The 123303-nt window shown below is 35.5% G+C and overlaps 2 protein-coding genes and 1 long non-coding RNA gene across 3 annotated transcripts; all 3 read right to left on the bottom strand.

The window, feature by feature from the left end:
• Nucleotides 1-1649: 1649 nt before the first annotated feature.
• ABCA12 (ATP binding cassette subfamily A member 12) lies at nucleotides 1650-58208 on the bottom strand. The gene is made up of 33 exons (XM_072418543.1): nucleotides 58036-58208; nucleotides 56884-57181; nucleotides 54915-55029; nucleotides 52935-53264; nucleotides 52735-52804; nucleotides 52287-52421; nucleotides 52040-52186; nucleotides 51443-51623; nucleotides 50730-50948; nucleotides 48123-48319; nucleotides 47238-47395; nucleotides 45552-45788; nucleotides 44722-44860; nucleotides 43482-43734; nucleotides 42239-42322; nucleotides 40305-40398; nucleotides 37583-37710; nucleotides 36849-36930; nucleotides 35714-35819; nucleotides 30784-30835; nucleotides 29569-29746; nucleotides 23192-23307; nucleotides 21393-21564; nucleotides 19190-19443; nucleotides 18068-18278; nucleotides 17281-17390; nucleotides 17041-17191; nucleotides 15612-15746; nucleotides 14992-15095; nucleotides 12606-12698; nucleotides 11100-11205; nucleotides 3613-3750; nucleotides 1650-2447 (listed from the first exon to the last, which is right to left on the bottom strand). Exons 1-33 carry the CDS (start codon nucleotides 58133-58135, stop codon nucleotides 2355-2357), a joined length of 4986 nt encoding a protein of 1661 aa, XP_072274644.1. The 5' UTR covers nucleotides 58136-58208; the 3' UTR covers nucleotides 1650-2354.
• A 1754-nt stretch (nucleotides 58209-59962) lies between these two features.
• On the bottom strand, nucleotides 59963-61145 carry LOC140335700 (uncharacterized). The gene is made up of 3 exons (XR_011921747.1): nucleotides 61053-61145; nucleotides 60424-60552; nucleotides 59963-60024 (listed from the first exon to the last, which is right to left on the bottom strand). It is a non-coding gene; the product is annotated as an uncharacterized lncRNA (long non-coding RNA).
• Nucleotides 61146-61281: 136 nt separating this feature from the next.
• LOC140335699 (glucosylceramide transporter ABCA12-like) lies at nucleotides 61282-68062 on the bottom strand. The gene is made up of 6 exons (XM_072418544.1): nucleotides 67834-68062; nucleotides 66446-66522; nucleotides 64864-64988; nucleotides 64276-64431; nucleotides 62560-62739; nucleotides 61282-61471 (listed from the first exon to the last, which is right to left on the bottom strand). The coding sequence occupies exons 1-6, from the start codon at nucleotides 67992-67994 to the stop codon at nucleotides 61292-61294; spliced, it is 879 nt and encodes a 292-aa protein (XP_072274645.1). The 5' UTR covers nucleotides 67995-68062; the 3' UTR covers nucleotides 61282-61291.
• Nucleotides 68063-123303: the final 55241 nt, after the last annotated feature.

Below are 123303 nucleotides of genomic sequence, written 5' to 3'. Positions count from 1 at the left end.
ATTTGCAGAAAATCTTTTGAAATGGAATACATGGTAATTAGTTTATTTCCTGCATTATTAAGGTCTTTTCTTCCTGGCATCACTTTAATGCCAATAAACAAGACTATGCCCTTTATTTAAATAAATTAGTTTAATGGCAGTGGAATCCAACCACTTAAAAAGAAATGTAAGAAGTCACTACACACATTTTCTTTGATTTCTTTATAGTATCATCCCGAATATCCACAAAAATGTTCACTTAAAATGCTAAGTGCGAAAACCATTTTCTCTTTTTATGGTACAATCATTAATTAGAAAATTACTGAAATTGAAAGACCAGTAACAAAATTTCCCTTTACATAAAATAAATGCATTACATATGCAATGGAGTGCACTAGAAAAATGAAATCTTTGGTAATGGAGTGTGTGTGTATGTATGTATGTATGTATGTATGTATGTATGTGTGTGTACATATATATATTATTGGGGTTCTTTAGCTGCATTTATTTCCTTCATTTAAATAAAGATGAAATTGTTCAAAAATGTTGGATACTCACTAGTCAAATCACTACACTGCAGGACTGTAATTTCACCAAGAGGAGTGGCCACTTTTGCACACATAGCACTCAATAAATATGAACAAAATATGCTGCTTTTGACCTGCAGATGACTTGGAGAGGCAGCCTTTACTTTAGTCTACGTCTAGCACATGTTAGGGGAATTCATGGCTTCAAGAGTCATGAGCTGGTGTTTGGGCTATGTTCCTCTTCCCACTTGGAACTCACTAGTAAAAAAAAAGGTGAGGCGAATGTATTGAATGGTGTTAAAGATTGGTATTGGATATATTTGTATGTGTGTGTATGTATATGTGTATATATATATATATATATATATATATATATATATCATAAGATCCCTGTCTTATTTTTCTGAGAAAGCAGAGAAAAATCTCCGAAATGCATTGCTTAAGAGGACATCAACATGACCATTTATTAACTGTATATGCATTATATTGCAAAAAATGTGTAAAGATTTCATATGTGAAGAATTGATGTCTAAAGATCTGAAAAGTATGCTCCTAACCAAAGTGCTTAGTACAGTAAGTTAATTTTTTTCTTGATGAGAAAATGCAGACCAAGGAATCAACTCCTTTAGGGTTCATTCACACAGGGACTGGATTCAGAAAAACAGCCACTACCTGTGGTACTTGTGGTATTTCTGCAGTGTTTCTCTCCAGCAGCAGTTGAAATACTTGGAAAGCAGTGCAAATTGTGATACCCAGCATTCAATGTGAAGGTTAGTGGCATGCATAGTGATGGTCATGGTCAGTACTATTCAGTTCAAATCTTCTGCATTCTGCATCTAGGGGAGATTTTGTTTTTAGAAATCACAAATTTGTCCCTAGCACTTCATTCACCACTCATGTAAAATTGGTGCTTAGGTCTATGCACAGTTTGCTATGGAATTATTTTTCACCAAGATTATCCATCTGCATGAAACTCCGGTGTACTTGAGAACATCTGCAGTCTATGTAAATGTGTACGTGTTGTCCATCTTTATTTAGCCCTATATTATAATAGCTAAAAAAAGGATGATAATATATTTCTGGGCCGTACGGACGGCCCGCCGATATTTATATATTATAATTACTAATTTTTAAAGGTTTTTCTCTCACTGGAATTCATAATTAGTAGCAAAATGGTGTTATTTATATGTCATTGTCATTCCTTGATTCCAATGTGGCTCCAAGTGTTTTGTTTTGTTTTTTGTTTTTTGCATTGCATAGAAATGTTAAAATTAGAAATGCATGCATGTATAAGGTTCAGATAAAGCTTCAAGGTTATAAAGATTTGGCGAACTGCATTTTTTATTCTAGCAAACATACAGTATAAAAATGTAAACAATTGTATCCTCATTTGCATGTAGCAATGACGAGTCTATACAATAGATCTTCCAATAATGTACCTTACATCTATTATTGTTTTCATTGACTACAGAACTGTGAGACAGAAATATCAGTTCAGTGTCACTTTCTATATCTGGCTCAGAGTTTATCAATAAAAGATTCATCCGTTTCTAAAAATATTTGCATTTTTGTGTTTAGAAATGTCATAGCTGTCATTCTAAATATGGCACTATTGTGGAATCAATGACTACAATTTGGTGAGGCAGTTTTATCGAAGAGATTGCAGCCTTACAATGCCTGCATCAAAAAATATACAAATTGATGTTTGTTGTTCGAAGAATGTGATGACCATGAATTGTCACAATTAGGTTAGTCTCCTTAGTTGAGCTTTTCTTAAAGTGCTTAAAGAGCATTTTCATGCTGGTTCTCCCCGAGATATTTTGAGGGAACATTCATTCTGTAGATTTACTATGCAACGACCACTCGCAAGTCCTGACTGCTGCCACTGCCAAGGCTGGAGTTATCAGGGCTTCCTTGAGTCTGAGCAAAGTTGATGAAAACCTGGAAATAATAGAAAAGTACATAAGTAAGAAATAATATTACAGCTCTCCCATTGTGTTAGTGCAGTAACCCAAAATTAGCAATCCAATTTCACATTTTATCAGCATAGTCCAAACTGTAAAAAAAGATTTCTTGCTATATCTTAATGTACTTGTAAATAACGCAAACCCTGAGGTAGGCTATATTCTATTTTAGTGCTTGAAAAAGAAACATAATAAAGAGACATACAGCCTACATATATTCATACAAGAAAGTTATTCAGTTGTACCTGGCAGATCTGTGTAATTCACATGTGCAGCCATGATGCTTGTGTCACAAGCAATGGAATTTCTAAAGAGGCAGCACAGCAAACATTGCTTTCAGACTACCTAACTTTACTTTAAAATCAGCCTGAAAGTGGAGTCACTCCTAAAATGGAGTCTTATTGAGCAATAATAAAGAAGGACTTTGGATTGTAAGGACATTAGGATGTTCATATTCTAATCTTCAGTTATTGAGATCTGTAAAAATGAGGCAAAAAATTAGACTTGAATTGCACCTGCTAGCTGGAAACAGGATAGCCATTAATATCCATGTTAAATTTCATATTTACCTGACTTAAAATAAAGAAATATTTTGAATACTCTCTATTTTTAGTCCTAAATTTAAATTGGGTCAACCATATGTAAACACACTTTTAGTTGTGTATGTCTTTTCTCAATCTGTGTCTCTCCCAAATGTATGCAACTGAAAGCTTTGTCAGATTTATTTTGCTGCTGAGATTGTGAGAGAATAAACTCAATGGACGTATGTGTTCTTTTAAATGTGATCCTCCTGGCTGCTAACATGTGAACTCGATCTAAAATATAACTGATCTGCTTTCACTTTACATTATGTTATTATTATTATTATTATTATGAAAAAACAGGATTTATTTAGCACCAAAATATTACGCAGCACTGTACATTATATCACATTTGTCTAAGTTTTGAGCAGGATATGGTGACATTTAGAATGTGAATATGTAGCCTTCACTGAACAAACTTTTTTTTTTTTTTTTTTTTGCAAAGTAGAATTTTACTAAAATGCTTGATGAGAGGATAGAAAAGGAGGTTAGCATTATAAAAAGAATCGTACCAGAAATGAAAGATAAAAAAAAACACTTTTAACATTTATTTTTCTGTACCTCATCCAGAGTGGTCTGGCTGACTGAAAAGTGAGTGATGTTCAAGGCCGTCTTATTAGACTCAAGAATGTCAAATATACTGGCCACTCCCCCTATGGACACAGGAACATGGTACTCCACCATGGTAAAGTGTTGTTCCTTTTAGGAAAAGAATAGAACATTGTTATATATTATTAATATTATATTATTAAACAGGATTTATATAGCGCCAACATATTACGCATCGCTGTACATTAGAGGTTGCAAATGACAGACTAATACAAACAGTGATACAGGAGGAGGTACAAGTGCTTTAAAATGTTCATGCGCAATAAGTATGCTCTTACAAGTCCACTGAAATGATGATTTACCGTGTCTACTAGCTAACTGATTATTGGTGACCCTGAAATATTGTAGTTCCTCAATGCTTGATAATTGATTGTATTTTATGAGTTTTCATTACAAGCATTCTTTATTACATATAAAAACATTGCCATTTCTTTCATATGCATGATATTATAGAGAATATCACAACTATTACCATAATAAAAATGATAAAATTTAAAGTGTGGTACCTACCATGGCCAGATAAATGATTTATATTTCCTAGATTTAGAGCATTTAGCTAGTCTACCCTCCCTGTACTGTAACCCATCAGTGCTTCTCTCCATTTGATCACCAGTAGCAGGGAGAGTACCCAGGTTCTCCCATGATAGTCTATCTTCTACAGTCTTGGAGAGCTTCTAAATATTTATTATTTAAACTCATACCTGACATATTCCAAGTTTATTAATGCGTTACTGTATTCTTTAATTATAATAAATATGCAGTTAAAAAATTTAGAAATATCTTGCAGATTTTTACTACAGAAAAGTAATGGTATTAAAAAACATGTGGTTGATTTGTAGAGGCCCCTGATAGTGTACATCAGAAAAGGAAAGAACACAAAAGCCACAAAAGGAAAAAAACATATTGGATACCAGTGTTCAACCCAGAAATTTTTTTTAAGGCAGGTGGGAAGGTGATTGTAGGCTGGTGCAGCCCCTGTATTGTGACCCAACTCATCAGTAACCACCCAAAAAAAGCCAGCTGGTTACTGGAAAATGTCAGGTGGTGCGCCCAGCTAGAAGGGGCTGGGGAGAACACTGAATATGGGGGGTTTCAACCAACTTTTTACCAGAATTCACACATTTTCTATTTAATTAAATTAAAAAAATGTATGAATAATAATTAAAAGGTGATCTACACATTTTCTGTGTGAAAAATGTAAATAGTGGCTAAAAGTTTTTAAGCATTTAAACATCTCTAAAATCATATATTACAGTAAATGTCAGCTTGAATAGTTAATCTAAAGAAATGTAATTTTTCTCTATGTTTCAGCATCAGCTCCCATTTGCTATCCTCTCACAGTCCAGTGCTTTATACACAGTGGAACATCATCTGTTCAAAAATGTTATTTACAGTGCAGAAAGGAATCATTGTGCTTAAAGCAAACAATAATCTTTTGTTCTGAATAATCCCTTTGCTTTGCTGGAGAATTCTACACTTTTCTTTTATATTTGGTTAGTTAAATACAGCTTCTTTAGTCATAAGACTTTTCATCTTCCCTAAAGAAGGATAGCCAGGCAAGGATAAAGTGCCATTGATTTGTCAGTAGAAAACCATGTTTAATGATATAAAGAATGATGATAATTGACTTTCTACGATTTCATAAGAATGATTGTAAAAAGCAAACTCTTTTTTTTTTTTTAATCAATTTTTTAATTCTAGTACATATGCAGTTCCGTTGCCACTTGGGAAACAATATCAGGCCCACTGTTCAACACAGGCGATGCCCCCAGTTCCTCGGATTTTGCGTAGTCTCAACAAATTGGAAAAGACTCACAAGCAAGGCGTCATCAGCGGTATGCCGTATTCAGTAAGTGAATTATTCACATCCCAACATGGCTGATCTGAAGGCGTCTGACAGGGCCTTGATGCGTTTTCCTCTACCAGTATTTAGTTATAAAGCTTGTGAAGCCCTATGACCAAGTACTGGTTGTATGAAACACGATCAGGCGCTGTCATACTCTTCTGAAACACCCATGTTGCGATGTGAATAATTCACTTACATAATATGGCAGACTGCTGATGACCTCTTGTTTGTAAGTATTTTTCAATCCCTTTTTGTTTTTCTGTATGCAGAAGCATTTTACTGATGACTTTTAGTAAGGATCTGTGCTGTACGCTGAATAGGTAGGGCAAATGAAATTGCATCAGGAGCTAGTAATTAAGTGATCAGCATTGTTTCATTCAATTCTTGAAAACCTTTCCAGAATTATTAAGATGTATTGCAGCACACAGTTTTTCTTTCTACTCTTTCCATGAGCAGACATGACTCTAGGCGATGGCAAAGTAGGATATTTGTTTTGGCAGCAATTGCTCGGAGAGCATCATTATGAGAACGAGCGCAGGAAGAAGTGCTTTGACTGCTCCAGCAGCCTACTGTTTTCCACCTGCTTTCAAACTATAACTCCCATTATCCTTTAGCCAGGGTTGAATCATGTGAGCTTTTAAAAAGAATTATTATTAGAAAATCTTAACAAAATCACTTAAATATCCTCTTGCATAGAGATGGTTATGGGTTTTTTAAAATTAATGATATGCAATATTTTAAACTAAAAATGTAATGCTTAACAAGTAATGTAAAAAGCATGCTGTTTCATATCCTTTAGAGTGCCTAATCATGGTCAGAGTATTGTAACATTATTCTGATATACACCACAAGGAAGTAACATTAAAGGCATCAAGGTTCTCTTAAAGGGATACGCTATTAAATGCTCATTGTTATGTTTCTTTCCAGGTAGCAAGGCAACACACAACCACATACTAAAAACGCAAATCTGTTTTGGAAGACAGCTTTTTGTTTAAAAAATATACATATACATATGCATTATATATATTATATATAAGTTCTCCCCAGAAATTTTTTTCAGCTGGGTGGGGGGAAACTGTAGCCGGGTGGTAAAAAAAAAAGTGGGCGGGGCTATACACAGCAAAATTGGAGCTCCTAATTATGCCATAGGTATCCAGTAACCCCTGCTATTGTGTCAGTGTTCTACCTAACCCCATAGTTCTCCCCAGGGGGTTTTAGCCGGTTGCTCCGCCCGGCTGCTGTGAATACCCCGCCCACCTCTCTGCGCCAGGTCTCATCCTCTGCACCGATCTCAGTGAGGCTGCTCTGTGCCATCTGTGCTCTGTGTCATCTGTTCAGAGGATTGCTGCTGTGATGAGAAGTGAGCACACACAGTTTAGCCTTCATGTGAAGGGGACACAGGCAGCCCCGCCCCCATCTCATAGCACGAGCTGGGATTTCTATTTAAAAAAGAAAAAGCTGCCGGTGAAATGTATCCACTGCTAGAGCTGTGTGTGAAGTCTGCATGTCATTCTGCTTCCTCACTGCTCTCTTGTCTACAAACCACCATATCTCCTAATATGCATGTCACAATGACTTGTAATTTTCAGGGTGCACAGGGGACCCTCATAGATACTAGTTATTACAATTGCTGTTTCAGGGGAAAGTGCAACTAGGAGTCCTTAATTGAAAATGCAAATTTGGGACCCCAGAGCCACTAACATAGCAAGGAGCATTGGGGTGGACCCCTAAATATATACCTACCTGTCACAAATCTATACCTATGAAACTACTGTCTGCTTCTCTTCTTTCAACCCCAATTTCTTTGAGGTGGGGGGTACAAAACTGAAAAATATAGGTGCAAGTGGCGGGCACATTCTCCCCTTACAATCTCATTACTACAGCATCATTAGAACATAAAACACTTTGCCCATCAAAATGGGCCTCCCTGCCCCGTTACACATTCCTGTCCACTTCTACCATTTTGAACTTTAATTGGGGAATGGGGCAGTGTAAGAAACCAAAAATATAGGTACAAGTGGGGAACATCTGTGACTAACATCCCCTAAAACTTCATCACTATGGCATCATTAACAAATGAACTTATTTTTTTTTTTTTTTTTTTAATATTGTAATGATGCCATGGTGATGAAAGGTGATCGCACGTGTCTCCCACTTCCACCTATATTTTTGTTTCCCTGCACCTCTTAATTCTCGAGAAATTGGGGTTTGAGATAAAATGCAGACAGATATGTGTAACAGATCAGGCAGCACATTTTGCTAGGTAGAGATTTATGTTCTCATAATGCCATAGTAATTACATTTTAAAAAGGTTTAGCCACAAGTGTCACCCACTTGCACCTACAGTTTCAGTTTCCTATGCCTTCACGTGTACCTTAAAAATTTCAAGTTAATACAACCAACTGTTTAGGAGATCTGAAGGTTTGAACACAGCGAGATGCTAGGCTGCAGAATATGACAAGCAGCTTTTACACTCACATAGCGATCACACTGCGCTGCCGGTGACATTACACACTGCTGATAAACTTCACAGACAGTGTATTATTATAGAATATGGGCAGTGATGAGAGGGGATCACTGTCTGTCTTGTCCCCATCTGATATCACATGCATGATGCTATTAAAGCATCGCCAGATTTTTAACATTATATTAAAGAGTGACTTTCTCTGTAATGTAATGGAAAAATGTGCGTTTTTTTTTTGGTTTTTACACTTTTTTGGAGAGGACCTCTCCCCTTCACTCTTCACTTCCATTTCGGTAAAGACCAAAGGGGAAATCTGCAGCCTCCTGGGATATTTGTGTCCCAAGAGGCTCTGTACTGCTCCTTGTGTGCATGCACCTTCAGAGGATTTCTTATAATGTAAAAAGTGTTTACTCTCATGTATGCGCAGTGCAAGGCAGCACTGGATGTACAAGTGAGCATTAGAGAAAAGGTGGAATCTGAGCCAGTGTGGGCCCACTGGGCTAATTTTGTAAAAGAATCAAGTGAAAAAAAAATGTTTTCACAAAAGTTCACTTTAACTAAATATAGGCACAGGAGCACATCTGAAGTACGGTTGAATTCACACCGGCAGTAAGGTTACATTTGTCCATTCCTCATGCCAGAAACCACCGGTGCTTAAAAAAAACTAGCTCTGAAAAAGCCCAGCACTTACCCCCAGAAGTCACTCAGAAGGGGTGAATGTTTTTGCTGCTAATATGAACTAAGCCTAACTTGTTACACCACATTCATTATACTATTACACTACTACAAAGGAATACACTCTTAAAACTTAGAACATTAGTAAGTTGGGTCACAATACATGGCATAGGACAGTTGTGGCAAAATACATAGAATAGAAAAATTGGATATACTAATAGGGCAGGCATTACAAAGTTGGAACAAAGTATAGGGAGCAGGAAGAAGACTGAAACAGTAAGAGGTTACTGGATACTCATGGCATATACAACTGGGAGCACTAAGTTTGCCGTGTTTTGCCACACGCCCTTTTTTTACCACCTGGCTACAGCTTCCCACCACCCGGCTGAATAAAATTTCTGGGGAGAAAACTGTACCCCTTATACTTTGTTTTGTTTGTCAACTTTCTAATGCCTGGCTTGTTAGAATGTACAATTTTTTTGTATTATACCCCAACAGTCCAGTGCTGTGTATTTTAATCCAACTCCCTAGAGTTCCATGTTTTAATAGTGTTATACCTTGTAGCAGTGTAATATTGTGATCAACATGGCTTAACAAATTAGGCTTAGTTCACACTGGCAGTAAAAAAATGCCCCTCCTGAGTAACTACTTCTTGGCAACTGCTGGGCACCTGGAATTGGTAACCGGTGATAATGCTAGGCACCTGGCATTGGTAACAGGCGGTAAGTGCTGGGCTTTTCAGGCCTAGCAGTTTTTCAAGCAGGAGTGGTTCCTGGCGAGAGGAATGTGAGGGGTAAACGCAGCAAATGCAACCTTACTGCCAATGTGAATTGAGCCTGACTTCAGATGTCACTTTTTTTAATTTTAAGAATTTCAAAATATGGGGATCATGAGTTTAAAAACTTGTAGAAATTGGAAGATTTGGGTTGCTGTTTTATAGGAATGTGCACCTAGGAGCCCAAAATGGAAAATGCAAATTAACGACCCCCGGGGCCACTTACATAGTAAGAAGCATTGGGATGGCCCCCTATAGATTTTTCCTACCTTTCACAAAACTATACCTGTAATACTATGCTGCCCTTTCTGCTTCTGTTCTTTGAATCCCAGTTTATCTGGGAGATGCAGGAAACTGAAAATGTAGGTGCAAGTGGGGAACAGATGTATAAACCCCTAAAATTTAATTAGCATGGCATCATTAGAACATAAAAACCTCTGCCCATCAAAGTGTCTGCTTCAATACCTTGAACCCTAATTTCTCTAGAACAGAGAGATGCAGGTACACAGAATTAAAGGGGCAAGTGGGGGACACTTGTGGCTAACACCCCCCAAACTTTCATCTCCATGGCATCATTACATAAAGTCTGCCCATCAAAACACGCTGCCCTGGTACCCATGACTTGCCCTACCAGTAGCTAAACCCCAATTTTGTTTTGATGGGCAGAGTTTTTTTTGTTCTAATGATGCCACTGTGATAAAACTTTAGGGGGTGTTATCCACAGATGTTCCCCACACATTTTCTGTTTCCTACACCTCCCCATTGCAGAGAAATTGGGTTTCCAGTGTTAGAAATGGGCAGTAATGTGTAACGGCAGTGCGTTTGCCATAGTAATGTAATTTTAGTGTGGGTGGTATAGAAAATTGTCCCCCCCCTCACCTACATTTTACGCTTTGTACACCCCACCATTTTAGGGAATTTGGGGTTCGAAGAAGAGAAGCAGATAGGGTAACGTAGTATGACAGTTATAGATTTGTGAGAGATAAGTATAAATTTAGGGGCCCTTCCCCAATTCTCCTTTCTATGTAAGTGGCCCCGGGGGTCCCCAATTTGCATTTTTGATTTAGGACTCCAAGGTGCACTTGCTTTTAATACTGCATCCCCAATGTTGTATTTACACAAGATTTTACATCTGATTCCCATATCATGAAATTTGTAAAAGCTGGGGTGCTGAAATTGTGAATGGCGCTAACTATAAGTGTTCCCTGTGCACCCTGAAAATTTCAAGTCATTATGACATACAGTTTAGGGGATATGAAGGCTTATACACAGAGCTGTAAGGCTGAGGAATGTGACATGCTGCATTTACACACACTGCTCTGATGACATCCTTACACACACCCACTGGGCGGAGACATTGTTTACACAATGTTTTCCAAAGACTCGGCACAGCTTTGAGAGGGGGAGGGACAGCCTGTGATCTCCTCATAGCTGTGCTGTGCTCCCTTCACTCTGCCCGGCTCTAATCAGCAATCGGCTCTTATAAGCGGAGAATGGAGCGAGCAGAGCAGCCTCAACGGTGTCCCCTCAGAGCTGATGAAAATATGAGGGGTGGAATAATCACAGCAGGTGGGCGGCCCGCCCCCCAAAAACGGGCTGGGGAGAACCATGATATATATATCACTCTTCCAAAAATAGTGACACTGAATAAGTATAACAAAAGTTTGGTCAAGCTGTACCTTTAAATATGAGTTTGGAAAGTGAAAGTGCATGAAGTCGGTAACTTTCTCAACGCTGACAGAAGAGTCCTTCAAATGCATCTTCACGGTGAACCCACTTCCAAACCTAAATGTAGGACAAAAACATTCATATGATTGAGCCTAATAGCAAGATGCACCATGCATATGACTGTGAAAGCTTTTCAGTATCTTAGAAATAAGTCTAGTCTTGAAGTGGAAACTGAGAGCCTCACAGCAGCGGCTGAAATGTCAAGGGTTCACAGTATGAGCACCTGCGTCTCTAAATAACGTCAACGGTGTAGGAGTCCAAACTACTGCTGAACTGATTACCTGTACACTAAAACATCATTGTATAATACTGAGGCAAGCTGCAAATACAAAAAGGATTTGTTTACACATAAATTTGAGATGATGTATTTACCCTAAATCATAGCTGGGCTTTTATAATTACTGTTTTTTATTTTATAAGATGCTGATGTGTGCATGGATATTCTGTTTCATATTTTAATTTTTCTTTTTTGCTTATGTAAGCTTAATTTTTATTTAATCCTCAGATATACTAAGGTTTGTTTTTTGACTGTTACATATAAAATTGGTAAACAAAATATTCTAAAACTTCAAATATAAAAACAAGTCTCTATTTCTACGTCTTTGAATTTGTGTTTTTGACAAACCCAATTGCATGGCCAAGTGTTTACTCTAAAAATTTTGCATAGGTACTTGCCACACTGTGAGCCGCTACTATGCTAATTATAGAAAGAAAATAATGACACTTTCTACATGGCATACTAGTAGTTCTAATTTCAGGCTCTTTGTAAACATTTGTATTCCACAAACCATCACAGTGTAAAATGTATTGAAGGGGCAGCTACCCGCATCAAAACCTCCATAGTAGCCATACAACATTTTATATCATCAGCATAGCATGTTGTACCCCTCACCCTGAACTGCATTGGTCAGACCTAACAATAAAACTACTTCAGATTTAACAAAAACCATCAATGACATTAATGGTTTAATGACATGATAAAGTATTTATGATCCAGCTCATAGATGATCATAGAAGATACCTGAAATAGAATCAAGTACCGTAATACATTTTATTAAGTCTTGTCTATATGCAAAACCTTTTGTAGGTTTGGATAGAGTGAGGACAGATTAGAACCCCTGTTAGATTTTAATGCTGTCCAGAGCACTGTTAGAAGGGTTTCCTCTTACTTTTTCACCTAGACAGGAAGTAAGGGAAACTAAAATAGCAGCACAGGACTTTTTTAAGTGTGCTAGAGTCCCTGGATGCTTTTTTCACTTTTATTAATGCAGATTTTTACCCACTTTCTGTCCAGTAAAAGGTTTTCACCCATAACAGAAAGTTCAGGGGGGGAGAGCTCCAGAATAGCAAAAAGGACAAACTTGACAGGAGTTTTGCCTCTTCTCCATTCCGTCCAAAAGTGAAAAAAATGTTTTCATTACAGGTATACAATAACTGGCAGATAAAAATGTGCTAACCTGCTCTTGATGTGCTGTAAGGAGCCAATACATTGAAACTTCCCTTTCACCATGATAGCCAATCTTGTACAGAGGGCTTCACATTCCTCCATGCTGCAAATATAAAAGCAATTGTTACATTTATATATATATATATATATATATCTTTGAGTTCTTCTGTTTCTATAATCAACTTAAAAGACAAGAGGATGGTTTATACATTTTGGCTGCTCTCTTAGCAATGTGAAATATACCACTCACCTGGATGAATTTGGAAATGAATGCAAAATTCATAAGGCTCTGGAACTTCACATTTCGGCTTTAATATCAAAATGAAGTTTACAGTGTACTCAAAACACAATGAGCCCAAATCACTAAACTTCTTCAAAATTGTTTGCTATTAGGTAGCCAATTATTTTATCCTTGACAGAGTAGAGCAGATAATAGTGAGCATTACTAAAAGTCCAAAACATTGCAGTAGTGCAGTGCAGTGCAGTGTGTGGCTGCACCTGCACATAGAACAGTGATTTGTTACTGTACAAAAATCTTTAAAATATCCAATCTAGGTGTGCTGGATCACCAAAGATCTCATATGATTTCTCCTAAACCCTCACTACTCACACACCAATCCATATCCCTCCTATTGTGTGCTACTTTCCCATCCTCTTAGATTGTAGGCTCTTCTGGGCAGGGTCCTCTCCACCTCCTGTGTCATTGTATATGTCAATTGCTACCCCTATTTAATGTACAGCAATATTCTGGCACTATATACAGTAAGTCCTGTTTATAATAATAATATGATGGTCTAACATCTCCAGTCTTTAAGAACTTTAGTAAATTTGGCCCATTGACTTTGGTGAGGTTGCTTGAACATGCATGAGCAGTCATCCCTATCTAGTCCATTGCAAATATAACAATTTTACTGATTTCATAGCCTAACTATGTAATTAATAATATATTTTTTTTCTCAGTGTGGTTTTTTTTATATCATGGCACATTTTGTTTCTGCTACATATTCCTTCATTATATTTTTCAATGTTTTTTTTTATTTGCTCTTTGTACTGGTATCTTATAATCCCCCCAACAGCTGTATATAGTTCTTTCACATCATCATGCCTTTAATTCTTAAACTTCCCTAAAATCCAATTACCCTGCCTGTTGCCCCATGTTATGACAGCCCATTACTGAGTGTACTGGCCTATATTCTCACTCCTACTATAGTTCTCACCTCCTATCAGTGATTTGCTCTTCAGCCTTTTCCCACATACCAAGAATAAAAAAGAAAAATTGAAGCAAACATCTTAATTTATTGACACAGCCCAGCAATGCCTCTCTGCCTCACTTTTCAATTTCTTTAGCTTGACATGTGCACCTCAATATGTCATATTATAGTAAAGAGCAGAGGGATTTTATATGGTGCACAAAACACTGGAAAAACTAAAACATGTACAGTCATTATGTGATGGAATCACAGCACTAAATCAAACAGAGCAAGTGTGCTGGGTCCATCTGATTTATTATCGCTTGTACATACTCTTCCATATCCTCTGAGAAGACATCGTGTATGCAATCCCAGATCTTTAATTTCAGATTCTGGAGAGGCTTATTAGGTGATAAAACAGAAATCAAGAGATAAGGAGCAAGGAAACATAGCTTAATCAAAACCGTATAGAAAAGAAGAAAAAAAAAATATACTTTTAAATGGTTTGATTTTGTTTTCCTTGCATCCTCAGTTCTGGCAATAACTAATAATGGTTAGACATGAAACAAAAAACAATTGATGTACCATTGTACTGTAACAATTGCATGCCTATTATAAATAGCTGCTTTCCTTGTTTTAAAAATACCCCATTCACTGAGTGCCATGTGTAGAGTGTGCCAGCACAGCTAATAATGAGATGGTTGATTTTTTCATATGTTTGCCTCCAATAAAATTACAGATATAAGATGTGAGTTTAAAACCTTTTCATAAACAAGGCAGTTTATACATATCAGGGGGTGCTGAGAAGTTCCTGACTTTGCCCAGAAAGAAGAGAGCCCGAGTTATGAAATACCACATATATTCTTAACCCTTAGTTAATGCTTTAGATTTTAAGAGTTATTGTTAAATGTAAAATATAATTTATCCAGTATATGGCAATATATGTTCATATACCAAGGGAGCCTAAAGTTACTTTTAGTGGGAAATAGGGAATTTAGAGAATTGTATATGATGAGGATGAATTCGATTTACCAGTATGCTGTCTTATAAAATGTAGGTTTGTGGATGATACAAGAGCAGACCCCCAAATTGCAGAAGTTGATCATAACAGAAGTTATAAGAGATATTCTAGTGACACTGATGTGAACAGAAACTGCAGTTCCATAACATACAATTGCAAGGGACAAAAAAGCCCTCACTAGTTACCTGTGAGACGTTAGCACCACTGCACATTTATCCCTAATTTCTTCAGAAATAATCTTCCAAAGATGTCTTTTAGTTTTTGGATCCATTCCTGAACTTGGCTCATCCTAGAAAACAATAAATTATTGTAATCCTAGTGACAACATTTTAACAATGCACCATACCCCTACCTATTATGGTTGTGTTTAGAGCATGTAGATTGTTAGAAAAGAATCACATACATACAAAGTATTGATTGATATGTGACAACCATGAGAGGCAGTCATGATTTTTGGGATCCCAACTCTAATACAAATGTTGTATATGTCCACTGCATACAGTATATAAACGAACTGTATAGATTGCTGGAGTAGACCCATTCATCAGTATTCCCTTTTGCGATGTATATGTAGGGCAGTGAGTCTATGAGGACCCTGCTTGTTCTGGCAGTAGTCTTACCTCCTAGCCCAGTTATCTACCAAATAAAAGTTGACTATGCTATCTAATAACATGAAGACTATTTAAAAACATGTGCACAAAACAGACCAATATACACATTACATACTTTGAAATAGTTTCCAGAAACTGAAATGTAATTGTCAATTGACAATTTAAAAGTGTCATTTAAAAATTGATCTTTTTACCAGTAGAAGAATTGATGGCCTCCCAATGAGGGCGAGAGCTGTTGAAAGTTTTCTTCTTGTACCACAGCTATAGCTGGCAGTTATTCTGTCTTTGTACTGTACAAGTTGGAGTTTATTAAGTAGTTTGTTGGATACCTAAAAAGATAGTAAAATATGACCAGATTTTTAAGCAGACTCAAGGAGATTATATCGATGTAGTTTGTCTGAGTTACGGTGAGGCAAGGTAAAGCTACATGTATGCATGGCTATACTGATAACACTTTACACTGTCAGAGTCTACTCCTACTATATGCATTTATTTTTCACTGCATTTAAACCTTATACCGTCCCAGGGTGGTTCATAAAAATGTTGTTAAAAGTTTTTACAAGCATTTTCAATACCTTAAAACAACTCAATCAGCTTTATAAATACTGGCTAGTGTTTTCTTGGCTTAAAGTGATTTAAAATAACAGCATTTATATAGTAGTGAGCTCTTCCGCAGTACTTTCTAGAGTTCATAGTCATGTCAACATTTCGCAGAAGCTCACAAGTTACTGTCCTTACTATAGTCAACCATCAGTAACATCTAGCACTATATGCACTTTTATCAATGAAGACACCATTCAAACTATATGGCATTGGTGACTTAGCCCACTTACCCAGTCCCCATTGGTCCTGATTTATTAAAGCTCCCCAAAGCTGGAGAGGATACACTTGCACCAGTGAAGCTGGGCGATCCAGCAAACCTGGAATGGACCTGGTGCAGAATTGAAAACATGTGCTAACAAATAGCTAATGACATATTCCAGGTTTGCTGGATTACTCAGCATCACTGATGAAAGAGTATTCTCCCCAGCCTTGGAGAGCTTTAATGGATCAGGGCCATTATGTAATTGATTAACTAGCATTGCATTAAAGCAGCCCATTCAAATTCATGAATTGCCAACAAACCAGAAAGGACAAAAAAAAATAGAAACACACACACTATTTTTTTCTATGCAGTGCACCACAACAACCAGTAGTCTGTTATTTTGCGTCAAGGTGCAATGCATCCATATTCTCTAATGTTTTGGGGTGTCATTGATAATAAAAATCACCTCAAACACACTCAACATGCAATAATGCATGTTACAGTAATTCTAGTTTTAATACATTCTTTTAGTTATGAACAGGCCCTTCCACTGTGTATCAATAGTATATAATTTACTTATGTTGCGAGAAGTTTCATTGCACATATATTTATTGGGAAATCATGTTGCTATTTTATAATTATACTTTATAATCCACCAACATGGTATGTTCTTTTTATTCCTATTGTCCTCTTGATTTACTTTTTTAATATTCTGAGGGTTCTTTCTAACATAACATAATAAAAGAAAAAAGGTAACATTCAAGTACGTTGTGTAAATCTGCATCTGATTATTAAATAACTTGAAATGTTGTACTTACTGATTTGATATTTCTTTCTGGGATTCCATGTATTCTTGCATAATAATATAGGTGTTCTATTCCAGTCATCAGTTCATCCAGTGCATCCTCCTGAGGGCAATACCCAAACGATGAAGAGTTTGTGTTGAATCCTAAAACATTCTCCAGACTCCTGGAAAAAAAAAAGATCAGAAATCTGGTAAGTAAACCCCTTCCTATTTATTTTAACCAACCGATTAAATATTTATATTTTGTGTATACCCCCTGCGATTTCTGACTTGGATATTTCCACTAGATGGTGAAATATCTCCCGTGAGCATCTTGAATGTTGTGGTCTTTCCAGCTCCATTAACACCAAGTAGTCCAAAGCACTAGAAAGAAACCAGTTAATTTAGTGGCCAAATTCCAAACAAATACAAGGTTACAATACAACAGATAAAAGAGAAATACACATCTGTAGTACCAATGTGATACATGCTGATCATGCTCAGATGTTTTTTTTATTTCGCCACATATAAGGATAAGAAAAAAGAATATTGTTGCTTTGTGTTAATATAAATGTTTTCTTATTTAATATATAAGTGCTGCACATACTTTACTGCATATTCTAATTGCATTCATAATCAAGGTATTAGACCCTGCAGTTGTTACATTTGTTAATTTATAATTATTATTAGTCTGTTGATAAGACAGAAATGCTTGAATCAACTGTACTTCCCTTTGGAATGCTTACCTGCATTACACTATCCAGTGTATGTAAGAATATAGTATGAGGTTCTAATCACTGTGGATGGAATGGTGAAAAAATCTTGTATGGAAATTAAGTAACATGTGCCTCTACCAATATAGCACAATGTGCAGCAAATATTGCTTCTGCTGTGTTCTGGTGACAAATTGATCACTTGCTAATACTGATACTAAATCAATCATTCATTGTGTTTATCCTTTGCAGTGACTGGGCCACCAGAAACCTCACAGGAACTTATATGCCTGAAATTTTTGAATATCATGCTATCCTTAATGTATAATGTTACCCGGTAATAATTACCTCTCCAGGTGGAATAGCCAGATTCATGTTGTTGACTGCAAACACCTTTTTGTTGACCATGTGGAAAACTTTGGTCAAACCTTGGAGAACCAAAAGATCTTCATTTGCACTACCAGCCTCAACTCTGTCTCTCTCAGCTTTCACATCCTCATCTTCATTTGGGTCCTTCACATTAATGGGATACAGCTTCAGCAATTTTTTGAAGAAGGTCCTAGTGCATAAAATGGAAAAAGTTTCTTAGCTTTCCTCTGAGCAATAAGGTAAATTACACATTCTCCTAATATTACTGCTAGTTTTTGTGACAGCTGGTAGAACACATAGCTCCAAAAAGAATGTTGTAATATATTTTCCACTGCAAATACCACATTAAAATTAAAAATGGAAAGATTACCCCACACATTTGCTTTCTCTCTTTTGTAATCAACAAGTCAACTGTTGTAGACAATTCAGTTTTATCCATTTCTGTCTGTATGATATTTTACACAGTTGACATATCTGTGTGACAAACCTTTTGGCATTTGAAATAAAATGTATCTCATGCTTGAAGAATAACATAAGCTGTCATGTCTCCCATTCTGGATCAAGGGTGAAGTACATAAGAGGCCTTGTATTAGCTTTTTCCTGAATTAAAAACTGCTTGAGCATGCTTTAGGACATATGATAAAAACACCTATTGGTGTTTATACAGCAGTGAATCAATGAATATTAAAGTGGACCAAAACTCAACTTTTTTTACTTTACATAAAATGGTAAACAACCCTTATATATCAAGTAAACATGTAATTGATTTTTTTTTTTTTTAAAGGGTGAGCCGTCTAGGGATCTGCGGGCTTCAAGGTAAGTTTCCTTGTTTATTTTTTACTTTAGTTCTGCTTTAGGACTAGAAAGATAAACAAATAAAGTACGTCTATCCAGTTCTATTATTGTTAATATTCATTGACCATTTCAGAGTACAATTTCAAAGCTGAATGTAGGCTTTGTGCCACACACATTGAAAGCATTGAAGTCTAAAGCATGTTTACTTTGAACAGTAAATTTTCTCCCATTTCCCCCTCTTTGTTTTTGTTCCCTTTGTTTTAAAACTTAAAAAAGGATTTTGGTTACAACTTCAAAAACACTTACTTAATACTGTAGATTATTCCATCGTTCATGAGCAGTCGTAGAAGAAAGCAGAATGTTCCTTGGACAGTCAAAGCCACAAACATATAGCCTAGTATGTTCATTCTGAAAATATCCACCTTCTCATTATTTCCATAGATGCTATTTATGTCTTGTATGGCCTGTTGCTGAGATAGCTGAATCAGCCCATAACCAAAGCAGAACTGAGGGAAGATCTTAAAAACATTTATGAGCGTATTGTATGTGTCAGTCAAGCTCTGTAAAAAAAAAAAGGAAAAATCTATTAAAATATGTTCAACTCCAGTATTCTACTTTTATTATATGTATAAATGCACTAGGGAGTTTTAGCCAAGCAGTCGATGTTTAGCTAAATTACTTATGAATCTGTTGGCAGCTTTTAAGGAGTTTATCATACATGATAAAAACAGTATGCAGCCTGACAAACAAAACATAATTTTAAAAGCCCAACTCTAGGCTTAAAATTTGCAGCTCTAGGTTTTTTATTTCTGCCTGCAATTTTCTCCTTCAGTCCGGGTCTGTACCACACAATGCCATAGGATGTCCTTTTGGCTTAAATGATTCTTAGCTGAAGCTAACCCAAGGATACTGTAAGTGTGGGAAATCACGGGCCCACCCATTAAGGGAGCATCACGACAACTTCCAGCACTCAATGCATGCAGGAGTTATTTCATGTACATAGTGTACATAACTGTAAAGATTGCAAACAGGCAAGTAAATTTGATTTATTGCAGAAGGGATATGGTTTGTATTTGAAGAAACGTGGTTTAATATATTTATTGCACCCTTAAGTTAACCTCTGCAGCATCTGTAAGATGTAAATGCATTGCACTAAAGTCAAACTCTTATATCAAACAAAGTGATTAAAGAAACACTCTTTGTTTATAAAGGTTCATCGAGGGCCAACAAGACTTCATGTTACAGGATCTCAACTAATCTGCACAAATATTTGTAATTATTTGTAGCCTTGTTTGCAGTCTTCTGTATACCTTATTATAGTTGTGAATACACAGCTATACATCTTGTATACCTCTTTTAACAGGTTTGACATATCATTTATCAATTACTGAGAATATCTCACCAATTCTTTTGTCCAGAGGGATCATTTATCAACGTGTCTAGGAAATTCTAAGATATAATCTTCTCCAAGTGATTAGATCTTACATGGTTTCCCTCAGAGGGTCACGATTATGATAAAGAAGATGTAGTGCAGAATATCAAAGCAAATTATGTAGTTGAGAAGGTGTTTTGGTCCTATAGCCACCTACTGTTTATTTTTTCTGCACACTAGAAAAGTTAGGTAGATGCAGACTGATCAGGCCAAAAACTCAAACTGAGTAAATGTAAAACTACAAAAATGTTACCAATAGACATTTCCTAAGCCATTTAAAAGATATTTCAATGTTTACTATAGGGGCTCAGTTTAACTGTACTCCCTGTGCATAAAGGGCAATTATTCTCAAAGTAATGAAGAAGACAATGAAAATTATTGACCTAAAAAGGTCAATAAAGATACAGGTGGTATAGAATAAATAAGCATGTATACATGGACATTTAAAATGTGTTACCATGCACTTATTATGTCCAAATTATGTTGTAAATTAGGCACTGACTGATCGGTTTTAAAACAAACTGTTGATTGTTCATTGCTAACATTCTAACATGCTTTAAAATCCTGGGAGCTGGAGAAGGAGGAAAGCACAGGAAGAACCTTAATGACATTTCAAATCATTTTTTTAAACCAATAACCAAACGGGTAGATCAATAATAGTGTAAAAGTTCTTCATTGGTGCCATAATGGTGTGTGAATGCAAGGTGCCTGAATATTTGACATGTATGTGTTTCAACCTTCTTTCTAGCTCTGGAACTTCTTAAGGCTATTAGGCTGTGTACATACATCAGATGATTCTCGTCTAATATAAATGGTCGGGCTTGTCTCAGGTGAGAATTTGACATGTGTGCAGAGGTCACCCGACATTGTTAATTGATCCATCCAGAGGTGTCTACTCAGTCTTACTGTATATTGTTCTACATGTATTCTAGGATTTTGATTTAACAATGAGTCTGTTGTTGAAATTGTTATAGCATCTTACTTAAAAGGCAGAGAATACAATGATAATGAAGTTCATGCATTTGTGTTAAATATTAAAAAATATATACACTAATGAAGAATAAAAGCAATGAATACCTGGTAGTCTTTGTCACTTGGAGATTTCTGCGTGGTAAGCATATACACTACAGAAGATGAGATGATGGTATTGATGCCAATAAACAGGTTGATGCAGACATACGTAATGAATGCCATGCCAGCATTCTTGAACTTTCCAGCTATCAGATACATCCAGGAGAACGTGGCATAACTAAAAGACACAATGGAAGAATTTAAATTACTGGTAAAGTATCTCCTTCAAATAATGTCAGGTTTATTGATGTATTCTTTTGTCCTCAGAGCATATGCTAGGTAAATGAAATTGGCTTTCTAATAGTATGCAATTAAAAAAAAACTGATTCTATATAAAGCTGCATGCCAAAAAAATTGTGCTGCACCACTAAGCAGCCATAGTATTTGCCAGAGAAGTCCTTGTTCATTTTCATGCTGTGTTAATCATTGCTAAGACATTTATAGTTTAGTTGCCATTTTACTAAAAAGGGGTTGCTGTATTACAAGTGGAGCAATAAAAATGGGAACCAAAACAAAGAATTTTCCTATCGGGAATATTCTTTAATTTATCTTTAATAAAATCTAATTTGCTACCATAGGCAGCATCTTCAATCTTCTTGTTTTTTTTTTAATTTCTATTTTTATCAGCTCCAAAGATACAACTTTTATAGTTTTATAGCCCCCACCACTAATAAATATTCAGCAGGCTATGACAATCTTATTCAGAACTAAGAGTCTATAGGCCTGATTTATCAAAGCTGGAGAGGATACACTTTCATCAGTGAAGCTTGGTGATCCAGCAAACTTGGAATGGATTTTTTCAAAGTCATTTGCTAATTGCTTGCAAATGTTTTGAATCCTGGACCAGATCCATTCCATGTTTGCTGGATCACCCATCTTCACTGGTAAGAGTGTATCCTCTCCATCCTTGGAGAACTTTATGAAATCAGGCCCTATATCTATGATATTGTATATCTACTGACATTGTACATCTAAATATGTTACAATGACTTGATGACCAAATAAATATAACTCTATGGACCAGCAGGGAGCTGGGTACCTGTGAAGCAGGGAGGGGTAAGGCAAATTACCAATGACAATATCTAAGGGGAAACCTAGAAGCAACACAACAAATGGAAGTCAGTCCATGCTTGGGTCAATTCAAGAGATCAGTTAGAAATTAGACATTTATACCTAGTACAGATGGAAGGAGAAGAACGGTAGATGGCAGTATAAATTTGTGTTGCCAACAGAAGGTGGAAGGCAGTAATTGTACTGCTTGACCTAGAAGCTTGGGGATGCTTGCTTGCCCTTCAGCAGAGCTCCTGATCGTAATGATTGCATTGGTCACAACCTACTTTCTGGCTGTGGGCTTTGGGATTACCTTTCTTGTGACAACTGACAGACAAGGAATGACAGGCAAGTTAGGAGAACAAGTGATTACAGGGAGTGACAGAATTAACAGAGCACTGTCAAGGAACTTAAAGGGTGAATGGAGCTAGGATTATTCCAGGGCAACAATTAGACAGAAATTATATAAGGGAATAACAAAGGCTAAGAAACTGGGATTCAGAGACATCAGGATCTAACAACATTTTTCTGTGGAAAGTAATAGGAAATGGCAGGCTTAATTAGACACCAAGCAAGGCGGAAACAGAACCCAAAATACAAAAAGAATATCAGACAGCAGCAGGACAGCCAATGGAAAATGATAGAGAGAAGGTATCATCGCACAGCAAGACTGAATCTGACAGATCTATACAATACAACTTATATCCAAATAAATAAAAAATAATATTTACAGCCCATTAAGATAATCAGCTTACCCAAATAAAATAAACAGCAGAGACACTCCTCCAAGGTTGGGGTAGTTGTAGAATGCAGGAATTTTAAAGGCTGCTATCATTGCTATGGACAGGGCTACTGGTATAAAGTAGATGGTCTGATGAGGAAAACAGAAAATAGGGTAACTTGCTTAGTTGTTTTCAAACATAACTAATCTATTTAACAAGAGAAATGTGTACAAATGAAGAAACCTAGAACAGCTAGCATTTTACAACATCATAAACTGCAGTTTGCAATTGTCAAATTTTTTTTACTCCTTTAAGTTGGCATGTGGCAGCTCAGTTTTCAGACTTGTCAGGTAATTTTATTAATTCAAAACATATTTTGAATTTCCTTAAAAAATATAAACCAATTAAGGAATAGGTTTATTTGTTCTGTATTTAACTTTTAGGAAACATCCGACATCTCTGCAACTAAACCTTGGAGATAAAAGGTTATATACTTTTTCTTGAAGTCATAGAGCCATGCTTCTTTTATGCCATGAGTATCATAAAACTGCCAAAAATTGAACAAAGACAGTATTTGATCATTTTGTTAAATCTGGGGCCCTAAAGAAGATTGTACAATCAAATTGTATAGTCTACAGCCAGTTTTACAGCTTCTTTCTATATAATTATTTATATGAAAAAGAAAGATATCAACAGGAAAAAATAATAATAGTGCCTAATTCATAAAGTTGCAATTTGTGATGCTGCACATTAAAAGTGGAATCCAGAACACAATATGATATGATCATATCACTTGAGTCATCAAAAAGGGAAAGTCTTGTATTTTAATGCAGCTTAAAATGTTGTTCTTGCAGTTCTACCACCTGATTTGCAAAGCTCTTTTACTAACTGAAAAAAGTATCAAATCTCAAGAGTTCTTTAACTTTTCAGCTGCTGCAAGCTAGTAAAAAGCTAATAGTTGCACAGTCAGGCAGTATTCATTTCATGTTCTAGAAGTGTCTTAAAAGATAAAAAAGCCCCAAAAAATACTTTATTTTTTTTTCTTACTGTAAGTCCTGCTCGACTTCGAATGTAATTTGAGTAAAAATGCATAGGGCACAAGCTTTCATCACAATGAGGAAAGAAGCCAACTACTGAATGGCTTTAAGCCTTTTTAAGCCACACTTTTTCTTCATGATGTGGATAGAGTAGGATAGGGTTGGCAACCTGTAAAGTTTTTATTGATGTCTGTGTCCCTGTTGGATTTATCCTCTCTTTTTTTTTGTATATGTTGGGTATACAGGCAGTCACATCCAGAGTTCCCATCACTGTTTTGTATTTAAGCTTCTTCTTTGATTATTAGCAAGGGCTAGTTAATGATAAAATTCAAACTTATGCACCCTTAGACATACCAAATTAAATGTAATACAGTTATAGACTAATTCAAAATAGGAAAAAAAATACCCTATCTAGTGCTTTCAGAACCATGGACAGCTAATAGAACTCCTTACCAGTCTTTTAAACCAGTATTTGCTTAAACTAAATGACAACTCTGGGTACAGTATTAATAAATGTTACATACATTTATACATTCAATACCATGAATAATCACGAGTTATTATAAAACAACTCCAAGCAAAATATGTTCACATTGAATTGCTTTATTTATTGATCCTCTGTGAATCAATCCCAGTTTACCATAATATCCTTTTCAGAATGAAACACTTTTTGTAGATATAAGCTATCTTGTGGTTGAGCTGTTACTATATAGTATTTTTGTAGATAGCAAGCAATAGATTATTACCGGATGGATTAGGCTCATGAGAATAAAGAACATTCAAGCTTTCCCCAGATATCACAGCTTTGTCTCAGGGCAAAGGTAGTTCTGTGTAATAGGTTGTGCGTTATCATTATTGTGCATGGTTTACGCTTACTAAATTCATTTCTGATTGCTAATATTTACTTGTGTACTCAAGATATTACCACTGTAATCCATGTTTTCTTGTGTTTGTCCTAAACAAACACAACCATTTAGTAGTTTTCCAGCAACCAAAAATACATACATGGAAAATAGATTGTATCTGTGTCAGGCAATTTTGGCTAATGTACTTTCTGGAAAAAATTGGTAATGGTAAAAATTTGAACACGGGACAATTATTTAAAATATCAGGGTCACAAAAGATAGTATATTATTATAACTGTATAGGGTGAATACATATATTAATATTATATAATATAGATTTTTTTTCACAACTCTACTTTACATTTCCACGTTTAAATGAAGATTCTTGATAAACAGCAAAAGTGACAGTGATGGGTTGGCACAAATTATAGAACTGTCTGGAGTGCTTAAAGGGGTCATCCTTAATTCCTATAGATTAAGGGCCACTGTATAGTCACCATTGGCTGAAAAGTCAATTCATACAGGCAGCAGATCAATGCAGAGACCAAAGTTGACTGCAGCAATTCATCCTATACAATGATTTTTTGCTAGTATGGTTTAAAAACTCTTACAGTAAACTTTTCTTACAATGTTCTGTTGGTGGACACAGAGGTTTGGTTACTTATCTGGGGCTTGAAGAAGCATTCCAGTTGTCATAGACCCTGTGATTTCCAGGATAGCAAAGGCAGATACATGCAGGCATTTGTCTTTTTTGTTTTCCACTCATTGGGCATGATTTATTAAAGCTCTCCAAGGCTGGAGAGGATACACTTTCATCAGTGAAATGGGTAATCCAGCAAACCTAAAATGGATTTCTTATAAGTAATTTGCTATCTGTTAGCAAATGTTTTCAATCCTGAGCCAGATCCATTCCAGGTTTGCTGGATCATTCAGGTTCACTGATGAAAGTGTATCTCCAGCCTTGGTGTGCTTTATTAAATCAGGCTCATTGTGTCTTTTTTATAGATTGTACATAGTAGATGTTTTTTTGTAAATAATTTTATTATCTACCCACCACTAAACCATGGATATCCAAAATAAGCTATTAAGAGTTGTATAATTTTCCCTCACATCAACATATTCTCTACTGTAACATTTTAAAATTGATGGCAGTGGTATTTCACAGTTTTATATTCTCAAGAGACATGAAGACCCTTGCTATAGGTTGTGACGTTACATATTTTCACCAAATTCTAATTTATCTTGACAGCATTGTCTATAGGATCTGAGTATGGGCATCTTTGTGGTGTAACCTCTATGTTTACCAGTACACTCATACACAAGGTGCCACTGAAAGGTAGATTTTGAGTTCTATGGAGATAAGTTTAGGTTTCCTTTTTCAGGCTTACTCAGTAGACAGTGCAAGAAAGTGCAGTAATCAAAAAAGGGAGCACACCTTCTACAATAGACTAAACGTGGCTACTGAAGTGCTCTTTTATTTCTAACACTGCTGGGCTAATTATTTTTTAGTGGAGATTTTCTTTAATATATGTTGTTTTAGCTTTTTTAGTTTTTGTGGTCTGGGATTTAGGGAATTAGTCTTTAAAAGTTCACTTTTCATTTCTAATATACAATGCACAAAAATAAGTTCCAAAACTGGTAATGCTGCAGTCTAAAATCTAACTTAGAATGCTTATTCTTGAATTCAAGTTCCTGGTTGCTGCTAAATTAACCAAAATTATTTGCTGAATATTAAGTCTGCTTCTTTTTTATCTGTTTTTTTTTTAATGGAAGAAACAGCAACACTTTTATATTTAATGTATAAATTCATGTTCACTTCCCTATGGTCAAGTGTGAAGTGCTCATGTTTCCCTCAACTTTATTTCATTTTTATTTTTGTGTCCAGTCATGCCCAGTCAGCATATTATCTTCGTTTGTTCATAAAGTGCAAAGACAAACATTTGACAAATGACAGGGACCTGTCCTTCACTGATCCTCTTAGCAATATACCCCGACTGTCACTGACACATCCAAGGTCAGTCACAGAGTTTTGGCTGTAACTTGGACTATTAGGGTTAATGAGGTGTAAGAGAAAAGTAATGTCGATACAGTAGCAAGGACTGTGTTGAATGACTAGAGCACTGCGATTTGTCTCTGAATACAGCTTCACTTTTCTACAAGTGCTTAAGGCAGCTGTCTGTGTTACTCAGATGTTTCCTATAAAATATTCATATCAACTTTCTGAACATTATTCAGTGTGTGCAGGGCAAGGCTGCAGGCTAGCATAACAATTATCGGGCTACTGTTGCTAAAAGCAAAAAATCTAACCTTAATTTTAGCTACATGTATTTCTAGATTGCAAGACTTTTGAATTAGGGATCTTTTTTTGCAGTTATTGGGAAACATATTTAAAAACCAGCTCTTTGGTAACGGTGTAAAGAAAATTTTAAACATGCAAGAACTATATTTTTACAATTGGTTGTGACGGTCCCATATAAATGCTCCTTGTGGATCCACTTGTGCCCCAGGCAACTCATCCAGATGTAAGACTGGCTTTCCAGGTGGCACAGCTCTAGGGGTTCCAAGCTGATCCAGCTAACATATTCATATTCCCTCTATGGTTTAGTACAGATCTCACTACACTAAATAGGGCTAGACTATTTCTCAACACCAATGCTTCCCCTGCAGACTCTCCTATAGCAAGGTAATAAATATGGTTTCACAATTAGGCCAAAATGGCATAAATTTGAGTAGATGTTTTTCGGTGGTACCTGACGGCCTGGCCTTTCACAACTTGCAATACCAACTTATACGCTTACTACTCTAACTACGCTTTTATCATTTTGGTTACTCATAGGGCCTGTTTTATCAAGGCTCTCCAAGACTAGTGAGAATAGACTGCTATGGGAGAACTTGGGTGATCCAGCAAAGCTGTAATGGATCTGGCCCATGATTGAAAACATTTGCCAAATTTTAGCAAATTATTTTTATGAAATCCATTCCAGGTTTGTTGCCTCACCCAGGTTCACCCATGATAGTCTATCTTCTCCAGTCTTGGAGAGCTTTAATAAATCAGGCTCATAGTAACCACAGCCATTAAAATAGAGGATACCTAGTACTGTAGATCAAGACACACATACATTGGGCTAATACTCTAAATAGAAAAACACTGCAAGCACAGTGTAAGATGAACAAAGATGCTAACTATTGGTTTAAAATCTAATAGTAGTTTGTCACATTCAACTGGACTTTTAATGTTAAAGATATTCACAGCTCTCCAATCGGCTTTATCAAAACTGGTGATGCAACTTAGGAAGGATATGAATTGTCTTCAACATTACAAGAACAAGTTCAGTGGAATGTGACTAACTATTACTAGAGATACAACGACCATGATTAATGAGAAACTTCAGATATATTGGTATAACATCTTTCATTCTCACAGTTACCACATTTCATTACATCTACAACCTCCTCGGACTTCACAATGCAGGGGTACAGAAGATAAAGAGACACTGTCACTTTTTACTATGCAGGGCAAAGCAACATTGTCTGTGTAGTTGTCAATACCAGACCCACTAATACAAGCATGTTTAGTGATTTCCCCTCCTTTTTCATGTCTATTTAGGGTCCAACACCAGAATTTTTTGGTGGCCAAAATAGATTAAGGACTGGCAGCCTTATGCACCAGCCCCAACATGACTATATGTTCAGGTCTGTTTAGTAGGCCGAGCCATGTTTTCTCCAACTGTGGCTCTCCTCTATATTCAAAGCGCTCATTACATTAGTGCAGTGGGAATATTGATACCCTCGGAGATGGACAAAAACATCACTGATGTCAGGTAAACTTACCTGAGAGGGACAAATTGCTCATCGCTCAAGCAATCCCTAATAACTTCTAGAGGAAACCTAAGGTTTCATAGAACCCTGGTTGAGAAACACTGTCTTAATCACAAAAAGGGATGTGAGGTCAAATAAAATGATGATACCACATCCCTTGTGTTTTTACACATTTTCAGTTTTTTGCAAACAATGGGCCTGATTTATTAAAGCTTTCCAAGACTGGAGAGGATACAATTTCATCATTAAAGCTGGGTGATCCAGCAAACCTGGAATGTATTTCTTCATAGTAATATGCTAGCAAATGTTTTGAATCCTAGACCAGATTTCTTTCTAGGTTTGCTGAATCACCCAGCTTCACTGATGAAAGTGTATCTTCTCCAGCCTTGGGGAGCTTTGATAAATCAGGCCCTATATCTTAATATATAGTGTACATTGTTGTATGTACTTGGTACTATACCTGTTGCAAAAAAGTAAAACTACAGCCTCCCAATTACAAAAATAATTGTACGCTGACATATATTACATTTTTTGTTTTGAGTTTTAAGGCCTGTGTCTCCAAGGTATTGGCATTATTAGTAACAGTAACTGGTGTTAGTATGATCCAAGTCAGTATATAAACATATTTTGTACCTTTATTATCTCCCTTATCTTTCCACAGTTGAATACATTTAATTATTCCAAAGCAAAGAATAAATTGAGCAGTTACCAAGTCATAGAGGAAGTTTGTTATCCAATAAAGGACCTCTCCAACGCCAGCAATGTGCTGCAGTCTCTTCGACCCATTGTCATACTCTTTCACAACATAGGTAACAAAACTTGCAGTGGTGATGGAGTAGCCAACCAGAACAGAAAGTGCCACCATCGTATTCACCAGGGTAATGGTCCTGCAGAGGGAAAAGAATGATTCTCAGAGGAGGTATCATGTCCCCAACAGATGGGAGCTGTACAATTCTTGGACTCCCTCATCTCTCAGCTATTACTTATGAATAAAAATACACAGAGAACTGCTACACAGTTGTTAAAGAGATAAATAAGGGTGCCTAAAAAAACAGACAGGTAAATACATCTTCTGCATTACTGCGGCACGGCTTTTAAATTATGAGTGTGACCATAATACCCAGAAATGTATTAAGCCTCTAACGGAAAAAAAAAGAATTTCTAGAACTCTGGAATCCCAGAGGAACATGAGGCAACATAAAAGACAGCAATATATTTTGTGTGCAAGCTGATGTTTCTGTGTGCAAGCTTTGACTCAGAATCCATTTTTGTGTCTGTGATTTTCTGTTACCTCTGAATTTTATATAACAATTCCACTGCTGTTCAATAATTGGATAATAAAGGTGCCGCAATGCTCCAGAGAGTTTATCTATATGCTTGTGGCCAACATCTGCATATTTAAGGCAGGCTGAAAATCTTGTTACAGAATAGGGTTTGGTAATATTTCCCAATTTGTTTACTTAAAGATACATAAGTGTGGTTTGGGGACAGGTATATTTTAGTTTGTTTATTATCTATGTTTTTTTTCAGTATTTTTACTAACTATACAAAATTGTTTGTGTCAAGGGTCCATCCATCTCAGTGCATTTTGGGTTTTTCAAAAGGCAGTGTTTACTTTAAGCCTATCAGTTTCGAATATAAGCTTTGTATGCCCCATTTTAATAAAGCAGGTAATGAAAGAGGGGGGTGGGGGCATAAGCAACTTGTGTGGGAATTGTAACTTAAACTATTAAACTTTGTAAATGGCATGCTTTTTTCCAGAGCAGCTGAGGATGGACATATGAAAATGAGCCTACAGCTTCGACTTTTGGTTTAGGAATTAAAATACTATTTATTCACGAGTGATATTTTATAGTTACTAATTAATATTGTTACAGGATTTAAAAAAAAAAAAAATATATATATATTAAAAGTGATTTCTTACGCGGTAGATTGAGTCACAGTTCCAGGCAGGGGCTGATTGTAGACAGAAATACCTAAAGAATAAGTAATAATAGTTTTCTTTATTGACATGTCTACTATATTATTTGACTATTTTAAAAAATCTATTAAGTGATTTAAATACACCCAGTCAGTCAAGTCCTTGTAGTGTTTTAAAGGGTTCCTTTAATGGGCTTTCATAGAGATAGATGCTGATTGGCTATATAGCCTTGCCCATTGAATCAACATATTGAAAAGTGGCTGATACAATAATATATCAGTGTACTTAATATACCAATACTGCCGAAAAGAGGTGAAATAATGGTGTCTGCTTGACTTATTTACAATATGTACCTCTGCACTAACCAAGAGCAAATAAACATTTAAAATGCATTATGAATTGTGTGAGAAGAAACAGAAATTGTATTTTAACCTTGTAAAGAAACATAAAATTACCTCATGTAAAATGAAAGCTGTGTATTTTTATGTTGATGTCTTCTGAAAGCTCAGAGCAGTGGAAAGACCACAGTTAGATCATATCTAGTTTATGCTGCTGCAGGTAAATTATGACATCATTCTGTATTGGCTCCACCCCGCAGCCACTAAACCCCGTGGGAATATTATTATGCTTTATAAATTAAAATCTAAGAAGCTTAGTGTCATTTAAGGGAACAAAAAATAAACATTTTAGTCTCACTAAGACAGGCGAGCTATTATCAGCCAAAATTAAATGGAACCTAGAAAACCTAGAAAAATGTAAAACTGTCCTATCCAATGCTATGTTAGGATGAGAACATATTGTTTCACTAAAAAGAAAAAGGTACTCTTTTTGTAAAAGATTCAACCAAAAAATAAAATATGTATTACCATAAAAACATTTGACAAGCTAAAAAATATGGAAGTATGCATAAGCAGGGGATGCCTGCAGTGCCTAACCACATGTCTTTAAACAACTGCGATCACTAGGGTGATAGCTAAAATACTTAGCATACTTATTTTTTTCCTGCAAAAATCAGCCTTAGCCAACCCATCTATCCCTATTGATCTTTAAATATGATTTGCAGCCTCACTGACGAATGTGGAGGCTTATAAATGACTAGTACCAACAAAAATAACCTATAGTTGGCTTAAAAAAAGAAGCTTTCTCTATGTCCGAATCTATGTCTAGGGACATTTTCACTACTCAGTTCAGATTACTTAGGTTTGTCACAGATTGACTTTAATTTTCTAATTTATTTAAAATTGACATTGCCATCCTAGAAAAAGATGTAATATCCATAATAAAAGTCAGCTTAAATAAAAGGGGCTGCTTTATTATTAAAGCAATTGAATATCCATATGCCGTAAAAACAAAACTATGAATACCTTGCAGTTTTTTGTGTATATATGTGATGAAACACTTCTATGGTCTACAATATTAAAGACAAAAATACATAGATGAGAATAAGTAGCAACACACTGTGTGTATTTTGTCTTTGAGGCAAACCCTCAGAACGGAATCTTACAGTGGGAGCTTTATTTTGCATTTGTTTTTCTGGAGCAATTCACAAATGTTCTGGCTCATTCCCTGAACCAGACTTCTAAAACGGAAATGTGGCACAGTGAAAATCCCTTTTATTGGACTTTTTATTATTATTTTTTTACATAGGAAGCCTAAGTCCAACCACGAAAATAGGATTTGATTCCCTTTCAAATCACTAAAGCTGCAGCAGACTTTTATCTGGCCATTTTAATCCCTCTTTTTTAAAGTGTCAAAAGCTCTTCTACTAGGAGGGATTTTTGATGAATTGTACTTCAGAGAAGTTTATCTCCATTCATTGTAGCACAGTCTCTGTAGTTTTATTCCCAATGGGAAGCTAAAGGAACAGAAGCCACAGCAGTTACAACAATGAATTGTACTGTTTGAGTAGCAATCATAGAAAGGCAGGAAAACTAGCTCAAAGCAGTGGCTATAAAGGCTGAACTGTTGGAAAAAAAATAAAAATCTGGCATGTGTAATAAAGGAAAAAAAAGTGCATTTACTGCCCACCAGCCAACCAGATGCATCCTTTTTTCTACCCTTTGCTGAAAAACCGCTGGAATATGGTTGTTTGCTATGGGTATTGCAGGCAATTTCATTTCCTCCAGGTTATTAGATAAGCTTCACCATTTGCTGGGTTACTTCAAGGACACGATGTGCAGGGTAGAAAAAACTATGGTGCATCAGAAAAATTTAAAATAGATATTGGCTTTCATGGATTCTATGTACTATGCATTTTGTTTTCCAAGCTAGGCATCTGGCTTTTACAGTACATTTCCATACTGTCTGGAATGTTGAAGTTCACATAAATGTATTTATTTTCAATTCTCCATTGCCCTAGACAGTGTTTCTGAAATAATGGATTGGGCCCCAAATTGGTTTTCAGGTATATTTGTGATGGTTCACTACCACATAGCAATGTTATTATGTAGCCAAGCGCAAAATTAGTGGCAAGTGACCCAGTGAAAAACCACACTTTGTTATAAACGGTATATGATATGGCTGATATATTATAAATAATGTGGTCAATGCATGCCAAAAGACATTTGTTTCTCTGTACTGAAATTGTAAAGAACTTACCAACCTGCAACACCAGCACCTCTTTTAAATAGTGCTAATTCAATATGATTGATGCCACAGACATGTATTAGGTACTAATGTGAATCAGGGGTTAAGGAAATGACACAGGCAAGAATGTTAGGTTACCCTGACAAAAGTCAAAAAGGGTCAAAAAGAAACAAATCATTTATGTCTCTTGGCTAAAGCCTACAGAAATCTTAAAGAAAAGAGTGCCTCCAATTTGATATATGACTATTGTTAATAGCTGAGTCCCAGGACGGTAACGTGTTTTTTTATTTGGGTCCCCATATTAAAAAACATCCCTCCCCTAGGAAATAATGCTCTCAAATTCCTGGATGAGTGGTGAAGCCATAACATTTTTAGCATAACTGAAATGCTTACATCAATCTGGTTAATAAACTTAGGATGGGAAATTGCATTGCCAAATTCTACATACAACATAAGCATAAGGGCCAAAGCTTTGTGTGATATCATTTTTTCTTCTCCACATGCACAAATTACCAGTACCATTTTTATGAAACAAAAAATGTGCTTTGTGGAAATAAGTATACATAACCCAGAGAAACATGCAAACTCATCATCAGACCCAGGAAGTGTGTGCTGCAAAACCATCATGCTAGCCAGCACTGGGCTGTATTTCCCTCTTGCAAATGACCCCCTCTAAAAGAATCTGTTAAAGCATTTGTTTGATGTTGGAAGATAACAAGTGTTATTTTTAGCTGAGCAGTGGCACAAGCGCAGGAGTAGTTAGGAAACGGGCTCAAGGGAATCTCCCTGGCGATCTGGAGGATAAGCTAAAAGCTATAATCATGATGGATAGTGGTATAATTAAGCTGTAATGTCAGTGGGATTGAATGCAGGACCTGCATAATGGCCTCTCACTGCAAGATAAATGCAGGCCTAAATCTAACGTGTTTATGGAAAATAAGCGGTGTCTAGAGATCATCAAAATGCTTTATTTTCTCACTGAAAGAATCACAAGTCCTCCAAGAATCAATTCCAGCAGCACTATTGTTTGCACTGTTGCTAAGTGACTAAACTTTTATCAAATATTTATCATCAGCTGCCCATCGCTCAGTGGGAGGTTACTGAATGTAATTAGAGGTCTAGCATTCAGACAGAAAACCGCGTCATTTTTGCAGAGCGTATTTTTTTTTGCAGGGCTGTAAAATGCTTATTTACTGAAAATCCTAAATAAAAAAAAGTGGGGGAGGGAGTAGGATGTCTTTCGAGGTGCCTTGGGGGCCATGCACTATTTACCTCACATGTGATGTGGATTAGAGATGTGTGAGAAGCTGGCTGCTTATTCATATTCAATGGATTGAAGTACCTTGACACATTCATGTAACTTCAAACGCTGCCATGAGCATCAATTTTACATGAAATGTTAGATGCTGAACCCTGATGTGCTGGGAGTCTTGCCTGTACACTGAATATAGATATCTACAGTACAGACTGTCATACTGAGATAAGGCCGGTGGGTTTTCAGTAAAAAAAAGTGTCTGGTCTATACCTTGATCTAAGTCTATATTGTGATCCTTAACTTAAAAAGCTTGTTTTGTATAAGTAAAACTGTAAGGTAAAAGTAACAAAATATTTATGATGCAAGGTACTAAATTTCTTCTAACATAACAGCTTAGGGCTCTGAAAGTTGGAACTATGTATATATTAATGTGGTTACATTGTATTAAAATTGGAATTAAATCTAAAACTGAAAAGATTGTAAATAGTCAGGCTACTTATTACAGAAGAAACACGTATTGTCTCTTTTGTAATAAAACAAACTCAGGGTCATATCAGTCTTGAGGTTGACTGCAACGATCTACCATAGACTTAACCGCATTTCCTACTGATCCCATTCAATACATGTGTGCAGTAGATCATAGCACAGTTCCTTAAAGCGACAAGTCGCTACTGACTGCACAGTTACTTTTCCTTCTCCAGTGAAAAAACTGCACCTCAGCTTCAGTTAACCATATTACAAAGCAGTTGTCAAACTTTGTGGTTAAAAGCATAGTAGTTGGAGAAGAGTGGCTTGGAGTGGCTGACAGCGTGCCTATCAACTACAAGTCAAGTTTTTCCTTAAGGCCAACTTCAATTTCTTATTTGCCCTATGCTTGTAGTAAACACCTTTTGTGTACATTTGCCTCTCTCTTCAATACGGCCCAAAGAATGTACTGTAGACTATCCTTCCATTACCATACCATTCTGCCATTGTGACACTGCAATACAGTTCTTAGCATTACTATAGGTAATCATATATCCAACTGTAGTTATTTTCTATTGCATAGTTCCAAATGTATTTTCCTGAATATATATATTACAACGTCCTTACTGTATTGTTCAGCCTCCTCTTTAGGTAGGTTAGCTCTCAACAGGAAGTTGTTGAAACTGTTTAGGAATGCTGGTAGACTGTGAGTGCCCCAATTATTATACCAAACCTAGAGAGAGAAGAAAATGTTGGGGTAATGTTCATCAAACAAAGAAAAAGTTTATGGACAAGCATTTGCAATTGAAGATGTTTACAAAACATGTATAGATTTCATCAAGTTAAATGAAAAGTAGTTTTGTCATCAGATATTTAGCACTTATATTATCTTAAGTGTTCCAGAATCAAGTGTCTTTGTTTTTCTTAAGTGTTGTGATATTGATTTTTATGTTCCTTTTTTGTCATCTTGATAGTAACCTAACTTTACGGCAATAGGAAAAGTGAGGAGGGAGCTACAAATAAAATAAGATAGAGCTTGTGTGCTAGCATGCCAAATTATAATGTTGATAGGCATTGGAATTATTAAGAATGCTTCAGTCAGTGATGTCTAGCTGGATGCTTGGAAGCTCCCCCCTACATAGGTAACTTCAGTGTGTATGTAGGGTGTAGGTGGCCAGGTCTGCAAAGTAGGGGGCAAGGGTGATCACAACTAATTAAATTGAAATGGTCTGTCCAAACTATCCATTTCATGTGTACCTAATACTGGTGACCTACAGAGCATAATCTAAGTAGAATTACTCAGGTCCCCCACTGGGGGTATTTTATGGTTTATTTATTTTATTCTTCTCTTTTCTTTATGTTTTCAGACTGATCTTGTGGAATGTGAAGCCTTCTTGAGGTCTTATCTTAGTGGTCCAATGTCCTCACTGATGCAGAAAACAGTGCTGACTTTAGCGCCAGTCTCTGCATCATTACTCTGTAATTGCAGGCCAGCACAATTAAGCCTCCTGAAAAAAAGGGTGGGGGTAAATTCATGACTGTCTGCACTCAGTTTGTCTTCAGTTTTTTAGGTTAAATCAAACTGTTATTCATTTTGATAAACTAAGGAGGCTTTGTGGTAAAAAAAGGACATAATGCACTAGAGAAGAGGTGAATATTGCAGCACGATCGGCAATTTTGTTTGACCAGACCAGACCAGAAAGTTAAAAAGGACATAATACATACAGGAATGGCAATTCATACTATATACAATTGCTGTTACCTTATTTAGAGTTAGGTTTTCAGACAGAGGTAGAAAAGTGCTTATTTGTGAGGCAGGGAGGCCAAAACTCCATCCTCCATATCTGCAAGAATAGATGTAAGTTATGGTTATTATACCAGTAATATTGAAAGGAGTGCTTTTGTAAAATATTCAGGTATTCATTTCGTTGATGTATCTTTGCTGTAAAAAGAGAACAAAATGTAGCTCAAATACAGGTATGAGAATAGTTAATCTGACGCAGTGCTCTTTGCATGCAAGGAAATGATGTGATTATGTCTCAAGTAAACTAGTCGTGAGGTAAAAATGGGAGAAACCATTGCTAACACTCCCATGAAAAGTCAAGGAAAAGTTCTTATCAGCATATTCGTTCCAGGTAAGTAACTGAAAGATTTGAGGCAAGAGGGCCACCATGATAGCTAACCAGAATTTCAGATCAACCAGCTGATATTCATCTATACATGGTATCTCTCTAAAGCCTTGTATATGGGTCTGTAGAATTTAACATAAATCTAGAATATTATGAAAATAGAGAATTGCTGTTTTTTCATATTTATGAAAAGGTTTATCTATATATTAACCTGTTAGTCTTTTTTCCTGCACATTGAAATGTACTCATATGATACTACTCATTTCAAGGTCTTTAATAAGACGATCACAAATGCACTTTATAAAACAAGGGCATGGGAATCAGAAGATTTGAATAAAGGTCTTTTAAACACAATCTAGTTACTAACCGCTCCTGAATGTATTGCAAGGTTGTAGCCATGAGATATTTCTCCATGTTTTTTCCAGTGATATTGTACATCATTTGCTTCGAGAAGGTCATACGATGGGGGAGTGTTGTGTCAGCTGAACCACAAGCCTGGACAATAAAACACAAATCGTCAATAAGGCAGTGAAAAGTACAATGCAAAGTTTTCTAAGCCATAGTAATCGGTCAGAAATGTTCCCAAATAGTAAAATAAATTGTGATATAGGTTGCAGAATTTTGTAAATTAATTACAAACCGAGAGCCCATGGGACCATGCAGCAATGAAGAAAGATATAATATTTTGTGAACAATGCTGCAGGGCGATTGTATGTTCTCCCTTTGCTTACATGGGTTTCCTCTGGGTTTCCTCCCACATCCCAAAAACATGCATTTGATATATAACTATGGAAGGGATATTAGATTGTGAGACCCTTTGAGGGACAGTAAGTGATATCAAAATGGACTTTGTAAAGGTATACATATTATTATTAATAATAATAATAATAATAATAATAATAATAATAATAATAGCAATAGTGTTTACATTTATATTTTTACCCAACAAGATGTTTATCAGTGCCAACCAGTGAGGAGCTGAGAATTGGTTGGATCATCTACCTAGATTTACATATGTTATCTGGCCTTTGCCCTTCAAAATATAAAAAAGTTAGAGTCAATGAGTCCTTCATAGCAATCCATCAATCACAACCCATTAAAAAAATCTACAACTTAAAGAATGTCAAACAAAAATGTCAGGTAAATATATATAGCTTTATAACCGTAGTGTTTGACCTATATAATTGAGTGAAGTGAACCAATCACTTATCACCTAATAAATATCCACCCAAAATTTAGTAGCCCCTAGATACTAAACAAGCGTACTGATGCTCCTAACTACACCATTTCTTCTGCCAATTTCTGAATATGTTCCATTGTATGTTCCTTGCTGTGAATAGACCAGGGCTACACTGATGTGTGAACATTCTTTAAATGTTCAGGGTAATGTAAGCTTTGATGTGTATGCCAATAAACATCAACTATTCAGAAGTGCTTCTGTATATCATGTAATATTATATACTAGATTAGTAATGTATTTACCTTTTGTATTATTTGTCTATTATATGTTTAATTCTCAATTGCAAAATAGTATAAATAGAAATATATTAAAGCAATGGCACCAATTATAGAAATACCTGTGTTTTTCATTTTGCAAGTAAAAATGTGCTCTGTGCACCATATAAATAGATAAACATGATGTTTCTACAACTGCTGGTAATTGCTCTATTTTGAGCTAAAAAAAAGAAAAATAATCTGCAGTTGAAGCCTTGAACAGTTATAATGGCTTCCCTGAATGGAATGTCAAACCTGTGGAGTTTCCATCCTTAGGTCAGGATTTCAAAGATTATTTCTGAACATTCAGTAATAAAGGCATGTTTATAAAGCTGGGCTTATTAAGGACAGCACAAGGCTTTCCATGCATAGGTTTTATTTTGTGTCTTATGTAAATATAGACTGAACAAATACCCCCAAAAACATCCAGTAAGGTGAATTGGTTTCCTCCATTCAGGGACAGTTAGTGACATGACCATGGACATTGGTAAGTGCTGTGTAGTATATTGGTGCTATATAAATACAAAATAATAATAATAATTATAAAGGATAACTTAGCTCAGCATCTGCCTGGAAACATGTTTCATTGTTTCTCAGGACAATAAAGCTAGCTTGTTGAAATGAACATTGTTCTAAAGGTTCCATCTCTGGTCACTGGGCCAGGGCTGGGCCAATAACATGCCACTTAGCTAGCCATTGTCACAAGTAGGTGGGTAGAGGGTTATTTAATCACCCATATATTGTATATGTTTCCCTAATCTTAGTGGCCAGATGGAGCAACACAGCAATGAGGAAAGGAGAGTGCTTTCTTGTGGGTAAGAGGATTTAAGTTAACATTTGCCTTTGCCTTCCATGAACAAGCTTTATTTGATCCCTATTTGGCAAAGTGTGAGCCGGGCACACGGTTTTAAACTTCTAGATGCACGGTGGTAGGGTATGTTATATAAGCTCCACAGCATAAGGTGGTCTTACTCTTTTATCTTTTGTTATGTTTGGCTTAATGGCTAACTATATACAGAACCATTTGTAAAGGTCTTGTGAGGGCCCTGAGAGTAGTAACACTTCCTGCTGACAGCACCAAACCACTGCCTAGCAGTTGGCACCAGCATGGTATTTGGAGTGTGAGCTCCTTTAGTTGGTTGTGGGTCTACCTATCTAATAAGACCTAATGGGTACCCCAGTGGCTAAGTAAAGGACTGCATATGCCAAGCTAACCATGCCATTGCTAATTACAAAGAAGTGGCTTAGCACTGTCATCCTGATATAGGATCTACTGTTATTGGCATGAGCGCCACACAAGAAGCTGTGAAAGTGATTCAGTTAAGATACTGAGACATTATATAGGAATCTTTTGGTTTTACATACACTAACCAACAATCAAACTGCATATAAACAGCCTTCCTTTTAGAGAGCGAATGCTGGCTAGTCAACAAAGTAGTTTTTTGTTTTATTATAACTAGCAGAAAAAATGTAATGTAGCTCCCCACAAGACAATTTTAAGTTTACAACATTTAAAATTGGCTAGCCAAAAGAGTTAACATATGGGTTCTCTTTCTTGAGTCAGATGGAGAACACAGAGTTATTTTTCCACCTACCACGATTCCAGCTGAGCAGTTGCATTTGTCATATGTGAGCATCTGGTCACCCGTGTAGTTCCATGACCCCAAGCTGTTCTCAGACAAGCATTGCCTACAGGAAATGTGGCAGATAAAGGTAAAAAACCTGCTAATGCAATTTACTATTTACTACATATTTTCCAACATGACCCTTTCAACTGTCCATTCGCTCACCTACTAATTGCCATATTGGCAACATACCTAGGTAATTTACTGTACGATTTATTATTATATTCTGTTTATGTCTGTATGCTGTAACTATTTCCTTTCCTGATCTATAAAATGTATCAACAGCATATAGTTTTGTTATGTGATTACCACATAATGGTTTTCTCTAGCAATAAACTTTTTCTGTTTTGCATAGAGTAGGGGATGGTTAAAAACCCCATTTTCTTTTTTACTGTCTATTTTATTAAATAGCCTTTCTTTACTTCTTGTTTAGGAAACAAACTTCTTTCTCCTGTTAGAGAAAGCAGTAAAAATCCCATCAGAGACAGTTATTTCCCACGACAGGTGTTCCTTTTGGAAGTTTTTCAATAGGGTCAACTCCACTTTTTGAAATGACATCTGTGAAATATTAACAACAGTTAACAAATAACAAAGGCTCCAATCTCACAAAAAGAAAATCTTGGGTTAGAAATATACTTTGAGTATGTTATTGGGACATCATCTGATATAAACAAAAACATAAAATTAAAGGAAAGATTTAGGCTTGATTTTTGAAGTCTGCAAGCTATCAGCTGAAGATCCATGTAGAAAGAAATGCCTTAAGGTGAAGAATTGGACAGATCTACTAGGAAAAATTGCTGATATACCTTGCTATACCAATGCTCAAATCAAACCAAGCCAAATCTTGACTATGGACTTGATTTATTAAAGCTCTCCAAGACTGGACAAGATAGGTTACCATTGGATATCCTGGGTGATGCAGCAAACCCGGAATGGATTTATTCAAGGATTGAAAACATTAGTCAAATGATAGGAATTTATTTTAAGAAATCCATTCCAGGTTTGCTGGGTCACCAAGGATTACCCAAGATAGTTTATCTTATCTAGTCTTGAAGAGTTTTAATAAATCAGACCCTATGAGTCAACTGGTTATCCTATACAATTCACTCATAGATATCAATTTATAAAGGGTGTATCTGACATCTGAAACTTTCCCTGGTAGAAAATCAACTACTGTCAATAAAACATATGGACCTAGAAGATTCGCACATTAACCTAGAAGAATTTGTTAGTGATTGTCAGATTCAGTGTTTCACAAAATTAGACCTTGGTAATTTTTAAGAGCATGTTTTTGGAGGAGCTCATAGCTGTTTAACTGTGTAAATTATTACTTAGATAAATGTTACTGTGACAATACTTTTAGGCCATGTATGGCTACTCAGATACTATAGGGTCTGTTTTAAAATGTTTTACCGATGATTTACCTAATTTCTATTCAATATTCACTTATCTTTTAAAGGGAATAAAATTAGAAAATGTATGAATTATGAGTAAAAGTTGATTCACACATATTCTAATCCAATCAAATGTAAACTATACTGTATGTAAAGTTTGTATAAAAGTTGTGTGAAAACAGTTATAAATAGAACCTTATGATTTCTTTCAGTTAACATAGTACAAGTAACTCAATGCTATTAATATTTTTTTTTAGTTGTTTTAGAATTGCTTGTAAAGTGAAACACTGTATATAATATTTGTCTAATATGTTGCTACTACTACTAAACTATGCATATTGCTGATGCTATACGGAGAGTCTGCTCTTCATTCCTTCCAATGGACAAACCAACAGGCTTACTAAGTTTATTTATCTGGTTGGGGATATACTGTTACTATTATACACAGGAGAGTAGCTCATACCAACCAATCAGATCTGTAAACACTTGCAGATCTATTATTATACTTACTCTTTATTGTTCAAGCAGAAGTTGTCTATACCAGGGAATGAGGACATTGCATTCATCAAACTTTCACTTGTCTTATTTTTAATGCTGAAAAATAAATGAAATTTAAATCAAGGTATGAAAGTGTTTTTTTTTCTTATAAAGATATTTAACTTTCTAGACCATTGCAGCAATGGATCATTTAGATTTCCTAATAGTGTTTTTAGAATATCAGCCGGTATGGAAAAATGGAGGCATGGAACCTGACAAAAAGATTCTGGTTTCAAGTATGTCCAGTTTTCATTCTTAACACTAAATGTGTCAAAATGGCCTCTGCCAGCTTGCATAATATAAAACATAAAACTAAAAAAAAAATCTAAAAAAAAGATAGTAATTTTAAATACACATTTGAGAAGGAAAGTTTTAGTTAAAAGCAGATTTATCACCCAAATTTTTCTTTACATAAAGGGCCCCCCCCCCCCCTTCTGTCTTGATTGCTGTGAGGATCAAGGCACAATGGGAGCTCAGAGCCTCTGGGATACCTTGTCACATATCCCAAGAAGCTCCTTCCTGGCTGCTTCTTCTGTGCATGCCCGAGTTTGGTATATGCAGAAGAGACATTTTAATAGATTGAGGGGGAAAAAATGGCGATCTCACGAATGTGGGATTGAGGGATCTGAGGATAAGTAGGTAAGTGAAGTTACTTAATTTTTAGTTTAGTTCTGCCTTAAAAAGTACAAAGTAAATGGTTGTTATTGCAGCTTAATATTTTATTGAAGCAGTAAATGTGCAAAGCTAAATAACTATTTGAAGTTAGGCAATGGCTGCCATGAAGATTCCCTGTGTTGCCTTATCAAAAAATCTGAAATACCATTTATTCAAGTTGGGACAACATAACATGCACAGTGTACATATTCATAGGTAACTTTTGCAGGAGCAAAACAAATTAATTGATAATTACTGCACTTTGCACCACTTAATAAATACATCTGTTTCAACTTTATTTAATAAGATAAAATAATAAAATAGCACAAAAAGCAACAGGGTACATAAAATCATTTCAGCCAATTAGAAATAAATACTTAAGACTACATTAAACTTCTAACCATTGATTTGTGATTGGCTGGTAAAAGTTACAACACTTTATTTCTGTTCACATTGTGTAATGAGACACATTAAAACTATTGTCTCTAATAAAATGCCAAAGCTTTCCTTTGAAAAAAAAGGTCAGCTGATGTAGTGTTATAAGGCAAAAAGGAATTCTTACCTAAATACCACTGCTTGGTCTGTGGTGCCATACAGTTCAGGAGTTAACAAGAGCTTGGGATATTCAACAGAACTTGTGGAGAGGGATCCGAGACCCATAGCCGCAATGACAAACAACACTGGGAGGAGGATCTGAGAAATTAAACCTTTCCAGTTTCGCCTGGAATTATGGAATCTTTTAATGAATATTGCCCCAACCTTCTTGAAGAAGAGCTTCACTCCTTTCACTCGTTCTCTGCTGGTCAGAGGCTGGTCTGTTGAACCAAAAAAACAACAGGTAAATAAAACTGATTTGATTTGTTTGGAAAAACACAAACTTAATTTTGACCAAATAAGAACACTAAAATATAAATGTAATCATTGATGGTAGGTGATGAAGGTAAATGTTTAAAGAAGAATAAGCTACTTGTGGAACATCAAGATCATTTGTTTAACCACACCCCTTATGTAAGTGTGCTCACTGTTCTATTAGTAGGTTAAGGAATACATCACCAAGTTGTGGAAAACCAAGCCTGAGAGAGGAACTTTACAGTGGCAGATGGCCTAAAAGTGGTCAAAGATTTACATATATGTTCCTGAGCGTATATCTGCAAATCACCAAGGCATTTTTTTAATCAATAGGTCCAGCCACAATAGCCTATGGTAACAGGGTTGTATGCACCCCAAAATCCCCATGTATGTCTGGGAAGGTTCTCATTTATCCAGGCCATTTTAAAACTTGTAGAAATTAGTCACATTCATCTGGACTTGTTCCCATAATTTTTAAGATGTTTTGCACTTCTCCAAGCTGCTTTATCATTACAAGAACAAGTCCAGCTGAATGTGACTATTACTAGATATCCAACTTTACTATTTCACAGAATAGTGGCAAATTTGGCCCCACTCACATAGAATTCTTGCAAATCTCCCCCGTGCCATAATCAATTGTGAAATCCTAGGGAAATTTAAATTACTATCTATAAATTTTTACTGTATGTTGTACCCTAAAGCTAAATTATTAAATGTTTCTACTGCATCCACTAACCCATCTTGTTTATTTAACATTCAAGAAAAAGTGCAAGTGCAAGTGAAAATATGCCGCCAAGGTTTTGTTGTCACTTGGAGTTCTGGGTTTTACCAGGTTGAGTTGGAGCAGACCTATTATATTTACAGCTTACACTCAAGGGAGTGCTACATATCTACTGTTTTACCTTAAAATTGTAAAGTCTGAAAAATCTTTAATCAGCAACCTTGGAACATACCATCTCTATCAAACAAGGTATAGGAGTTTGTGGAGGAATCCTCCTCCATTACAAGACCATCGTTATTAGGAATAGGCACAGCTCTTTGGGAGAATCTATTGTCATCTTCATCAAGTCCATCTGTCAGCTTGAGAAACACCTGCAATAGAGCAAAATTTCAAATTCTGTAATTGTAGAAACCTTATGCTATTTAAGGGCAGAGGAAAAGCACACCAAAGGTTGTTTCTGGGGGATTCTATGGCATTCCCAAATCATCTGGGAGATATACTATACCAGCTCCTTTTGTGACTGACTTATGGTCTCTTCTGAGACATGCCTTTAGTATCTTTAATGGGAGTCTTCCTGGTATCCATACTAGATCCCTAAGCATTCTCAGTTCCGATTTATTGAATATAATTAAAATGTTACAGTAAAACTCAAACTCTTTCCAGAATATTCTAGTATTGGGTGTTTAAACAGATTGTAGGCTTAAAAACTGGGTACTCTCACTATTGCTTTGTGTGACTGCTGTAGGTTTTGTTAGACATTCCTGTATTACTAAATCAGACATTTATGTGGTTTACCATCTCTGCATCATGCAATTATGTTTGTTTCTTACTTTTTACAGTACCACAGAAGGTAATAACTCTATATAACTCAATAATAATAATATGCATTCAGTCAAGGTATCTAAAGTATTGCAGTGGATATTAAATATTGCTTATCTTTTCTAATGTTTGTATATGCGGTCTATTCTGATAGAAGACCTTGACTACTGTCAAAATACTTGTTATGGAATATGTAAACATAATAATTATTTTGTATCTCAGTAAGTTAATGTGTTTCCTCACCTCTTCTATAGTGGTGTCTGAGATGCCATAACAGCCCAAACAAAGATTATTCATGTTAGCATCCAGGTCCCGAAGAAGAGATAAGTAGGCATTTGATATCTCCGCTCTGAATGGTGGTAAGACATAGATAAGTTCTCCTCCCACATCCTCTTTTAGTTTTGCTTCAGGGATATGTGATTGGATAAGATCTGTCACTTTCTCAGAATCGCACATCCTATCATCCATTTGATTGGGGAACTGAAATAGAACAAATAAATTAAAATGCAGTACATTCTAACAGTTAAATACATTGTTGAAAAACGTATATTATGTGTTTCCTAATTTATCTGTGGAAATAATTGGTTTGAATAGAGAATAAAGAAGCAGCAGCATGCTGGTAAGGTCAAGTGTGTGCACTTCCTTCTTGTAAGCATCTTCTGAGGTTTAAAGACAAGCAGATTTGAAGATGAATTCTAGACCCAGGTAACCATGAACTTGCCTGTAAGTGGACCATGAAGAAGAAGCAGCACAGTGATAAGCTGTCACTCTGCTTTTTCTACCTTCTTTGCACTCAGAGTATTGATGACTAACATACTGCAGATTGCCAAAAATTGACATTCACCTTTAATGCTCACATAGACATGTGGTTCGGTCATGACAGTACAGTTTCTTATTTGTTTGTTTCTCATAATATCAAAATAATTTTTTTCATTTTAACAATCATTTAAAATGTTTGTTAGCCTCATTCAAGGTCAGACTGATAACTGAGAAGAAGAGCAGAAATGATACAAATGAGATTATTAATTGGATTGCAAAACCCTTGCATTTAGCATGCTGTTTTCAACCCTCAGTTGTCAAGTTTCCATGGAAAGTGAGCGGCATGTCTGTATTTAATTGTTTGGCCTTGTATATCTCCAGTGTCTTCATTAATGTATGGTCTGTGCATTCAATCACAAAGTTCTTTTAAGCACAGGATTATGGGGGCTGTGGAAGGAAAGCTGGATTCTGTTCCATGTCCTGGCGCCCACTTATAGTTTATGCATGCACAGTGCATCATTATACCGCCTTTGCTTTTATTTCATGGCCTTGTGATCGAGGCATGTCTAGATTGTGAATTAGAACTTCTAGAGTCGATAAGGCAGTTCACACCAGAGGTCACCCATAGAAGATTCATCAGGCCCTGCTGTTTTAAAAATCAGAGAAGGATTAATTTAGCTGGTAACTTTGGTTCTGATGCCTGCACTGAGCTAAATAAAGGATATTCATGTGTTAACCATTTCAGCTGCAAACAAAATGCCATTTCATGCATTATATATATTTTTTTCTTATGTTATCTAATTCAGTAGCGTTAAAATTCTGTAAAAAAAGAATCTCACTGGTCCTGCTGGTGTGAATTGGTTATGTCTCATAAACAATCGGCAAATAGGAAGATGTGAACTTCTGATTGGTATTTCCTCGTTAATGAAAGATTGCCAATCAACCATTTTAGCTACAGATCAAATTAAATAAAAATCTGCTTCTCAGAAGTCATTTTACAATAAAGAGAACCTGTCAGGGTAGTACTATGGGAGCTGATCAATTTTAAAGGTGTCTGCTCCGATGTTGTCATCAGAGTAAAGACACTAAAATATTTATATTGTAAAACATGCATTCTTTGTCCTTTTTGTCACCTTTCTTCCTATGTTTATTAAACAGCAATTAACTTACTTTTTTGGTGAGTGTTAGATGGTACCCGCTTCCAAATTTCTCTTTGAGGAACATTGGGGTCCCACTGCATTTTAGACCCCCTTGCTCAAGGAAGGCAATGCGATCACTTAGTACTTCTGCTTCATCCAGATGGTGTGTGGACAAAATTATGGTTTTACCTAAAGTCATATGGTACAGTGTTAATGGTCTATTTTTGGATGTAAAACAAATAAACTTTTGATTTTAGTATCCTATCACAATCATTACTGTGAATCAGAAACAGTAATTGCATATGTTAATAAAAACTCTCTCTAGAGGCTAAAACAATATTTAATAAATAATAAAATTATGGAAATAAAAGCTTGAAACATATGAAAGTCAAATCAGAGATTGGATAATACAGCAAAGTGATAGGGACTTCTCCAACGTAGCTGAATAAATTATAGTATAAGTGACAAAAATTATATGTGCATTTTATACTACTTAATATAGGAACTAAAAAGTTTTTTTTATTTTTTGAAATAGAGTAAAAAATAGTGAGAACCCCTATCAGCTTTATTTTGTATGTTCATCCTATTCAAAAGGTTTCTCTTCCTGTACTTCCTGTAGACAAGGCTGCAGTGTGTTTTGTCAAAACACTACTGCATGCATTTTTGTCTGATTTTGTGTGCTGCCCTAACACAAGAAGTAAAAAATAGTAAAAAATAGTAAATGTATATACTTTTTGACAAATGCCTTTTTTGCATATAAATATTAATAGTCGATCTGACAATAATGTCCTGCCACAAAATCATTGAAAATGTCACATGAAGGTAACCCTAAAACCTTAATAGTTTACATTTATGTATGTTTAATGTGTTTTATGAACAGTAAATGCAAGGAGGGCAAATTATGCAATGTATGTACCTTTCTTGCTTTTGGAAATAACTTCCCAGATGCTGCGCCTTGAACATGGGTCAACTCCAGTAGTGGGCTCATCTAAAACAACAACCTTGGAACCACCAATTAGGGCTATGCAAATTGAAAGCTTCCTCCTCATTCCACCAGATAAGGTCTTCACAGGTTTGTGCCGATGGCTGTATAATCCAGTGTCTTTCAATGTCCTGCAAACAAAGTAACCAACTTCATGGTAAAGAATCTGTAATACTATGGGATCCATGCCTTCCTACATAGGACAATGATGGCATAGGATTTTAGACTTAACCACTACGTGGTTACACAACAGGATAATGGAGCTTGAAAAAAAAGAGCATGCTAGCTAAACATTTCTAAGCTTTCAGTTGCTAATGTAAGCTGTACTTGAAAAATATGGAGGCTGCCATTGCTGATCTCTACTTCTGGACATCTTAGTTAACTGGTGGTCATGCTAATCAAATGGCTTTTAAAGTTTCTTAGGCCCTGACCTGGCATGAGGAGCAAAAGCTCAGACTGCTCTAATCTATAAAAGGGGCTATTTATCAATTTTTCTACTCCAAATGCCAACCGATTCTACTCAAAATGCACACAGTTTTCACATTGAATACAATTAGAAAATTTGTGAATCATAAGCGAAAGCTAATTCACCCCAATCAATGTGAAATTGTGTAAATTATGAATAAAAGTTGGGTAAATCTTGCTCTCTGCTTTTGATTGCTCTTGCTAATAAAAAACTAGATTTTTGTAATCTTGCATTCAGGTGGTCGCACATTTTTGGCACGCAAAGCTGGCTGTCAGATTAATGGGTACACGAGAAAGATGTGCAATTTTATCTTTACAGCATTGTCCTTTTGTTATATGGCCAATCATATTTATCCGAGTTTCTCCTTAAAAATTGCAATACAAATGTAAAGAACTAATCTATAAAAAAACAGTAATCTTCCCATGATAAAATATTCAGAGACAGTATACCACTGCAGCAGTGGAAAAAAAAACCCTAATGGGTATTTGCATTTATATTATGTTTTAGGCGTATACAGCATTCCAAAATGTTTCACAAACACTCTGCAATCAATATAGGATCATCCGGAAGAAAAAAAATGCAGCGAGGCATCGTTTTGCCATCTCCTATCATTTTTCTGGACCATTGATCAGAAAGTTCCGAGCTAGAAATATTTAACTGTGATGATTCAGTACCTCTGTCGGTAACTTCCACAGGAGACAGAGAGGAGGAAGACAGATAAAATGGTTCTGATCAGATATTAAAAGGAATATAAGAACTTCTAAATTACACCTGGCTGGGAATTTTACTCAGATCTTGTCATTGCTACCCCCCAAGGTGCAATTTGTGTTGTATTTTCCATTTAAACATAAGCATGAGAAGAAAAAAGTGTTGTTATCTAACTTGGGAAAGGTTTTAAAGATTGTAGAAGGATATTTAACATTATGTCTAGACATGCACTCAGCAAAAGGTCTTATACAAAACTTGTTCTTTGAAAACATACAGATCTGTTTTGGAATATTAATTTATTTCAATAAACTGTAGAAATAAAGTTTTTTTTCATCTAAAAGTCAGTTCAATCCTTACTAAGCATCAGTTGGCCAAATTGCTTGAATACAGTTATTTTATTACTATACATGAATTAGATGCAAATGTACCATGTTTTTTTCTTATGTTTCTATCTTTGACATAATTGTAAGACAATTGTTGTTGCATAAATTATCTGAATTGTTGTAACATCTAATTATAGAGATCAGTTGTTAAGAACATAAAATATTCAGGCTTAGCAGTGACCAAAGAAAACACTAACATTATGTATGTTCCATTAAATACGAAAGCTGCTAAGAAAAAAACAATGATGTAGGATGTATTTTAAGCTGTGCACACTATAACTACTACTTGCTAAGATAGCTGTTATTTGCTTCAGCTGGGGCTCCAGCACTGCACCGGTGTTGGCATACTTTCACTCCTGAATGAGATGGTATTTCCAGATCATACACATAGAAAGCACATCACTGGGCAGGAATTGTGCTATGCCCCAGAATTAGCAGTGTGTTGGGCAACAGCTGCTCTCATCAGCAAATGGCAGCCTCAGCAATGCCAGGTAGCACCCAATGTACAAACCTACATTTAGGTTTCGAAAAAACACCCTCTGATTTCCCCTACCCTTTCTGATGTCTCACTTTGCATTGAGTAGGTGCAAATGAGCCTATTTTTCTGTACAATTGGCCTGACCCATGGGATGAAGGGCCTTCCGTTCCCCAAGATACTGGATATGACGTGAAATGCTGGCTTTTGTTACTGGTTACTGCCGATTGTAGTCTGGCTCAATGTTTGGCCTAAGTATACATTTATCTTTGTTGTGTTATTATTTAAACTATGTTTTAGCAATACCAGCTTTTCTACTTTTTACTAAGATATAGATTAGAAAAACTACCAAAAATGTATTTTGTATGTGAATATAATAGTTTTTAACAATTTTTAGAAAGGCATTCCTCCCGAAATTCTGTCTGTTGCTCTGAAAGTGGTTCAAAATAATACTTATTTGTAATATTTAGTCTTTTTTTTTAGTTTTCTTAAACTACTATTACACATACCTTTTTACTTCCTCGTGGAGTTGTAATTTCTTCCATTGTGGAGCTTTAATAGAGCCATAAAGCAGCAGATGCTCCTTAGTAGTGAGATGGTCAAACAACACATCATACTGCATGCAGACACCTAAGTTCTTCCTGACTTGCTTTAGGTGTGTTCGTATATCCTCACCATACACATATATGGTGCCTGAAGTGGCACTAAAAAGACCTGTCACCATAGAGCTGCAGAGAAAGAAGTGTAAATTTATCACTGACTATATATAACCCCAGTATATCATTAAACCAATAAAAACAGTGGATGCATGTTGTTCCGGTATCCTGCACATGTAAAGATAGCCACTCCCTAACAGTCATGTGTTTGGCACAGAAGGTGTCAAAATGTAAATATTTGTGCCAAGATGCCGGAAATGGAATTAAATTATATATGGGCAGCACGATGGTTTAGAGATTAGCATTCTCTTCTTAGTAACACTAGGTCCCAGGTTCGAATCTCAGCCAGGACACTATCTGTATAGAGTTTGCATGTTTTCCCCTTTAGATTGTGAGCCCCTTTGAGAGACAGCCAGTGACATGCCTATGGACTTTGTTAGGCACTGTGTAATACATCGGCACTATATAAATACTGTATAATAATATCTGTGTACATCTTTACATTTTATATTTATCTATTCCTAGAATTATGCAAAATTTTAGATTAATTTGTTTTTTTTTCTTACAGTGTGGTCGTTTTACCAGCTCCATTGTGACCCAGCAGCGATGTAATGTGTCCTTCGTAGAAGTTTAAATTCAAATTTTTGACGGCAACTTTTGACCGATATACTTTAGTTAGGCCATGAAGAGAGACACCCAAATTCAGATCAGTTGGATCCTGCTCATTATAGGGATAAAGCTCATCTCCTGCAAGAAATAAAATACATGTTTCTTCTTCATACTGGTAACAGCCGATTCACTTTGCTTGTATCCACACTAGCTGAACCTACCTTTCTTTTTCCCCTCCCCCCATGGTAACTTAAGGTCATCTTTTCAACCTAAATCTGATAGAACTGGGCGTCTTAGCAGCAAATCACCAAGCACCGGTTAGACAAGCTGAAGCAGAGGTCTACATACATTGATCTATTATCATTTCTCTATTACATATATACACATATAAACTTTTTGAGCAGCAGTAATATTTTTAAAATTCCTAGTATTTTAGTTTTAAAATTTAATATGCATGGGGGAGGGGGGCAGGCATACTTGCTCATTATATACATGGTAAAGAAGATTCTTGTTTAATAATACAGCACAATGCCTGTTTTCTTTGAATAGATTACCTTTTTTCTCAGGAGCGCCATGTGCCACAATGTTAGACATCAACAATCCACTTGGTTTCTTAGAACACGGACCATGGAGTCCACAACATTCCATCCAAAACGATGGCAGAACAGGGAAGTACCAGACAGCACCAATACCATATTTTCCTGAATTAACATTTTAACATAAATAAGTATAATTATTTGGCTCTTTGTTATATGAATTTATGAATGGTATTCAATATATTGTTTTCACTGAATACTTTACCTGGGAAAACTATTTTAATGTACCAGCCAATAATAAAGTAAATCAAAGCATCTATCAGCATGACCCAGCACAACCAGCCGAAATTAAAAATGTCACCAGCGACTGGAGATGTATACATGTTATGCCACTGAATCCCTGCAAAAAGAAAATAAAACTTACAAAGGTATTTATTAAAGTACTGGCATGTTGAACATTTAATGCTAATTTCTAATACTATACCTACAATAAAAGAATCACATTTCTAACCAAAATGGTACAAATATGAATATGTTTACGGAATTTGTAAATGGTCAGTTACTATTTTAAAAGTGGAACTATAGTGTAAAGATTGTTGTGTAAGGAAGTGCAACAAAGCATTGTTTGTGACACATTGTCATCTTTCATCTATAGAGATGTATTGCAGACTTTCACTCTACATCTGCATACTGTAGATCATTCACTGGCTCACCTTCATTCTGCTCTTCATAACGGACAATATACTGTGTGGCATAACTCAATGCTGTTGGGGAAAAGAGGCTCTATGGACAAAAAGCGAAAAAACAAAAAGTTATCCAGAGTCAGATATTTGAAAATTGATGAAGAAAAAGATTTAATTTCTATCTGTTTACCATTATAGGGAAAACAAGGATATATTAATATAAAACGTACCAGCAAGGTCTTTCCAGCAAAGGACAGGCTGGCTTCTTTAGATACAACCGCAATAAAAGGAAAGAAGGTAATTATATAGATTAGACTTCCACTCAGACCTGCCACATTGGTATTATGGAAAAAGACACTAATGAGGAAGCTCATGGCAATAATTGTCAAGCTGTAATCCAGGAAGAACAGGAACAGGATAAAGCCATTGCTATAGGACAAAATTTTGCCAAACTTTAGAATTAGGACAAGGATGCTGACAGTGATAATCAGGAAGCTTGCACTTTCTATGAACCAAGCAAAGAAGTGGCTGGAAGAGTTAACTCCCATCATCCTCATGTACTGCAATACAAGAATAATACAAATCTGTTAGTCAAATTCATTTTACAATGTAATACAAAATAATTCATTTAAGGGGTTAAACATTCTCATCACTAGCAAAGTATTTACATTAGATTTGTTTTTTTGCCACGAGAAGATTTCTGATGATGAAGGTTATGATTTGGGTATTTGCAGTAGTTTTTGGCTTGAATTTTAATACACAAGGCAAAAAGGAGACCATGTTGAAAATGTAATTTTATTTAAAAAGGAATGGAAACCACAAATATGCTGTAATTTTTAACTATTTTAAGCATTTTTTACAGCTGATGTTGTTTTACAAGTTAGCACTGCTTTACATCTTAAGGGTAGTCGTCTGAAAACATTGTGAAATAGAAAAATGTCAAATTATTTTAGAAGTTTATAAGTGGGCTGATGATTTTTCTAGAAATAAAGTGTTGCTGATTTTATTATTCAAGTGGAAGATACATTTTAATTTGCTTAATAATAGCTGACATCCACAAACTACAAACTTAATAATACTTAATGATGATGAGAGAAATGTTAATAATGTGTCTTGACTATTACTTACAAACATGTACATCAGATTGAATAATATCAAAGGGTTTTTAAGAGCCTCTTCTCTTAGGGATGGATATAATAATAATGCACACTGTGCTGCCACACAAGTGGGAAGGGTCTACTATCTATCTATCTATCTATCTATCTATCTATCTATCTATCTATCTATCTATCTATCATAAATGTTGGACCCTTTGATAACTATTAGTATTGGTTGAATATCTCACTATTCGATTCAACAGCTATTCAATCGAATTGGGGGATATTGTTCGGGTGATCAAATGTGGAATTTGAACACCGTTAAAGTCAATGTGTTCTAGTGCCCGTGGAGTCCTTTGTTCCTGGATATAGAAACTCTCGAATATTTCCTTGAACTTCTGATGGTTCCTCAAAATTTTGGCGAAACGATTTTGCAAAAACCATTGGAAGACCGAGGAAATTATAACAGGAGGATTCACAGGGTTCCCTGGGAATCCTCCTGTTTGCGATGCCTGGGGCACCAGAGGTTAATTAACCTCTAGTGCCGGTGATCGCACACTGTTCTCAATGAATGCGACCCGGCCTGGGGAAAGAAAAATTCTCATGACACTTGAGCTGTCATCAGGGTTTACCTTTCCTCGGCCAATCACAGAGCACTAGAGGTGATGAATGGGGAGACTTGTCCCCATTTAACCTCTAGTGCCCGGGAATCCCACACTGACTGCACAGCCGTGGGACTCACCCTGTCATGGGATAACCTGTACAAAAATAAAAGTTAGTTACACAAATCACACACATTCAATAAATTACTTTAACATTAAAACCTCTTTTTTAACACGTTTTTTACACACGAATTTGCGTGTTTTTTATGTCCGATCTATCTGAATTCGAACAGCCATATTCGGGTAAAATATAAGGACATCCCAAACCACTGCATTTGCTTACCTACTTTTTTTTCAAATTACAATTTCAAATGCACAAACTTGCATAAATATAAACTTTCTTTTAGATCTTGCCTCCTCCAGTGCAGTTACCCATCTCGAGCTGTGATACTACACAAAACATTTGATACACAATAACAAACATAGAATAGCAATTTATGTTGACCCGTACCTCGTGCAGGCGAAGTTCTTTCTCATGTACCAGTTTCTTTACAAACGATGATATAAAAAGGACCCAGGATATCATCAATGCGATGGGAAGAGAGAAGGCCATGCTGTAGAGAAAACTGTGGAGAGAAATGAAGAATCCTATTTTATTGATCTCCTGCCAGCAGTCACCTCATGGGAAAATTTTAGGTTAAGTTATTGATGATTGTGGAAGTGCTTGCTATAACTCATGCATGATACTGCATGATAACACTGTGTCACTGATTTATGAAAACTGGGTGAAGAAAAGTAGAGCTGTTGGCAGGAGCAACCAGTGGGAATCCTTATTTTATTTTTCCAGCGCAGGTTAGAAAATTAAATTTAGCATCAGATTAGTTGAGGGTGATTTAAATTAAGTCCACTTATCCTATACCAAAACTTCTATAGCCCCAGTTTCTGTCACGGTCCCTTCCGTGACGGAAGTTTGAAGATCTGTCAGACAAGCTGCATGTGAGATTATCCGACAGTCTCTTTGTTTTTACTTGTTTCTGTGTTGTTGTTTGTAATGACCACACCCCTTGTATCAGCTGCAGCTGGTGGTCATTACTGCTCCTCCATATAGTCTGGCTTCACACTTCATGCTGTGCGGTTGATATTCACTGCTGGGTTGTGAATAGCTGGAGTGTTGTGCCATCCTGAGTTCCTGTTTATATCTGCTAATAAGATAAGTTGCTTTACTTTTGGTCTTTTGGTGTTTTGGGGTTTTATGGTTATTTAGTTGTTTACTAGGCCTCAGGGAGCCACTGGGTCCTTCATAGGGGAAGGAACCAGTAGTCTCAAGCCAGACACTATTCCTAGGGCTAGTAGGGACTAGGTTCCTGTGTATGAGTATTTCCACCATCAGGGGATACTCATACTGTCAGGAGTTAGGGCTAGATTAGGGTGTCTGCAAGGGGTGACCATTCCCTTTTCCCTAGCCACTGGAGGCCTAGTCCAGAGTATAACCCTTTCTGTTTCCCTCCCCTCCCCTGTCATCCGTGACAGTTTCACAAAATGAGATATATTTTATCACCTAAAAATATTAATAACAATTATTAAAAGTGGAACTCTATTAATTTAGTTGTAAAAGGGTTAAAACCGCTCCCTGGTTACTACTTCTATCTCTGCCCTTGTCAAGACTTCGGCTTCAGGTTATGGTATGGAAAGTGAGGGCATATCTTCCCACTGGGAGCAATAAACATCCCACAGAGGTTCTCCCCTTTTAATACTTGAACCAAAATATTACATTATACCAAATTATTACAGTGTATGTCAAAATACAAAATGCTATGCTACAGCAAATACATTTTAGACAACTTTGCACTTACAAACTTTACATAACACACACATATATATGTATTAAAAAGTTTGATGTAGCGGAACTTGAAATGCCTGAACAAAGCCTGACCCCAACACTGAACAGCCTAAAGCGTTACATTGTAGTCAGTTTCTTATGCAGCATGTGTACCTAAACTAATACAAGCTTTTCTGGTTTAATAGACCTAAAATTCTACAGACATACTCCAAAGTCTTGTGAAAAGCCTTAGGTATGGTAAAATCACAAGTGCAGGGGCAACAGATATATATATATAATTTTTAATATATTTATTTTAATATATATATAACAATCTAAAATGATTATATATATATATATATATATACATTTTAGAATGGAATGTTCAACAAGCATAGGTGTGAAACTGCTCCTAGGTCCAAGATAGTTACTACCAAAAGTTGTGCTAACATTTTAGATACATAGTCACCATTGTCAAGAAAAATGTAGAGAATGTTAGCATTTTTCACATCTGTTTTATTCCCACATATTTTGTATAAGCTATATTGGGCAGTTTAACAAATTACCATATTATTAATAAATTAAAATCTAAATAAAATTGTAAGGGCTGAACAGCATGTTATTTAAAAAATATATATATGCAGAGCACAAGAGCACCTACCTATCTTTTGTGTAGCAAGGATAAGGCATGGGCTGGAATTGTACTGCAACATCATCCAGGCTCTTATTTGTCTGTATTTCAATAATGGCTCTATCAATATTCTCCTGTAGATAGACAAAGCCACGACTGTACTTGTTTGTCGTAGTGGAGGGTCCAGGAACCCAGTAAGAACTTTTGATGGAATTGGTGTCTTCAGAGAGTATAGAACGCATGGTGATGCTGTAGGAGATCTGTTTGGGCAAGTCCGATACGGCACGTTTCTGCCTATTGCTTCCAGATGGAAGACTGAATGTCACAGCTGTGTGCATAAAAATAATCATTGTAAAAAAGAAACATACTTAACTGCAGATGATTAAACACAGTGATATTTAATTTCATGATTACTATTTCAGTTACCATAAAATAATGCATTCTGAAAATTAGGGGTTCAGAAGAAGACAATTTGGGAGAGAAAACGTTAATTCTGAATGGTTGGGGTGGACTTAAACAGCTCTCTTTACTAATATTAACAAATAACACAGCAATAACTATAAGTACAGTAATAAAGATCTGCTCCCCCACTAACTAAAATAAAGCTAACTATGTAATACCACATTTTGCAAAAGATCATTAGTCTTGGTGCTGTCTCTCTAAATAGTTGGATCAGTTATCTTGTCCTCTAAGCTTAGCAATACTGACAGTGGAAGAAACCAAAAGCCAAAGTTGGTCAGGGAAAGAAGCAATTGGGCAAGTTACACAAAAACCTTGTCCAATGGCCATTGTTTCCCCCTGGTAGGTCTGTGCCAGGGGAGTTTGTTTCATGCCTGCCCTACCTCCCAGAAGACTAGAGCCAACGGATGTACAATAATTTAACTTTTTTTTTTTTTAACCACTTAAATATTTATTCCTAATATACAGATACACTAATAATCAGGAAATCTAAACCGTGCCCTGCCATTTTGGTGGGATAACAACTAGGCTTACTAGGCCTGATTGATTAAAGCTCTCCAAGGCTGGAGAGGATACAATTTCACCCAGCTTCACTGATAAAAGTGTGTCCTTTCCAGCCTTTCTCCAGCTTTAATACGTCAGGCCCATTGTGTCGGTTAAGCATTTAGACCGACGCATGAATACGATGGTATTATACAATATAATTTAATTCCTGAGGGATACCTGCAAATAGGCTGTTGTTCTTCTGAAGCTGCTCTGCTTTAGCCATCATTTCTTCCGTGGAATCCATAGGTTGAATACGGTCGTAGGACATGCAGGACATGAGGTTTAGAAGTACCTCGCAAATATTTTGAAAAGCTTGAATTGTTATTTTATTATCATTAACAAGATTGATTAAGTTATCTGTTGGAATAGAGAGAGTTTAGAGATAATAAGTTCTTATTATGGATCTTCTAATGTACTGCTAAAGACGTGTACTGTTACAATAAGTTAAATACACAATGTTCCAATAAATAGCAGTAAACAAATAGGACAATCTCACAATACACAAAAAGACCTCAGCATATTCTCTGTTATTCAATCCATTTTGTATTTGCTTCCTCAGGAGTCAGAGGAAAGAGTCCGTTGGATGACAAATGTGTGAATGAGGTGTTTAGAGAAAACCAAAAATTATTATACATGAAGATTATGCAGAGGTAGCAAACATAGCTTACTGTATAACAACTAAATCTCAATGTAAAAAATAGGATGGTTTCAAAATTGTAGTCATCGAGAAATTGTTTATGTGACCTCTTTTTTCACCCTAAACATACTAGATGTTCCTGTCATTGTATGCGGTTCTAATGCTTAAACAGTTCCAGCAAATATGCCCCTTAACATTGTCACCCATTCTCCAAGCTTTTAGCTGGAGATTTTCAGTCAAAAGCCCTAACATTAAATGCACCTGGATAGAAAACCATTGTTATCATAGAAAACCCAAGGCATGAACACAAATTTAGGGGTAAAACTATTTTATTAGCATTAGTCTGCTATCTGCACTCCCTCAACACATAATACATATGGAGAGATTAGTGTATGAAATGTATCACTGGAGCCTACAATCAATCTGACTTTAAAATTAAATTTCTCACATAAATTTGCAGCAAATGTTAAGTGAACATAAAACAGATACTAATATAAGATGCCACTCCTTTAATATCATACAGGGGTGGGAGTACAAAATTAAGGGGATCTTTTTAGGCACCAAATGATAAATATTTTAAAAAATCATCACTTTACTTACAAAGTAGTTTTAAAATTGTTTAAAAACAAGGACATATACACAGAATACACCTTGATATTGTGGTCCAGAACAGTAATGTTAAAAAAAAACATTTACTCCAAACAGTACCCACTATTTTCAAGGTCCTTTCGATACAAAGAAATGCTGAAACAAGCTTTATACGTCTATGGGCCAAATAGTGGGACTGTGTGTTAGTTCCTCAACGCGTTTCACAGGCAGTGGTAATGCTACTTCTTCAAGAGATATTGACATACATGAACAAGTTGATTTTTAGTATTTATTATGTTATAGTGTGCAATAGGAGATTTTGACTTTATTCTCACAGAACTTCAGATGGTAACAAAAGGCTCGGTACTCACATCAGTTTATTATCAATTTCTCTGTCTGTGTACCGATGTCTGTACTGTATCCAGAAGACAAGGATGAAGAACTAAAACACAGTCCCACTATTTGGCCCATAGAAGTGTAAAGTTTGTTTCAGCGTTTATATGTATGAAAAGGGGTATTTTTTTTTCAACATTACTTAAAACTACAGATTTAATATGCGTAAGGTATGTAAAGTCTCCCAACAAACACAAAAACAGACAGGCTTCTACAGGGCACATCTATTCAACAATTAAAACAATCAACAATTAAAAAGTCACTGCTTTATGATCACTAAAACAATTTTGTTTGTTAATGAAAAAAAAAATATTCTTTAAAAATGAAACAGATACTAAATATTATTTATGGTGTTTATGTCTTTTATAATATTGAACTTTGTCTTACTTTAGGCTTTTAGTGGTAAAATACTACCCCACAGTGGACAAATAGCAGAATGCAGTGTAAATGCACTCACCAGCTTTGTTTAGTTTCTCAGTTATGTCAGTGACATTCAGCTTCAAGAAATCCTGCAGTATTCCACTTACAACAGTATTATTCAATATTGACTGTAAAAGCAAACATCAATATTAGTTAAACAACAGCAAGATATGTAAAGTAAAATTGGTTTCAGCAAAGTATAACTTTGCCAAAGGTTCAAAAGATATATTTCATGTCATAGTTTGTCCCATCACTTTAGCAGGACAGCTTGATTCTCAAGTAAATAATAAAAAACATAAATAAAAGTATGTCAATATAAAAAGGAATTCATATAATAAATGTTATTAGTACATATAGGGTTTAAGAGAAGACAATATTTTGATGAATCAAAAGATTTGGTCTTTTAAGTCCCAGAAATTTCAACTTGTCACTTGAAAAAAGGGACAGCGGAGAATTAGAACTGAGAACAGAGAATGCTTTATCACTGTATACTTACATTTGGTTTTCATATTTAAGAAAATTCTTACCTCCACTATTCCTAAAACTTTTTGAGCTTTTAGCAAGGTGGGCAAAATTTTCAGAATCGACTGCATACTTTTAGACATATTCTGTACTGTATTCCTGTAATATTCCATCTGAAGTATTTTGCTTTTGGTCTAAAGGTGAACAGAAAAGAAATGCCTAAAGTTATATTTTATAAAAAAGATTTTAAATGCCCACAACTATTAATAAACTAATGATAAAAACTATAAAAACTAATAGGAAATAGATAAAGGTGGCTCATAAAAGTTTAGATTGCCAGCATCTACAGTTTTCTTTCAATATTATTTGTCATTTAAGTGTAAGACTTTATTACGTTTCAGTTTTGGATAGAGTGGGCATGGAGTAGAACCACTGTGGTTTTTCGATTTACCCCCAATTACAATCATTGTTTGGGACATTTTTTCACATACAGCAATAAACAACTGACAGAGGTTCAAGAATTTCACCTGCTTATTGCTTACTGCCCTGTGCTATATAGATGAGCACTTTGCTGTGCCAGATTTGAGAGCTTGTGCAGACTGAAAGAACTCAAATGAACATTTAGCGATTCTTGCTGAATAAAGCAGAAGTTATACCTTCCTACTCCTTATTACAGCCACACATAAAGCTTTACCTTCTCCATTATTTTCTGTGTTACAGCAGTGTTTGGTGAATACATTATTTTTCCATATAACAGAGGCTTCAGCAATGTCCAGTAGTTGCCACCAGAAGTAGAACCTTCTATTAGATTGACAAATAAGTCTGAGCAAAAGGCATCTGTAAAACATAGAACTTCCCTTTAGTCATTTGATGCAGATGTTTCAATCATTAAACTGTTCATGATGACTATTGCTTACTATCAGTAGGAATTCCTTATGCATCAGTAGTAGATTTTGCTTGTCCACTGTTGCGGTTTGTAGCTGATTTGATTGAAGGATAGATATAAGAGAGGACCTGGATAACAGTGGTTAAATTTCCAGTGCACACAGCTTTAGAGAGATAAGTGAATGTAGGTATGCTGGCTCGAGTAGTTCCTGGAAAATTCAAAGAATCCTAAAGATGGACAAAAACATAGACACTACTGTCACATTACTGCTCAAGTATGGGTTAAGATTCCCACCTTTATTACCGCCAGGCAACCAAATTAATATAATTAGCAAATAAAGAGAATATTGAAAGCAAACCTGCCATGAGAAAAATCTGGGTTTGCCATTGCTGTTTGCTTTTTAACAAATACCAGTAGCCTGGATGTTTTTCTTTTCCAAAGGTTTTATTACTATCACTGGGCCTGATTTAAAAAACCTTTGCGAGGGTGGAGAGGATACACTTTCATCAGTGAAGCTGGGTGATCCAGCAAACCTGGAATAAATTTCTCGGAATTTATTTGCTATTTGATAGCAAATGTTTTCAATCCTGGACCAGATCCATCCCCGGTTTGCTGGATCAACCAGCTTCACTGATGAAAGTGTATTCTCTCCAGCCTTGGGGAAAAGTCAGAGATTGTCATCTGCAGGTTTGTCCTGGGTCAGCTTTTTTTTACATTTAGTACTGTTAGCATAAAGGCTAAAGCAGAGAATACCAGTGATAAGTCTTCATGTGTATTGATGAAGGTTTATCTTTAGATATCCACTGAAGTGTCACAGGAGGAAGTATTCGCTGAAATGCTACTTTTTGGTGTGAGTAAGCAATAGGTAAATGCCAATAAACATAACTGATTGGTTAAACTGTTTGTTCTCCTTACTTGGTTCATTTAGTTGTTCTGTTTTTGGCCAGTTTTTCACATTTTTTTTCAAAATGCCAAACAAGGACATTATTGATCAGCCTCCTAATTTTATTGGGTATGGTCATGTTGTACCAAAAGCCCTGCACTAGATAGGCCATCCACATACATAACCTTATAGAAAGAAATATCCTTTACCTAATTGCAAGCAATCTATTGAATATACCATACATGGCAAAAATACTGACCTATTTTTCTCACAAAATTGTGATATGTTTGATGATTTCAAATATGAAAACATATTACAAAATGTAAATATTAACAATGATGTTTAAAACATTATCCAAATCTAAAATAAAAAGATAAAATTGTCCATGATATAATTGTTCTATGCTGCTAGCTGTGTTCATTGGAAACATACCACGCTCCTCTTTTTCCTGGTGGTTGATACGCCTGTGAATTGTTTTATGAAGCTCAGCAATTGGCTGATCTCCTGATCTGATGGAGTGTTTGTAAGTAAAGTTTCCACTTCTTCCAATAGGGTTTTCAATGCAGCTAGAATACGGTCAAAGTCAGCTTGCATTGTTGATGGAATTGCCAGCTGCAATAAAAAGAAATAATATGCTGTTTTTTATTTGAAAAAACAAACCCCTAAAAACATTTTGAACTATTCATCCCTACTGCAAGCTGTAATTTGTAGAATAATGTTTTGTTTCAGTTCTGATTACACTATGAGAAGTAAAATATGTACTATAACAATATATTCTTAAGAATTATATAACGTTTGAGTGTGTTAAACATTTGATGATGTGAAAAAAATCACCTTCTCTGTACTCCAACTTTAAGCTTTCCTGTATTCTAAATTAACCTCTGAAATATAAGGCATACAATAAAAGGCAACCAGTTCCAGGAAAACAATGCTAACCTAAAGTGGCTCCCTTGGTCCAAATACTTCTTCATGCTAAAGAAACCGAAACTCCTGGCTGAAAGCCGAAGTCTCATCACTAAACTTTCAAAGGGAAACTATTGGCTTGCTTTTTTTATATGTATGTTAATGCAATCAGCCTTTTGAAAATAATCTGTGAGTTATACTTTTCCAGGTACAATTAGTAATTGCATGTTTATTGGGGCAGCCATATATTTTGCATGCTGCACCATAGATATGCCTAAGAGTGGCCATACATAGCGTTACAAACAAAACTCCTAGTTCATCATTCCCTGTGATGGTGGCCAAGCCACTAATGGTCCTCTTAGGAGGTGATAACAGCCACCTCTGGTTGGAAAGGTGACTATTATCATGCATGGAGACTTTCCAACAAATTCTCCACTTCTGTAAAAAAAGATCGTAGAAAAAGGAGTACTAAGTGTACGCCCTAAGGTTCATTGGCACAGAGCATTTACCAATCCTACATCTAAATAAGCAACATTGTACAGATACCATGCCACAAATATTCTCAAGACAGACACTCTCAAGCCCATATAGACGTCAGATAGATGTCAGATTACTGGAAACAACCTTTTGTGATCATTTCCAGTGACAAATAAACAAATGAGCGCTTTACACACACCGCCATTCTGTTTTACAAAGTAGGAGGCAGAGGACAAGAAAACTACACCCCGCTGTGCTCTCCTCTATGGGGAATTACAAGATCAATCCCAGATCAGATTCCAGATTCCATCAGATGGTGGACTGATAAACAATGTAGGCAGAACGGCCAACAATTATCTGACCTGCGTTCTTAGCTTTGGGATGGATACACACAGCCAGGTCTTTTACTTCCAAATGACTTCTGATCAGATTACACGATTGCATCTGGTAAATTAGAAGTAATATGTACTTCTAACTAAACGTAACCATCTGATTGTTTGCTTCTGTATTTGTTTGCCACTGAAAATGTACCAGCAATGTGGATCAGAATGTACGCCAGCAGATGTGGGAAACTGACTGCAGTTTAGAAATTAAACGTTAAAAAGCCATAACTCAAAAAACACTGGAGTTTTGGTTTTCTAACTCATTTATTTGAGGGAACACGAACTAAAAATAAACAGTAAATGTATATTGTCATGGCTGACATAATCTAATCAATATAAAACCTCATATCTTTGGCTCTGATTTCATTACGTAATTAATACTTACCCTATACAAAAATTTGATCAAATCCACATTTTCCAGGAATATTATGGCCATCTGATAACCCTGCTCTGAAGACAAATTACAGAACACTTGGAAAGGTTCGGCCACCATTGAAGTGTTTGTACTACACTGGTATAAAGTGGTAAACCAACTGCCAATCTGTGGTATGGAAAACAGATAAATTCAAGATTAAAGACAATATCTGGCATTCTTTGAGGAACAGTGCTTAATTACAGATATTAAAAACATACAGCATGTGAATTTAAAAAAAAATTGTAGTAATCACAATAGAATTGTCACCTTATGGACCACTGATGGCAAGTTCTGTGATCAGCTAAACTAAACTTTATGGTGCCTTAGCCCACATTACCACTTATTTCTAATGTTGTGTAGAGAAGCAAACTATGTGCGTAATGTGTAACCCACTGCAGCCAACCTCAGCTCAACTTTATCCTTATCTGACTATATATTCACACACATAGTGCTATAATACCATTTTATTGATACTTTTAGGTTACAGTACATAGCACAAACCTAATTGTTTAAGGCTTTCAGAAAAAAAAATCTGACCCTGTTTGGATACAACCTCACCTTAGTTTTATTTTCTGGGATCACCACGTTCATCAGAGCCGAAATACTTGTCCGATTCAGCTTTACAAATTGACTCAGCTCTTCTTCCACATGACTGCTATTATAGAAAATGTTTGCCAGTATTGCTATGTGAAAAAGAACAAAAACATCAGTTGTGGATTTTTATCATATTGTTGTTTTTGTAAATTGACAATAATTATTAATAAAAGCATTTTTCCCCTCAAAAGGTACATCTATAATGTGAGCAAATTTCTTTATTTTTTTAAATACAAACTGAAATTTGGACAGTGCAAATAATAATTGATTACTGCACCATCTGTAGCACAGTAACGCAGTCAATGCGCAAAGGGTTGCAATAGGAATTAAACGATGTGAAGTTTCGTTTGCGTTTGAGGGTGGTAATATGCAGGCAGAATTAGACTTAATCTACCATAAACAAAAGGGAAGATTTCTTAGTGTTATGTTCTACTGTATATTGAATGGGTAGAACAGATTAACAGAGAAATGTCATGCACCTGAAACAACAGACTGGTAAATTGTAGGGAAAAGCCTTTCCTCTGCCTGTATTCTGTTTCTATACAACTCACTGAAAATGTTGCAGATATTTCCATTCTGTATAATGTAATCTGTAAGTGACGGAAGATTACTGTTTGTAATAATTACACATTTGCTTCATAAGATTGTAGTTTATGTTGGACACTAAATACAATACTGTTGCAAGGCTATGCACAACGGCCAATGTGTTAAGATGTATCTCCAGTCAACATTTTAAAAGTTTTGGGTAGAGTGGGGAAGCATTGGATCCTCTATTAAGTCCTTAAAGAGTCCACTCTTTATTGGGAAATCACTCCTTTACATGCCATTGTGGCTATTGTCAGGAAGAATGAAACAGAGAAAAAATAAAAATTGTTCCCCAGAGCAAGGGTTTGAGGATAACTCTTCCAATGATAAGACCAGTTCCAGGAACAAGAGGTCTAAGAGGGACATTTTCTTTCACCTAAATATCCTCGAACCCTTGTTGCATACCAGGGACTGGAAGTATAGAGAAGGTTTGTCAATGGGACACAGATAGTAAAAATATAAACTGGCAAATGTTACAAACCTCTCATACTCCAAAAAAGAAAAAAAATCACTAAAAAGATCTACCCTCCTGTAAACATATTATGCATCTATAGCTGCAGCCCCTTAGTCCTGTGTCTTCTCAGTTTTTCTGTTTATAGTAGGAGGGTTCTTTTTTTGGGTGTGACATGGACACTTCTTATTGGCTGTCCAGAGGAGGAGCACTCCTAGGATCCAGAGGATGAGACATAGTCATAGAGATAGAAGCAAATGGGTCAGCACAGAACATCTGCAGTGCTGCATTAGCAGTCCCCATACCCAGAAATAGTGCTGTCCAAAAGAGACAGCAAATGTGGGTGAGCTTATCTTTTTATCCAAAACATACTTATTGGGTTGGCTCTTGCCCAGAGATGAGTTTTTAAGATGCAAAAATTAAATATCTACAGTTTTGCAGTAAGGTTTAGTTTGTACAAACATAGTCATTTTTCATCCAGCCTAACGTTAGTACTGTACAGTACACTACCTTGCAAATCCAGGCTTGTAACTTTAACAAATTCTTTTACTGCTGAAGAGATATTTGTAAGTTCATTCATTGGAAGACTGCAACAAAATGTAAAAATAAATATTCAGTATCATTACAAGAACATTTATGCAAGATAAATGTGGTCATTAAATCCATTGTGAAGACTAATTATGGTCAGTAGTTTGTAAAAAGGATCTAAGATGAGCCTATAAATGAAGAATGAAGAGAAAAATACCCCTGAATCATGTATAATAATAAACATGCTGTAATTGTAACACCAAAGGGTATATTTGTTTGGACTTCATATTAATAAAACTTTCACCCAGGCTTCACCTGTTTCCCTAATCAAATCCAATGAAAAATGTGTAAATCTTGGTAAAAATGATGTCAGTCAGTATGAAAACATTTATGAATAAACCCGAGACCTCCTATGATATCCTTTGAACACAAAGGTACAATAAATAAATTGTTTTTATACTTCCCTAAATATCTGTAAAGCTGTACACACACTAGATGAGTGTCACCTGAGATGAACAATCGTGATCACCTTAGGCAAAAATCTAGCTTGTGTTTGATGGTCCCCTGACATCGTTTAGGGATTTATCACAATCCTGTCCTAATAATTTAGGGATTTACCAGAAATCAGGCAGGGCATTATTGCAGAAAGGAGCAGACATTGTCCCTACTTCCAAAATGGTGGGCTGCACATGTGCAACTTAGACTTGGTTGTCAGTGAACCCGGCAATCCCAGCTTCCCCTGCACTTGCTGGGACTGAATGAACTTCCGTGCCTAGACAGGATTTATGTCACCTATCCCATCAAGATTGCTGAAGATCACAATAGGTAACAGCAGAAGGAAAGAGTAGGAGGCACTCTATGACCGAACAGAGAAGTGAGTATAGCAGGGTTTAGTTCTGCTTTAAAATCAAAATCCAAAATCAAAAATTCTATCCATCTCAGTGATGGATTTGCATGCCCATATCGACACCTGTGTAGCAGGAATTAATGAATACTTATGTAATAATATTACTAATACTCTCAAATAACAAAGTTAGCTATATGAAGTCAGTGTGCTTACAATTTCTACCAACAATCCAATATTTTTGTACAAAACAAATTTTTGAACGGGTGTAACCAGAAGAATCTCAGTTATCCAACTATGACCAGGCCCAAAGGTGAAAACTTTAACCGCTGTCACCATTACTTGTGATGGAAAGCATTCTTTTAATTTTCATTTACTGTTTAGTGGTCTCACCAGTGCCCAGGATCAGCTCAGTATGCTGTAGTAAGGTCATTACTGTCTGTTTGGATTGATAAGAACTATGGTAAGCCTGGTAAAGCTTGGAATGGAATGACATGTACAATCATACTAATACTGATCTACTCACAGCGTGCTAAACTGAACAGTAATTTCATTCTCAAAGGCTTGCCACAGGCTGTTTAGGAGTGACGTTATTGCTGGTAAACTGGTTGCTGTCTGGGTCACTTGAGTTCCTGTTGACAACATATTTCCCACATCATGTAGCAGTGTAAGATACTGGCACGACATATAGCAGTATGACAGTGAGTTGTTTGAATCTTCCAATGCACAGATTTTACTGGACAGGTTTTGAAGTTGGTACATCTGAAAGAAAATACAGGTATTATGTTGGACATACAACAAATTCTTCCACTGTATTTACTATGTATTACCTTTGTATGGTGAAACAAATGCAGAATAATTATAAAAACATGCATATTTTGCTCATGATTTAAATTAGACAGCATGAATTAAACTTGTGTATGAAGTACTGGAGGATTATTGTAATAAGCTGAACACCTGAACTGCATGTTCGTTCTGCATGTTCAAGTCAGTAAATCAGAATGTGTTAAAGGCAGGAGATCAGAACATCAACCAGCAAAGCAATAGTTTAGAACCAGGTCAGCAATGACAGGTTACATCAAGGGCCTGATTTAATAAGGCTCTCCAAGGCTGGAGGGTATACACTTTCACCAGTGAAGTTAGGTGACCAAGCAAACCTGGAATGGATTTCTTCAATGTCATTTGCTATTTGCTAGCAAATGCTTTGAATACTGGACCAGATCCATCCCAGGTTCATAGGATCGCCCAGCTTAACTGGTGAAAGTGTATTCTCTCCAGCCTTGGAGAGCTTTAATAAATCAGGGCCCAAGTCTCAGTGAAAGGTCTGCTCCAAAGCAAAACTCCTGTGAACAAAATCAGGGTCAAAATCTAAATCCAATCTGGAAACTATCCCCACAGTACCTTTTTTGTCTCAGCCTAATGGCTAACATTGTTCATTCTATTTCATTTGAGCCAAGTCATCCTGGATCCATCCAAGTTTGTTACTGGACAGTGGATTGAGAAGTAACACAGTGATGAGCTATGTCTTAGCTCACCCTGGCTTCTCCTATTATCAATACATGATTGGTTTGTTGTGATGCCAATCATCTTCTTCCTCCCACAAATGCAAATTCAGATATTTATACTGCTTACAGTACAAAAAAAAACAAAAAAAAAAAACACACATACAAAATGTATGTAAGCTGACAAAACCCAAAAACTATTTGAAATGTTTCAGTTTTCCAATACTTGGATGTATTCATCTTCACATTTCAGGCTAAGAATAATTTTAGAAAATACACAAACAGCTGATCATTTTGCTTTATAAATAATAGGTAATAACGTGGATACTGCTAGTCCTATCAATCCACCATGTACAAATGAACCATGGATAAAGGAAAACAAGAAGCCACCTTCCATGGCTCTCCATAAATGCATTCAAGAAAAAGGCATAGACATGAGGAGATCTGAAGTGTTATTCACATCATCACAAGGTGAAAATAAAGGAAAAAAAGCCTGATCAAGGAAAAATCTGCAATATATTACATTTTTGGTTTTGTGTTTAGATATGCTTTTTTGTTAGAGTTGTGTTTTTTTGTGTCTAATATATATGCATAGAGCTCAGATTAAAAGATTTTTCCCCAAAGTGCATACTGAAGAAGTATGCTTGTCCACAGATATGTAATCCATGACATACAAATACACCACTAAATAAAGTATTCCTATACATATATATGATTATATTGGATAAACCATGATTTAAACAATATATCCATCAAGTCACATGACTTAATTTGATGATAGAATTCATATCCCAAATTATTTAAATGGCAGAAACTATAAACCTGTGGTCAAGGGGTAAGAAACAGATGGACAGTAAAAAAAGGTTATGTTTCTCCTACCCAAAAAAGGTTCAAATGAAGGAGATGGATAACATTGCTGACCCTAAGAAAAGGTAATGGCTAATTCCTGCTTGAAAGAGTTATAGTTGTGTGACAGCATAATTTGCAGGTACTGTGAAGAGAATTATATACATGATGTGACATTGCTTCAGCTAACTTGCCTTTTGCTTGAGTAAGTCTGGAATCGCTGATGCATTTGCTGATTCATTGCTTTGAGTAAACAAATCCTGGGCCAGCTGAATTGCTTCTTCAAGGTGCCCTACAGAAGATAAGATGATTAATCAAGAACCCTTAACCACAAGGAAATCCATAATGAAATCTTTTCTGCAGAGCAGAATTTCAGATACTCCGTAAGTGCATTAATTGCACAAAAATCTATATCACATTATAGAATGCTGCTTAATTAGTGGCCTGCTAGCCTTGGTTATCAAAGCTATTTATTACATTTTAGTGCCAGGCTCAGTTAAACTTTCTAAAACAAATAGCTGAAAATGGCAAATATCGGCCACAAAAAGACATCTGCTATACCGTTCAGATGGCTGGAGAGGTCGTTAGTCGCATTCTTCAAGCAGTTTAATACAGTTCCATAAGGTTCTGTCAGTGGAGGAACTTGCACAGAAACAGAGAATTCTACTGTATGATTCAGAAGTCTGCAGTGGAGAAAAGAAAAGTGTTATTGCCATGCAATGTTGTGAATTCTTTACAGGTGTATATTTTATATTCTATAATATATTCTTATATTTGAAAGGAATATTGTAAGGATTGAAGACCTGTTGACATTTGATTGTTGTCTGTGTTCCCACAAAGTAGATTTACTAAAACAAAAGTTGAAGTAAGACGGAGAATAGGGACACATGCATTACTGTATAAGAGGGGAAATTCACCTGACTTTAGAGATTTCCTAGTACATATCTGGGGTTAGGGGAAATCTCCACCAATAGGACTAAAGGTAAAACAATAATAACACTCCCTTCCTTTTGCCTTTACATACACTTTAAGTAGTATCTTTTTTGTGGTAGTATAAAAGAACACAAGTACATCATATAAAGTATGTAAAATACCAGTAGAAATGAAATAACAAAAACATTGTCACACAAATCCTGCCCATTATTTTAATTTCTGGTTGGCGCTAAAGCCTTGAACCACCCAACGGATTCTGTATTTTCTTTATTCTGATCTAATAATAAAAATAATTATTGTAACATGAAGCATTTTTACAAAAATGTAAAGTATGTAAGAGTCAACAAATTAGCAATAAGATTTTCCAAGCATCAACAATATATGATATTGGAAAATGTTTACACTCAAATACTAATTGCTGCCTGAAAATTGACTGATATTGTTAGAAAAGGACTTGTATAATGGCATCTTTAGGCATATAAAAACTCTAAAACAATGAGGAACATTTCTGATAACGTTCTTTTAAATTAGATTAATTAAAGAGTTATAGAATTGATAATAGGTCTACTTACAGTTCAGTCAAAGCAGTGGCTATATGTTGGCTTTCAGTGCTGCTGGACAAATATTTAACCAGGTTGGATAACATAGAAATTCCCTCTGAATAAGAAGTAGCATTGAGGATGCTTGACAGGGTATATAGAAGATCTGTTTCTGTAGCAATTATTTGTTCCACTGTGATATTATTTGTAAAGCTGGGGATGAGCTGATTTATAGGTATGTTTGCTATCCAGTCTGCAATAATAGAATTGTTACTAAAAATCTTAACTTCTTGGATAAAAAGTTCATAAACACCTCCAAGCATGATTTCCTGGGAAATACTTGGGGAGTTAATGGCATCTGAAACAAACATGATGATCTTTTCTAAACCATTAATGTATTTTTCTATATCAGTTGAGGTGTTGGATGCCAGGTATGGCAAAATGTTTTTAAATGTTTCTAGAAATGAAATCCAGCTAGTCATATTTGCATATTGTAAATGGAGGCTATTGCAGGCTAGCAAACTATAGTTAGAGAGTACTCCTTTATCCAGATATGGCTGTGTTGGATCAGAGGCTGGCCAGAAAGAGTCAAAGATTCCGGCCACTGTACTAAGAGCAGATATACATTCTTCTGTTGAGGACATGGTTATGTTGAGTGGAGAATCTGTCACAGTAAATAGACTAGTAAAGTTAGGATTGTTCAGTAAAGATACAATTGCCTGGTAAAACTGGATGGTTTTCACATCCAACCCACTGTCTATGAGGATAACAGCTCTTCTCAGTTGATCTAAAACAGACAGGGAGACTTCAATATTGACTGTTGTCCAGTTCATGGATAGTAGTTTGTTTAATATTTGCCATGATTCCAACCAGCTTGGTTGAACAGTCACATTTACAGCTGCCATAACTAGTTCATTAATATAAACATCCAAAGATGAATTTGTTGGAACAAGAACATTGATGATCTTTGACATTTTTATCCACATCTGCTCCAATTCTGACATTTGAACAGAAGAACCGTAATTTACAACCAGAAACTGAATAAAAGCATGCATTGGGTTGGACTGGTTTAAAAAAATACCATTTACAGTATTTATTAAATGAGTTTCTTGTTGAAATGTAGAATTTTGTGCTGGCATGTTGTTACAGATAAAAGTGATGCTCTCGTGCAATGACTGAATAAGTGGTACCTGTAAACCTGATATCTTATTCAAATCTGCCAAAATGCTCATCGAGATCCCCAACACTTCCATTAAACATGCTATTTCTTCATCCAATGGATGCAAACTATCTTTACTGCAGACATTATGGAAAACAGGAGAACTCTGCAATGCCAGATAGATCATATCTCTTAATGAGTGGTTACTGAATGTGCTAATTTCAGAACTGTTATAGATTAACTGCCAGTCACATGTTGTCTTCTCTAGTGTCATATTGCTTGTGGAATTTTTGAATATTGTTTGCACAAGTATTTGTAGAACGTCCTGTGAAGAGCAGTTTCCAGTATAGACTTGGGACCAGTTGCCACCAAGGAATGGCTTCATAGCCAAATAGAAGACATCCAGCAGATCAGCTTCCATTGCTGATATGTTCTGGAATGGTATCCAGTTCCATTCTTCCTGGACTAACAGATATGTAAAGTTGTAAATTTCATAGATGGTTTCTTTTCCAATTGTTTCTTTGGCTGCAATATCATTAAGTATCCCCATGCCTTTTTTTACTATTGTGAAGATTTTCTCAATGGTGGTATTGCTGTAGAGTTGGAATGCCGAGTCAATCCCTTCTACTCTTTGTATGGTTTGTAGCACCTGATTTATTGATGTCAACATTAATGATATGTTGTTTCTGTTAACTTCTTGTAGTAACAACAGAGCTATTTCAGCATCTTTTTGGATGCTCTGATTCATTATCAGATTTCTGATAAAAGATGTATTCATAAAACCTTGAATTTCTGTCCTAGCTTGTTGTAAAAGATCTTGGGTTGGATTATTAGGTACAATTACATTGAAAATATGCAACAGATCTGTCACAGTGGATGTGCTGTTGAATAAATTGATAAAAGATGCAAAGTCTTTTAAAATTAAAATGATTTGTTCAGAAGTAAAACTGTTTACCAGTTTGACTATTTGGGAAATAAGATCTGTTTGATAAAAAGAGGTTAAATAATTGAAAAGTTTACCAGGGTCACTTGAAATATTAAATTGGAATGCTAATGTCTTTACAAACATTTCTATCTTGCTGATGGTATTCTCATTAGTTATTTCAAGTAGGATTCTGGTCACATTCAGTGCAGTTTGTAAAATATTTGTCAGATGAGCATCTGCAGTTTGGGGAAGGAAAGTTATAACTATATCTTCCACTACTGTCTTGACGGCATCTATAAAATTGTTGGGTGAAAGGACAGTAAATGAATTACTTGCAGATTCTATATCTCTTAATATACGGGTTATCTCCTGATAATGATTCACAATCCACTGCCCTATAGTTTGCATGGTATAGGCACCCGGAGATAAAGGTCCTGTCTGATTTCCAGCCTGAACCATCAACCAGTTTATTGTATCCAACTCCAGTTGTAAAATCTGTAAAAAGTCACTAATGTTTAATGTAGATAAACTGGAAAGTGTATAAATGCTTTGTTTAGAACTGACATTTGTCATCTCAGACAGCAGATTCATGAAAACATCTGACCCGTTTAACTTGGTATTTAGCAAAACACCCATATCCTGTAACATATGAACAATATTTACAAGAGATGTATTTATTGCCTGCATTGTTGGTTGGTATGTAAAAGCAAGAATTGTGACATTATAAAGATCAGTGAGCTGCTGATATATAGAAATGTTGCCATTAATATAACTTAGCCATTGTTCTGCTACAAAGGAGATGGCTGCCAATTTATTTATTGTTGTCTCTTCCAGTGGCAATACATTTAGAAGCTGTGTGAAATGAAAAGTTAGATTCAATTTGCACAGAAATAATTCTTCCTCAGAATCATTGCTACAACTGTAGGTGTGGATCAGATTTTCTATCTGAAGAATAACTTGTGAAATGTTGGCTGATTTGAAAATTTCTATGATTGTCTTTAAAGTTGTAAAGTTGGTAATATTTAGAGTATTCTCGTTAGTTGCATTCAAAAACAATTGTGTCAACTGAAGAAGTTCTTCAAAAACTCCACTTTCATTGTTAGAAAAATTATATAGAGATCCTGAGGCATGTGACAGCATCAGAAATATGTTGTTGATCATTGTAATCTGTGACTGGTTGAAGGATCCAAACTCTAAAAGAGATTTGTTTGCAAGAGTTCTATTTTGAATCATTAATTCCAACTTCAATACATCAGATACAAATTTCTGTATACCTTCAATAAATCCCGTACAGGCATTTGGTGTAAGCCTGCATGTCTGTATAAGGAGCAGACTGGCATTGGCTGCTTGTTCAAACCTGTCCTTTTCAGTTGGTGGTATGTACTGAGAGATCAAGTTAATAATCCTAGAAGACAGAAAACTAACATCAATGCTCCCATTTAATAGCATATTGGATTGGAAGAATGGTAATATGTCTACAACAGCTTCATTCAGGTTATATTGTTTCTCTGTCATATTTATATGATACTGCCATAGACTAAGAATGGCATTTAGATTTGATGTTGTCAGGTTGTTGGAGTCTAACAGAATTGGCACATATTTAGTAAAGATTGCTGACAGATCTTGAATATTTGAAGTGTTATTCAGCTGAATCAATTCGTTAAACATCTTTAGAGCATTTATGAATAGGTTGCCATACTGTACATCTTTACTTATGGCAACCTGGATAACCTTAACTATTTTAGAAATAAAATCTGTCTGATTTAATCCAGAAAGGATATTGAGTAGTTTAGAAGGATCATTCGATATATCGAACTGGAATGCAGAAGTTGTCAGGCTGGAAATAAACATTTCTAGTCTGTTGAACGTATCCTGACTAGTTAATTCAATCAAAATTTCTGTTACATTCAGTAGAGTTTGTAAAGTCTCGGTTAACTGAGCATCTTCAGTTTGAGGAAGAAAGATTGTCAGAAGATCTTCCACCATTTTTTTCACTGCATCAATAGTTGTGTTGGGGGAGAGGACGTTCGAAGAACTAATGATAGCCTCTATGTCTCCTAATATTAGATTCAGTTGCTGGTAGTTTTGTACAATCCACTGAGTTACTGTTTGCATTGTGTAGGCTCCAGGAAAGTTGGCTAAAGTTCCTGTCTGATTTTTTGCTTGAAGCAACAACCAGTTTACGGTATCCAGCTCTAATTGTATTATCTTTAGAAGCTCACTAATGTTAAATTGAGACATATTAGAAAAGCTATCCATAAACTGAGATTCCGTTTTTATAATCTCAGACAGTAAATTTAAAATAATATCAGAATCATGTAAGCTTTCATTTTGTAGCAAACCCATGTCCTGTAGTATATGCACAATATTAAATAGTGAGGAATTTATTGCCTGCAGGGTGGGGTGGTACTGAAAGGTTAGAACTGTGACATTATAGAGATCAATAAGCTGTTGATAGACTGGATTACTAACATTAAGCTGGCTAAGCCATTGTTCTGCTACAGAAGATATAATGGCCAGGTTTTCATGAGTTGATTGTGTCAAAGGAAGCAACTTAAGGAGTTGAATTAGTTCAGAAGTCACATTCAGTTTGCACAATATTGGGTCTGTGTTAGTTTGGTTCATACACATGTAGGCATGTAGAAGGTTTTCTGTCTGAAGAAAAACTTGTGTGACATTTGCAGACTTGAGTATTTCTACGATATCACTTAGAGATGTAAGAGATGTAGTGTTTAGATCCCCCATTGTTGTGTTTAATAGAAAATTCGTCAAGGCTGAAAATTCTTCATAAAGTGCAGTTCCATCAGTATAATTATATTGATGTCCTAATGCATAGGACAGCACCAGAAATACTTTATTGACCATTGTTATATGTGTCTGGTTGTACGTTCCAGACTGCAGGAGGGAGATGTTTACCAAAGTTGCATTCTCTGTTGCCAACTCTAACTGTAACAAGTCAGCAATAACTTTCTGTATCACTTCAATAAGCCCAGTACAGGTCATAGGTGTAATACTACATTCCTGGATGGACATGATGAGTGAGAGAATAGCATTTGCTGTACTTTCTAATCTGGTATGCTCCTCTGTTGGTGTTATCTGAGACATGATCCTTATAAGCCAAGAAGAAAGGTTGTGGACATCAATGCTTTCATTTTGCAGAAAAAAGGATTTGAGAAGTGGTAGCATTTCTGCAATTGTTTTACTTGAATCACTGATTTGTGTGTTGGTTATATTGGTAAGATTCTGCCACAGAGTGAGAAAAGGCATCAGAGAGGTTTGTGTTTGGTTGTTTAGATCCAAGAAAATAGGCAGATATTTAGCTAGGATTGAAGAGAACTCTTGAAGGTCGATGCTGCTATTCATGTGGACAAATTCTCCAAACATTCTCAGTGCATCCATCATGGTCTTGACATACTTCATATTATCAGAAGTAGTTAATATTTGCAAAATATTGTCAATATTATTCAAGAAATCTGATTGATTTAGGGTACGAAGAAGATTTAACAGTATTGCAGACTCATTTGAGATGTTTTGTTGAAGATTCATAAGGGTCAGGTTGGTAATTAACATTTCAAGCTCACTCATAATTTTTGTCATATTAGCAGACTGAAGTCCCTCATCCAGTAAAAGTGAAATGTTCTTATTTTGTGCCAGTAAAATCTGAAACAGGTCATTCAGTGCCATGTCTATGGTTTTTCCTATGATATCAGTAATAGTGGCATTGGACTGGGTTTCGGAGATGATAACATCAGTGATATTAAAGACAAGCTGTAGGAAATGTTCTACTGCATTTTGAGAACTGCCAGAAACACTGGTATTCCAAAGTTGACCGAGTGCAGAGATTATCATATTCTCCAAACCATTTTGTTTAAAAGAATCCCACACATTACTAAGGAATCTAGGAAGAAAAAAAGAAACCATGCTTAGTATGTAGCAGTGTGCAACCACCTAGGTACTTGTATCTACAATATATATGTATATACCATAGAAAGGTATTCATCAAGGCATCATCGGGAAAAGTGTATTTCTTACTTGCATGAATTAGTGAAACTGCAAAACTTCATTTCACTTTAATACTTTTGTTTTTGCCGCAGTGGGGAAGTTTTAGATGCTTTATCAAATATTTTTTTTTGCTGTCTGTGTCCTCGTTGAGGCAATTTCCAGAAAAAGAAATGAGATTTAATCTTTGAAGGCTTCATATATGTGTGTGTTGAGCCAAGTAGCCATTTCTTTAATTCTATAAATACCCTTTCATGTCATATATCTACGCATTACACCAAAAGTACATGTAACATAGAATGGTAAATGTTACAAAAACATTTTATAGAAAGGGTTTTTATCTTTAAGAAATATCTTGGGAAAGTTACAGAGCTTCATAGCAATTAATTTCAAGTCCACTTCACATATAAACTTGACAAACTGGTCCTTGAAATGTCATGCTCACGCAGTGGTATGATGGTACTTGTTCTAAATATAGAAAAACTTTGTTATGTAAAATTTGTGCTCTTCATTAGTAAAAATACAAAAAGCTGATTTTAACACATTTAAATTTCTATTCAAAAGAAAAGTAAAAGGTTTAGTTGTATTTTAAAACACAACAAGAAATGAAACAACTTACCTTTCATGTATAGATGCATTCTGAGTTGTGTTTATAGAAATTTCCACCACATCCAAGGCAAAAGTTATCCAACCATCATATGGTGAACCACTTTGTACCTTAAGCATATGTTGTATATCCTGGATTATCTCCAGAAAGAAATTCTGTGTTTTGAATATTAGAAGTTCCTTGTCAGATGAAGATGTCCAAGCTAGATCCATTAAAAAATAAACCAGTTTTTGAAAAATTGTGTTCTGTGCCCAGTTGGGTGAGCTTGATATTTTATTAAACAAGTCATTTATGACTGGTACAATGCTCATAATAGTGTTTACTTTGCTTGGAGATAAGGTTGGATCTGATATTAAATCAGTTGCCACCCCAATGATGTATTCTGCTGCAGAAAAGTACTTTTTAAAGCTGACTGGAACAAGAGGTGTTACATAGGCAACAAAGTCTTTGGAGGTGTGAAGAATGTTGATCCAGTTATTCTGTGAAATATTCCCTTGAATTAAGTAACATATATCCAAAGCTAAATTTGAAAAAATCATGTCATCTGGCCATGTGGTAGAAGCATTGGTCATTTGTAAAATTTTAAATACAGAATTAATTACTTTAGAAATGCCTTCACAGTCCATAGTTATAAAAGAATGTATGACTTGTGGTAAATTTATTGGTTTAGTGGAACTGTAGTTAACATAAAACTCACTGTTCCCAATGCTTTGTGACATCCATTTGTTCAGCAAGTTTTCCAGATCATTCACGATTTGATCTGATGCATTCTGGGGAAAGGGCATGGTCACTGAAATGTTTTTCCAGTTTTCAGCAAACTGCAGGATATCCTTGACCATTGAGGCTATAAAGATTGTGTTTCCATTTGGGATTTCCTGAGATGTTGTGTTACTGAACAGCTCCGCAGCATTTTTTATAATGTTGAATACAAGGTTGTTGTCAAAGGAAGGTGGTTGTAGTGCAGCACCGGATGCTGTATCGTTGATAGCTGACATCACAATCTTTATCAGGTACTGAAGAAGTTTCTGGTCCTCTGAAGTCTGAGTAACAATTTGATTTTGCAGTGCCTGGTTAACAACCTTTTCTAGGCCACTCTTTTGGAAAGATGTTAAAATACCATGCAGTACCCTTAAGAAAAAAAAAAAAAAATTTTCTTGTTATAGCTATTTGGCAATTTAAACAGAAATATAGTAATACAGGTAGTCCCAAGTTAAGGACATCTGACATATGGACGACTCTTAGATACGAACAGGGTTTACCTGCTCCCTCGTGTTCGGAACGGAGGCTTGGAGGGGGAGTTGTGCGTGACTTGCAGAAGAAAACTTTTGCTAAAAACAGCTGAGGTTGTGAGTAATCCTAAGGACTGAGCTGCTCTGTAACATCTTGTAACTCTTTAATGACCAACACAAACTCTGTAGCTGTTTATTATTGCATATTAAAGCACAGCTTCCTCCAGAAGTGTATGAATGTCTAGGCTCCATAAAGATCTTTTTTTTTGCTTTGTTTGTGATTAGATCACAGTGAGGATTTTATACAGTAACTGACACCATGCTGCCTAATAAAATGTTGAGACAAATATCTGTCCTAATTGCATTTAATAAAATAATGTTCCGACTTACATACAAATTCAACTTAAGAACAAACTTCCAGTCCCTATCTCGTATGTAACCTGGGGACTTCCTGTAAATAAACACAATAAATACATAGGACCAGACTTGCTTTGGTCTCAGTTTTCATAATGTTCTGTAAAGGAAGTTTATACCTAATCTTACTTTCCTGTTAATTTCCTTTTACAATGATATATATAAATATTATGTATCTGTGGAATTTCTCTCTGTGCTGGGCTGCTTTCACTGGCTTAATGCCATTTAGGGCTACCCTAAGATGTTTGCTAAGAATTTGAGAAGTGATGGTAATCCGACTGAAGCACAAATTGTATTAAAAGCCATTATATTTTTTGATAGAATGGGGATTTTTGCCTATGTCCCATTCAAGAATTTCCATTCATCCAATTTCCCTTTATTTCCTGTTCTTCTGGCACAAAATAAAAAATTCGAATTTCCCCAAAGTATAGTAAATCAGCTCTTAGCTATCACCACAACAAATGTCCCTATTGGAAGATTACCGCTCTATTTCTGATATGGTGACAACTAAAATTTTACATTCCTCCTTAATCCTTTTAGTCCTAGTAACAATGGTCACAATGATAAATAGCAAAAATAAATCTGCATTGCCAGGACATGGATGACAACTAAAATTCCAATGCCTACACCAATCTAGTTTGGTCTTTACTTATTATTATTATTATTATTAAACAGGATTTATACTTTAACTTGTCAAAGTGGCCTATTAGCCTGGTATATATATATATATTCACCTAATGGGTCCAAAAACATTGTCAATATATCTGAGAAGATAAAAAAGGAGTGAGAGCGCATCATTTCCCTTCGGTTGCCAGGGTGGATTATTACACAATGTCAGGGGACACCTGTACTCACGCTAGATTTTCATTTCAAGATAAATAGAACTGTTGATCTCAGGTGACAATCATTGCATGAAGCTCTAACCTCTCCTATCAGACAAAGCTTTCTTGAGAAATCAGATTTAGTAAAGATGGGCCTATTCAAGTGCATGCACCCATAATTTTATCTCAGGTGGTATAAAGGCTTAAAAGTTGTTTGATGAATAGCATAAGAAAGCAACAGAGCAGAGACAGTGGCTGTGCTCTTCAAAGTGTCAGACAGCTAACCATCAGATGCATGAAAAGCTTTTACCAGTCTCAGCACTATAACAATATACATAAACATGGAGTGGATGGGCTGAACATGATAGATTAATAGATTAATATATTAATATAGATTAATATAAAATGCCCTATATTTTTACATTTTACATTATTATATTTTCCATTCTGCTCTACGTAGGTGACACAGATTAATAGATTCAAATGCCAAAAAAGTAATTTAGTATATACAAAATATCCAGTAACTTCTGTAATAAAGTATACATTTTTAATCATGTTTCAGAGATGGCTCGAGGCACTTGCAGAAAGTAAAAAGCCAGAACAGGAAGCACAAATAGGATCTGTCAAAGTGTTAAATAATTTCAAAGACTGATATGTGTTTCATATTTATAGATTCTATTAGCAAAACATGCCAATCAATTTAATGACACAAAAAAATGTAGGCACTGCTTTGTCAAGTGACAAGATCTACAAGTTTTTAATGCTTTTCATACTTCACGTTAACACACCCTTGTCAATGTGATGGGAAAAAAGACATACCTATATAGTTGGTCAGAAAGATTCTCTTCTTCATTTTTTTTACTTTTACGTATATTTTATTACAGGTTAAACAATTAAATTATATTTTTGTGTCCCCATTTGGCTTTAATATTTTTCTGCAACAAACTTTAAACAAGCATGCTGTACCACATCCAATAGCGCATGTTCTATTTGGGCAGCATTTCAAATGAATGGCACCACAAGGCATCCCACAGTGCTTAATATATTGCTGTGTGTCATTCTAAATTCCCTTCAACTGATGACCCCAAAAGTTTTTTATTTTTTATTCAATAACACTTGAAAACATTCATGTTGCACGTAGTTTGCAACTAATAATGGAGGGTCCAGGTCATTAAAACAAATTTTCTGCCGTTCCAAGGTTTATATCTAGACACTTTGCAGAACAACATACTTTAAGCACGCATTCCCACATCCCAAATAACTGAAAAAGTTTGACTTACTTTTGAGCAAGGTTTTCCAAGGGTAATGTGCTGTTCCGAGTGTTAAAGTAAACCTGTAGAAGGTCAGAAGCAAAGTTGATTATCTCTTCATATCCTGTGATATTGAGGCTTCTTAAAAAGCTGTTTAATGATTGCATTACATTGATGGTGATCATTTCATCATTGGATGTAGAGCTGTTTAATAATGCTTCTTTTATTATGAACTGCAAAGAGTTACGGAATTCTTTGATAGATTGGTATACATTTAGGTGTATGGTTGGTTCTTTCGTTTGTACATATTCAACTAGAGATGCCACAAATGCGTCAAAAGAGTTCATATTTGTATTATTCACAAACTTCATAAAGGTTGATATGATCTTCATGGTAGACTCCTCTGGCAACCCTTCTGATCTTATTATCATACTTGCCATGCTTTCCATTTCTTCTATCCAGTTTAATTCAGAGTTATTGCCAAGTATCAAACTGCAGGTCCATAAACTAACATTAGAAGTAAGCATGTCATTGATGGGTTGGTTAGTCTTATTGTGATACAAACTAAAAAGGTTCTGAAGTAAACCTGCACAACTATCAACAGATGTTGCATTTAAATCAGAAACATTTAGGTTTGAATTTAGAGCAACAGTGGCTTTAGTAAGGTTCAGAATAGTTGTGAAAAAGTGGAAAGTTTCTGATATATTTTTAACATAAAGAATGTACTGCTGAATGTTCTGAAGCTGAATGTTTAAGTTCTCTAGTTCTTGATCAGTTTGAGAAATTAATGAAGTAGGAACAGTGATGTTAACACAGTTAAGGATTTGCAACAAATCTCCAATCAGTGATGCAGTGGATAGTGATGTTGAATTCATGTTTAATTCCTCTAAAGTCTGCACACTTTGTAGGAGAGTTGTTTTAATTTGCTGTACTACAGACTGATTCTGAAATGCCAGGCTTGTTAAGTCATACATATAAATGAGTTGTTGGTAGAAATCCACTGTTCTATTAACATCACTGAGCCAATTTTTAATAATTAAAGAAGCTGCACCAAGAGTATCATTAATAGGCTGAGGAAAAGGCAGCATGTGAAGGAGATCCATTAGACTCAAACTTAGGTCCAGTGTGCACTTAAAAGGATCAACAGATATATTCGTATAACATTTAGACAAACTGTTTACATAATTCAGCTGAGAAATAATCTTTGGAAGGTCTACAGATCCAAGAACAATAAGGAAATTATTAATATTCTGCCTAAATTGTTGTAATGCAGACAGATTGTTCGGGTCAGTTATCAATGTCAAATTTATGATATAGCTCAGTTCTCCATTAATGTCCTTAAAATTGTTGCAAGAGCTATTGTTAGTATATGCTTGCGAACACAGGATCAATGAAATTATGTTATTGAATATTTTGATCTCAGTATCATTGAGCTGATTTAACTGAGGAAATTGCTGTATGTCTCCTTGTGTTGCTGAAATTATGAACTGTATAACTTCATACAATTGCTGCTGGAATCTGAGAATAGAACTTGAACACGTCGTAACTTCTGCTTGGCAAGTGGAAACTGTATCCAGAAGAGTCTTCAAAATATTTTCTACTTTGTTAAACAACTGTTGGTTTTCAGCTGGAATGAAACCAGAAATAAGACTGATCAATGCCAAAGATGCATTGGTGGGATTGGAACCAACCTTCTGTAGATTTGATGGCGTGAAAAAAGACAAAATTGCAGTATATCTACTGAAATTACCAGCCTGACTGTAGTTGAAATAAGCATTTAGCAATCCAAGGGCATTCTGTAAGGTAGTATCACTGTTCAACAATTGTAATATGTGTTTTAGGTAAATATCAGCAAGAAAAAAACTGTTGTTCATACTGGAGTTAGTTAATATATCACTAAAAAGAATTATGGCATGACTAAGTATTGCAGTTATATTGGACGTAACTAGATTTAGGTTCTGAACACTTTGAAGACTTTGTGAGAATTCTTGGAATGTCGTCTGGTTAAAGATGGGAAAAAAATGCAGTAATTTTATGAGGTCATTCACAATATTTGTGTTGGTGGTAGACAGGGTTTCAATTATTTTCTGCAGTTCTGCCAAAGTCTGGAGGGATACGTTAGATGAAGTGAGCAGGCCATGCATTTGAATCCAGTATTGAACCTTATTGATAATACTTTCTGTTATATTAATTATTAGTCCTGTATTGTTCACTAATTGGAGACTTACAAGTTCTGGTAAAACAAGTGCATCTAGCTTTGCTAGAATTATCTGAAGGGCCCCAAAATATTGATCAGTAGAGGACGCTGTAATCAGAACATCAGTGGTGTTCAAAAACAGGTAGACAATTTCTCTTAGGATACTCTGTAACTGTGGATCATGAGGATAGGTGTTGTTAATTTCTTGCTGAAGCTTTTCAATAATTATTTGGTTAACATTGTTCTGTTTTAAGAGTGTCCAAACTTTCTGCACATAGCTGTAAGTATAAACGAAAAAATATTTATATATACATCCATAACCAAATACCCATAGTCAATAAACTATCAAATGCTAGATGCTAGATAGAATAGACTATTCTGCAAACATTTATTTAATCAAATTGTGTGTTTATCTTCTCTTTCATGGTATTGGAAGTAAAGATAGGTTGGCTTCACCACATTGCATTGTTATTATTTTCTCGATATCACTCATGAAGAGTGCATCTTTCCTTCTACATGACAAATATAGAATCTGATTTAAAAAAGCCCCCAAAGACTGTAGAACATAGAAGATAGCAAATCTAGAATGAATTTCTTAAAATGATTTTCTATTAGTTGACAAATGTTTTCAATTCCTGACCAGATCTATTCCATGTTTGCTGGACCACTTAGATTCACCCAGCTTTACTCCCTTTATAGATAAAAGTAATTTTCTAGCTACTTGAAATGTATATCAATGGCTTAGTATACATCTTGGGCTCTCCAGAGGCTAACCTAAACTCACTTGAGTGGTGTGTTGTGAAAAAAAGCCAGGTTCTCCATAAAGCTAGCCATGTGCTAGACATTAATTTCATTCAATTAGACAAAATATCAATTTTATCCAAAATCCATCAATTATTCCATTTATGATTAGGTTTACAATGAATATTTGAACAGAATGTTTTTTTTTTGTTGATTGGTTAGCTAAGTATGTATTACTCTCTCCCTGGCTTTGGCTACAAACTGTCACTCCTTTGTAGACAAAAACATTGTACAAAAGTGTCATGCATGAAAAAAAGCCTTGCTCGTCCACCTGGTGAAGGATAGACACATACTAGCAGGTAAGAGTTCCAACTCCTTGCTGTGTTTTCCATAGCAGGGGTCCCTGACCCTGGTCTGACAACTCTCCTATTTGAAAATGTACAGCTAATTATTAACATTCCAATATCACATAAGCTGAATATTGCAACCTTTCATGTTTATAGGAATATACTCTAATCCTTATATGTAATATATGTAGATTTTTGCTCTGTAAGCCAAAAAATGCAGTTTTGTTGTTATATAAATATACACATACTATATCATAGTTACATAGGCCATTTTTTAAATCCCTCTTCTATCTTTTCTCACTTGCCGTGTTCCCCAACAGTTTTTTTTCTAATACAACACCGGAACTGATCACATGGTTACAGCAAGAAGACCCATGCACCTAGTACAGCAAAAATTATTAGATATAAATAGGGGAGGTATTCCTAAAAACTGACCAAGGGAGGTTTTTTCTCCAACAACAGTTCAAATACACTTTAAATATCATGGAAATATGACCTTATCATCTTACATTGTAACAATATGTAGTGTAGTTCATTTCTGTTTGACACGCTTTGTGTCTAAGAAAAGACTTGAAAAACCTGTATTGCCTCATGGTCAGGGCTTTGTTCTAGGCTGAACAAGGAAAGCCAAATTCAAGCCTTGAAAGCTGTAAATGTCTCCAGCATGACAAAATTCTTGGTCTGACTCATCTTGTCTTTATGCTTACTAGTAATTATTAGATTTTTCAAGAACAACCTTGCCAATGTTGTGTAATTCACCAGTAATAATGTGTAATATTTGCATACCTCAGTTTCACATTATACCTGACAATAGTGGAGCTATATGTAAATTAATTCCAAATAATTAGGAAATCATTTCCAATGTGTATACAGCTGTTTCCCTGGTGTTCAGCTTCAAAAAGGTATTATATATGAGAGATATATATGTAACCTTTAAATAAGATATGATCACCCCTATTTTTTTACTTTGAAATTTGTAAATGAGGACCTTTACTACTATTTTTTTTTTTTACTTTAGCCCACCATTTTTTAAGCACACTTACCTTATCAAGGTTGTTGAAGAATTATCTGTTACTTCTTTTAAGAGTGTCAGTGAACTTTGAAGGAAAATGTCCCAGTTTACAGAACCATTGCAACTCAAGTTAGCAAAATTATATTCACCTAAAAAAAGAAAGAAACTTTGTGTAAAGACCTTGAGAAAAGACTAAACACCATAATCTAGATTCCTCAACTACCATGGCATTATTGATACATAAATATATGAATAATTAAACTAGTGTAGAAAAAGTTGGGTCAGATTACTAAAAGACAGATGTGACCTAAAATTACAAATATAAAATTAGGAAGTTAGAAAGTAGTTCACAAAGGTAGGAAAATAATGTTTTCTACTTCTGAGACAATTAAAAGAAGTAATCCATAAAAAAAGAAGGTCATCTTAGCTTCTGAGAGACTTCTGTGCTTTCCTAAGGCTTTCCAGCATACTTTACTCCACAGTGCCTTAAGGTACAGAGGTCAGTAGAGACTCTTCCAAAGTTAATCAAATCGCTTGTTAGGAACATGTTATTAATATATGTTCAAGCTTTGCCAATAGTCCACATTAAGGGGATCAGCCTACCAGTTTCAGACACATGGAAGTAGACTGAATTTATATCATTTGTAGCTTTCAAGCCATTTTAAAGTGATGACTATTTCACACTACTGTTACTGTTACACTAAAATATGTGTTTGTCTAACATTTTGCAAGTGATATGAACTTTTTTTTGCCATTCCCACAGGAATATTACTCATAATGACAAATTAACACTTAACCAGGCTGATCAGTTGGGCTAAGTGTTGTTTCCAAAAGCACTTGGGTTTATTTACTAAGGAATAAATAGTGTCTTTTTAGCAATGTGAAATATCTCACTGCAAGGGATATTTCACTTATTGTGAAAATTCACTTTAAAAAAAATACCCAATCATGTGCAGGGAAATCTAAATCTAAAAGGAAATTTTAGCTTGAACCTGATAGGATGGAATAAATTAGGTGTATTTATGTGAACAGATTATATTCTATTAGTAAATTAACCAACAATACAACTCATTATACAGTAGTTGATGGTATCTTTTCTAGGTTTGCAGTACATAGTGCCTAACCTCTGCAAATTTTTTTTCTGATTTTCCATGCACTTCTATCATACTGTTGCTTTTAACTTCAATACTGAATAAAAAAATCATTATTTTTTATGTCCTGCATTTATGAAACTGTACAAAAAACGTTCAATAGATTACCAAAAACAAAATTTTTAGGCATGCTTGCACAGACAAGAATTTTCTGGCAGAATACCCCCGTGAAAGGGGGTATATTCATTGTATTATGAAAAATGTGTATGCTGTCAATGACTTACATGTACTACTGGAATTCTCTTTAGTCAAAGACGTCAGCAGCCAGTAGATTGTTTGAAATGTTTGTGTCTTTTCATCTGCAAGGCAGTTATAGCTGGATCCACAAGAAAACCGCTACAGGAAGAAAATATCAAGGTCAAAATAAATAGTGACACAGCAACCATTACACCGCAAATATTATTGAGAAAGTCCAGTTTCCTTAAACTTGTAGGTATCATAAAGCTAGTACCCAATAGAACCTCTGCCCCACATGGCACACCTTGTCTTGTTATTCTTTATAATGCACTAAAACCATCTCTGTCAGGTATAGCCTGAAACATGATATATACCTCAGATATAAAGTAATACATAAGTTTAAAGGGCCCAATAAAGCAATGGTACCCCTATATTATGTATGGACAAGTAATTCTTCTTACCTGAAACAAAGAAATGCAAGATTTCATTTCAGTGGCCAAGGATTGATTAGACAGTGTTTGCAGGATATTGGAAACATTAGCTGTAGATGGTGTAATGACTGTAGTAAACACAGAGATTTATGAAATGAGATGTTAAAAACTACAGATTCTATTCACAGAACTTTATATAATATAATTCCTAAATACATGTTTGCTACACAGGAGGTTCAATAGGCAATTTTGCATACCCCTCAAAAGCCCCCAAAATCCAAGTTTTTCATCACTACACTCTGAACCAAGTAATTCATAACTAGGGCACAATACATTCTTCTAAACTTGCACATGAATATTCAGGTAGGTGGATCAGGTTAACAAAATAAATGTATAAACAGGTTTATTATAGTGCCTGTGAATAATCAAATCTTTGACTGATATGGGCAAAGAATATGATATCTTTTGTCAATATACATAAGGTCACAGTCTCATGATTTGATCAAATGTCTGTCTTTAGGAATTCACTGGCTGGTGCAGGTGTTAGCTGTTTATGATCAGGTTTAGATCATCTAACCCCAAAGGTATGTAGAATTGTCCAAAAAGCTTCTAAATGTTCATGTGTTGCACATCCTATTGTAATACACATACTCTCAGATTAGCAATTATATTGTGACAACAATAGCATACATAGGCGAAAGATTGTTATAATATAAATTTGGTTGCGTTAGACAAATTTAAAAAAAATGGGTCAGTGAGTAACTTATTGCTGAATAACCTAAAAATTAGCAATATGAATAGTATAAAAAAGGTTTATAAATCACAGCACCCAGTAAAAAAGAAAACACAATGTATCACCCCTTAGCACTTATAGTATTTAATGTTACTATCAATGAAATATTAGCTTTAGAGAAAAAGTGAGTTACCTCTAGGAAAAAGGGTGCCCAAGCTAGGGCCCGTGGGCCATATCGGGCCCTCTTCTCATTCCCTCTCTGCTCATTGTCCTGCAGGGAATGGGGCACGCGTTTGTACTATGTTCCTCTATGAGATTGCACTGCCAGGGAAAGCGTTGGTGTGTCTTTTAGACCTAGCAATCAGCTGTGGCTGCTCCTTACCCACTTTGTACTGTGAGATAATCCCAGCAGCAGCAGCATGAGAGCTGTGTCTGTGTCCATGCAGATGTCATTATCCCCATGTATAAACCTTCATATCTCTTATACTGAGTGTCTTAGAAATGTGATATTTGCAGGGTACACAGGAGACAGAGCTGCTATTATAACAGGCAGCAATATTTTCAAATTAGGAGGGAAATTTCAAAACCTTGGTCCCCAAATTGAGTTTGCATACTAGGGATCCCCGGGCCACTTCCATGGCAATTAAAATTAGGATAAAATGGTGAGTGCAGAAACTCTTGATTTGTCATTTAATTTATTTGTTGCATGTTATGTTCTTGTAACTAGAAAGGTTTCAATTTAATTTCAATTTTATTTAAAACTATTTTAGTTTAAACATACACCTTTAATGTTTGTTTGCATTGTGGCCCGCAAGTTTTTCAATGTCAACAGCGGCCCCCAGATGAATAAAGGTTGGGGACAATTTGAAATAAGATAAAGAAATAATTTTACTGTCAATGCTAATCTGGCTATTTATTCCAACCCTTAATATACTCAATTAAAAAATGCTAACAAAAGACAAGCCTCTATGTCACAATGTCTTCCTAAATTCATACATATATAAAAAAATTATTATATAAGACATATATTTTACCTTGATTTATAGTTTTAACTATGCTCTTTACGCAGGGTTGTATGTAGGAAAGTTCCTGAGGAACCATTGGAAACTTGAGGACGAATTCTTCAGAGAATGCAAAACTGAAAAAAAATAAGCAATACATTCATATATAAACTGACAGTGTTATTTAGAGTGGGTTTTAGGAATAGGATTGCAAAAATTTAAAAGAATCGTAATGTCAAATATTTCTTTAGGGGTTGATACTTTCCTAGTTTGTGGCGTCCTCAAATTTCTCTGACTGGCTATGACTGTTTTAAAGCAAGTATTCTGACTTCCAGCTTTGGTCCACATTGAGTAGGATGGATGGATACATCACATTAGAGACATTACACTCTGAATCTACCCCAATGTATTGTACACAAATTGGACTTAATTTTCACCTCTTGCCAACTACCCAACCACCATACAGAAGCTAATCCATTAGAAACATTTTCTTGTCCAAACCTTTCCCTATTTTCTTTACCCAGTGTGCCCTGTCTTGTCTTTGTCAAGTCTACTTCCAAAGATTGGTTAACTTGTTCTATACAACCAATGAAATGCTAGCTGATGTAATTTAATTTATTACAAAACTATAACAAATGTAAAAAAGAAGTGACAGACAAAATTTCCCAGCAGCAATATATTTTAACTTATGTGATATATGTGGCAATCTGGGAGGTCCTCAAAGTAGACACAATCCAATTAATACTGCACGGAAATGATGTAAAACAAAGCTGAGTAAATACTGAATAATAGCATTCATTATTGAATATGAAATCTCACTGAAACAGGAACTATCCCAAAAAGAGTATTACTTATGAAATTCTAATGCAAATTCAAATGCTTTAAATATCTTCAAACCGTAATTGCCTTAAGTCATATCTCAATATGTTACACAACAGGAAAGTCATAATAGTATCTTGGGGTAGTTAGTCATCATTATTTATTTATTGCCAAGAATTATGTAATGTATCTAATGACCTAATAAAAGCTACACCATGTGACACAACTGTCCATGACAGTCAGAAGGGTTGTCAAGCAATGCCAGTGTTTCTTGTGTTTCAGAAAATGGAGATTTTTAAAACGATAATTTACAATCATTCACTGTTTGCAACACCAATGCTACAGATAGATGTGAGGTACCAGTCATATTTGACTTTTGTGTAATTAAGCAATTGGTACATAAACATAAAAGCTCATACTAAATAAGAGTGAAATGAAATATTCTGCCCCCTACCTCCATACTGATAATTAAAAAAGAAATGTACATTACCATGCTAATCAACTATTTAATTTTATGTCTTTTGGTAAGTGAACATTTACGAATAAGAGAACAGCTTCTGCCAAGTTAAATTAGCGTCTGTTTGCTGATTGCACTTCTGAGCTCTTGTTTATGTTGACAAAATGCAAGTAGCATGGAAAATACATGCTTCAAGCTGTGTCAGCATGTTTAGGGTAGACATCCAAAACAAGCAAAAAAATAACAATGGCTTATTAAGGAATCTGTTATGGTCAGCCTTGAATTAATACAGTGACTTAATGCCTATTCATTGTGCAACAAGTTGTATATGATAATGTGTCAGCTAAACCTAAATAACTTATACTCAAAGGATGCTTGTCCATTTTCCTTTTCTATTTTCATGTTTTGTTTTATTAATTATGTCTTTCTTTTTTAAAGAGGTTGTTGGTAAGGTGGGCTACTTAATATTACTACCTAATATTTCTACATAATCAATAACTAAATAATATTTTTAACTAGTATGAACATATTTAGCAGTGTGCAACAACATCCTCAATTCACTCATGGACCCTGGCAGAACTCTCTCTTATGGCCTAAAAGACACTACCCTTGAAAAGGAAGCCTTATACAACCAGCAAACCACTGCAATTAACCTACCTCCATTCCAGGCAGAAGTTTGGAAGGTTTTTGCTAATGTCTTTTTCAGTACAATTCGATTGTTTTCCCAGATGCCAGTTGTTTATTAAAGCATATTTCTAGTCTTCGGTTTTCATAAACATATCTTACAATATAGTGGGGCTCCTAATGCCCTAGCTAGCTGTCTAGCTGCCCTAAATCAGCACAGTTGGATAAGCCTAATAGACGTTCCTTTCCCAAAGGGGTCCAGAAGAGCAAGACCATGTAATTTAGAATTTTGTGAATGTTTATCTGTGACATCTCAGAACACAAGGTGTCATTAAGGAGAATGTATATCACATCATTACCCTATGCCTCACAGAGATTCAACTAACTTTGGATTTCAATGACAAAGCATATGGAACTATAAAATGCACTATATATCAAGAGGTCCTCCTTTCATAACAGTCAAATCTTATTGGAGCTAACAGTTGTTTGTTGTCCACACATCCTCATTCGATCTTAGTTTAGCCCTTACCTTGGTGGGTTCTTGATATATTCTGGTAGCATCAGAAGAAAATTCCAGAATTCTTTATTACTTTGTAAAACTTGCACATTTTTGGAGATTTTATTAATAAATAACAGGATTTCAGTAATGGACATGTTGCTTGCCTTTATAGCAAAACAAAAAATAAAACAAATATATTATAGCATGCATTTTTAAAAGATACAGGAATTTATCAATAAAACAATCGGATGACTTAACCTGAACTCCCAAGTCACTTCAGCTCGGAGCTCATTTTCTAGGTAGTGTCTTTTCTCATGTACAAAAAATAATTTTCCTATGCAGGTCCCCCTCAGGTTTCTTTTGGAGACATTTGTAGCTGTTTTTGTCTTTATGACTATGAAATCGAAAAGGAGGACCTGTGCATCTTTGCCCAATACAGGTAGTTCCTGAGTTACATACGAGATAGGGACTGTAGGTTTGTTCTTTAGTTGAATTTGTATGTAAGTCAGAACAGTACATGCCCATTTGAATAAATGCAATTAGGACAGATGTTTTTCTCAACATAATATTTATTTTTATCTTTCTGTGCATGCACAGCTTGGTGTCAGTTACTGTATAAAATCCTCACTGGATATGCAAAAGAAACAACTGGAGAGTTTGTCTTGGTCATTTAAGAGTTATAAACCCCCGGATCCCCCCGGATATCTAGGAGTCGTCCATATGTCGGATATCCTTAACTCAAGGAGTATCTGTACATACTTTTGGTTAAAAACTCTAAAAGCAGTGAAAGATATAGTATCAATGAAACAAGGGAGTAGAATGCATGCTGTGAGAACTGTTATCCCTGTTCCTGTGCATTGGTTTACTATTCCATTTTTCACTTTCTGTACCAGTGACAATTGCCCCCAGTATTAATAGAGAGGTGTGCTAAGGTCACGCTTCCACATGAGTACAGCAATCCTGTTCTGTGGCATGACAATATGAAAAGACTTCTAACTGTGGCTGTGGCATTATTATCTCAATGAATATGCCTATTTACCCAGCACTAAGAAGTTATTGGTAAAGTTAAACTGGGGGACATTATACTGAACAATACAAAAATTCCCCGAAATGTAAGTACTATCCAGGTTACTTTACCCTTGTTGAGCATTAGCTAGGTGTTCCGAAGACAGTTTGCAAATATTTTAATTTGAAAATTGAAAACAGGTTGTTTAAAATAAAATTAACTTCATAAAATATAAACTTCATGCTAGAGCACCAACCAACTATTACAACTATATATGCTCTTACCTGGGAAAAAAGTGCCTCCATTACAAAGCTGGCCAAAGTTTCATTAGACTGACAAAACTGCTGTAAAGTAATTTGCTGGGTAGGTGGGTACAGACTAATGGTACTACACAATGCTCCTTTTAAATTTCCGGAACTGATGTCCTGCGTCACTGACTAGAGAAAAAGCAAAATAAAGTATTGTAGAGATCTTTGCTGTAGTCCAACAATCCAAATCCAAACATGGATAAACCTTTCTCCTTAAAAATAAAATCCAGCATGCATTAGAAAGTTAGAAATTCCTCTGGAGTCTTTGACTCCTTTTAAATTGAAGAAGTAGCTTACATCAGTAATTTTATGTATTGAAGACCAGTCACTGCGGCTCTATCTCTTTTTGCAAGGTGAATGGTTTAGTATTTGCCCACTTTATTTAGGGCATTCCATCAACTTAAATGCATAAACTGTGCAGGGACAGCGATATTATAAACCCAGGCAGACTGCATCAGTGGGCAGGCTGAGAATCGTTCAGAAGGGAATATGTTAATAGATCAAAACATCTAATATGGGTGGAGGTGTGCTGACCCTAGCACCCTAGTTATGGTTAGCTATAAAAACTGCAGGCTCATTTGTAACAGTGTTAAAACTGCACTGTAAATTATTTAAAATATTATTCAGTGAATACATAATTCTTTACAAAAATTTTGAAAAACAATCAAGAATGCCATGCTTTCATCCTAAAACTCATATGCTGCATTAGAGGTTCAATTTCATAATAAATTGCTCATTTACCTTTCCTGTATTGATTATTTCTACAGCAGCTGTCCAGTTGTCTGCCACTGCTCTGTCCCCTAAAAGAAAAAAATGAGTCTCATCATATAAATGAACACTAACACCATTTATTATTATGTAATTACATTATGATACCATTTTCCATTTATTCATTTTCATAATAATTAAACTGAGATTGGGTAACTATAACGGTGTAGAGATAAACTGACAACCATTAGATGGTAATATTTGCGGGCATAGACCTGTTGTGCTCATAAGTTTAAATACTTTGCCCTGACAGAATCGGTAAAATATAAGCCCTTTTTAGCTGCACCAATGCCAGCAGACAATCCATTATAATGCATTGTGAGAGTATGTGAGCAATAGGAAATAATGAACGTAAACCATTGCAGGTTTGAAAAAATAACATACATGAAGTAGCTGTCTGATCAGTGGAACTTCTGGTCTGGAATGTGGTATCACCTCCACCTGAATCAACAAATCGTTTTTTTAACCTAGAATAACAAACAGAATACAATTTCATGGTAAACACCCTACAAATGAAGAAAAACAGGTAAGTACATAGTTGGAATTCCTATATTCATACACATAATACTTATTTTAGGTACCAAAGCTGTTTTTCTTAAAACTAATTCCCCCATATTTGTTAAAGTTGAAAAAACTCCATTCCATACTAAGACACCATACTAAAAGTATCATTATAAAGTCAAAAAACAGTATGAAAGGCTATGCAAAGCTTACTTGTTCCCCAAACATAGTCACAATTCTATCCTCTCAGCTGTGAAGGTGGAGGGTTGGAGATGAACAAAGCCTCAGTCTATAAGTACGTTTACTAGGATAATTGACATACCTTGATATTCCTTGCCTACTGAGACATGTCAGGATAAATCTGACTATGGGAGTACAGGTGGTCAGCATCTTGTATTTGTCTAGCTCTGGAACTTTCAGGATCACGGGGTATTTACTCAGTTTTAAAAACTTTGCATACATGAAAGTATTGACTTTTATTTTTGTGAGGCGCGAAGGAAAGCTGTTCCCAGCTTTGAAAAGAAAAGTTAAATATACAGAATTTTGTCAGTCTATACCCATACATATAGTAGGGATGATTCAAAGTTTTGGGATGACCTCATCTGTGTGCTGCTGGGTATTTGCTGCCATTCATAAACTAGGGTAGGTCCTGGACCATAATGTATTGCTTAACTGCAATGTAGGTTCAGAAATCTCTTTCACTTGACTTAGGTAGTCAATCTTGCAACCTATCCATACTCCTAGACAATTGATTACAAAAAAAACACACACCCCACAAATACTGTACGTAACATGAATTTAACTTGAGTTTAAATTAACACCTATAATAATACCTATCAAATTCACAGGCTGTAGGTCCCCAAATGCATCCCCACCAACAACTAATACGCCAAGAGGTATGCAGTCTCTTTGAAATTGTTGTTCCCGGCCTATAAACTTTTATAATTCCATATTCTATTCCTGGTACTTTTGTTGAAGCTACTATGAGTCTGGATTTTTTTAATATTTATTGAATAATATTTTGTCGGCTCGTGTATGTGTGACATTTCTAGGCACCAAAACTTGTTTTTTTTCCTAGGAATACAAAAGCAGCTTGATGCATCTGAGCAGGTCAGGATCTGAGTAGTATCTCAGGGCGCTCTCAAATATAAGGTTGTACTTTGTCCCTGTAAGCTCTGTTCTATTTGTCCATTTGTACAAGCCATTGGACATACTGACTAACAAACATTTGAGTTTCTTTCACAGTATCCAGTCACCTGTTTGGTTTGTTTAACTGGCACTGAACAAGTAAAAGCAATTTGCTCACTATTTACATGCAAATGATCAATATAAATATTATATACTGATGTTGAAAAATAATAAAGTGCCTAATGTATGTTCAGCCATTTTTGGATGGAGTGGAACAGTTAGAACCCTTGCTGTGTTTTTAAAACTATGCAAGGCCAAATATAAGTTATACTAGACAAAATTTGTATTTAAAAATGGTTGGAATGGTAGGAGAAGGCTAGAACTACTATCAGCTATCATGTATAGATATCTGAATGCATGTGGCAGATATGGCCAGACTCACATATATGATGTTTATTACTGGCTACCCTCAAAAAGTCAGTTGCTTGTGTTGGAAATCATCATACATCTGTTGTAAGATGACTGCTGATCACAGAATGCAAAGCATATGTTTAAGAAAACCACACCAGATCTGTCGAATGTAAATTGACGTATGCCCATATTATGTAAACACATTTTCACTTTTGATTTTATCTGCTGTTTTTATTGGAATTGTTTCATTGAAATGTGCTTATCTGTGCGTGGGTAAGTCCTATATCATTCATCCATGTGTCTGTGGTCTAACTCTAAAGCCTCCAGCCATCCTCATTGCATTCAATGCATGTACAGATAACCCCAAGAAATCACTCACCTGCTACGTGTAGTAATTTTTTCTGGTACATAGGAAGTGTTTCTACATTTTGTATCTGTATCACAAAGGAAGTCCTGTAGAAAGGGGATCATTCCCACACTTTGTAGACTCCTAGGAGCTAGGTAACCTGCAACAAAAGGAATGAGAGTATGAGCATGCGAGGCCGCATTATAAATACTAAAAACCTATTTTTAAAAATGTTGTAAATTTTGTCCCAGCTCTGTCAGGTTGTTGTTTTATGTGAATATCTTACTTCAAGTCAGTGTGCTTTGAAAAATTTATTCAGTGTTGTATATTCAATGTGTTGGTGTTGTATTTCTAACTGATCAAGCAATTCTTACTTTGATTGTGTTCTCCAACTATAACCATTATTGACAACTTTTTAAATGAGTATCACACAGATTGACAATAATTTTAAAACAGTAAACAGAAAAATGGTTACAAAGCTGTTCACGTAACCCTATGCTTGTCTAATTAGTTGCAAATAGAAAAAATTCAAACCTAACTATGATTCCATTTGGCCCCAAAAGCACCTATAAATTTTAAGGAAAGCTGCAGAAAACAAAAATGTGCAAATAGCACTATTTTAGCACCATTTCTCACTTGGTCTCTTTTATCCTGATCCACCCTGCAGAAATTCATACTTTTTTCTATGCCTTGAAACATTCTGATCTGCGAATACATAGGCCAGGGATAGGAGTGTGATGGACAGGAGGGTGCCTCCAACACAGGGTAGGTCCATGAGAAACAGAGACAGCACGTAATGTGGCAAGGGCGCAGCATTCATGGTTTCAACGACAGGTGTGTCTCCAAGCATGTGTGCATTTCCACACAATTTTTGTTTGCTTTATGGCATCATATTGGGTTAGCATACATGTTACCTACTAGTCTGACTAGAACAAGTTTGGCTCCTTGGCTCCTGTTTTCCTACAATCTACATACAGAGGATTTCAGGGTAATTTTAATCTGAAGTTTCTGAGCTTACTTTTTTTTTGTTCCCACATTCCGTGTTACTATTTTCAGATGTGGTGGACAGGTGCTGCAACAACAGCTGCTTTACCTCTAACTATTACAGGTACATATTACACACACTCTAGCCCGTATATCTGAACCAGTATTTATACCAGTTAATTCAGTAAAAATACTTTTTTTTAGCAAAGTATGAAAAATATTTGATTACAGCTGGTATAAAGATACATAGTTACAGTAATCACATGGTTTTATGTAAGTAAATGCATTCTGCGCTATAGAATTATTCTTATAAAAACACCAAAAAAGGAGCACATTGGGGTTTGGACACAAAAAAACTAAATTCCAGTTCACCCCATAAACTTTTCCCATAGTGGTATACCAAGGCCATGTGTTATTATCATTATTACTAGGCCATGTGCCTAGTTATAAGATATATCACTGGGTACTTGTGGAGTCATCTGTCTTCATAGGTGAAGGTAATATATAAATAACTGGGCTCCAGATAGACTTCTTTTTTCAGATGTCTCTGGAGTGCTCCCCATAATGATATCTCAGTCCAATGCTTAAACAAGAAAGCTTCTAAAATAAATTATTTTGCTGTTCTGACTTAGAATATTTGGAATATAAGCATAACCCGAAAAGAGGGAACTTTCCATATACTTTACAGCAATCCATTGCACCAAAGTGATTACCCTCTGGTCAGTCCCTACTCTATTGTACAAACTCACAACTATGTATATGTTTATACTGTTTGTACTTTATTTATACTGTTTGTACTGTTTGTACTTTATTGACATTAGTACTTTATGCCTATTAAACAATGTAATAGGCATAATAGAAGTACTAAGCAGATGGTGTTTATGGCTTATCTTAGATATGAGTGCAGTGATTATTGCTTTTTATATAGTGATGTGCACGGGGTACATTTATTTGTTTTCATTTGTCAGGATTGATCTAATTTAAGACTAGTCACTCTGGTTTGTTCAGCTTTAATCCTAAATATAAAAAAGCCACCTTTAATACTATCATGTCTGAAGTCACGAGCTTCACTGCCTTCCGAGGTGTTGACAAAATTCAGGAAATCCCTTTAGAGATCTCCTATCCTCTACCGTGCCCAAGGAAAAGAGAACAAGGAAAAGACTTTCTAGATACTGAAAACAATGACATTTGAAGCCAAACCTATTCAAAGCTTTCAAATTATTATCATATTTTTGAAAGTTTTCTTGGCATCATCCAATAGGACTAAGCTAAGTTTTTCTTTCTGGACCAAACTCACCCCTAATGTCCTTATTACACATAAAATACTCAAGTATGCCAATAATTGCCTTATAATTCTCACTGAATTACATGCCATAATGCCAATCTGGGATTGTATTCGTCACCCAATTACAGATTTCAAACCCTTTGCAAAAATAGGGGTAATCCTACTAAAACATATACAATGAGATTCCACAATAGGCTAAATCAATGGGTACAAACGTAGCTGTCTGCTAAACTTTGTTATATATGTTAAAAAGGTGCAAAGGCAGTAAAACTATTGTTTGATTTCTATAAGGGAAATATTGATTGTTTGCTAAATCAAGCATACATCTAATAGTGCCTAGAGTTAGTCAGGTAAGGAGAAGTGAAACCTTTGCATTAATTAATCAGCAGAAAACTTCATTCTGATTACAGGGATACAAACAAGGAAACAAAATACCTTACAATAGTGTTTGCTGTGTAAGCCTGTAAATTCATTTATCTGGATATGATAAAGTATATAAGAGATCTATAAAGTTACATGAACACATTGCTATTACAAATCAAGTGTCAGCACAGCAGAAAAAAATATTTAGCCAGGTTAGCCAGGAGTTAACTGGATTTTCTCTTCTCTTCGAGACAAATGGTTATGCAAAGGAGTGGAAGTCATTTCTATGACACTATACAAAAACCTCACATGACATAAAAAGACTGCACGCACAACACCTTCAAATAATCTGCAAATGCTCTTGTTATTCTATGTGTATATTTGTTCTTGAAAAGTACACACACACTTTCACCTGTACATTTTTTATCTGGATCATTTACTTAACACAGGCACCTTTTATACCCATTGTTGACATTATACTAGCACTATATATGTCCACATATGTGCCTTACACTTACATGTTAAATAGTAAGGACTTATGGATCATGAACAGTGTCATTAGGATATTATTTTTATTATTAATATTTTTATAAGTTATTTTTGTATCTGATAATTTGATAGTGTCATAACAGAAGGATTAAAGTGCATATCAAGCCAAAAAATGTTTTTTTGTGTCTAGTAGTAGTTAGTCTCATTAAACTGAACTGGTTTTTGTAATGTTGAAGATGTGTTGCAGCTTTCCAGAGTTGTAAAATGTTTTCAACATTACAAAAATGAGTCCAGATTAAATGTGACTAACTACTATTACATATACAATGACCTGTCTGGTAAACCTTTGTCAACAGGACATCTCTTCTTGCTTGACATACGCTTTAATCCTAAATCAATATTATTTTTAGGGAATGGCAATAGCAACATTCAAATTAAAGTAGGGAACTACTTAGCCAACGTTGGTTTACAGGTCAGGCATGTTTAATTTTGTTCATGCCATTTTGTAATAAACATCTTATGTCAGGTTTTAATTAAACTCTATATAACTCCAAAAGTTGTTTTATTTTTTGGTGGATTACAAAAAAAGGTAAAAGACACATCTATGTTATGCCAGACTTCTGCCTTAAAATGCCTGTCAGTTTTTTTCCTGTTTTTATTGTTCTATCGTGCTATAATTTAGACAAAACATTAACAGATCTTATGATCTTGGAAGATAAAACAAGTTCATTTCCTTCAGTATGATTAAGTAACTCCAAAATGAGTACATTTGAGCTGTAAACTAGATCTCTGACCTAAACATGTGCAGGTATGACTGTAGAAGATATAGAAATATGTGCAGAAATCTGGAATAAGGTAAAATTAGTTTAATGCCTATAGAAGCAGGACCACCTAGTGTAGTGTATAAATTCATACATTATGACTAATTTAAAGAGATATTTCTTTTATCTTAAACCTATTTTATTAATATACTTTATGATTACAAAACCTACAATATTACATATTACAACATTAATATTACATACATTTAAAATGATTTTAAAGGATCCTAATACCATTTAATGTATGGATTCTTTTTGTAACTGCATCTTTTTTTTTCCTTTGACAGAACAATGGAGACAATAGGGGACATTCTCCAAGTATATTAGCGACACAATTGACTCGAATCAGGCTGGCTTGCATTTAGCAAAGTCAATGCAAAGTTTTTTTGCAGATTTTTATCCCTGTGTCTGGAATATTGGCCAACCAGTTGAAACCATTTTGCAATGGCCAGGTACATTTTTATTAAATATGTTTCTAATTCAAATAGATGCACAAGTAAGAAATGGTCAGGGGTTGGTTTTAATCCTTCACAATTCTGCTTTGAATAAAGCTGCAAAGTTATTATAAATATGTTTAATAATTTTTCTAACTGCTCCATATAACACTGTGGAATTAATAAATGCCCTTCATCCTGGTCATCCTTTCTATGCCATATTAGCTACAGAGCATTGTATTACAATTTAAAATAATAGTTCAAATGTGTCAAGCATAACACAGGTATGAGTAATGAAAAAGAGGAAGTGGCTTTGACATACAAATGATATATGATTTACGTGTGAAATTGGGAGCAGTATTCTCTTAAAGGCTCTGGTATTTCAGGGTGTATAGCTAAAATACAATAGATATATGTTTTGAGTATACCTAATATTGAAAGCAGTATTTTCTTTGACGTAGAGGTATTTCAGGGTGTATAGCTTATATTTGCACACAGAATAAACTGTAATTTTTTTGGTGTCTAAAAATGAACTCTAGTAACCGTTTGTTTTTTCTTTAAAGGTCAGCAACATAGGGTCATGGATTCTTTAGAACATTAAGGTTTACGTAGAGCTTAACTGGGTAAAATTTGCTATGTATTAGAAAAGAAAAGATTTTTTTGAATCAGTATAATGCAAATGGATTGGATTGAATGTAATGCCCAGGTAATTCATTGTCATTGCTTTATTAGTTAAAATGATCACTAGCTTTGTCACTGACGTAAAACACTAAACCAAAAAGGAAAAGTTAAAAAAAAGCCAGAAGTTGGGCAGCATGGTGGATCAGTGGCTAGCACTATCAGGTTTGACAGGGCGTTATTTACATGGAGATTGTATCTTCTCTGTGTTTGTGTAGGTCTCCCATATCCAAACAGACTAGTATGTTAATGTTATTCCAGTAACTAAGCCAGTAATAAACAAAGTGATAATTCACGCTGCTAATTAAACAGCCTAAACCCCTAATATATTGACCCCAATGAACTCAATGCTTTCCAAGTGCTTTCACTAACTCAGAATGCAATAATAATAATAAACAATAATAATTTGTACCAAAACTGGGACTTTAACAGTGTCTATAATTAATCAATTTATCCATACAAACTAATACATATTTATTCATAAAAACATGATTATGACATCCATTCCGTATGCAGTCTGACAATACAGGACCGTGATTTAGTAAATATACATAGTGGATCTGTTTTAGGATTGTAAGCTTAAATGTTTGCAGATTTAATTGTCTCTGCTTCACTTTTACTTGTGTTTTTAACGGGCATTGATATTTGGGAGTTTGTATTGATATAAGAATAAACTATAGAAACTGTTGGTTTCCCAGTTTTGGTACAAATTATAGTGAAGAACGTGCAGGAATGTGATGTCATTCTATTTCTGTAATAACTCAGAATGAATTGGCCCAGGATTATGTTAATTACATGTGTGTAATATGGCAAGGACATTATGGTATGTTCACTACGAGAAAGTTAGTGATTTAAATCCCACCTCTTAGATTGTAAACTCTTCTGGTCCTCTCCTCCTCCAGTGTCACTGTGTGTATCTGTCATTTGCAACCCTTATTTAATGTACAGTGCTGCATATTATGTTGGCACATATATAAAAATACAGTTTACTAATATTATTATTAATAATAATAAAAATAATAACTATTGACACCATAAAATGTTGTAGAAGATACCAGCACTATAATAAGAATAACATAAAGCATCATTTGCAGACTGGTAAATCAGCAAATACATCCTCCTGGTTTTCTCAGGAAAGATTTCCTTTTTTATGTTTTCATTCTCCACCTAATCTCTTTTCTTTGGTCTACAATCATCTATTGTCCAAATAAGTTTTCAGTACCTTTAACATCTTTAAACAAGCCCTCAAACCCCACCTATTCATACGTACCACCTTTTTTCTCTCCCAACCATCACTAATTAGCTAAAATTCCATCTCCCCTACAAATTTTTTACTAGGATCCCCCACTTATCCTCACTTGTTGACTGGCAGAGGAAACGTGATAATAGAGGCAAGGTGGTGGTGATGATCCACAGGGAACAAGAAGATTCTCAGACCATCTTCGGGAACATCTTTATACAAGTAAACCTTTCACTAAGTTGTGAAAAAATAGAAAATAAAATAGCCAATTCTGAAATTGCGATGACTGGTATAGGTTACACCCTTCTTACCAGGAGGAATCACACCAGCTTTTGTTGGTCTAGAATAGAATGTAATAGGATACGTGGGTCATGGAATAGTTCCCAGACAAAAAGTACACCTAATAAAAAATGTTTACAGTATATCCTCACTTCTGAAAAGAAATATTGCATATAGGAAATATGACACCTGTATTAGGACATAAAGCAGCTAAAACTCACCAGTATATGGATTTAAAACCTTACTGAAATTAAATTGTGATATGATCTGGTTGTCCTACTTCGTATTATAAAGGATGTAGCCTAGGAGGAGTTGATGCAGTGCCTCTTGTTAGTAACATGTCACGTGACATTGAAAGGAGAATAGGTATGGGCAAGGGGTAAGGGTGGAGAAATAATGTCATTGGAGGGTCATACCTACAATACTAGTTGCCAATACAGCCCATACATACTACTATCTCGATTTGTATTAAGTGGTAATGTATTCTGGGGTTGGGAGCAATATTTAGAACATAAGGTACACTGAATTGGAATTATTTTTTTATATGAACAGATGAAAAAAACACCCTGACCTAAATTTTAAAGATAAACCAGGTCTAAGCTATTGATAGTCATGCAGTGGCATTGTGTTTTTCTTACTTGTGGAGATTCATCTCTGGACCCAGAAGCTCAGGACAGCTTGAAAGCTATGACGCACTTGTGTTTTTGAGCTATACATTTTGCCTCAGGAGAAATAATTATTGTGTTTGTTGTTATGTACAACAAATGGTCCTATTTTAATAGGTGCTGCTGAATAATATGAGTCATAGGATTAAGAGAGATAAAAGACATCACTAGGGAGAAGATGGGAATTTCTTTTAAAACTACTTTTATTGTTAAACCAGATTTTCATTTCCTTTTTGTCAGGTAAAATATAGTAATTTATTGATAAAATATTCACATCATCGTTTTGAAAAACAAATATAAGCAAAATAGAAGTGTTTATATTCATTGGTTTGAAACATGGTTTTAAATATTTTTCTACTATGTATAAATTAATGAATGTCTTTTAAGGGGTGAGTTTTTTAAATTGCAGTTGTACAATAATTACAGTCATGTTTTCCTAATTTTAAATGGGTTGTAGAAGAGTTAAACTGATGTTCTGAAATGCTGAATGATAGCTGAATGATAATGAAGGCTATAAATGGAAGAAAGAAAAGTTATGCTATCACGGGACTACTGTTTAAAAGAAATGAGTTGGATTTTGTAGAACCATTACATGATGTCATCCTCATCCAGTCACTGCAAGCAATTCATAAATGTGATTGCTTGTTAAAATATTTGTGACCATACTAACTCCATGCCAAGCCAGGTAACTACAGGACAAGCTGATGGGAGGTGAGTGCGGTATAACAATTCTGTGCCTCTTCTCTCTGAATAAAAGTTGCAGTTGAAGTGCCTGAGACTTAGTGGCTTGCACCTTGATTTCAACAGGTATTATACACTAACTCATAGGTATTTATGAGCCTAACACGTAAGGATGGAGACTAAGGCTATATTGATACCTGCCTTGGGAATAGGTGATCTTGCACAGCAACTGGCACTTTGCTGAAAAACTCAATAGTAATGAAATCAATAGTCTGCAAATTTGATTTGTGGTATTGTACCACTCACTGCAAACCCAATTTATTCTCTATGGGGCTGCCTCATGAAGAAGCTACTTGTAGCGCCTTCCCCATATTTTACTGGCAGGAGAAAGCAGTAACCACTCCACAACCTCATTGCCAGATGGAAGATAGCCTAAGACATGTTATTTTTAAAGACCAAGAGCTCCTAAAGTAGAGCAATCAGTTCAAGAAAGTTATGGCTGATGATATATAAATGCATGCAAATATAAATAAATGTATAAAATACACACACATAAACATGTGTACTTTGGTTACTAATGCTTGTGTTAATATTGTTTATATAAAGCAGGGAGGGGAGTATGATCAATGCTCCTGGCTTATCTAAAAAATACAGAATATTTAGCCAATAATATCTTAGTTCATTACCATTTTTCCTGAGATTTAGTGCCCAGAAGTTATGTGAGGGTTTGTGGAGATTCAAATCCCTAAATTCAGAAATCCAGAAATATGCCTTATAATTCAATCCTGATCGTTTTGAACGTCAATTGTTGCAGAGCTATAAAAGATGTTGTGGTAACCTTTCCCTTATGCTATTATAATGTAAGCCAACAGAGATTTATAAAAACAGGCTGATTGTACTACTAATCCATTCTGATTACAATGTAAAGAAAACTACACAACTCCAGTAACCAAATACAACAAAATCATCACGATTCCCAAAAGACAAAGGTGTCTCTAAATACCGTATAATAAAAAATATGATTTATTAATGAAGAAAGGTCCTGATTTGTCAGTGAGTTAGGGTAATCTGTCAAGTAGCCTGGGCACTCGAAGAAGTGTAACAGCATTTTACAAACATACAACAGCTTATTGCACTGCTCACCAGCAAAAACCCAAATGGAACAATAACGTTCTTCCAGATCTTGTGAATGAAAAGATAGATTCTACAGGGACTGCTCTAGAATGTTACCCTTGAGGTACAAATTCAGGTTAGGAAGCAGGCATAGAGCTTTTCTTGACCCATGGGAGTTTGAATTTACAAGTGTTCATGTCTTCAACACTAGAATGAGACGCTTTAGGAGTAGTTCTTTTTTCTTCTCAAAATACTCTGGTAAGTCCCTAAATTAAACTCAGCTACTCAAAAGTAATTAATAAAAGCCACCCCCTTATGTTCAACAATGTTCTTACTATCATTAGGCAGTTCTTATTGTACAGTCAATGTCTATGTATTGTTCCTACTTACTTTTAATTCCTATCACTTCCTTACCTGTTTTAACACTTTTGTACTCCCATCATTAACGTTTTTTAGCTAGTCTTTCTTTGTGTTTTTTTTAATAATGTTAACTATCATAGGGGTCATTTTTTAAAACATTAAATCTGACATTTACTGAATTATGCCCTGGGGGAGAATTATCAGGTTCACGTTTTTTAATGGCAGTATTTAATCCTCCACCGGTGAATGTTAGATTCAATGCTTTATAAATAGGTCCCATAGAGTCATACAACAAAGAAATTTTATTTTCTGGTTTTCTGTATTACCTGGCTTTACAAATCTGAAAAAATGCTTATACTAATTTTCATGTATATGCTGCACCTTACTTTATATGATCTGAACAGTTCATTTAATGACCTTTGTCCATGGTGTGAACATTTCAAATAAGTGATTCAGCTTGTTTTTGTAAAAGTGTTTAAAGGTAAACCATGTGACAAGTTTAACCTACTGGTCAAAGAGTGCACAATCTCAGTGATGAAAGAAGAGAGTGTGTGTGTATGTCTAAATAATAAATGTATGTACAGAAATAGTGAGTGTCACCCCACCACATGTAGAATAGGTTTATAACCAAGCAGGACAGGTTCAGCAATGAGACAGTTTTTCATGGTCTTGTGAAAGGGGACAAAGCCAAACATAAGCTACTGTAAATAAGTTGCGCTATTTGAGTCCCAAAGAAACAAAAAAAACATTAGTGCAACCCAGCATTTCATACCAGAAAGGTTATTTCATAGAGGGTTGTCCCCCTAATGGAGCACTCGAAACCAGTCCTTTGTGTACTTCTCATTTTGTACCAGTTGGCATAATACTGCAGCCTAATGCTATTTTGCTAGAAATAAAGCCTAGGGATCTAGTTTACCAATATTATCCTGTGGCCTTAAAGTATGGCTTGCATCTTGTCCCCCCCAGCATCGCTAATTGAATTAAATTCAGCTCCTTCATTTGTATATGACTATGTACCAAATATGTATATGACTAACTACTGCTATTTATACTGTGATCTGGATAAATATAATCCAAACAATCATAAACAAACCGCATGTCAAAACCGTTTTCATTGTTAAAAATACATCTTATTTATTGTAATGCTCATCCAGTTATCAATACTCATTTTAGATCTTACATATATATATGGCAGCACGGTGACTCAGGGGTTAGCACTCCGGCCTTTGCAGCACTAGGACCCGGGTTTGATTCCCACCCAGGACATTATCTGCAAGGAGTTTGCAGGTTCTCCCCCGTGTATGCGTGGGTTTCCTCCCACATGTCAAAAACATGCAGTGAGGGTAATTGGCTTCTCCCTAAAAATCAACCTTAGACTACATTAATGACATATGACTATGGTAGGGACATTAGATTGTGAGCTCCTTTGAGGGACAGTTAGTGACATGACTATGGACTTTATATGCTGTGTAATATGATGGTGCTATATAAATACTGTATAATAATAATATTATATTATGGGCAACTGCAGTTTAGAACAGCATACATACTTTGCTTGGAGAGGCCCTGTGATACAATGCAATCCAGAGGGAGTAATTATAAAAACATCATTCACCCAAGGGAACTAGCCAACACATCATCCTAATTAATGTGTATCACGGATATCAGAGAACTATTATGGTGTTCTCCCCAGATATATCTGCTGTCAGGCATTTCCAGGAATTCTTACCGCCTTGGTACTCTATCAACTCATAGCTCATGTACATGGAATGTGTACAGAGCCTAACATGCAAATTTATTGTTCAGTTTACAATTATGAACTACTTACTGCTAAACAAATAAGGGGATTTAAAAAAGCACAAACCCTCTGTATAATTTACATAAACAAAACACTGAAAAATCAGTTCAAACTGATTTAAAAATAGAATAGCTGAAAATTCACTTCACTAAGCAATAGCACAAAAGACTGTATTATGGTAAAATCTGATGTCAGTCATGGGAGCATACAATATTAATATGCAGAATTTGTAAGAACTATTACATTCTATGCAGAAAATGTTCTGTATACTGCATCCTCATCAGTTGCTGGCTACATCACCAGCTTTAAAATGTCATAAGTGGACAGTGCTATTGCTCCTGCACTAGAAAAGTGTTAAAGCCAAGTAGACGTCATGATGTCTTTTGACATTTTCCTTTTTTATAGTGCTAGGTAGCCCATAAAATATGGTTTAAACTCTACTATGTTCTGAAAGAACCTCGCAGTACACTGAGGCTAGAGCCACATTTTTTTGCACAAGGCAAACTACAGGCAAGACTATAATTTACACCTGATGTCCAGGATACAGTTATTTCATTTGCCAAGTAATAGTAAACCTATAATTTCTTTAGAAAAAAAAACAGGCACCCTTAAATGTCAATGCATAATTATGTATTATAAAGTGTATTGGAAGGTATTGAGAGTGCTAAGGAACTGAAGTCTCTTTATTTCTAAATAGTAGCTGGTACTTACAGTCCTGTTGATTTGAAGGTGTAAATTTAGTTCGTGTCATTGCCAGAATAAAAAATATGACAACAGGCCAGATGATGAGTACGATGGACCACACCTAGAATCAATAAGGAGCAAAATGTTATGTGTAATAAGGACAAAATATATTCAACATTTTAAATGATAAAAACATTACACTTTGATTTTATGGGTTTTTGTAGTTTGGAACAACGGATGAAGCACAATTTAGAAGCTATTCTGCATAATGTTGTGGGATCATTGAGTTTTGTGTAGTGCTTTTTCTAAGGATTATTATTATCATTAAAAAAAATCACAAATGATCTTCATTCAGGATATATATTATAGACACATGCCTCAACTCACAGATTTTTACACAGGCAACAATCTTCTGCTCACTTCCTGTCATATCACTGAGTACAGTAAGAGAGGTTAAGTCTATTTAATGGAGACAGACAACTTTGTGTCCTAATTGAGTACGGTTTACATCAGCAGTCCTTCTGTGTAACATGATTTATCTTATCTTTAGGTGCCATTGGGAGAAATATGTAGCAGAACAAACTGGATCAGGCATTTACAGGATGCAATCAGAAGAAAATATATTCTTTAGAATGGGTTCCAGTACTTAAGGGAACCTAAATGAGTAAAAGTGTTAAGACATTAATTATTAAAACAAAAGTAAAAGTAAAAAAAAACTCTAAAACTAGAGAAGATAGACTATCATGGGAGAGCCTGGGTGATCCAGCTAACCTCTGAATGGATATGGTCCAGAACTGAATCATCCAGGATCTATGGATTGAACTCATTTTAAGTTTGATCGATCTCCCAGGTTCTCCTATGATAGTCAATCTTCTCCAGTCTTTGAGAACCTTAATAGATCGGACCCAACATATCTTAAGTCTATGAATACCCCCTAAAACAAGTCCCCAGGATATACAAATCCAATATCTTGTCTGCAGTCTTTGACCACCCTTCCTCTATTCTTTGATCATACCATTTGCCAGAGTTTCACTTAAAACCCTCTATATTGAAAAGCAGACCACCCATGGTTTCCCATTTTCACATTTTATCCAAAACAGAATTAAAAAATGCTGCCTTTATATAAACATAGGGTAATAAATCCAAAGTATTGATAAATCAGTGTAAATATTGTGTAGTAAATAATTTGGATGTGTTCGCTTTCAGATTAAAGCACATTCATGCAATAACTCTTAGGAAGAGAAGAATGATCTTGAAAGAATGGCCATCTTATCTCCATCATATAAACTACATGGGATTTTTTTAAAATGTTGGTGATGTATTTAGATGGCATTCTTAGAGTCTATTTTCCCAGGAGAGGATAGAAATGGACAGATGCATATAAATCTTCATACTGTGGCCATCAACTTTGCAAATATTTGAAGATGATAGTGATTTAGTTTGTTTGTGTGCTCCTGCTGCAACAGTTGTGGCCCTTGCACACTGCAGCTTCACAGTTGTCATTATAGGGAAGAGCTAGTGCAGGCCCACTTTATTGTATGTCTAAACTTTATGTCTAACTTTACATAATGTAAAAACTTTTTACTTAATTGGATGCTTTGTGTCACTACTGTGGTCTGCGTCTGTAGCTGGAAAACTAATATATACACAACTCAATGAAATGCAATAAGTTCAGTAAACTAAGCTATATAATGCATGAATCCAGAATTGCTTATCTAACATATTTTTTCTTTATACTGGGCAGCCCTATTATTAAATGTAACAGGAGCCTATTTCTTTTACATGGGGCTGTAACGTCAAAAACCTATTTTCTAATAATATCTTCTGAAGACATTTGTTTTCCTATATTTTTTACCACTGTATTTTTTTTAATAATACAACCAGGTATACATTTTTGGGTTTGCCATGACCAAAAGTTGAATACTATACTAAATACTAAATAATAGTAAAATAATAAAATAATAATAACTATACTAAATACTAAATACTAAAGGTTGGAGATTTGGACTCCAACAGCAATTATCTGTACAAAAGAATTTATTTTAGAACGTAATACGCTACATGGCTTCTATTCCTTATTATTGGGGCTGTTTGGCTTTCATTTTTTTTTTTTGTGGTTCTTTTGAGGTTAGAGGATGTTATTGTGATTTTCATTACTGTATTAGTGGTGACTGCTATTTTGCACTTCCTTAGATCCTTCAGGTAATACCTCCTCTTGACTTGATCATGTATACTTTTTTGAAGGTAGACAGATCGGTGGTTTCCCTCATAGGCGCTGTGTGTTGTTTAAGGCAAGAGTTATTTTTACATTAAATAGAAATGCCCCATTTGACAAGCATCTCAGAATTAAAGCATATGGCACTGTTAGGATCACTGGTTTTAGAACGAGAATAACTACACAGACAGGATTGCTACACAGGGTGTGTATACGGCACTGACAGGTACAGTATACAGGGAGGTATCTACATACATTATTATGTAGATAGATTTTATATAAGGAACAAGTCAGAGATTTTAGCCTTTACTTATTATCAAAATCATGTAATCCTGTTGGTGACTATAATATTTATAGTATATATATAAAAATATGAAGCAGACCATGCAAAAGCTTTTGTGGCCAGCAACCAATGAAGTATTGACAAGTGAAAAAAAATCTTATCAAGCATTTCTGTTCACAATTTCTGAAGATTTTGTATAGAAAAATGAAATCTGTGCGAAATTGTGGCCATTTTTCCTTGAAGGGCAAATAATCACTTCTGAGCGTCAAAACTGTTCCCTGGATCTAAATATTTTTAATATCATACCTATTACGAGTGTCATTTTTTTAAATCTGTATTATTGATTTTTTCCATCAATTACATTACAAGAACATTCCGTTGTTTAGTCACACTTCCTAGACTAAAGTTAACTAAGTTAAAAAAGTAAAATTTTCTAACACACACACATTTAATTTCTATTTCCCTTCTTTCTCATTTTACTGTCCACTACTACAAAGAATCTACCTTTTAGGGAGGCATGCAGCACTAAGACATGACACAAGGTCTAAGTCTCACTCTATCCAAAACATTTGGGATTTTTTGGCCCATCTTCTTTTCTGTAGCAGACCAGGATGATGTCACTCACATCTGAGTACACAAATAAACCCTACTGTAAGGAGTATACAAAAGGAGATGTCTGGGTGGCCCCTTAACCCCCCTGGCGGTATTTCAGAGTGTGGCTCGAGGTTACTTTTTAGTACTAAAAGCGGTAACCCCGAGCCAAACTTGGGTGGACATGCAAGGGAGTTTTAAAACCTACTTGGTCACCATGTGCCCACGGCATCCTCCAGCGGTGACCCCAGCGTCCTCCAGTGATGGCCGCCATCTGTTTCACCTGGCGATGCCCAGCTGGCATTTGTGTCGCCTGGCGATGCCCGGCGCGTATTTGCACCCCTGACGTGTGAACGTTGGTGACTTGAGGCCAGGGGATGCAGATGCTGGCCAGGACCGTGTGGTGAGGAGGCGGGAACAGGCAGGAAATTAAAAAAAATAAGTATTTTTAAATGTACTGCTTTGACAGGGGGTTTCCAAATTCCACAAAAGTTCCCCCAATCTACTCCAGAGTTTTTGGGGGACCTGATGTAGTGAAGAGACACTGACTCCAACATTAGTAGCCCTCAATGTTAAGGAATAGCATGGGCCTGGTCTGGCATCGGAAAAGGGGACACATGCTCAACCCCATGTTGGGCAACATGCCTGGAAAATGTTCTGTTTGCAATATTAAAGGGGGGCACATAATTATTCCCTTTCCTAAAAAGAAGGAAAAGAAGGGAAAAACAGTGTGAACATACCCCTCCCCCACCCCATTTATATTGCAACCAGACCCTTATCCAGGACATCGATTCCATTTTAAATGATTCAGCTGCATTATGATGTGAACAAAAAGCAGCTCCAAGAACATATAACAAAAATTTAAAACTTAAAAACTCAAACTTAAAATAAGGTCTTATCAACATCTAAATACATTAAAACCCCCAAATTGCTAAAACAAGAGGCAATTAGGGAAACTGCAGCAAGAAACACCAAAAAGGAGCATTTTAACCAATAAGGTTCCCTATCAATATATAATAAAAATGTACCTGCCAAAAAAATACAAACCCCCAAAATAAACTCTCCTTGACAAAAAAGGCAGTTTGGCCTTAAAAGGTCCTAACAATATAAATAAAAACCCTTAACACAACAGCCTATCTTTTTACAGGGAAATTTTGCAACAATGAATAAGACAGTAGCCAAAAAAATTGTTGACCTCGAATCAACCACTAAATAAAATTATCAAAACATTACTATGATAAAGAATATTAACATAAATGAATAAAATAACAGAAAATCCTGCCAGGACCCCCCCCCCCCGCCCACCCATTGGTCTTTCCAAGGCAGCTGACCAGATTTTAAATGCCAAGGGGTGCATTATGGTTTTAAAAAAGAAACTCCTTGGAAAATCTGCACATTCACTTGAATCAGGAATCTGGAAAACTGCAGGATTTAAATTGGACCAACAGTAGAAATGAACCAGAACCTGTATATGTAGATAATTGCATGCCATATGTTTAAATTTGACTCTAAGCCAAGCATCTCGCTGAGGAATGACAGTGCCATGCATGAATAATTGGTCACGATACAGAAAGATTCCTAGTGATAAGTTTGAATTCACTAATGTGATAAAACCTTTATCAAAAGGCATGATTTGAGAATAGAAAACTCCAAAAGAAAAGGTGGCCTGGTGGTTTATGTCTTGTTGATGGGGCTGACAATCTACTGGTAACCTGATTAGAACATGACATTTTCAAAGAGTAATCACTCAATATTATTGATTCCTATGTCAGATAAGTGAACATGTTACAGATTAAAGCAATGTCAGTAAATTGGGACACTATTGAGGCTGTGATTTAAGTGTTTCTATAAAATGTAACCTGAAGTACTTTTAACAGCTACATTAAGTCTGCACTCTGAATATAGCAGAACAACAAGATTAATTCACCAGCATCAAGAAATAATGATCCGGAGTAAAATGATGAAGTATTATCACCTCATTGACTGCTTAGCTTAATGTATGCCCAGAACACTGTCACAATTTCTTTCCATTTATTATAAATGAACAAAGGGTTCACTTACCGGCTGCCTGTAGACGCTTAACCAATTTTTCCATAATAGCACCTTAAGTTGATGTAAAAATGAAGCCATTATTCCTCAGGTTAATGTCCCAATAAATGTCCTAAATAAATAAATAGAATCTAAAACAAATGAAAATAAAAAGTCTAGTTTAAATGCTTCATTCTGTGTGTTCACATAGCAGGAATTAGCTAGAAAGCATTTCTTGTCATTCCAGATTGAAGCAGTCTCTGGGGCCCTTATTAAATGTCTGTTTGAGGAAGGGAGATTTTGTTGCTAGTCAGCCCTGCTCCTTGCTGCTTTTGCCTGCTGGGAAAGAAGAGATGCTACTGATCTACTGTATAGCGTTCAAAACACACCTTAACATTACCCCTCCCCTTCTTTTTCTACAACACACCTAGGTTCCATTCAGTCACACATGTCATAATAACCTGTGTTTTATAAAAAGCTACAGCTTGCGGGTGAGGAATTTTTCTTTTCACTGGATATTTATATATATATATATATATATATATATATATATATATATATATATACATCTATTATATATAGAATGTATATAAAGGTGAAGAAAGTGAACTTTGGACATAGTAAATTAATATTAGCGTATTAAGTTAATGATACTTACCTTTTCTTCTGAACTCTGTTTTTTTATTACCATGGATTGGGTACCATTTATTTTGTCATACCCTATAGCCCAATGGTCTATATTTTTATTGGGGTGATCCAATTCACTATCGTTAGCATCATTGTGATGTAATTTTGATTACACGTCAGGCTGCAATAGAGAATCCATGGACATGCTTAGATTAGTAGTAACTGCAAGCAGTTTTAAGTCAGGGGTATCTTCTTTATGGCACCAAAATAGCTAGAAGCAGCTCTGCTAGAAGTACTTACAAGACAAACTATTTTTCTTGTCCTGTCTCCCACAGTGCGTGTTAGAAGCCATAACCTAAAGTGTAGCAAATAGCTGAGTATGGTAAGAGTAGCTGATAGCAAAATAATAAAGCCAATGTTTAGATGCAAAAAAATCTGCTGCAATCGAGATGTGACCTTAGAATGAAAAAGTCTGGATTTTAAATTTAAACATTACATTCAGATTAAAATAGGTCCACTTTAGACGAATAGTGAGGCAGTATGGAAAAAGGTTCACATGGGCAAAGTTTCATGAAAAAGGTTCATGTGCAAAGTATAAAATTTACTTCACAGCAAGAAATGGCGGGTTCTGGGGCACTTTGGTTCAATGTGAGGTAGGTATGCTAGAACTGGGAACCAATCATGTTTTCCTGTAATATACATGTGCAGAAGCAGAACATGCTGACATTAGGTTTGGTGCGTTTGGTGAGTGTAGGAGAGTGTGTCCAATACCCTTTCTTGGCACCTAGGTAGACTGATTCTTACACCTGAAATGCTGGATTATTGCTAGCAACATTCAAAAAACTTGTATAATTTTATTACATGGAAGCTTCAAAGTATGACATAAAGACATTCGTCAGTTGTGTTCACCTTTATGATGATAACAACAATCCCAGGTCATTTCATATGAAAAACTCCACGTATAAAGTTGGCTTTCAGTCTATGTTAACCAACAAACAGATCTATAAAGGAATTTACAAGAATGTAGATATTTTCAAAACACAAATAAACTGATCCCAACAAAATGTTGCTTCAATTTTTGCACCTTATTTAGACAGTTAATAGTCTTTATATTGGTCTGGAAAAGTCAGTTTTATTGTTAAGGCTATATTTAAAATAGGGGTTAACATTAACAACCATTGCATTTACTGCTCCCAGGTGCCTACCTGCAACTGCTGGGCAATCAGGAGAGATTGTAGACAGGAGTTGCTTAGATTATGCAGGCAATTGCAAAAGCTTGCTCATCAGGTGTGTTTTTTAATTACTTGAGTTTATATTTGTAAAGGAAGCAAATTTACACCCTTGTACTGTACAAGTGTTGGTGCCTTGTTCCCAGAACTGTGGGTGGTTGAAGTATTTTTGATTTTTTTGAGACCCACAAAAACTCATTGGCATGACAAGGGTAGTGCGGATCCCTTGCCCTGGCTCCACCCCCTCTCCCCCCTTTTATATTTTCCCCAATCATTCAACCAGTTACTTTTTCCCCCTCCCCACACTCCGCTTGCCGACCCCCTCCCCTTACCCCCTTCTTACATAAAACATAAAAAAAAACATAAAAAAATTTTCCTTTTGTAAAACTGTGACGACTTCCAACACAGCCCCCTTATATTTATATAATATCTCCACCCCTTTTAATATACATCCTCTCACTTTCTTCTCCTCCCCCCGCATCTTTCAAATTCCCCCAACCCTACACCTTTGCTACTAACTCCGGCCCCCCCTCACTCTTTTCCCTGGGCAGCCCCTTACACCCCTGTCATGAGGCCCTGCTCTTAATGCTGTGGGCCTCTCTAGAGAGTGCAAAGCATTGTTTTGCTGGCCTTCATGATGATCTGTGCAGACACCCTGGCAAGACTCATATACACATGGATAACAATTGCTATCTTTTGTTGCAATTGCTCATTCTGCATGTCATCATGCAGAGGACACATCTGAGCGATCCAATTAGTTCTGCAGAAAGAATGCTGGTTTCCCTGCCTTAGGTAGTTTCCCCAACCACAACCCCCATCATCAAAATAAACTTTAAAAAAAACTTTTTTTAAAAAAGTCTACAGATGTTTTGAATACCCTTTCACTTTACCAATCTTGAGGTTTACATGCAGTATGGACCGTATCTATTATGTTTCAATTGTATTTTATGCGTAACCATTCATCCCCTGCCATGTGCAATAGTTTAATTTTTGCCAGCCGCGATGTCACTGGTGTGTCCCTGATCTGAAGAACACTTGCCCTATTCATGCTGATAGACGCATGCCAATCCCACTGGCCAGACCAGTAAAATGATTATCAGGTGTACCCCTTTAAATCTCTGCTGAATGAATTTACAATGCACAGCATGCTCCAATGGCAAGTATTTTATATACAGGTAGTCCCTGAGATCAGGACATCTGACATACGGACGCCTCCTAGATACGAACAGGGCTTCCCTGCTCACTCCTGTGCAGGACTTAGGCTTGAAGGGGGGAGGGGGCAGTTTGCATGACTTACAGAGAAAATCTTTTGCGAAACACAGCTGCGGTTGGGGGATCCTAAAGCATACCTAAACTCAGAAATTACCCTTTACATAAAAGGGTAGACCTATTAGATAGGTTACTCTATCTATGAATTAGCACTAGTTATTGATAAAGGTTAACAGTACTAACAGTAGCTATAAGTAAACATACACCAAAATGAAACTGTGTGAAAATACATTTTATTAGGCATGTAATGATTTTAAATTATTTTTATACTTTAAAAAATATGTTTATATGTTGTGAAGGCACATTGTGGTTACAGTACCTGTGGTAATGTAGGGCCTGATAAGAATGATGTAGTGTAATTTGTCATGTGCTGTACAATATCTCAGGGTGATAGAATAATAAATACAAATGATATACATTTTTTATAATTTGATAAACTTCAAAGGATATTTATTCTACCAACATAGGGGTAAAAGAGAGACTAGAAAAAAGCATGATCCTTCCCAACTGTGCATAATCCTAAACACATATAGTTTGTGTTTTAATGTGAAAATGGAAATCGTATGTTTTTATGCAGGATAAACTCTTTTTATAATTTTGTTTTTCAAAAATGTGTGGTTAAGGGTACATTTAAAGTAAAAGGCTTAAAAGTTTACAAAAGTGTAATTGTTGCTGTTACCCATGGGTATTTATTGTAATTTATTTTTAGTTATGGTTATTGTCATTTATTGTTAACCTGATTACGCTTATTACTTCCAAAGATTTGGTTGCTGTAATCACAAAAGAGGGCCTTATGGCCATTTTCACACAGGGATTGAGATTGTCTCTTGGTGTGATCGGAAAATAGGGGGTGAAGGGGAGTGAGAGAAGGGAGAAGAAGAAGAGTTGGGTAAGTATGTGGCCAGCATCCTAGCTACCTGGGTCATGATTTCAATGCTCCTGGAAGAACAAAGGCTGAAGTTCAACATTCCAGACAAATAGCAGATTCCCAAATTCAACACCCCACTCATAGCAATGGACTAAACTCAATTTTTTTGAAAAAAGAGCAAAGACTCAATTTTTCAGGAAGAGAGCAGGGCCTTAAGTTAAGTACTCCAAAGGGCAGCACCAAACTGAATGTCCCAGACAAAAACAGAGACTTAGGGGCCTGATTTATTAAAGCTCTCCAAGGCTGTAGAAGATACACTTTTATCAGTGAAGCTGGGTGATCCAGCAAGCCTGGAATGGATTTCTAAAAAGTCATTTGCTATTTGTTAGCAAATGTTTTTAATCCTGGACCAGATCCATTCCAGGCTTGCTGGATCGCCCAGAAGTACTAATGAAAGTGTATCCTCTCTGGCCTGGAAGAACTTTATTAAATATTTTTTTTTTTTTAGCATAAAACCACTGAGGCTATAGTATAGGAGTGAGAGGGCTGCATGTGCCCAATAAATACCAGCTTGACATGATTGTATTACCATGCCTCATGTTTTAATGTGGCAAAGATATCTGGTTTCTTCTTCTAACCTTCTAACAATGGCATGTCAAATGAAACAGTGGGCTGAATAAGAGAAATAAATACCCAGACTGCCAAGTAGAACAAAACCCATTTTTATGGCAAAGGCCCTTCGGCAATAAAATTAATTTACCCACCTGATCGCAGTTTTTAAAATACATTAACCTGTCCCATGCACATCTCAGCAATTTTTTGAGTTGAGGGTAGTGATCAGGCAGGTAAGCATGTTTTATTGAAGAATAGACACTGACTGTCCCTTTCTGAAATAAAGCCTTTCCTGATTGCAAATTTTGAAAGTGTTCTGCTTTAATTCCAAATAGCAGTTTTTCATATTATTTAAAAAAATTTCAGGTCACAAACTTTAAACCAAAATAAAGGGAACATAAAACATTTTTCCTATGTATATCAAGTTGTTGATATCTGCATGTGGCTCATTAAACAATGACCTAATGTGCCTGCCCAAAAACATTGATACTTTGTAGTTTACACGTTATAAAAATTCAACTTTCTGTACTTTAAAAAATCAAGGAAGATCTTTCTAGTTACTCTATACTGACCCAAGATTTCACATTTTTCCGCTTTATACCTCTCTATTCTACAAAACTGCATCGTCTACCGAGAAGGGCTTGAAGTTCAACACTTTACCTAAAGAGAAGAGCCACAAGTGTATTTCTCCACCAAGGAGCAAGCTACGAGTTCAAAATGCCAGTAACACCAGCCCAGCCCATGAGCATAGCATTACCATGACTGGATCTATCAACATACAACAAACATCAACTCAACACTGCAGAGTTAGAAAAATTCCGTAAGATCATCTTTCTAACACAGACGTACTAATACATTATTCTCCAAGAAACACAATGAATTCAAGCTTTGGTTTTATCAAAAAATTGGCTTGGCAGGTAATTTTTTCCAGTATATCACTAATATTAGACATTCACATTTTCAAGTAATGTATATCATATATTTTAATATATAATAAAAGGTTGTAGTGCAGTTACAAATGGGTTAAATAAGTCAAAGTACTAATCAGACCTCAGAACCTAATAACCACTTCAACAGTGAAAATAGAGCTCAATGTATTGTCTTTCATTCCTAATTACTGAATATTCTAATTATGTTTTATGCAAACAGTTAAAGAAGGAAACCTACTCTGCCCTACTAATTCAACTACTTTCATGCTTATATATATATATATGTATATTTATTTCAGAGAGTAGGAAAGGGTTAAAACGGCCAATTTACTGGAATACAGCCAACAATTAGTAATAATAGAAACCACAGCTACTGCAAATATGATCTGAGCAAGCCGACTTCCTACCAAATGTCATCTTTCTATTCACACCTATCCCTCTGGCAGTGTAGTACGTAAGTGGGTTTGGTTAACTTTCATTCCAGGATGAAATTTGCTAAGCTATATTTTTTTTTCCATTGTATATGCAACATTCTCACGAAAAGCTTCATAAAGAAAGACAAAGAATACCTGAGCTGGGATTTTCTGTGATCACTTTGGTACAGTGGTGACTTAAAGCTGTTCAACACAGTTAACCTGCTATATGGGAAAACTGAGAGCAAATAAATCCAATAGAGGTTCTAACTGTGCACCTATCTGTATAGCTAGGACATTTCATGCTTTTAGTTCTCTTTTACTAACTTAAGGACCTGCCTCCTTATGTAGACACAAGATTTCACCTATAAAATAGGGATTCTGATGACATGTAGTCTAGCATCTCTTGTTCTTCCTATATAGAGTGACTTGACCTCTGGATGATATCAGTAATGAGAGGAAAAGAGATGTAGTGCAATGTACAAGAACATTTGGCCCATATATCAGGCATTCTGTCCATTCTTTGCTCTTATATGCTGCTTGTATTCACCTATCAACCTGATTACTATTGGAATATGCTTTGTTCAGTTTTGGATGATTTTGAGCTTTAAAGAACAAATATGTGACTAGAGGTCAAGTTTGACTGTGTTCTTGTAGGATTGCACAGCCTAAATTTGATGTTAAAGCAACAGTGACCCTTTATAATCAGTACAACACTTGTCTCATGTACTAAAATATAAAACAGAATCATTTTGCAATAAACAAAAACTTGTCCTATAATAAATAATTATTTCCTCTATTTAAAACAGAACTAAATTAAAAAAAAAAATTCACTCACCTTTACTTACACAGATTTCCTGGATTGGGTCCTGCGCTGTCCTGAAATCCTCATTCGTCCCGGTGCTTCCTCCATTTCTGTCCATCTACTTTTTTCTTCTGGCTATGTCACCTGATCTTGCATTACACAGGTGCAAGATTGGGTGACATAACCTGCTGTAAATGGGGGAAAAAAAGAGTGTATGTGCAGTAAAATTAACATTTTTTTCCATTGCAGGAAAAAGCCTGATCTCCGGCATGCACAGAAGGAGCAGCCAGAAGCCTCCTGGTATACGTGGATATCCCAGGAAGCTCTGTGCTCCCTTTCAGTCCTTACTATCATAACTGTGAAGACAGAAGGAGGCTTCCCCCTTTTTTCTTTTCTTTAACAAAAATAAAGTAGATCATTTTTACTTTACATAAAAGGAATGTCTACCCTTTCATGTAAAGTAAACATTTTAGTGATAGGTCCACTTTCCCATGTCATAGCCAAGCAGGGTGAATCACATAATTATTCATGTTCCCATGATTGCACAAAATTCTGCAGGTCCAAACTGCAATTTAGGTTCTTCCTTTATGATGAAAATAGTAATTCATCTCAGTAATTAATAAATAATTTCTTCCTTGTGAAAATTTCTTCCTTGTGAAAAAGTTTCGTTGATTCTGATGTGTAATCTGCTTATATTTGCATCTCCTTGTTTCACTCCTTCCCATTATTCAACATGCTTATTACATTCTTACATACAGGTAGTCTCCGGGTTACATACAATATATGGACTTTTGGTTTGTTCGTAAATTGAATTTGTATGTAAGTCAGAACAGGAACATTATTTTAATAAAAGCAATTAGGAGAGATCTTTGTTCTAACATATTATTAGGCAGCGTGGTGTCAGTTTCTGTAAAAAAAACCTAACTGTGAGTTAATTCACATCATACTTATGTGAAACAGTAATGAGTATAAGAGCCAGTAGCGCCTTAATAAACATATAAGAGTTATATTCAAATTATAACTCCTTCACTATATGTGTGACATTAAAATGTGTAACCTCTAAATGATGCAGTACATTAGCAGCCCAGCCATATCTAACTCTAAATAAACCACAGCATTACTACAATATTATATACCGCACACAGTTTACATCTACAGTATATATATATATACATATATATATATATATATATATATATATATATAAAAATGTGAGCCCCTTATTAAGACTGTACATGTGCATATGTTATACAAATAAAGGACTTCTCCACTGGTTTAGTGTATACTAACAAACAGAAGTTTTCCTTACTACAAAATGTGCCACACATATAGTACAATACTAAATGTGTTACAAACCATGACTGGCAATACTAGTTTCTCTATTAGGCAAATATATAAAAATAGATTGTACGTATGCTAAGCTACTCTGCTCTCTTTCTGAATACTATCGAAACCTTCTACTTATACTGCAACCTGCCTGATCATACTTTTTTTTATTTAAAAGGTTTAGTTCCACTTTTAAACCAATTACCCCTTAACGAATAAATATACAAAAGTTGATTCACTTAGCTATGTAAAGATTTGGCCCCATTCCCCAGAACCCACCACTGGTAATCAAAAAATACTTTTTTGCAGTTCCAACTTCAGCATGTGGATATTACCATATGCAAATAAATATTTTAAACCTAAATCTTAATTAAAAAATTAGACATGAGTGGATATAAAGTGAATTGATAGTAAAGAATCAATAACAAGATATCTATGAATCGTAAAATAAATTAAAATCAGAATTTCCATCCTTGTGTCGTGATTTCCGTAACAAAGCGTTAAAAATAATTATGGTTCTTTACTTTACCATGACAAAAAGCAATATTTTGCAGACCATAGACATAGGATTATCTGACTGACAGGTGCTGGTAAATGATTACAGAAGATAATTGCATACCCTAAGTGTAATGTTATACAATAGTAGGGTGTTTGTCTGATTATTGGTTATTTTAAAAATCTGACTGTACAAGATCAAGCCAAGTTAGCATATATTAAATGACAGGTCATTACATACTGGGAAAGGAAGTATGTTTTAGGTCACAAATAAGAGGTATTTGTCATATTTTTCAGTGCTACCAATACATGGTATGGATACTTTATTGATAAACTTATTTTCCTGAATTGATTGACTCTTTATACACCACACAGATCCAAGTTTTTGGTTGCAGATTGGGTGAGCCCTCTTTACTTTTCAATGAGATTGCATTGGTTGAACCCTACCATACAGTACCTTTTATTGACAATCCTACTATACCTGTCAATACTGTATCTGTCATTGATATATATTGTATTTATCTGCTATCCAGCAGACTGGATTTGATCCAAGTTACAATTTTTACATTCCACTCATTTCTAGTAAGCAGTCCTTGGCAACTTTTATTGCTCTCCATGAAGATTGGTCTTGGGAAGATTTTTACCCCATTTCAGGTCCTGGCAAACACACTGAAAATAGGAAAATATATTTTAATGGGAAAGGTGTCAATATTATAAGTTAGAAAAAGAATTTAGACACACTCCCTGTTGTTTTTATGCTTCATCAGGATCAGGATGCGGATCACAGATCTGGAACAGTTACAGCAATAATGAATTTTAAGTTAATGCATAGCACCTTGTTCTGGTTCTGGTTTTTTTTCTGTATTGAAGGCAGGTACAGCCAGGCACCTAATATTTTCAGGAGACCTGCAATGGCAGCCCCATACTTCTTTTGCAACATGTGTACTTTAAGGCTTTTTCTATTCTATCCAAAAACAAAAAACAAAGGTCAGAAGTTTCTAGGTGATACAATTACAGTATGCAGACCTGATGCATTATGGTACTTTGCATTAACAATCAAACTTTAAATAATAAAAGCAATTCAATTATTTGCCTAAAAATGATGGGCAGAGCAAATGTATGTGTTCCTATTATGGAAATAGAATGTTTCAGGTTAAAGGGTAAGCAGAATTTCCTCAAAACTACATATAAAACATATAAAAAAAGGAAATGTTTTATTTCAGTATTTTATTTATTCTTACAATATGTCATGATTTAATACACAATGCATTCTTTGTATTCAGTCAGTGTGGGTCATCAGTTTTATTTTTTCTACTCGGATTCTAGTCTTGACTCTTTGTTAATATTTTCTAAGAAATGTTATTATGCAATATCCTCTATTCTCAGCGTTTACTGATATCATATCTGCTCCAGGTTCTTGTAGGTGTTAATAGAAATTATGGGAGATAAAGCTGTAATAAAGAAAACCCTTTATGAAAGTAGAATACAGTGTACATTTCACCACCCTTCCATTTTTTCATTTTAAATATTACCTATATTACCTTAAAATAT

This window comes from Pyxicephalus adspersus, chromosome 7, assembly GCF_032062135.1.
Source record: "Pyxicephalus adspersus chromosome 7, UCB_Pads_2.0, whole genome shotgun sequence".
Lineage (NCBI taxonomy): Eukaryota > Metazoa > Chordata > Amphibia > Anura > Pyxicephalidae > Pyxicephalus > Pyxicephalus adspersus.
This window is presented reverse-complemented; position numbering and strand designations above follow the sequence as displayed.

What these genes read in the sequence shown, in the direction of transcription:
- LOC140335699 (XM_072418544.1), bottom strand. Translation starts at nt 67,994, where the DNA reads ATGTCGTGCCAGTATCTTACACTGCTACATGATGTGGGAAATATGTTG. An exon ending in TACAAGCCTGGATTTGCAAG is followed by an intron (nt 64,989 to 66,445) that starts GTAGTGTACTGT and finishes TTTTTCACATAG; the next exon opens with CAATACTGGCAAACATTTTC. An exon ending in CCAGGAAAAAGAGGAGCGTG is followed by an intron (nt 61,472 to 62,559) that starts GTATGTTTCCAA and finishes GTCCATCTTTAG; the next exon opens with GATTCTTTGAATTTTCCAGG.
- ABCA12 (XM_072418543.1), bottom strand. Translation starts at nt 58,135, where the DNA reads ATGTCCTGCATGTCCTACGACCGTATTCAACCTATGGATTCCACGGAA. An exon ending in CTGCTGTTTATTTTATTTGG is followed by an intron (nt 21,565 to 23,191) that starts GTAAGCTGATTA and finishes TGTGTCTTTTAG; the next exon opens with TTATGCCACGTTCTCCTGGA. An exon ending in TGGCTATTCCACCTGGAGAG is followed by an intron (nt 17,391 to 18,067) that starts GTAATTATTACC and finishes GTTTCTTTCTAG; the next exon opens with TGCTTTGGACTACTTGGTGT.